We start from the raw sequence: 108057 nt of genomic DNA, 5'->3' as shown, positions 1-108057 counted from the left end.
TGGATGGCTGCAGCAACGGGAAATGCGGGACACGGGTGATAGGACAGCATCGCTGGGTTCAGGCGAGTGCCCTTCACTTGCTTAGGAAGTCAGAGCTTGAAGAGGAGGGGAGGCAGAGGGTAAAGTGCAGAGCTGAGCAGGAGGCTGGCTGCTCTTCAAAGCAAAGAAAGAATCCCGAGGAGGCAAATCCTTCATAAATAGCTCTTTCCTCCACAGAGCCACCTGAGGAGGGGCTTCCAGCAGCCTACACCCAGCTGACCGCTGGAATCAACCAGCAAGAAACAGTGTATTTGAGCTCTATCTATAGGATATGGGTGGGCAAAGCCAGCTTTCCTGGTTGCTAAGCTTCTGCCCTTGCCTTCTGATGTCTGCATGCCCTTTAGTAAGGCTAAGGTGAGACAGACACTGCAGAGGAGACTGTAGACATCTGGGGAGCCCATGGCAAAACTTCTGGCTGGGGCAAGATGCTGCCAGTGGCCTCAGATCGGCTGTGATCCTGCAGCACATCCAGCCTCCTAGGCACAGGAGGCTGGAAGAGCAGGGAGTGTGCAGCTCAGACCCTGTCCTGGACCACACACACTGCCCCAGGCAGAGCTGCACACACACCAAACCCACAAAAGGGAGGAAGACTGTAAATACCTGAACATCAAGGGAGGAAGGGGACAGTGCAGCAGCCTGGCTCCTTCTAGCTGAGCTGACGGCTAAAATTAACTTGGACTGAACCCTGCACTGCTGCAGGTTTCACAGCTCTGGGCGAGATGCTGCTGCTTCTTCTTGCATGTCCCCACCTTGTTTTTTTCACATTCCTGTGAAGTCTGAGCCTGAATCCAGGGCCCAGGTCCCAGCCTTGTTCTTCCCCTCCCCAGAACCAGGACTAGGTAAGAGCAGCACTGCCCGTTTCGTAGCAAGAGAGGCTCGAGACCCCCGTGGAGATGGCAGACAAGGGCCCCGTACACACCAGGATCAGCTTCCTCCCCAGCAGCACCAAGGGCATGCGGCAGTGTTTGTCCCCCAGGTCAGAAGAAACCCATCTTTCTTGGGTTCAAATGCTGACTGCAGGACAGCAGGGGAAACCCCTGCCTCACAGCCCTCTGCTAGGGAAGGGGGTGCAGCTCAGTGCGGGCTAAGCCCAAGCCTCATGGATACAGCAGGAGGGGCAGATGGGTTGGCGATTTCCCCCAGGGCCATGGGGAGGTGCAGGACAGGCTATTCCTTGATCTAGAACCACAAAGAGCCTGCCCCATCCCAGCAGAAAAGCAGAGGTGGCCTCAAGCTTGCCCTTACAAGACAAGCCCACCATCTCCATCTTTAAACCTGGTGTATGCTGCACCCTCCCAGCCACTGACCAAGCATGTAAGAGGATTGCTGACGTGCGAGAGAGGGGCAGCCCAGGCCAAGAGCAACCTCAGCAGCCTCCACCTCTGCCACCAGGAGCAGAACAGTTCATGTCACAGCGTACAGCTCCTCACGGTCGTTCTGGCAGATCTGATAGCGACAAGTGAGCTTCTGTGACCAGGCCCAGGGCTTTTTATGCTTGTCCCGAGGAGGAAGCAGGAAAGCAACGCTGCAAGCCACCAGGACGTGCCAGATGCTGTGGGTGTAGTAATAGTTCTCATTGGTTTCCATGAATGCATATACTGAGATGGCAATGAAAGCCAAGGTGATCCCTGGGAGGAGGTAGAAAACCCAGCGCTTCCACGAGGAGGGATAGCAGTGCCTGCGCTTCACACCGTGGTAAACCTGGAGGTGTCAGAGCACAGAAGGTTAAGCACCCAAGAAGTTTAGACAGGGGGAACAGGCAGTGCTGCCTGACCCAGGAGCATCTACCAACCTCACAGCAAGAAGCTGTGCCTGCTGCCCCCGAGAGATTCATTCTCCCCTCTTCTTGGGCCCATCTTTTGCATGCAAAAGCCCACACCCAGCTGTGGCACCAAAGCCCAGCACAGATGCTATAGCTCCTTCCCACTGCAAGGGCAACAGATGACCCTTCTGGGGCAACACTGCAGCCACGGGCATGCACTCAATTGGAGCTGCGGCAGCTGGACTGTGCCGAGACCCATAACCAGGGATCTCTCAGCTACAAGGGATGGACAGACACCTTGCCTTGCCCCCCCTCCATCTGAGTGCTTCACAGAATCATAGAATAGTTTGGGTTGGAAGGGACCTTGATAGGTCATGTAGTCCACCCACCTGCAATGAGCACGGACATCTTCAACTACATCAGGTTGCCCAGAACCACATCCAGCCTGGCCTTTAACGTCTCCAGAGATGGTGCATCCACCACCTCTCTGGGCAGCCTGTGCCAGGATTTTACCACCCTCACTGTAAAGAATTTCTTCCTCACATCCAGCCTAAAAGCCTCCCCACTTTTAGTTTAAAACCATCACCCCTCACCCTGTCGCAACTGGCCCCACTAAAAAGTCTTTCCCCATCTTTCTTACAGACCCCTTTTAAGAACTGAAAGGCCAAAATAAAATCACTCTGAGGAGACTTTTGGAGCAGATCAAGCCATGCCTATGGATGGGCTGTAGCCAGGGTCTGCTCTGCCACCATCATTCTCCAGAAGGGAGCAAAGGACAGCAAGTCCTGCCTCACTGCCCTTACTTACCCACGCTGCAACCATGATGACGAGGGCAAAGAGGCAGGGACCCATCATGTTCCACACCCCTCTGCGGTCCAGCTGCAGGGACATGGCAATTAACAGGGTCCCCAAGACGAAAAGGACCTGGGAATGAGACACCACCACTGTCACCAACAGCTCATCTGTTGCCAGAGCACAGCCAGCCGTGCCCAAGGCATGGAGGACCTCACCTCCTGGCCACCCAGCCCTACGTGCATGCAGGACTTGGGAGCAGCACCTTCAGAAGGAGAAACCAGAGGATCCATGAACCTTTCCCACAAATCCCAGTCCCTACAAGCACACAGGTTCACAATCCCAGGACAGAACAAGCCAGTGGTTTAAAACCAGGGTGGCACTGAGTGTCGGACAGGCTTTGTCACTGGGCTAGGCTGTGTAACTGAAACGCAGCTATGAGAGGGCTCAGTGCGGCCGCCCGTGGCTCGGCTGGCTCAGGTCTGGCCCTGCCGTGCAGGGTTACCTGACACTCACGTATTTCAGGATCTTCTTCACGCGGGACATGCACAGGATCGTCACCCAGATGGACACCACAGAGCCCAAGAAGTCACAGTACTGCAGTGTGTCGTAGTCCATGATGCACAGCACCGCGATGCCTGGCTGGTCGCACGCATGGTAGAACTAGAGCCGGGGACAAAAGCAAAGGCTAGCGTGAATCCAGAAGCACCACACGGCTTTCTAGGAAGGAGAGGCAGAAGGCTCAGCCCCTGGCAGCAGGATCCCTCCTGGAAGTGCCTCCCCAAAGCTCCACCATGGTTTTACAGAAAGCAGATGAGAGCAGCCATCAACTTGCTCTCTAGGAGAGCTCCTAGGACAGCACCTTTCAAGAGTGCAATGCTCCTCACGCAGCCAAGACGAAGACACCCATCTCTGCTCCCTGGGCTCCCACCCCCAAACATAAGAGCCCAGTGAAAGTAACACTTCTGCCCAGCTCTGAAGGAGCAGGATGTGCCCATGGAGGTGCTTGTCCAACAGTCCTAGAAGCTCCTCTACCAAGGACTGCAGACTGATGCAGCATTCCTGATGCTCAGCGGGAGGTGAGAGGGGACCCGACAAAAGGCAGTCCCTACCGTGGAGAAGAACATGGTGTAGGTGTAGACGGAGGCCTCCACCAGGTAGTAGCGATAAACAGCAACCGCTATGGCCGGCAGGAACATGAGGTTGCTTAGGGTGAGCAGGAGGGTGGCCAGGTTCTGCACACTGATAGACTGGGCCTTGGCATCGTCCGTGCAGCTCCACCCTCCCCAACCTGCAGAGCAGAGAGGCTTGTGTGGATCTCGCTGCACTACCCTGTCCTCCTGCAGCACCCAGCAAGAGCCTGGGATGCCTCAGAAGCAGGATTCACAGCCCTGAGCCTCCTCTCACTTGGTCCATCAGCCACTCCCACTCCTGGTCTCAGGATGGTCTCTACTCATTGCATGCTCTGCTGTGAAAAGTCTTGGGGAACCCCAGCAGTGCCCTGCATCTGCTCTGGGGGCATCCCACAGGTTGTTCCCATGTAGCAGAGGCCACCCTACCTACAGCGTGGGTCTGTCCAGAATGGTACTTTTCACCCCTCCAATAACTCAACACACGTGCTACTTGATGGTGGTACATCAGGCTTTTGAGCCTCAGATGCTTCACATGATGGTGTAGGCTGGGTGAAAGATCCCTACACATCCCTGGAACCAGGGTGGAGAATGAACCACAGCACTGAGGAAGACATTACTGGGCTCCTCCTACCACTTGGCACATCGGGGCAGACTGCAAAGCCAGGTGAGATTGCTCTAGCTTTGCAGCTCTGGCCTTGCCCAACAGATTTGAAGATCCTCAAGGATGTGGCCATGGACACTGTGCAATGATGAACAATTCCGACAGGGGAAAAAGCTGTCTTCTTCAATTTAGCTGGAAGTTTCCTTGCTGCAGCCCAGGTCTGTGGCCTCTTGCCCCTTCCCTCTGCTCCCCAAGAAGAGCCCAGCTCAGGGTCCTTGTAGCCCCATGCACAGCCCAAGGTGTGATTGTAACTCCTCTTCTCTAGTGTGATCAAACCCAGTGCCTCAGTCCGCAGTGGCACCCAAGTCTGCACAGGACAGTGGGAGTGAGCATTTCCTAGAGGACAGTGTGATGACACAGGGCACAGTTCTCAGCCTGCTGACGAAGGACTGAGCTGAGACAGTCTCCTGTGAACACACACCTGCCTTTTTTTTTCTTTGAGTTTATTTTTGCTCACACCCTGCTTTGGGGGAAGAAGGTCAGTCACAGGGCAGCCTGGGTATGTGCAGCCACCCCATGGTCCAGAGGCAGAGTTAAAAGTAGCTACAGTGCCACTAGAAACCAAGCCAGCAGCTCTGCTCCTTGTGCAGGCTCCCTGCCAGGCAGAGCCTGGGGAAACTGCTCTCTCCAGTTTATTTCTGGGTCACGAATATGCAGATGGGGCATTTTGCTCCAAGTGATTCAACAGAAAGCTGTCCTCAGCCTGATTCTCCGGTTCCCTTGGGGTGCTCTGCGTTTCCCAGAACCTGGCACCCCTCAGGGAAATGAGGATGCTGCTCTCCATCTCGCTCCACACCCATCATCAGCACTGCAGCAGACAGCAGGGATGTCTTGGCTCAGACCCAAAGCAGCACTGAACCACAGTTTACCCTGTCCTTCTGCTGGGAACAGGTACACGTACCACCCAGGCACAGCAGAGCTATCATCTTCCCTACGCCACTGACTACAGCCCAGCCTTCTCATCCTGTTAAGATAATTATCAGCTGACACAGATGTTCCTCCCCCAGGGGCACCTCCAAGCCCAAGGGCTGGCCTGCGTGCTGGCTCTTGGCAGGAGACAGCACCATGGCAAAGCACAGGCAGGGATGCAGCCTGACCTCGTAGCACCCATACCAGGACCCCACATAACAAACCTCCCTGGAAGGCACAGGCTCCGGTGCAGGCACTTCCAGCAGCCCTGCCAGCAGCCCTGCCAGCACCCTGATCAATCTGGGGGTGCTCAGGAGCACCTCTCCAAGCCCTGAGCTGTCCTCAGCCCAATTCCCCATTTTCCTTGAGGTACTCGCTGCTCCCTAGAACACAGCATTCCAAGTCAGGATGCTCTCCAAGAGGTGCTAAGGGCTCTTTGGGCAGGCACTGTGACACCAGGCTGCTCCTGGCAGCTGCGGCAGACCCCAGGCTGCCCTACCCAAACACCACCACCATCAACATGTGTCCTCCCCTTGGGGAGGATGGCAAAACTTCCTAGAACATGCACTCACCAGCCTTGCAGCTGCAGCCAGCATAGAGGTAGCCATGTCTTCTCAGGAGGCTGCACTGTCCGTACGGCCCACAGTCGTTGAAGCAGGGGGTGAGGTATGCAAAGACGGTCACTTTGGCTTCTGCAGCATTACAATGACTGCAAGGAGAGCAGGTCACGTTGGTACACTGGTCCTCTGGGGCAGCCTTGTGCCCAGGAAGCACCCTGCTCTGGCTCAGGCCATGCCTGTGTACGCAAGCTCCCTGATATTCTGGGATCTATTCATCCCTCCCCAGAGTTTGAAGCAGAGTTGATTCCCTCTCCACTTGAACTGCCAAACTGATGTGCAGCCATCAGCTCTCCTGACACCCATAGCAGACTCCAGTGCCCATAACTGACTGCAGTATCACTAGCACTGTTTTACAGTGCACCCTTGGCCCCTTACACAAGGACCGAGCTTCTGCTTTCTAGTCAAACTGCAGGAGTATGGGCACAGCTGCCTACATCTAAGGGACACCTCAAAGGAGTAACAGCAGTATTTTCATTTGCCAATTTATCACCTCAAAATCCACCTGGGCAAGAGGAAGCTCATCCAGCCAGGCTCTGCCATCTGCAGCCTGCATGAGATGTGCCAGCTGAGCACTAGAGAAACTGTTTGGGTGCTCACAAGCGAGCAAGCTGACATGGTCACCCATCCCCTGCTCCCTCTGCAGCCGCAGTTCACCTGCTACCAGCTGAGCTGAGCCCATGGCATGGTGGCGAGGACAGGGGTTTGGTTTTGCTTACGCCAGTCAATGGCAGTGGGATGTGGAGACAGAGCGCTCTGAACCAGCGCCGAGGTGGGATGGCACAGCACTCACCCCTGGCCCTTCAGGCAGGTGAGCTGCAGGGAGAGGAACCAGTCATCCGTCTGTGGGTACAGGACAATCAGCGTCGCTTCCGCAGAGGATGTGCTCACACTCAGAGGGTAGCCCTGGAAAAAAGCTTAAGGAAAAGAGGGTGCTGTGATGTGCCAAGACTAGGGGAGAAGGGCCCACAGCAATCCTATGCCGAGATGGACTGCGCAGGAATCAGAGGCTCCTGTGGCTCCTGCTCCCATCCTCAGGAAGTACCTGGGGAATGGAGAGGACCCTTGCCCCTGAGACCCTTGTTTATTCTTTCGTCTCAGCTCTCAGCCCTGCACAGACAGCTCAAGGTACTTGGAGCACCCTGTTTGCTTGGCTAGTCCTCCAGTGCAGAGCTTAGCTTCTCTACACACCAGCAATACCTTGACCATCCCCAAACCTCTTGCCAACAAGGCTGGAAGAGCCCCAGACAGTAATGAGACCTTCCTTTGTTGGAGACTAACTCTGGGTGCCACACTAGCACCTTAGGCACATGCCAGCACAAAGACTTCACAAGGGCTCGTGCCAAAATCAGCTTCCTTGGGACACTGTGAAGTCCAGAGCCAGTTGACAGCTCACAAGCCTAAAAGCAAAGCCCCGAGATGGTGTCGCTGAGCTGGCATCAGGTGCCAGCATCTCCTACCTGTGCTGCAGTTGTGTGTGGCATTGAAGGACAGCACCGGTGAAGCAGCACTCACACATGCTACCACGGAGGCATTGGCCAAGTTCACGGATGTCTGTGCAAACAGAGCAGTGTCCCAGGTCAGAGCGCCCGATGCCACCCCCTGGCACAACTCCTCTCCCATGCTGCCCCCAGGAGCAGCAGGGGACAATGACCCTGCAGATCAAGGTCACCCAGCAACTCAGCAGCTTTTCCTGGGCAAACCCATGCTCAGCTCACCCTGCGCTGCCACCGTGTCACAAGCTGGCTGAAAGGCAAGAGGGGCTCGTGGGGGGCCTCATGGGGAAACTGCCCCAGAGCTGGGGCACTCACACATCACTTCAGCAGGAGCACAGGGGCAGGAGCCAGAGGCAGCAGGACACCAGGGCTGAGCCCTGCTGCAGCCCTCAGGAACTTACACAGAATTTCAGGGGGCTGATTTTGGGATGTCACTGAAGGGGACTGGGAATCAGTGACTTGGGCAGGAACATCCCTGGGTTTCCCTGCTCAGTTTCCTATCCTGGTGGCAGGGTGCCAGGCTCCTGTGCAGAAGATGGCACTGCAGCTGCTTTCCATTTCATCTCCTCTGCGTCACTGCCACCACATGCCAGCAAGCTGTGGCACCTGAACTGGAGCTGGCAGGTGGGACATGCTGGAAGTAGCTAAAAGAAGCTCAGAGTGTTTTGTGACAACAAAAGGGAAGATAAATAGTCCCACCGGTACCTACAACCCCTGGAGTTTGCTGACAAACCCACCCAGGAGCAGGCACAGAGCCCTGCAAAGGGGAGACAATCCCATCCGAGAGCCTCCACACCTTGTTAAGCAAGAGACTGATCACGAGGGAACCCCCGCTGTCCATGCCAGTGTTCAGGCTGAGGAGGAGCAGGGTCGGGGAGAGGTTGTTCACAGGCACACTGGGACCATTCAAGAGCCTGTAGCGCACAGACACCACATCCAGATCCTCACGAACGACGGGCTGGTTCTGCAGGCAGAAGCTCCTCTGGCCAGAGACGTTGTGTGAAGCCTCTGTGGCAGACAGAGCGGAGCTCCCTGCTGCTCCTGTGCTACCTGGTCTGGGACCAGTTTGGCTCTGGTTTAGGCTGCTGAAGTTAAGAAATGAACTGGTACTTCCTGGTCTGCAAGCTGTAAAGCAAAAAGGGAAAGGAATCAGCACAGGCAGGACTAGCACCTCATCCAGGCAGGGCCCCAGCAGCTCCAGACCGTCAAGTGACAGCACAAACTGGAGGTATTTCAGCTGGTTCATGCATTCGCTACAGCCCCTGAAAGGCACCATCTTTGCAGAGGGAACTCTAGCATCAGCATCCACAAGTTGGAACATGATGGACGCTTGTCCATCGCTCCCAGAGACTCTAGTGCTCCCCTCTAACACCTCGACTGTGAGTGCAAGGCCCTCCAGCACATGGGTTCAGGCTCCGCTTTGAAGAGGGGATGGCAGAACCCCCAGCAGAAAATGTGCCTCGTTGGTGAGCTTCCAAGAGTCAAACAGGGATTATGGTCATGTAATAGGAGGATGCAAAGGTGCCTGTCACAGCCACAAGGACCTTGTAACCTTCTGAGTCACAGGGTGTCACCCAAAATGGTGACATCCCCTCGCTACCCAAGACATTACCCCAAAGAAACCTCTGTGAAATGGTTTCTTGTCTCTAGCCTGCTTATTCCCAATCGACAGTCAACATAACATCACAGTGCAGTAACCCCAAATTACTTTCCCCGCAAGATTTCAAGTAAGTCAGGCACTACTTCACAAACAGGCTTTGGAAAATATCATTGTTTCAGAGACCCCAAACTTTTCAGGCGTTTCCAAAACAGGCATCTCCAGGGAGTTCCCTCTTGGGTGAACACTGAAGCCTTCACTTTTGACCTCAAAGCAACAACTATGTTCCAGCCCCCAAGGTTATGCCAGCATGCTAGGGAAGACAGCCACCTACCCCAAGGCTCAAGAGAGACACAGTAGACACAAAGTTCTCTCTGGTCCTTCCCACAGGGCTAGAGAAAGTGGAAGCCCACCTGTGAAAGAAGCGAGCATCTCCACAGACACACTGGCATTGGCAGGGCCAAGACTCTCCACCATGATCTGCAGCCACTTCTCCCAGGGGGGTGACTCCAGGGCCAGGCTGCAGTTTACGCTCCCAGTGCAGGTGATGATCTTCTGGAAGGACTGGGGCAGTGTGATGGAGCCCAGCACTACCCGCACGGCACACGCTTTCCGCTCGCTTGTCACACAGCTTCGCAGCTCAAACCGCATCCCCGCAGCATGCTTGGGAACAAAGACCCTGCAGGAGGAAGGGAGACCAGCAGTTGGCAGAGCTTTGTGCTCTCCACATAAGCCAGCTGTGACCCACCACAGTGCTGGGGGTTTGTGGCAAGAGCTGGCTGGTTCTGCTTGGTGTTGTGAACATCCTTCCCAAGGGAAACATCTCCAAGAACTACAATTCCCACAGCTGGACCTCTAGGACCACCCGGGAAGAGCCGGAGAGGTGCGTGCTCCCTGTGCAAACCCTACCACTGCTGCAGGGAGCTTGGCAAACAGGCACGGAGAGCCCAGCTCCAGCCTCACACGGGAACAACAGTGGCTTCCCTAAGCAGCACCCATGGGAAATCCCGCCCCACCATGGCCATAAGTCCTTCCACCCGCTGCTCTCACTCACTTGACATGCAGTGGCTTAGCAGGCGAGACAACTGTTTGTGGCATGGCAACACCAGGCTCCAGAGCAGGCATATCAGTGAGTCTGAGCACAAACATATCTGCCTGGAACATATAGGGGCATGGAGTGGAGAAACCCTGCAGGAGGGGAGAGGAGATGGGTCAGCTGTGGCAAGACACACTGAGCAGAGCACGATGGCTGAGAGCTTCACCAGGACCCTCACCTTCACTTCAATCCTGCCAGCAGCCTCAGGGAGGTGGGCAGCGATGAACCAGTCTCCAGCAGCAGGGCTGGTGATGTTCACAAATGTGGTGTTCTGCACAGCACTGCTCAGAGTGATGCTGATGTTATAGGAAGGACGGACAGTGGCATTAGCAGGAAAACGAGTGCCCAGTGGGTTAATTACAGGAGGGGCCCCATAACGAAAGTGCCTGTGAGAGAAACCAGAATGCAAATAAATCAAGGGGTGTAAAGACACTGGCAAAACAAACTGGGATACAAGCTCATCAGGGGACACCCAGGTTGGCCTGGGATCTGAGAGGGAGCAGGGTGGAAAACCCCACATTTTCAAGTGGGCCACAAGAGCCATCGTTTTCATCTGATGAGGACTGGCTGCTATTAGCTTATCTGGGATTTATTTAGAGATTGGTTTAACTTGGCTGCCTATTAAGATAAGGATTTACATAATTCCATGAAGCCTGAAAGCAAATTTTCACACTTACTAAGGTTAAGCCCCAGGCGCAAAACTACTCCTTTTTTATAACCATTAGCAAATTCCCCATATAGGCTGAATCGTCAACAGAGAGCTTTTATTTTCTAGCCAAGATTTACATCTTCCCTATTTCTTCTCTTAAGAAGGGCAGGCAGACAGACTAAGAAGATGCTTACCAAGGAAGGTCCATGTGACCGACTTCAGTACAACAGCACTTTGGCTTCCCAGATAAGCAGCCCAGCGTTTGAAGCAGCAGAAAAGCAGGCAGCAAAGTAACACGCAAGATATTTATTTGGGCAGCCAATCTGGTGTTCAATTTGCTTGCTTTTGGACTGCAGTGCAACCGCACGTAACAGGTCCAGCAGGCAAACATGACAGTGGATATGGTGTTAACCCGTTTGAGCTTAGCTGGGCTGGTCTTCATTTCTTAGGGTATTGTTTAGCTGTTGTCTTGTCCCTCACATCCCCAAGCTATTGGAAACCTTTCTGGAAAGCAGAAAAGAAGATCAGCTGTGCCAGGATGCTCCGGAGCAGCTGAGAGCATTGATCTGTGTCCAGGACAGACCAGGGAAGTGCGAGTCAAGCTGCTGCAGTCACTCCTGAGACCTCTGTGGAGTAGGTGCCAGAGACCCATGTGTCTCCATGGGCACAATTTGCCCAGGAAGCTTGGTATCCTCCCAAGCTACAGCTCAAAGTCCTGAAATCCTCCAACTCAAGTACTGCTTTAGGCAGCATTTCTTTGGCTGGCATTAGGTTTGCAATCTTCTCATGCTCTTGTGTCTGCAAGACTGGGCATTCCTCTCCTATCTCTGCTTCACACACAGCTGCATGCCTCACAAAGTGTCCCCACTCTATTCAGTTCCTCTGTGCTGGGGAATTTGGCTGTCTCCAGTCGGTTGGGGTCCTCTCAAACCCCCTGTAGTCCTGCTACATCCTTTGGTACCATGTGCAGGATCCTGCCAGGCACAGAAAGGTCCAGGAACACTTTTGCTTATGAGCAGCAACACCAGCCTCACTGTGGAGCTATCTCCAGTGCTTCTAAGGCGTCTCTTAGACACCGCATCTGACAGACAGCCACAGATGCACTGATAACAGGAACACAAAATGCTCCAACAGGTTTAAACACAGGTTTAAACAAAATGTTCCTACAGGTTTAAGCTCCTACAGGTTTAAACACAGATTTAGTGCTGCTACATGAAGAAACTATGGCTTTTTCAACTAGAGAACACATGTCCAACATCCTACAATCAACCAACCACAACCATGAACAACAAGGACAAGAGAAGGAAAGGAAGCCCACATGGGCAAGCACCGGCACAGGGACATACATACACTGTGATCTCCATGTCGGTGCACTCAGGTCCTTTTCCCCGGGATGCTTGCAGAAGCCAGCGAAGCAGCACAGTTTCTTCCGGCACATGGAAGTGGAAGAGCTTAGCGTTCCCATACCAACTGTAGAAGGACAGCTTCTGTGCACTCTGAGAGAAGTACTCAGAGACATACATGGAGTCTGAAAGGCAGAGAGCACAGCACTTGCTGGGGTGGCTGCTGGGGGCAGGCTGCAGGGCTGAACCACCCACAGGAGCACACAGGAGTCTAAAGGTTGCTGGAGAGGAGCCCTTTGTGTCCCTGGTTTCTCATCCCAGTCCCACTAAATACACTGTGATCCAGCCAGAACCATCCACACCCCTGCTACAAAACCATCACCTGGAGCCAGAGAGCCCTAAAAGTACCCTCTGCAAGATGCGCTCTGAAGATGGCAGATCACCAGAGACATTGAGAGGAGGAAAAGGTCGGAGTAAAAGTTGATGTCACAAGAAAGGACCATAGAGTAGGCAGCAGGGACAAACAGTGCAGAGCAGACGGGTGCAGGTAGTGCAGGGGTGCTCGAGGGCCCAGCAGCAGGTACACACAGTCAAGAGCTGTGCCCTCATCTCTCTGCTGAGCACATGATCTAACCTTATCTGTCTTACCCAGCTTAAGACACACGTACAGCACAACCCACTGCCTCCCTGTGACACACAATGTGATGAAAATTCATGTGCTGCAAACCTAATTCCACTTTCAGATGTACCTGCTGAAGTCTAAAGATTCTCCTACCTGGAAAAAAGGCTGCTGTGATAGCTAGAACAGCCCCAGGGTAGGCTGAAAGATCATGCAAAACTACAGCTATTCAGTCAAAGTGCCATCAGGACTAACTAGATCCACCATCCACCCCTCTGCCCAGCTATGCTTATGGATTACCCCCAGCCCGCTGATAATTCCACCTGCAAATTGTACATCAGTGCTACTGTATGCAAGGAACCAGCCACACTGCAGCGCCGGGATGGAAAAAAAACATCACACCGGGGCTGACAAGAGGACGAAACCGCACAGGTTGCCCACCCAAAAACAAGGCTCATAACACTCAGCAAAAGGGTAGAAGAAAACATCTTCACATCTCTGCCAAGTCCTCCAGATGTTCCCTTTCTACTCCGGAATTCCCTGGAGTGGAAGAAATCATCTTTCAGCCAGAGATTCCTCATTTGTAACAGAGAATAAAGCAGCAAGCACCGTTTAACTTGCCTTCCTCCAGCACTGCACAGGGTCATGCTGGAAACACAGAGGACCCAACAGAGTTTAAGAAAGATGCCAAAGAAAGAGGAAACAATCCTCAAGCAGGACCAGAGCCTTGGGATGTACTTTATGCCAAGAGGAATCTAATCCTAGCAGGAACTATGATTCATGCCCCAAAGCAGGATGAATGCTGACCTTCACCCACAGCGCTGCAAAGAGACAGGAACAGTAATCATGGGTTTAATTCCCTGGCAAATTACCAAGCCAAAGCCTCCGGGCACCCTGTAAACCTGACAAGGAAAGGAGGAAACAGGGGAGCAAGAAATACCAGCCATGCAAGCCAACCGGAGGAAGAGTGTGGCCACGCACCCACAGGGTCCAGCCAAGGGAGCAGCTCCTGCAGCACCTCAATGCACAGGGCCAGGCGAGGGCACCCAGGGGAAGGGTGAGCCTTGGGCAGGACAGCGAGAAGCTGTCAGCCTGTGTGCAGAGCTTTCCCCCATGCCAGGGCTGTGCTGCTCTCTACGCCAGCCAGGAGCAGAGACCACAAAAGGGGCTTTTGAAGCAAATGCTCCCTGGCTGCAAGGCAGCACAGTGCGTGGGCTACTACGGACAAGAGCTGGCTGTGATCCCCTGCGCTGATCGTAGTGAGCCCAGTTACATTTGCTGCAGAGGAGTTACAGAAGGGAGCAATGTTTAATCAGTGGTGTCTGTACCCCAGCTGCAGTCTGCATGCAGAAGGCATGTTTGTTTCTGGAGGTCCATAGAGGTGTTTGGACACAGGATGTGGGTAGACAGGGACACAAAGCGTGATTAGAGCTGGGAGAGCCCAATGCAACATGTCCCATCAGACAGCCTGCACAGGGATAAGTCCTCCTGCCTTGATAAAAGCTGCTCCAGCCTGAGAGAGCTGGGCTTGTTCAGCCTGGAGAAGAGAAGGCTCTGGGGAGACCTTAGAGCAGCTTCCAGTGCCTAAAGGGGCTGACAAGAAAGCTGGAGAGGGGCTTTTTGCAAGAGTCTGTAGTGACAGGGCAAGGGGGAATGACTTTAAACTGAGAGGAGATTTAGATTAGATATTAGGAAAAAGCTCTTCCCTGTGAGGATGCTGAGGCGCTGGTACAGGTTGCCCAGGGAAGCTGTGGCTGCCCCAACCCTGGCAGTGTTCAAGGCCAGGTTGGATGGGGCTTGGAGCAACCTGCTCTAGTGCAAGGTGTCCCTACCTGTGGCAGTGGGTTGGAACTGGATGATATGTAAGGTCCTTTCCAACACAAACCATACTAGGATTCTATCATTCTAACCCCACCAGCCGTCGAGCTCTGCACAGCCAACAGCCATGGTCACCACCCACCCAGCACGTCCTCTTGAAGCTGAAGCGTGATTTGTGTGGTTCTTGGGGAGGAGAGGGCAGCCAGGCTGCAGAATTAAAACCCCATGCAATGAGCAGTGCTATTTATTAAGGACTGGTCAATTACATGGCACCAGCTCAAGCACAGTGCCAGGCTGAGGGCAGGCAGGCAGACCTGCCCTGCTCACACGCTGCTGGTGACCAGGTCGGCAGCAGCTGAGGCTGTACCAACAACACACCTGCGTGGACAAAGCCTGTCCAGAAGCAGCTTCTCATGGTGAGAACTGGCCCCTGCTCACAGGCTTCGCTGTGCTGGGCACCCCAGAGCTGCACCTGGGCTGACAAGGAAGCACCACAAGCAGATAAACTGAGTATCAGCAGAGGAAAGACAGAAAGACAGGTCACCCGCAAGTAAGGCGTTTACTTTGGCAGCCCATCTGCATCGAGAGCACACGCTCTTGTATTTGCTCGCTCTGTATGTGTCTGTCCCCATCTATTCAGTATGCTCTGCACCAGCACAGCAACACCTGGAAAGTCCCACTCGACTGTTCCATGATGTTCACAAGCCTTTAAACTGAGCAAGGGGATTGTCAAATGTCAAATGGATGTTGTTTCCATCCTCTGCCATCCAGATTCCACATAAGCACTTTTCAAACCTATTATGCAAAAAGCATTTAAAAAAGTGTTTTTAAGACAAAAAACAAAGTGCAGCAGAATCACAGATGCAGAGAGATGCGTTATTTGACTCTCAGAGTAAAGAGCCACCTGCAAGAGCATGGGTTTGTTTGTCCAAACTACCATGAGATCATGGTAGTTTTAGGAAGTGATACCTTGGTTTCAGGGCTTCCCATCAAAAGGATGAAACCCTCATCTCAAAGCAGACACTGTCTAGAGCTACAGAGATGATGATCAGTCTGACTCAAGTAAAGACTTGGCTACGTGGCAGGATGTTTGCCCATTTATAATGTAACAGACACCCTGTTCCTATAGCCCAGGTCAAAAATCCATCCATAAATGTTCCAGGAAGAGGACCCCTCGCTCCTCTGGGGCGGAACTGATCTCGACCAGTGCCCAGACCTGACTCTGTGGGGACACTTCCCCAGCCAGTGGACAGCACCAAGATAAACCAACCACCACACCTCAAGGGCAGGGGCAGTTCCTCAGGGCTGGGAACCCAGTTAGCAGGATGCCAGAGAAGGGTGGACCTGGGGCAAAAGGCTATCTCATCCATCAGCTCCCCGGAGCAGCTCCAGGCTTTGCAGACTATGAGGAAGTCATTATGCTCCATCAACAGTGGATAGGCACCGCTGGCACAAGCCTATCTCTATGATGGGGTGAAGCAGGCAAACAACCTCACGTTCCCAAACCTGTCCACCACTGCAGCCACGGGCTGACCCTCTGCATGGGGAGGCTCAGCTCCCGTGCACCCCAGATCCCCATCACCGCCACAGAGAGCAACCCACATTTCTGCAAGCCCTCCGCTCCATCCCAGCCGCCTGGATGTGCTGGAAGTAAAGTAACCTCAGAACCAAGCAAAACCAAGCAGACCCATCACTGCCACCGCAAGTACAGCAGAAACCCCTCTGGGACCGTGCCTGACCTCTCGCTGCTCTGCAGCGCCGGACACAAGCGCTGCTCCACCAGAGACAGCTCCCAGAGCCCCCACCACCCAAATCACATCGAGAAATCACGAAGCTACCTCAAAGCCGCCCCTGTCAGGAGCAGCGGGGCTCAGACCGGCTCCCGGCGCTGCGCGGCAGGCAGGTCCCCTCTCACTTTAACGTGACCCGGTCGGTTTCCCACCGGCGCCTCTGCCGCCGGGACTCTCCCAGGCGGGCAGCGAGGCCGCCCAGCCCGGCTCCTCCGCCGGACGTGCCCCTGCGTCCCTGTGCCCGCGGAGCATCCCCGAGCCCCCTCCCGCTCCCCGGCCGGGACTCACCGGGCCCGGCGCGGCTGCCGCTGCCGGCGGGGAGCGCCAGGAGCTGCAGCAGGAGCAGCAGCAGCAGCCGCCGCAGCGGCGGGCCGCCCCCCCGCGCCATGGCCGCCCGGCGTTACCCCGACATCGCCGCCCGCCGCCCGCCCCGCAGCGACATCCCCGCGCTGCCACCGCCCGCTTCCGCCGGCCCGCCCCGCCCCGGCCCGCCCCCGGCGGAACCACCGCCCCCGGGAGCGCTGCGGCCTGGGGACACCCGCGGCCGGGGCAGCGTCGAGCTCCTGCGGCACCGGGACGTGCACGGAGCGGGGCGGGCGGGGGGGGGCGGCCCGGAGCAGCCTGCGGTGCTCGGGGCTGAGGGGATCTGGTCTCCCTGTCCTGGGGACCCCCGTGGTCCTGGGGAAGCGCTGGAGTCCTGTCGGGGCCCCAGGTAACCCCAGGGAGGGCAGGGACCCAGAGACTGAGATGGTCCCGTGGCACCACGATACTCCAGGACGTCCCTGAGAGCCCCGGGAGAGGGACTTCGAGAGGGGTCAAACCCCAGGAGCACCCTGGGGCTGTGGGAGAGCACCCTGGGAAGAGGTGCTGGAAGCAGGCTGCTGCCGTGAGAGGGGGCGGCCTCGCTGCTCAGTGCCATGAGGGGGAAATAAAACGGTAATCTGAGATCTGTTTAACCCGAAATCACAAGACATTAACTGGCTGAGGGGTAACCAAACAGCCCACCGCACCCCAGCTCAGAGCGGAAATTGCTGGGGAAGCTCAGCTCTTCAATCTGAAGTGTGGTGATTTTACACTTGTTCCTAGAAAATCCAGCTGCCTTCTCAGCTCTCGTGTATCTGCCGTGTTCGTAGGGCTCACGGGATCTGTGGCTTTCACAGGAATTTCAGCTCCTTCACTGATTTTCTGGTGGACGTTGGAAGAGTGAAGGATCTTCCTTCTTACACACCTTTTCCTTGGGATACCTTCTGATGTGTTTGTGTTCTCCAGGGCAATAATGCAGTCTAGACACAGTCTTGGAGTCCTTGCTCAGGCAAAAATCACACCATTTGCTTACAGTTCAGCTTGGCTGGGGACTTCAGCCCTTTTTCCAGTCAAACACAAACTCATGGGCTTTCTATTTCAGGAGCTCCAAATCTTTGTTTCTTGCTTTCAGAAAGCTGATACATTTGTGATAAGCTTATTATGTATGGGAATGAAATCCCCCATGAAAGAGTCAGTCATTCTCTAGGGGCTCTGACATCACCGAAAGCCCTGTCAGAGCAGCTTATGCAGTCAGTAGCTAGAAATGTCCTCATGTAATTTATTGGAAGACTTCCTTGAAGTCAGCCCAAAAGCTTGAGCACAGGAAGCATGGGATTGGAAGGGACTCATTTTCTAATTCCCAGCTTAGATTTACTCACTGCCTATTCGTTCCCATTTGTCCCTGTGTAATACTGTCCTTGGATGTTCAGAGCTCTCCTTCTGGAACGTGTCCTGCCTAACAACAGCACCAGCTTCCTCCCCACTTTTTCCTGCTGGGCATGAGGGTATCATCACCTTTCTGCTGTGTGGATCCTTGAGGCCTGCAGTCCTTGAGATCCTGTAATATCGTGATTGTTATCTTCCTCTGTTGCTCATGACTTATAGCAGGGCTCATGACTGAGCTCTGAAGTCTTGACCCAGCACATGATGGACTTATCTGTTCTTACTTTACTCACACATATTGCTAACATCAGTCAGAGCCTTCTTCAGAGGCTAGTCCTCCTCTCCATTTTTCATAATCTGCTTATTATTCCTCATATCCTTTTGATATCAGAAAATCACACTCCAGTTAGGTATTACACTCTTTCACTTTTGTTTTTTGAGCTTCTTCAGGATATGAAGTAATTGTACAGTTTTCCCTAAGGAATGGCAAGCGTCTTCCATGTTAGCTTTGAGTTCTCCCAGTTGATTTTGCTGCTGCTCAGAAATTGTTCTTCCTGAAACAATTCTTGAAAGAAGAACAAACCCTTCTGTTCTTATTCTATGGTAATTTACCCTTCAACTCCACTTAAAAGGTATCAACTTGTCATCAGTCAATCCTCATGAATTACTTTCCTGCAATGCTGTCTACTTACAGTCCTTTTCCTCTTAAAGGACAAAAACTGAGATTCAAAGATCTGACAAATCTGAGCACAAATCAAACTCACCTAGCTCAATGCAGAATCAGATCCACAATGTGTTACAATACCTGTTTTCTCACACCTCAAGTCCCTTAGACTTGTTCCTGTTCCCCAAGAAAAGCATTCCAATGTTGACTGCGACTGTTTGGGGTGGTGAGTGATGTAGGACATGTCACCTCCAGACTGACAGCTGCTCCACACATGAGCACACTAAAATGTTGTCACTGGAAAGGATTGGGTTGCTCTCACTCTTTCTCCTTTGGCCAAGCATCCTTACTTGGGTGAGTTTCAGTCAGGGAGGGTCTCCCTTTTGCTGCAGAGCTGAATTTGGAGCTGAAGATGCAGTTGGAGCCGAAGCTGTAGCTTCCTCCACTTCCATAGGTGGACACGTGCAGCCACCCATGGATCACTGTTGTGTGCAGCCAGGCAGAAGATCCAGCTGCAGTGACACCTGTCTCCTCTTGTGGTGGCAATCAAAATCACAAGGTTTAGAAACCCCCTGGTGAGCTTCTGCTGAAGTCTGAGGGAGCATGGCTATGCTGGGGCCAGGGCTTCTGCCTGGCTTTGCAACACATGTGACTCTGAACACAGTGCATGTGTCTGTGTAATGATTAGGGATCACCACATCTGCTTTTGCTCTTTGGTCCATGAATCCCAAAGCACGGAAGTGGAAGACTGTTCTAGAGAGTGTATTTCCTACAGTGATTCAGACAGGGCTGGGAGGAGATCTGGACTATATACTTGTTGCTGTTTAACCCCACCTGATAGCTAAGTACCATGCATCCAGGAGGATGAGGAGGAGAATTGGAAAAAAAAAAGTAAAACCTGTGGGTTAAGATAAGACCAGTTTAATAATGGAAATAAAATTAAATATACTACTACTAATAGTAATAATAGTAATGAAAAAGATAAAACAAGAAGAGAGGGAAGAATAAAACCCTGAAAATGCACAGTGTAATTGCTCAACACCTGCGGACCAATACCCAGCCTGTCACTGAGCAGTGATCAGCACCTTCCAGCCAGCTCCCCCCGGTTTTATCCCAGGCATGATGTGCCGTGGTATGGATTTGGCTAGTCTGTGTCCGCTGTCCTATCTCTGCTCCCTCCTGGCTTCTTGTGCCCCTCTTCACTGGCAGAGCATGAGAGATCAGAAAGTCCTTGATCAGAGTAAACCTTACTTAGCAACAACTAAAACACTGGTGTGCTATCAGCATTGCTCTCAGACTGAGCTGAAACACAGCACTGCACCACCTACTAGGAAGAAAACTAACTCTATCCCAGCTGAAAATATCCCTGTTTGAAGCTATGATCTGGAAAAATAAATAATGGTGACCTGTCCAAATTGAATCTATGGGGCTTTAACAGTGCTGACCCATAAATTTTGATAAATATACTTCTACTATGAATAAAGGCACTCAGCTGCTCAACCATTGAAGGGAGTATAAAAGCTTTCTGGCTGAGCAGCTGCAGTGCACATTTTGCTGTATTGCTTTCCATAAATCCATAGTTGGGATCCTCCCCTCCATGTGCAAGGGTCTCTGAAGAGCATGGAGCTGGCATAGTCTGCTCCTGTATCTCTCTCTGGTCCTGACACAGGGAGTAAAAAAGTGGCACAAACTGGAAAACCTTATCTTTTAACCATCTCCAGCTACATCCTCGTTGATTTGTGTCTACTCAGCAACTCATTACCTACTTGAAGTGAATATGACAGGGGATCTGGGCAGGGAGAGGATAGTGAAGAACTGTGTCCCAGGAATACAGACCAAAAATCTGCTGTTAGAGTTGCACACTTCAGCTTTTAGGCTTTTGTCAGAAACGTCAGATGATGCTCCATCACTGCAGGAGACTGGGGAAAGGCTGACATGGTCAGGGGAGCTTTGTTACATGCAGCTTTCGGTGTTATTCACAAATGGAAAAATAGGAGGTCAGTAGTTTCAGTGTAGATAACTAAGGTGACACAGATAGGGAAAAACCTAAAACAGAGGAGGCTGGACTTAATCTGGCTATTAAAGCTCAGGAAAAGCATAATGGAGTCTTCACTGATGGTTCACCAAAATTGTAGCCTTGATGTGCAGCAAAAAGTGGCCATGTCATCAAGAAGGGCTTGGGGTCTCAAAATAAGAAAGAAGACAGCTTTTGCCTGCTCTGTAACACACATTTGCGTAGTGCCGGCCTCTGATCTGAGAGCACGGTGAACTTACAGAGTTGTGAGCAGAGCAACTTTGATGATCAAGGGGATGGGGCAGCTGCTGTATGAGGAGGTCTTAGGAAGGCTGGGATTTGACCCTGGAGAAGGAGGAGCAGAAAAGGCCAACTCTACAAAATCAGAAGGTGATTGTGGCCCTTGTGCTCATCAGATGCTCTGTGACTGGGATTAGAGGGCATCGATGAGTCTGGTAGATTGCTTTAAAAGGAATATAAAGGACTTTATACAGGGCAGGGGAGGAGAATGATCTTCTGGAACTTGCTGCCATGGGAGGTTGTGGATACAAATAGGATCAGCAGGTTTGTAAAAGGTGTAGCAAATTTGTGAGCAGCAGGTCAACAGACATGCTAAAGGCAACAGGCAGGAATGTACTCTCTGAAATTGCTGTTACTGCTGGTGTGGATGCTGGAAGAGCACAATGAAAAGTGGCCAGGCTCGTGTGCTCTCCCAGGTGGTATCTCCTGTTGCTGAAAACATCCCTGGGAGGGATGAACCAAGGATGTCGCCAGCAGAGCATTTCCTGTGTCCTCACTTTCACCATCCCTCAGCAAATACAGATCTTCTCAGGTGGTTGGTGTGTGGCAAAAGACAGGGCAACCACCAGGAAGACAGATTTTGCATTTCTATTCAATTCCCATCTCTGAGGTGAAAATCTGGTCAATTCCCAGTGCACAACATCAAGCAGGCGTGACTGACAAATACTGTAACCTCATTGCAAAGAGTTGCTGGTGGCACTATTGCAGTGGAAAGCTGGCTAGATCTAGTTATCAAAACAGACATGGTCAGTCACAAAAAGAAGGTGGAAAACCAGTGCAAAGTAGGTGTGGAAAGCTTCTGCTGAATGGCTCCGAAACAGCAGGAAGAAGGCATCAGTGGCCAAAGTCATGTTACCACTGGTCTACTTCTTCTCCTCCCAGACAGAAAATCCAGGACCTGGATTCTGTTATGAGTGTCTTCAAAACCAGGGAATTCGTAATGCTTAATGCCTCTTGTCATGGGAACTCACAGAATGAGACCTGGGTGCCCACGGGTCGGCTCTGAGGGGGATCAGCAAAAAGGTTTTCTAAGATGTTGCTTGCGATGTTGAACTTACTGTGATGGCAAAGGAGGGCAGACAAAAAGGAGGGCTCACATTTTTAAGTTCTGTACTTGTTTTATCAGCCCTGTCCTGTCTGGAGGGGCTTGTGTAGCTCTGATTGATGTGGCTGCTCCACTGGGAGCAGTCCCTGCTTTTAGGAAAGGAGAGAGAGAAAATATTTGAAATCCTTCATCAAAATTGGTGTTTTAGTGAAGGCTGACTCTATTTTCTGTCTTCTACAACCACTTTTCCCAGTGGCAAAATAGACAGTGGGGAAGGTGGAAGGATCCTCAACAATGTGGATTAAAGTATATTTCATTCATTCCAGTACTTTCAGACTGCTTGCCTGAAAAAATCCCCTTTACCTCAGCAACTGATTGAAGCCATCTCCAAGCAGCCACTATCTTTGGGAAGTGGGTGGAGGATGATAGGGTGGCAGGAAAAAGACAACAGGGTCTCTTATCATTAGTAGGTAAAAGGAGGAAACTAAGGAACTGTAAACCAGTCCACTTCAAATCACAGAGAAACAGTGGGACATTTAATCGAAGAAAGAGATGAGTAATAACCATGGTCAGTGCCAAGAATGAATCATTTCAGATGAGTCTGTTTTCCTGCTGTGACAGATTCTAGTCCTTGGTTCAACATTATCATTCCCTGCTCTTTCATCAATAACTTATGTGTTTTAATGGAGAATGTGCTTATTAAATTCTCAAATGTTCCTGAGCTGGAGGGGCTGTGAGCACCCCAAAGCACTGGGTTAAATTCAAACTGATCTACACAGGTCAGAGAGATCAGTTCAGTATGGAAAATCTGACATTCAGGAAAGAGTAACTGTCCAAATGCATGGCAAGCAAACTGCTTACACAGCAGTTTTTCAACAAAAGACCTATAGGTTGCACCAATCGTGACTTATGCTATTGGAATATTGAATGCCGAAATAGGATGTATAAACAGAACAGTTTGTAAAACACATGATTATTTCCCCTCCTCTTTCCAGCAAGAGGATCTCCCACCTGGTGTCCTAAGATCAGCTTCTAAGAAGAAATTAATTCTCTATCTTCCCACTGCTTCTTTGCTAAGTTTTGAATGGGAAATTCCTGGTAAAATCCCCTAGGATGCTTGACCTCCTCCAGAAGTCTGAATTTCTGTGTCCCTTTCCAGAACGCACTTTCTAAGGCCATGACTGTTTATCAGACGCTGGTAAGAGCTACCTGTACGCAGCTGTTTACAACCACTCAACAGACTGATGAAAGTGTTGTGACCAGGTAAGTCACAATCATCAGGCTTCTTTCCCCTTGTCACTTTTGCACCTCTTTGAATAAAAATGAGCCCTGAAATGCCACTTGCCTTGGTGACTATCGTGTAACAAAATACTGTGGTGTTCTCTGGGTACCTCTGAACCATAGATGCTTTGTCCATCAGGAATGAGTGCTGGTAAGAGGCAAGAGAAGTCTCCAGATAGCAGAGACATCAGAACCAGCTTTTGTCTCACCTGAAGATGTTCACCTTCCTTCTTCCCTGAAGCTGCCTCCTGTGACTCTGCCTCCTGAGCGCTGCCATGGCCTGAATCAGGAGGCTTTGTCCCCAAAGTCCACCTCCTCCATGTCACCTGCTGCCATTTCTGTCTGCCGCTGCTGTGACAATGCAGCGTTTGCCTCCGCCTCTCTCATCAGCACTGGGGCTGCAGCAATAGGAGCTGCAAAACCAACCCGGGACAGTGGGGGGCTGAAGGTTTGACCGGCCACCTGCCGTGCTGCAGCCACCGCTGCTGCTGCGCTGCCTGCAGGTCCTGAGGCAGGAACACTAGCTCAGGCAGAGCCACGGTGCAGGAAGCTCTTGCCAGCCTGTCAGGCCCTTGGGGTAGGCTGTGTCCTGGGGCACATGGCGCCATGGCCACCAAGGGATGCCCAATGAAGGGAGCCTGGGGCTCACATGCTCTGTGCTATGAGCCAGGATGCATGGGGTGCCTGGCTTCTGGGGCACCCAGCACTGGAACTGGGCTGCTGGGGAGGGCTCCTGCACCCCTCTGAGATGGGACCAGTGTCCCCAGTGTGCTCGGGACTGGGGCTGGCTGAAAGCCCATCCTGGCAGGGACCTCTGCATTCTCTGCAGGCCCCCGATAAAGCACCACGGCTTGAGGTCCCCATCTTGTGGCGGCAAGGACAAATGGCTGGGACAAAACTCACCCGGCCCTTGGGAGCTCAGTGGTTCTTTGGCCATGCAGAACCCTAAGAAAGTGCTGCAGGATACTGCCCACTGCAACACAACGTGTCCTGCATGAGGACACAACATGGCGTGGGAGCTGTTGGAAGCTAATGGCTGTCATGGGCAGTGAGGACAACTGCCACCCCCTTCCCCTCCATGAGAATACTATCCCTTTCACTGCTCCTACACCTTGCCCCTTATGCATACACTGTGCTTTGGACCACAAGGATCCTTTGTGGCCTGGTTTGGAGAAGCCCAAGTCTGTGCTGGATTTGATACTGGCTCTTCCCAGTGCTTTACACACCAGACCACACTGCCTTGTATACCCCTGTGCCCTGACCCCTCCACCATACCTCTTCTCTCCCTGAGAGAGAAAGCAGAAGTTCTCTGTGGAGAAGAGTTGTGTCTGGATGATGTTGGCTGGAAGGGTGCGACCTGCTCCAAAACCCTTCTCCATGCACAAGTAGATCAGGTAGCTCAGTGATGCCCTGATCAGCTTTCTGCTCCTCTCCTCACTGCCCCAAGGTGGGGTGGGCATGTGGGGTTATGATGCCTGTGGTACTCTGCAGGAGAAACCCTGAGGGCTGGAGGGTCTCCCTCTTTCTCTGGAGTCATTTGGGGCTTCTTCTGCCTCTGGTGCATTCACTGATGGTGACTGGAGCCCATAGGGCTAGGGCAAGTATGGAGGGCCAGTGGCAACTTCAGCCTGGCTCTGTGTCATGGCTGTACCAGCTGCCCCAGGCTTTCCTGAACCTTCCCCCCAGCACCGAGTCCCCCAGCCTTACTCAGCACCTGGCAGGCTGTGGCCCCACGACTATCTGCTGCTGCGTCTCCCACCACACCCATGGCTGGAGGAGAGTCCAGTCTCCTTTATCATCAGCCCACAGCCCCCTGCACTGCAGGCGCCCTGCTGCAGGCTGTGATAAGGGCGAGAGGCTGCACAGACACAGCACTGTGCTCCCAGTGCCGCTTCACTGCCCTGACACCCCCTACCCTGCTGCCTATCTGAGTCCCGGCTGCTCCCCTTGCAGTGCCCATTCCCAGTCTCCCCCAGCCTGTCAGCTCAGGGCCCCTGCAAAGTAGCACCCCAAGAGTGCAGCACTAGGTGGAAAAAGTCCAGTGATGCCACACAGCCCTTTGTGCTAGGGATGCACAGAGAGATGTCCTTGCACTTGGAGGTTCTCAGAGCATCCTCGCTGTGCCATCTCATACATGGTCACAAGCACTGGGAGCCCCTGTACCCCACTGTCTCCCACAAGCACTTCCAGGAGATGGTATCCGATGATTCAGCCTGAATTGGAAGTAAGGGGTGCACAGGGCGGGTGGGGCAAGAGGGGATCTCAGCGAGGTGCACTGGTGCGAAGACCAGCACAGGCTGGCACTGCAGAGTGCTCAGGGCCAGACTCCAGCCACTCTCCCCTGCAACAGTACCTGGAAATGCTCTGCTTTTCCCAGACCCCACAGCTGGGAAAAGCAGCCCCACCACCCCGCAAACACTGCCTCCTTTCAGAGACAGCAAAACCAGAGCCCATTTCCTCTCTGTGCCCACCTGGAAGGGGAGAACCTCAGTTCAGACCCGAAGCAGATCCCTCCCGTTCCCTCCCGGCAGGCAGGAACTAGAGCAAGACGCCAGGGCTGGAGCACAAATGCAACAGATTTTATTTCAGATCATTTGTCTGCTTGCTGTTGGAGGCTGGCAGTGGATCGGGTCCAGCTCTAGCCGTGGTGCCGTCTTAACGGTACTTGGCAGTCAGCACGCTGCCCACGGCGCACAGGAACTTGTCCAGGGAAGCGTGGACCTCGGGGGTCAGGACAGAGGGGTTGTGGATGGCCACCACCACCAGGAAGCATTGGCCCAGCAGCTGAAAGACAAAGGAGAAGGGGTAAGGGGTTGAGAAGACGGGGTGAGGTGAGGGGGATGGACAGGGTTGCAGATGGGAGTCAGGCTGGTCACCCCTTCCCAGTTGCTCACTTTGAAGTTGACTGGGTCCACGCGGAGCTTTTGGGCGTGGAGGTCGCTGAGCTTGGAGAGGGCAGTTGCGATGTCATCAATGTGGTTGGCAGCCTCGACCAGTGCGGCCGCCACCTTCTTGCCGTGCGCCTTGACCTGAGCAGAGCCTGGACTCACGTCAAAGTGGGGGAAGTAGGTCTTGGTCTGGGGGAAGGTGGCGAACATCCTGGGGAACAGAGGGATGATGTCAGGGACAGATGAGACAGGGACACGTAGGACAGGAACAGTTGTGGAGGGCAAGAGGACATGGGCAGATGGGAGGGAGTGGAGGAGAGGCAGGAGAGGGTATGACAAGGGGGATGGCACATACCTCTCTAGGGCCTCGGCGCCATAGTCATCGGCCTGGCCGCCGATTTTGGAGAAGACGCCCTTCACGTTGGTCTTGTCGCTCCCAGACAGCACCATGGTGACACCTCCGCGATGGCAGCCCCCAGCACGGGTGCCCCCGCCGGACGCCGCCGCCCTTATATGCTGTACCGGGGCACCGCCCGCCCCCCGGCCCGCCCTGCTCCTCGCCCCGTTCCTGGCCCCGTTCCTGCCCCGCTGGACCCCGGCCAGCGCCGCGCCCCGCTCCCCCCGCGGCACCGCACCGGCACCGGGCCCGGCGGGGGAGTCTCTGCCCCCTGGCATCAGCTGAGATGTGGGTCAGCAACAGCGAAAGCGGGATGGCCCATGCCCTCTGGCGCAGGCTGACTGCGGGGTTAGGCTTAGGTTAGGGTCTGCGCTGGCACGGGCGCAGCCAATGTGTGTCCTCCCTCCAGGCGAAGGCTGGGTTCGGGGCTGAGGTCCCCTGAGGTGCAAGTAGCTCTGGCACAGCCGGGATGTGTGCTGGAAGGGTGGTGAGGACAGCAGTGTGGGGCTGGGTCTTCAATAGTGCCCGTGCCCCACAGACTGAGCCTGCCCAGCACCCCAGAACCCACACATGGACCCGCGAGCACCTGCACAGACAGACAGCTTCCATGCACACATGTGAACTGCTTCATACACACACTGCGTCTAACACAGCCCCTGCACGTGCACCATCCTTGCTCACACACACCCTGCCAGCCAGCGTGGCCCCTGTACACACAGCCACTCAGCCATGCTGCCCCACTGAACCTTCTGCTCTTGTTCCCTCAGTGCACCTCAAACCAGTGTAACCCAAAGTGTGTTCCCGTTTCACCCCCTGCTCCCTGAACCCCAGTCACATCCCTTTGAACACAGGTCATGGGGCTCTCCTACTCCAGCCCTCTCTCCTGCACATGTGTTGTGCTGGTCTCAGTGCTGCAAGGGACCCGGTGACCCTGAATCCTGGGAAGGGGGAACACTTTGTAGGACCATGGGGGTCAGTGCCTGCACTGATGAAAGCACTGGCAGGAGGAGCTGACAGTCAGGGAAGGAGGGCATGCAGGGCCCAGCAGCCCTGGCAAACCCTGTGTGCTCCAAATGATGACAGCAAGACAGTAAGGGCAAGGAAGATGAGGATGTGAGGAAGATGAGGAAGATGAGGACAGTGAGAGGGCCTGAGGTGCCTCCAGTAGGCTCAAGAGGTGGCGCAGGCAGGCAGGGGACAGTTCACACCCGTGTTTCCTCCATGGCCGATGGTTCTTATCATTTGTGTTTGGGGGAGATTAGCTGTAGCTGGCACCATTTCAGAGCAGGGAAGGAGGGAGGATGGGGTGGGGAGGGGGATGGGGGGGCTGATCTTCTTGGAAGCAGAGACCAGGAAAACATCTGTGGGGGCAGCGACGTGCATGCTTCAGGGGACAAACTGCAAAGGCAGAAGAGCCCTTCAGACTAGTGGCACAAGGATAAATGGATGGGTGTAAATGGACATGAAGACTCAGGGATGTAGGCTAGGATATGTGTGAGGATGGAGGGAAAGTGCTTTGGGCTCATGAGTGCCTTCGCAGGAGCATGGGTGAGTGTAGTCCAGGGAACCAATCCATCCAGCACCCCACTGCTGCTCGCACTTGGCTACTGTGGGCACCGCTCTCCTGATGCACCATCTCCCACCCGTCACGAATGCTCATCTCCTCCCTCTGGTGTCACACACGGAGCAGCCCCAGGGCTAGTTTAGTTTCTTGTAACCCATCAGCTGTGATCTGAATCCAGTAGGCTTTTTAATTCAGGCTCCAAACCCCAGAAACCACTGCACTGTGCTGGACTGCAGTTCTGCCCGCCCCACTGCCACCCTGTCCACGTGCCAGGGGAAGAGCACACACCCAGGCTGGGTGTCAGTGGGGATTTGTGGCTCAGGGGCTTGAGTCCAGTAACAGAGTACTTCATGGTCTGTAGTGGACTTCTTTCAGTCTATGAACTTGTCTGATTGCTTTTGGAGCTCATACAGGCATTTCGCTCCCACAGCATCCCCAGTGAAGTCCTAAGCAACCTTTGTGATAGACGGAGCCAGGGAGGATTCATCCTATGCCCCTAGATAATCCTTCAAGGGGATTTGACATTTGATTTAGCCCAACAGTCCTGGGTTCAGCAGTAGCAGTAATTTTTCTCCTTCTTAGTAGCTGGTGAAGTGCTGTGGTTTTGACTTTCAGTCTGGGAACATCACTGATAACACCAATGTTTTTAGTTGCTGCTCAGTCTGGCCAAAGACTTTTCTGAGTCTCAAGCTCTGCCAGGGAGGAGGGGAAGCCAGGAGGAAGCAGAGACAGGACACCTGACCCAAACTAGCCAAAGAGGTATTCCATACCACAGCGCATCATGCCCAGTATATAAACTGGGGGCAGTCACCCAGAAGGCCCAGATCCCTGCTCGGGTCAGGCTGGGTATCAGTTGGAAGGTGGTAGTGGTTGTATTCTCTTCCCTTGTTATTTCCCTTATCATTATTATTATATAATTATGATACTGGGCTGTTCTTATCTCAGCCCTTGGGAGTTACATTCATTTGATTCTCCTCCCCATCCTTCCGGGGCGGGGGGGGACACGGACGGACGAAGGGGGGAAGTGAGTGAGTGGCTGCATGGTTCCGGGTTGCAGCTGGGCTTAAACCATGACAGTTCTTTGTGGCGCCCAACGTGGGGTGTGAAGGGTTGAGATAATGACAGATCTGACCAGAGTGTGTCTAATCATATTTGTGATAAGCATTTATTGTTTCGGATTAACAGTCACTCATCACAATGCTAATTTATTGGCTCTCAAATTGTCGCTCTTGATCTCAGAGTTTCGGCATGTCCTACGTACCTTATTTGCAGATGGTATTTGCTGTTTTATTGTTTATCAGCTGGGCTAAGGTTATTGTTTTGCTGTACTTCATGGCAATGACTTGTAATACAATAGACTCATTGATCATGAATCTGGGCTGGTTTGTGTTCCCAGTGTGGTCATCACCTCTATACTTTGGGAGGTATATAATATTTGTGTTTAGCAATTACGCATCTTTTTTTCCCCCCTCGGGTGGTCAGTCTATGAAGGAGACATTCCCTCACACCCTCTGCTCCTCCACCAGACTATTTACAGTGGGAGTAGATTCTGGAATATTTAAAGATCCTGAATATCCTTTCAATGCCCTTGAAAGCACCCTGCTCCTCTTGCTGGGAACCAGCTTGTTGCTGCCTATGCTCTCTCTGTTTTGGCTACAGCCACATCACTCTGAAAATGCCCAATCTTGTCCAATTGTGGAAGCTAAGCAGAGTCCAGCTCAAGTCTTATCTAGGATTAGATGACGATATAGGAGGACCACCAAGAGATTTTCCCCAAGGATTGACAGTCATGAGTGGCAGGGTGTGTGGGGCAGGATGGGCAAGTATCTAGTCCAGTGGGCCCCTCCACTACTTTGGAAGCATTGGAAATGGAAGGCAGTTTTATGGAGCCCCCGACAACAAGTTGCAGAAACTGATGAAGGAGAGGGTGGATCGAGTCAGTTTTCCGAGATGAAAGCCATCCAGCTGGCCCTGGACATTGCTGAACGAGAAAAGTGGCCAGTACTTTATACTGACTCATGGATGGTGGCAAATGCCCTGTGGGGGTGGTTGCAGCAATGGAAGCAGAGCAACTGGCAATGCAGAGGTAAACCCATCTGGGCTGCTGCACTGTGACAAGATATTGCTGCCCGGGTGCAGAACCTGGTGGTGAAGGTACGTCATGTAGATGCCCATGTACCTAAGAGTCGGGCCACTGAGGAACACCAGAACAACCAACAAGTGGATAAAGCGGCTAAGATTGAAGTGGCTCAGATGGACTTAGATTGGCAACACAAAGGTGAATTATTTTTGGCCCGGTGGGCCCATGACACTTCAGGCCATCAGGGCAGAGATGCAACATATAGATGGGCCCGTGATCGAGGGGTGGACTTAACAATGGACACTATTGGCCAGGTTATTCATGAGTGTGAAACATGTGCTGTAATTAAGCAAGCCAAGCAGTTAAAGCCTCTTTGGTATGGAAGATGATGACTGAAGTACAAATATGGGGAGGCCTGGCAGATTGACTATATCACACTGCCACCAACCCGCCAGGGCAAGCGCCATGTGCTTACCATGGTGGAAGCAACCACCGGGTGGCTGGAAACATACGCTGTGCCCCATGCCACTGTCCGGAACACCATCCTGGGCCTTGAGAAACAGATTTTGTGGCGACACGGCACCCCAGAGAGAATTGAGTCAGACAATGGGATCTGGAACAACATTACAGACACTTGGGCCAAAGAGCATGGCATTGAGTGGGTATATCACATCCCCTGCCATGCACCAGCCTCTGGGAAAATGGGCTGTTAAAAACTACACTGAGAGCAATGGGTGGTGGGACTTTCAAACATCGGGATACACATTTACCAAAGGCCACCTGGTTGGTCAACACCAGAGCATCTGCCAACAGGGCTGGCCCAGCCCAGTCAGAACTTTTACATATTGTAGAGGGGGACAAAGTTCCCGTGGTGCATATGAAGAATTTGCTGGGGAAGACAGTCTGGGTCATTCCTGCTTCAGGTAAAGGCAAACCCACTCATTGGATTGCTTTTGCTCAGGGACCTGGATATACTTGGTGGGTATCGTGGGAAGATGGGGAAGTCAGATGTATACCTCAAGGGGATTTGATTTTAGGGGAAAACAGCCAATGAACTCAACTGTATGCTGTTGCCTGCTATGTAGCACTTTTCTAGCCCACCAACTAGATGTCTTCAGGTCACCAACGTCTGGCCCTGACTTTCCTCCAACCATCATCCCAACAAAGAATGAGCTTTGATGAAACCAGGTGAGTTCTGCGGTATCATCAGCAGGCAACAATCCAACACTGCACACAGCCTCTCCTGCTCTGAAAGACTGCTACATGAGATGGAGGCCGACATCATGGACCAGATGAACTCAACAGAATAAACTCAACAGATTTATAGGGATTGGGGGTCCATGCACTAAGGAATGATCTCTCTCTCTCTTTGTGTGTGTGTGTATGTATATATATATATGAGACAAGAGTGATGGTATATTGAAAAATGTGGGATCTGAGCATGACATGAATGGTATGGAATAAAGGTTGGATACTGTCCTGGGTTCAGCAGTAGCAGTCATTCTTCTCCTTCCGCCCCCCCCGAGGGATGCAGGCACAGCAAGGTGAGAGGCTGAGCTGCATTCCATGGCTCCTGCTACCAGCATCAGCAGCATCAGCCACATCCCATGCTGGGGCAGGGTGGAAGCAGGCAGGGCCTTGGGGGGGCATCCAGGAAGCCCATGGCCAGTGCTGCTCCCCTGTATCATGACCAGCCTCACCAGCAGCTTTCTCCCTCCCCTTCTCCCTCCCTCCCTCTTTCCTTCCCTCCCTCTGGTGTGACGACTGCAACACTGCATCCTGCCCCAGGCCCCGGCCCCAGCACAGACGGACATAGTGCTGCAGCAGAAGTGTCTTTATTGATGGCACCCGTGTGCGGGTGGCAGCTCATCTGTACTTCTCGGCCAGCACGGAGGCCACGGCGGACAGGAACTTGTCGAAGGCAGCGTGCACCTCGGGGGTGTAGTCCTTGCCCAGGTGCACAGACAGCACCACCTGGAAGCACTGCGACAGCAGCTGCAAGACAAAACAAGGCTCAGCACCGCTGCTGTGGACCATATTCCCCCATCCCATCCCTGTCCCCCTTCCTCCATCCCCTGTCCCTCTTCCTCCATCCCTGGTCCCCTGTCCCCCTTTCCCTATGCCTGGTCCCCTGTCCCTCTTCCTCCATCCCTGGTTCCCTGTCCCCCCTTCCCTATCCCTGGTCCCCTGTCCCCCTTTCCCTATCCCTGGTCCCCTGTCCCCCGCCTGCCTTGAAGTTGACGGGGTCGACACGCAGGCTGTAAGCGTGCAAGTTGCTGAGCTCAGACAGGGCCTGGCTGAGGTTGTCCAGGTTCTTGGCAGCATTGGCCAAGGCGGTCGCCACTTTCTTGCCATGGCTGCGGATCTGGTCAGAGCCATGTTGCAGGTCGAAGTGGGGGAAGTAGGTCTTGGTCTGGGGGTAGGTGATGAACATCCTGCCGGAGCCGGATGGTCAGTGCCACTGATCCCCCACACCAACCCCCGTGGGGCTCCCACCCGCCTGCCCCCCTGCCCATGGGGCCCGGCCTGCACCTCTCCAGGGCCTCAGTGCCGAACTGCTCCAGGTGGCTGGACGACCTCTCACAGACCTGCTGGATCAGCTTCTTGTCATCAGCGGTCAGCATGGCGGCGGCTGGCAGAGGCAGGCAGCTCTCGGTGGCAGCCGTGTCCCCGGGGCCAGCCTCTTATAGCAGCCGGCATCTCCGCCCTGGCCTTATCTTATCGGTGCCGAGGGGCGAGGGGAGCCCTGGATGTGCAGCACTGGGCCCTGCCTCGGGGGGCCCTGACTGCCCTGGGGGGCCCAGCCCTGAGGGGGCCCCGGCTGCCCTGCCCTGTCGCCTGCACCAGCCCCACACCAGGCTGCGGCTGGAGGCAGCACCCAGCTGTGCTACCCCATGGTTAGCAGCAGCCACGGGCATGTCCCGAGGGTGCCAGCACATCCACAAGCCTCCTATTGAGATCCACCATTCTGCCATGCGGGCCATGTGTTGGGGTGGGTCCCACACATGTCCCTGGCTCCTCAGGTCCTCCAGCCCCTCTCTGCCTGAAGCAGAGAGCCATGGACAAGCTCTCCTGGGTCGTGCTGGGAATCTGCCATGAGAAACACCATCTCTCTAGCAGCCCAGAGAAACCTGGGTTGGGGAAGAGCCTCTTTTTTGGTGTATGCTCTTACCAAAGTCTGTTCTGTGATACTTGTCAGGCCTGGGCTTCTTCTCTTCTTCCCACCCTGGTGTGTGCTCCTGCCTCTCACCGTAAACTCTGGGACATCCCACAGGTGGATGGTGATGGTCACGTCTTTCACTCAGCCTCTGTATGAAGTCATTGGCATAGCTTTGGGGTTAGGGACACACCAGATGCTGATGAGCACCTAAGCTGTGGATTTAAATGCTCAGGTTACCCGAGACCCACAAATGCGGAACATTTTAAAACTGCTGTGGTACACTTGGTGACACATTTGGAGCAATTTGGTGGTTTCAGACCTTCCACACCATCTCTCTCCCCCTTGCTCAAACACAGTCCCTACAGTTTGTAAATGAAATGAGGACCACAGCTTGCAGTGCTAGCCCAGGCTGTTGATCAGAGTGTGCTTAAGACTTTGCACACACCTTTTTATGTTAGGAGTCCTCTGAGAGAGACACAGACAGTAAATGTACCCTGATAAATACCTTTCTTCACAGCAGCTCATACGGTGCTGTGCTTGAGATCTGTGACCAAACCAGCCCTGATAACACACTGTTTTTCCAGCTTTTAGGGAGCAGCATTTGCACAGCATCAAGGCCATCTCTGCTCTTCACTCTGCCCCTGCCAAGGAATAGATTTTTGTGTGTGCAGTATGCTGGGAGGGGACAAAACTGGGCAGATGAGACAAACTACTCAAAGAGGTATTTCATACAACGCAATGCTATGCTCAGCAATAAAACGGAAAAGAGGGGGGGTCAGGGAGCTTTTGGGGGTTTACCCGTCTTTTTGGCTCAGGAACTCGCTGGGCTGCCCTCAGGAGATGGTGGGTGGTTGCCTTTGCATTGCCTGTTTTGTTTTGTTTTCTTCCTTCTTCTGCCAGTTATCTTTCATTTATGAAACCATTATTTATGTTCCCTTGTTTGTTTGATTGATTGTGACCCCCAGCTTTTCTTGCTTTTATTCCTCCTTTCCTCTTCCCCTCATCCCATTGAGGGGGAGAAGTGAATGAGCAACTATGTAGTTCTTAGCTGCCCAATGAGGTTAACCCACAACAGGTATGTATGGAGGATCCCTGTGCCCTCCAGAGAGACCATCAGTTTCATTCTTTTCCCTGTCACTTCTTTTCAGAGAAACCCTGGAAAGCTGTGGTCCCAGAAATGCCATCAACACTGATCTGCAGTGGCCACTGGTATTCCCAAATTTCAAATGCTTGTAAAGTTCCACATATAAAAACAAGAGATGCCAACCTGAGGGAATGGTCCCTTTACCAAACCTGTCTAGCAGGTGTGATAGCCCAAGGTGTTCATGAAGCACATCGGATACATTGCCCATACCCCATGGAGAGGAGCATGAGAAGACAATGCTCACCATCTCTCTGGGCACATCACAATATATGGCAATGCAGTTTTTTTTCACACCAGGCTGTGATAGGTTTTGGATATGTCAAACAAAAAAGCCTGGATCCATTCAATAGCCCAGCAGGGTAAAAGACTGTTTCCTGATCACCCTGGAAACAGTCTTTGGGGGATAGGCCTTGGTGATCAGTAATAATCACAGGACTGTAGCTTGTTAGGAGCTTCTGCTCAATGTTAGGTTACTCCCACTGAATATGTTATGATGTTATGTTATGCTATTCCCACTGAATTTACACAGCTTAGTACATGAATTAGTATATGAACTCATTAGTACATTAATTAGTATATGAACTCATTAGTACATTAATTATTAAATGAATTTACAATGTTTAGTATTTTTTCTTTCATATTGTGTAGAAATTTCAGAGCACCCCTGCCAGAACAGTCAAGTGCAGGTAGAACACATGGAGATGAAAACACAGAGACTTTAGCTCACATTTGTATTATTTATTGGGTTTTGCAGATGACTGAGCCTCTGCATAGGGAATTTGAGAGGACTGCATAGGAAGGGATGAAAAACCCAGGGTCTGGCAGCTGGGGTGCACCATGGATGTGCATCCCTCATCCTCTTTGTAGATCGTCTATCTGTACTTCTCAGTCAGAACAGAGGAAACACTGGACAGGAACTTGTCCCATGCAGCATGAACTTCTGGTGTGAAGTCACTGGGATAGCGAGCAGCCACAGAGCACAGGATACAGTGAGAAAGGAGCTGTAAGGGAAAACAGAATGAAATCCATCATAATCAGTAACAGATGTTAGTCTAAGGATCTGCAATGGGTCTTGGTCACAGTATGCTCTGGGATGACAAGTATGTGTCCCAGCTAGATAGCACTGCTGCCTGATGTTATATATAAAAAAGCAGAGTTGCCTTTGGTGTAGGGCAAAAGGCACTGCCTGATTCCACTCTATCTTCCAAATGCCCCTTCCTTTCTTCCACACCAAAGGGAAATGCAACCAAATGGAAATGTTTGGAAGACTTTGTTCAAGACAGGTGATAAAACCTGATGTGTGAAGGAGATTCATAAACTACAACAAAGGCAACAGAGACTTGAATCTGTCTAACACAAAGCATAGGAGCTAGACCAGATCTTTCATTAAAAGGTCCAATCTCAGGTTAAAAAGTAGCTGGAGAACAAGCAGCAACATGAGTTGACAAGGCTGCACAGTGCAGACAGGGATCGAGCTGCCATTAGCCAAAATTATATACGGTCTTTTATTCTGTGATAGCAGTTTTCATCCCTGAAAGTCTGTGTGCTCACTCACCTTGAAGTTCACTGGGTCCACCCTGAGGATGTAAGCATGCAGCTCACTGAGCTTGGCCAAAGCACCTCTAATGTCCTCAATGTTCTTCACAGCCTCCCCAATGGCACTCATGACCTTGGAGCCATGACCACGAAGCTGAGCTGAGCCTTGGCTGAGATCAAAGTGAGGGAAGTAGGTTTTTGTCTGGGGGTAACTGAAGAAAAGCCTGGAGGAGAACATGAGAATGAGATTGAGCAGTGGAAATGGCATGCATGACATGGCAAAACCTCAGAGCAAGTGCAATGTAAACCTGCCAGCTACAGAAGTTCAGTCAGGAAGGTCTTTATTCTCTGAACCTTCTTCTGCAGTACCTACAGATTAGACAGTGGGCTAATCTGTATGTACTAGAGAAGAATGACATGCAAAAAAAAAATAGAACTTAATGTATTTTTGTTTGCTTTAAATAAATAATGGCCCACAAATTATTACTACATTTTTTATATTACGTTGTAAGCCAGTCTGCAGGACCTTCAAACTAATACAAGCTGAATGAACCAGAATTGATACGAATGGTACTCAGAATACTGGAAGGAGTACCACAGTACTTTATATTGAGCTGTAAATAACACTTTGAATAACAATTTCTGAATAACTTCCAGGCTGTTATTCCTTTAGTGCCAGCTTCCTTAATTTGTATGAATTTTGGATTACTGCACTATACTTCATGCGAGGGGTCCAGTTGCCTTGTTTCCTAACAGGTTGTTACTTATCGCTGGAACAATAAAACATGAGTACCCAGTGAATTTAGTGGATGGTTATTCTCTAAATGTCCAGAAACTGCAAGAGAAAGCACATCACTTGTACAATAAACCACTTTAAGTGCATTTCCGAACAGTGATAACCCTGTTTCAGGACTGAATATGAATGGCTTTGAATTCCTTGCCAGGGCTCCTGGCTATGAATTATTCTGAATTGCTGTAATGAGAAATAAACCTATAAAATTGCTTAGAAAAATATGGTTTGCTGTGAGATTTTGAAGCATTTTGTAGCACAGATACAATTCCATATAATTACATACCAAACAACACAGATATCATCCACCAGCTCTCACCAGTCCCGGTGTGCTCTCACTCGTGCAAGTTTTACACGAGGTGCATTCTAATAGAAAAGCCAGAGGAGGCACCCTCTTCGGAGGAGTTTGGGGGGACTTACCTCTCCAGTGATTCTGCCCCAATGGCATCAGCTTGGGTGGCCACCTTTGCCCAGATGGTGACCACGGCGGCCTTGTCAGCTTGAGTCAGCGTCATCGTGCAGGAAGATGCGGGCTCAGTCTCCTTGCGATGGACGCTCAGAGTGGGTTTGGACTCATCACCCTAGCAGCCCTGGTTATAAAGAGGAAGGGGAGAGTAGACGTTGGCGCCTGTCCACACTCATTGGTCACTCCAGAGGTCCACCCATGGAGGTGGGAGACTCTTATCTCCTCGCAAAACCATGTCTGTTTCTGCAAGGGTCAGTGCACTGGCCTCTTTGCTTGCTGGCGTTATCAGCTTCTTGCTTCTTAACGTAATGTCCGTGTGGTCTGTAGAAATTGTCTGGACACATATTGATACATGAACAGAGAGATAATGCTGGAAAATTTCATTGATGAAGCATTAGGACACATCTTTAAGCTAAAGAGTATATGGAATTCAAGCATGCTAAGGAGCTTAGAGAAATATTTCTCACTTTTTTCACAGGTGTGAACACAAGACCCTGAGGTTTTCTGTGCCACATCATACACTTCCAGTATATGTGGGTGCCATGTGGCACATTATTTCCTATGAAATGATTCCTAAATAGTGGTAAGGACAGACTGGGAGATATGCAGTATTGTTTAGAGGGGGAGTGAAGCCAGATTTTGTGGGAATAAGTGGAGATTTTGCCATTTGCTTCAGCACTGCCAGGACTTGAGTTTGCCAGCCTCTTGCAAAGAATTAGGGACTCACTCTGCAATTAATAGTGCTTATAACAGCATCACTAGTTACGATGCCTATGGTTACAGGGAGAGAGCTTATGCCTTATACCACACACCTCTGATTTCTAGCTGTGTGATCGCTGTTAATTATCTCTGGAACTGTAAAATAGCACCACAGCCGGTGCTGGCATGCATTGTGCTACATGGTGGACGTGCACTGGAAAGCCTGAGCCCATGACAGGTGACAAGTAGCTTCAGAGCACGGGCGCTCTTGATGGGTGAAGGACGAAACAAGCAAAGGAAAGACTAGCACAGGTCTGTAATCACAGATAAGTGGGCAAAGTGTCAAAGAAATACTCTACTGGAGATGGTCGCTGCTGAACCTCTTGAAATGAATATCCTGCCAGCACATGAAGCAGAGGTAAATCTCTCTGCCACCCTGATAAACTACAGCAGCTGTACACATCACCACTGAGTGCTGGCAGCCATGCAGGGAAAGCTGGCTGATACAGTCAGAGAGGTCAGATAGTGTTCTCTGCCTAAATAGCCTTGCATGCTTGTGCAGAGAAGGTTGCTATGTGTAAGCCAGATTCCTCAACAAGATGTGTCTGTGTTTCACAGCAATGCTACTGACTGCTACAGAGGGTATTCCCCAGACATAGTTGTCCCGATAAGAGGAATCCTAAGAGGGTTCCAGGGATCTAATGATACATCGGTCTACAAATAGACCCCATGCTCCTGGGGCTGTTCTGCATCCTGGGGTCAGGTGGGAAAGAACCAGTGGTGCTAGAGAACCAGTATGGATGTGGTCAGTTAGTGGCTGCTGTATCCTCTGGTAACCCCAGTGTCCCAGGGTAAGTGGCACCTGGAGAAGGGCTCTGAGCCACCCCTTGTGCTTTCCACTGGGCTCTCAACTGAAGGCTCTCTGCATGGCATCTGTCACACGAAGCAGGAGAAACCTTGGACTTTCCCAAAGGGCAGGTGCAAAGCACTCGATACTTTTTAGTCTGCAAGTCTGTCTGGGTTCGGTGATCTTGTATTATCATCACCTCTGCGGAGGCCAACCACCTTATCTGCAGTTTAATTTAAGATGGTGTTCAGTGCCACAGCACCCTCCTCACTCAGCCCTCTGTCCATTGGCTGGGTGGCTGGGTAATTTGCTTCTCTCTGTGCCTCACTTTCAGAGGGGATACAAGAGGGGACTCACCCCAGACCCAGTGAGCACAATCACTTTACCATAAAGAAAATTATCAGAGTGCTCTTTGTGTATCCTCCCTTTGATAAATGCCATACATGTGCACTGAAAAATCAGAGCTAACTGGCTATGCAGATGCAGTGCAGTTTCCAATAGAAAGTGCCTCTGATGGCATGGGCAGCAATCCTTCAGTCAGAGCACAGGACAATGCAACATTCATTGCATGCAGCCTAAATGGATGGAGGTACTGAGCAAGGCTGTATTCACCATTCCTTGCTACACACATTTCAAAAACTTGCAGTTTTCCCATAGAAAAATTACTTTGAAAATAAAGATGTTGTTAATTATACATTTATTCAACGTTTCTGTCTCTTCCCCAAAGTGCTGCCTCTTACACTGCCTGCTGCATGGCTGTGTTCCAAGTTCTCCTCAGTGAGAATGCTTTTAATCAGAGGTTACTCAGTCAACACACGAGTGAAGTGACTGTGGCCCATATATACCCAGGGATAAGGCAGACTATCAGGACTCCTTCCTACTTTGCTGCCCACTGTTTAACCTGAATATTGATCTTCCATGGCTGCAGGATTACGGTTTATGCAGGCACAATGACTGGAGTGGAGGGTTCACTGTCACTGAAATCTTTATGAATTCTGGGAGATACTCTTGCACTGTCACAAAAGACAGAGAAGACAAAGGATGACAGTGGTTTGCTAGAAGGAGATCATTGCTTGCCCAGGATCAGGGCTGCACTGGGAACAATTGCAGGAACTCCTTAGGAATGTGCCTGGTGGAAGAAGCGTGACCCTCAGCCATGTCCCACGATGTGACATGGAGAGTGACCATCTCTATCCTTGCATGAACCTCAGCCAAGCTCCTCCATCCCAGTGCTCCAGCTGCCCTCAGGATAGTAAGGCATGGCAGACCTGGCCTCAGCAATGCAAGGAGCTGGACAACATAGGTGCTGGTGTTCCTCTGTCACTGGATCGACACTGAAGCTCTGTCCTCTGGGAAATCTCACCAGATCTGCCTTCCTTTCTTGCTGCTGCTCAGAGTTATGATTCACAGACCCATAGCACAATGTCCACCCTTGGGAAAATGATAAATCTTTGTCATGAAGCTGTGAAATGTCACCAAAGGTGACTTTTAGTATTAACATAGGTCTGTTTTAATCATGTCCCAAAAGCAGGCTGCTAGAGTTTCTCATTTTAAATGGCAGAAATGAGCAACAGGACTGTTTGCTCCTTATGAAATTAGGATTATAATTTCCATCAGCCCTGACTGTAAATCCAGCAAGCAATTGAATGGCACCACCGTGAGGTCAGGGATAACTTTCCACACGGGTCTGTATTCTCCCTGGGCACTGTCTCCCTCATATGGGGAAATCCTGTGGATAAACTGGCACATAGATTTGCTCTAATTCTGATAAATTTGGGGCACATTAAGTTTTGGAAATCTTAAAAGTGGAATCTAAATCCTGGCTTTGTTCTTTAATTTCCTGACAGTGTTCAGAGAACTTGCAACTTTGTTTTAACTTAACTATGGCTTCCAACAGCTGGAAAGACAATTATGTCTGTAATTGATTAAGAAAGTAAAATTATGCTTCAAAACAGACACTCTGGGGACTTTTAATGTAGCTGCTGAGTACTGGTGCATGAGGAATGCTCTGCTGTGATAATACGGCTGCTCTTTAATCTCCCTTACACCACTCTCTCCCCTCTGTGACATCTTCTCTTGCTTCAATGGTTATCGCTGGCCTTGCAGAGAATGGCCCTGCAGATTACACCTGTGCTGCGTGTGCTCATCTGCCTCTTCAGCCACCACCTCTGTGCAGTGTCCCTGGGGGGAACCGCAGAGCAAAATCCAGAGTGGGGATATCTCAGAGTGTTCAAATGTCTAAATAATGCAAGCAAGTACAGAAGAATTTGTGAGCAAAACCCAGGACATCTTCTCTGTAATTTGCGATAATTTTTGATCTCGATTAAAGACAAAGTAAGACAAAGGTACCAAGACAGCTGCCAGGGGAAGTAATGTTACCTTTACTAATCTAGAGCCAGGAGTAAATTATCAGGGACCACAAGGTATTAGTGCTGTAAAGTGCCCTGAGATCAGCAATGAACGTGAGAAACAAGATGAAGTGAGCCTTTCCATGAGTGTGGGGGTCCAAGATTCAGACTTTGGCATCCTGCCTCCTGTGGGCACCCAGTAATGACTGAGTTGCTAGGGAGGGACAAGCTCACGCTGCTGTTTGGCAACGACTTCAGTAAAACTCTGGAGATGTCAGAAGTCTGAGATGGCTGAAAGGCCACAAATGACCCATGGAGGCCAATGGCAATGAGCAGCCCCCAGCAGCGCCTGCGTGACAGCTCCGGGGCTAGCGCTGTGGCTGCAGGTCCATCATGCTGAACTGGGGGCGCTGGGACATGCTGGGGGCACTGGGCTGATCTGCCCGTAGCCACGTGAAGCACTGGAATAAACTGGAAATGCGTGGAACAGGGAGCGGTGTCCATGGAAGTACAAGTCTGAATGGGGGACACTGGGTTGACAAACGGCAGCGCTGGGCAGAGGGTGTGTGAGGTGCTGGGCTGATCTGGGCGCACTGGGCTGTACTGGGGACGGGGCTGCGGGGCGCTGGATTGATCGAGGTTGTGAGACGCCAGAGCTCAGCCCGCAGCCGGGAAGCTCCATTCCTCCGGCCCCGCTCCGCCCGCCGGCAGCCGCGCGCCTTGTCCGGGCGCTGGTGGCAGCGGAAGCGGAAGCCAGCGGCGCCGGGCGGCCTTCCTGCGTGCCGGGCCGGGCCGTACAGTACCGCGGTGCGCCGGCATGGGTGAGAGCACCAGCCCCATCAGCGTTATCCTGGTGAGCTCGGGCAGCCGCGGCAACAAGCTGCTCTTCCGCTTCCCCTTCCAGCGCGGCGCCGAGCACCCCGCCGCACAGGCCAGTAAGTGCGCTACTCCCGGGGGACAGCTCGGCCCGGGGAGTGCGGGAGCCTCCGCCGGGGACCCGCTGCAGCCCGCGGGGGCCTGCAACCCCGCAGCACTACGGGGCTGGTAAACCTCACAGCCCGCACGCAGTCCCACACACACCTTTCACACACCCCTCACAGCCTCCACACACCCTTCTCACCCCACACACACCCCAAGTACTCTCCACACACCCCTCGCACTCCCCTCACAAGCACCCTGCCTCACACCCCCATGCCTCATACCCCCCAGGTGCCCTGGCACCCCCACAAGCACACACCTCACACCGCACTTTAACTGAACCACATTAGTGCTGGGTGTTATGGAACCAGTGCTTGGTGGTGGTTTTCCTGGATGAGCAGGAGCTGTAAGAGAAGGTGGAGGCAGGGGCAGAAGTGAGGCTCTTGGTGTGTGGCCTAAAGGTGTGGAAGTGATCACAGTATCACAGTGTGCTAGAGATTGGAAGGGACCTCGAAAGATCATCTAGTCCAATCCCCCTGCCGGAGGCTCTTTGACTAGGGTCGCTTGCTAACTGACATATATCATGAGAGGTTTGGCACCACTCTAGGTTGTGAGTCCCTTTCTACCAGGAGAGAATTGTCCTTAAACCATTACTTGTTTTTATAGGTAAAATCGGACATGATGTCTTTCTCTTTTGGCTGGCTGCTTCCCTCCCACCCCACTTCTGCTTTTTGTTGGTAAAGGGTTTTGATACCTGGCACTGCAGGAGGGGCTTCTGGAGCATTATGGCCGTGAAACCTGAGCAATAAAGAGGGAAGTGCATCAGGCAAAATTCTGTTTTCCACTCTGTCTAAAACTGCAAAGGGTTACCTGGCACTTGAGAGAAAAGTTGTTTCTGTGAATGTTACATTTTCTACTCTTTCCCCTAGCCTCTTTCTCCTATTTTTTTTACTGTGTTTCTGAATGAGAACAGAAAAAACAAGATCAGGTACTTCAACCTAAAAATGAAGAGGCTTTCTGGTTTTAATACTACTTTTTTTAGATCTGCCTTTTGATAGTTTTTAAAGGGCACAGATGAGTATTTTCTTGACACACACTTTAAGGAAATTGTTCCCAGAAAAGGTTGTCTGTTCTTTGCTTCAGATAAACCGAGGAGTCGATATGCTGTGAATGGCTCTGGTGACACCACAGAAGATCCCGATGGGGACTCCAGGTAGGGGGAAGCATTTCGCCTTGCTCAAGATTTTGAAACAGAAGAGACATGGCCCCTGGCTCTGTTGCTTCTTGATTCAGTAGGCAAATTTTCTCAGACTGTATAGACGACGGCCTGCCAGAAAATGCTTTAATGCAAAGTTATGAGTAAATGAGTGCTTAGTAATGAGGAATGTCTCATGAGGAAGCGCTACTGAATCTGTTGTTTTCTGGGAAAGGTATAGATCAGGTATTTCATGCCCACTAGAAAGGCAGTGTTACTTTTTCAAAACCAGGAGTATTAATCCTTTGGCAAAATTCCGCTTTTCTTTACCTGCATACCTCTTTACTGGATGTATTATTCAGTTGCCTCAAATTCCTCCCTAGCTCATGTAGTTGTCATATGCAGTTGCTGTGCACTAATGAATAACTAATTTTGTTTCCCCAGATATAGCTGCCTTTGTGTCTGTGGAGTGAAATAGTAGCTTAAAAGAAAAGTGAGACTTAAAGGGTTTTTCCATTACAGGAAATCAGGGGGTAACAAACGCATGGAAAATAGGCAGTGTCCAGCATGCATGTACATACAAATGAACTCTGTAATTAGTTTCTGTAGAAAATTTGAGATCTGCTGCATGGTTCTAAATTTGTCACTATTGGATATGACACAAATCTGGGAAATAAAAAGGTTTTTTTGGACTGTTGGCCCATAATTCAGTTGCAGATTTTTTTTGTTGTGTGTGTGATATAAGTTTAAATCCCCAATATTAATAAAATGGGCCAGTTCCTCTGTTCTCTCATAGAATAGTGAAAAAGGAGTATTCATCACTTGTGTCCCCCTCAAGAAATTTAGATTCCAACCTCACAACATGTAGGCGTGTTTTTAACTCTGTGACTGAGAATGGCTTACCTGAAATTAAAACCACCCGTGACAGTAAACTTCATCAATTCATATGTTTTTCCAGGACTGGGATATTACGAAAAAGCATTTTGCTTGAGGTAGTAACCTCTATCTCTTGCCTCTTCTGGCATCTTTGAAACCTTCAGATACTGCCTTCTGTTGTGTCTCCGGTGAGTGCAGTTTGGTACAGCGCACAACTCCAGTGGGAGCAAGCCCTGGTTTTTAAGTTTGAGAATTGGTGAATGGCATTGTGCTATGTGCTATGGACAGCAGCTAGTGTGCACATTAGGAGGACTCAGTGCAGTGCTGGTTATCTCAGGGATTTTGTTGGTTGCTGTTCAAAACCCTGGCTCTAGTATTTCCCTACGTGTAGATTAAGATAGTGTTGGAACAGGACCAGCTTCTGTCTAATACTGATTCTTGTTGCCTCTGCCATTTCTGCAGGTTGGAAGAAGTTCTTAATATGGAGTTATGATGGCGGAATGTTGCCTGTGGTGCTGAATTAGTGTGATGCAATATGTGGCTGCTATAGTGATTTAAGAAAAGCTTTTATGATTTCAAATTATGGTTAGATGAGAAAACTGCTAGTGTTTTTCTGAAACTGGTTTTAAGTAGGTTGAATGTGCTGGCATATAACCCACATTAAGAAAAGGTTTAGATTATTTCATTGTAGTGGTGTCCAGAACTCTGGACTTGAAAGTTAGTGTTTAATCTACTGGTCAGGTATTTGTTAAGCTTTTAGTGTGTAAAAGGGATCTCTCAACTGAGCTCACTAAACACAAGTATTACAGTTCTGAAGTGCTGAATGAAACATATTAAGACAGAAATCCCCTCTGCAGTGATGGTGTTCGGAAAACAGAAGTTGTCACTTGCACAGTTTCGTATATAGCAATACATACAAATTCATGCTTACTAAGGTCGGTGTTTATAAGCCTCACATCTTCTTAGATGAAATTGAGCTGTTTGCCAACACCAGTTTATTAGTAGGAAGCACCTTAAATTATCTCCCATGGATCCGTCTATAGCTGCCATGCAGATGAAGGGGAAGTAGAAGAAAAGGAGCATTTATGTTGCTCTGAAAATGCTGGTTCTGTTAGAGGCCAGATACTGAGGTCCAGCACACTGCTTGTGCTGCTTACATGGCTGGGCATCTGCATTCAAAAATTCGAACTGTGTTTCTTTATTGAAAAGCTTTTTCCCAGTATCAGTGTAATCAGTGTTGTAAGTACACTGCATCCCATACAACTGATGTAGCAGTTAAATGTATCCTTCTCTTCAGTGACAGCAGCTTGTGGAAGAAACCACTGATGCTGTTTATATGCTGGTGCTGTTAATTTATATTAGACAAGAGGAGGTTTGTTGGCAGAGTTAATACCCTTCCCTGGACTTTTGTGCTGGAAGAAGGGCCTGTGTACCTAAAACTTCTGTTTGTACCTTAAGTGTACCTAATTCTGATTGTAGCCTAAAACTTCTGGTTTAGGTACACAGGCTCTTCTTCCAGCACAACGCAAAAAGGGATTTTCAGAAGTGTGTATGACAGATTGCTCAGACTTTTGATTTGTATCAGACTGGTTTAGGAGTAACAGAAGTTGGTACCTTGGAGCAGAAGAGATTTTAAAGGGAGAGTGGAGGCAGAAAAGTGCAGATGTCTTGGAGATGGTGCAATGCATGTGATTTGTAAACTAGGAACAGAAGGAGTTCACTTTTCATGTGCTGTAAAACCAGTATTGTCATTGAGCCCGTGGGTTTTTTTTCCTTCACCAGTGTTCTGAATTTTCACTCCTGCGCTCCTGGTCAGAATGTGTTCTGTGGTTTCTCATTGAGACTGGGAATAGTGACTGGAGAGCCATTCCCCTGATGGCAGTTCTGTCTCTGTAAGTTTGTTCTTCCACAGTGCAGTGGTGCAGTGGTTCTCTTCCTGAAGCACTCGGTTCAGCATGAACGGAGAGATTTCACCAGCATGAAGTCCAGTCTGTTTTCTGGTGGTGGTGATTTTTCTGATTGGAGTTGCTCTTGATGAAAGTAATTTATCAAATGGTTTCATATTATTTCCGGAAGGCTTCTTTAAGGAAGAGGTGGCAAAAAGATCCCTTTTAATCACTGCATCACAGTAGCATCTATGGATGGTTTTGGTGGCACAAATTGAGGCTTTGGAGCGGGCAGACTTCTAGGTGGGGTTGATGGTGTATGGCAAGTTTGATAATGTTGAGGGGTTGGGTTTTTGCTGTGTTCTCATGTTCCGTTGAAAAGGTTGATTCAGATTTACCTTATTGCTGCAATAGTTTTTACGAGGGATGGATTCATCCTTTTTTATACTGGATGGCTGTCTTTAATTTACTAGCAATTTAGCACTGATTGTAGCCTAAAAATAAGGTTCACTGTGGCTTTTTCCGTATGCTATTGGAACCCAGATTGATTATTTTTGAGCTGCCCTTTCCTGGAGCTGTTGAGGTGTATGTATTCCTTTATGGCCTCAGAAAGAACGAAATTAGATTAGTTTGGGTGCCTTAACTCCATTTTGGTATAGCATAATGATACGCATAATTGGATTTCTTTTAGTCTTTAGACCCAAATTTCCTGGTCATTGTTAAGCTTTTTGGTTTTTATAGACAGCTGCAGCCTATTCATGACAGTCCTACCTCTAGGTTACCAGTGTGTTTTTGCTTGTATTAATTTCTACTTAATGGAGCTGTGAGTTTGAGTCTTCAGAATACAGATTTTCCTTCCTTAATAGGAAGTCAAGCAGCAGAAGTGGTTGAGGTGTGTTGATGGTGGCTGTGCAACAAAAAGGTATTCAGAAGAATCTGTCACTGTCAAAACAAATTGCCTGTCAGTTGTCTCTGTTGGCTTCTTCTCAGCCTTTAATCATTAGCTGTCTTCAGAAACATCTTTCAGTTTTTGAGTGCTTTACCAGTAATACATAGCCCTCACAGTTCATGGAGATGACTGCCCATGTCTCCTTCCTCCTCCCAAAAATACATGAGGCAAATACCCTTTAGAAGCCATAAGGTAATGCTTGGTTGAATTGGTTTGAAATGGGTTTTGTAGTTTTTCTGAAAATGGTATAGTCAGCAAGCAAAAATTCTAATGAGGATGCACGTATAGCAACATATGTTAGACCAGACTTGGCATTTTTTAGTAGCCTAACAGACTAACCAAAAGAGGTTTAGCAAGTGCGTCAGCACTGATGTCATTAATTGGCCAAATGCTTCTGTTATAACAAACCCCAAGTTACTGACAAACAAGGAATTGAATGTCCCTTTCTAACAAACAGTAGCTCTCCTGTGATAACATTTCTGTATCCTCTGTCCCTCTTTCACTGGACTCCAGTGTTCTTCCTTGTATGTGTTCTGAAAGGCTTCCTTTCTGTAAGCCTGTGCTTTTCCATTCGTCCATCCATGCCTTTAAACACCCTTCCTGTAATATCACTCTCTTTGTATAGTTTGTCATTTAGGATTGCTCTAGGTTCCCTTTTCAACATGACCAGTCTTTTGGATTAAATAATTGTTAAGGTTTTCATTTTGCATCCTCTTTCTAATGTGGACAGTATAAAGCTTTTATCAGATTAATTTTTTAGTAAATTTGGGAAATTTATTTCAGGAAACAAGTCCTGTTTTTCCTTGGTGTTTGAGGGAAAAAAAAAAGGGTTTGACTTAAAATGAAAATAAGTGTTTGTTTCTCTGATACAAAAGTGAGTACAGCTGTTAACAGAGCCTTGCTCTGTATGCCTGTTGTAAAGAGCCTTTTTGGATTGTTTGCCTTGAAAACTTTTTCAGCCTACTCTTCCTAAGTTTCTGCTTATTGCCTGGGACAATTCCTTTTAATCACTGGATTAAAGGGGACAGGCAGAGAGTTGGAGAATGATTTCATGCTTGTGAGTCTGGCCAGGCTTGTACCTGTTGTTTAGATCCCTGGGAGAATAAGCAGTGGCTCTGTGTGCAAGGCCCATTGTAGAATCCTGGCTGTGCATGCAACAATAAATGTTTGGCATCCTCTTTTCCTGGGTCTTGTGGGTATGGGAAAAGCTATGGGTCATTTGGGGCTGCACAGGATGTTCCTTTAGTGAGAAAGCCAGAAATAGTCTAGAAAAGAAACTGAAGTTTAGAATCTGCTCTAAATCAGACCGTAACCTCTTCTATTTTTTATTAAGGTAAGCATGAAATAAAATATATCATGTAAATACAGCTCCATAAATGCAGTGTATTGTAGGATCACATTACAGCAGCCAGTGTTAGTGAGAAGATGAAAATGCCTTGGCCTGTTTCTCCATGTTGTCAATCTAAGCCTGCAGTATGTCCCTGGAATTCACCTACCGTTAACTTTTGACTCTGCAATAGTTGTATTTCCTTTACAGGAGTTTCAGGAGTTTAACCCTTAATACTTCATCTTAGTTTTTAATATTATCTCTTCTTTTTTTTTTTTTTTGTATTTTATGTACTTGCCTCGTTTATTTTCTTTTGTTGTATTTTGTTTTGTGTTTATGGCCATGTTCCCATTTCAGAGACCAATGTCCTCTAACTGATGAGCAATTGGTTTCCGGGTAAGACCAAACGTTCTAAACAATCAACTTTGTCTAGAATGGCTTTCTTTTCTCACCATCCTTGTAATTGTGCTTTGTTTCTGGTTTCTGTTTTACACCAAATGATGAGATAATTACATGCTAAATCACAATGTCTGTAGAAAATGTACTGCTAAAGGTGTATGCCAGGGTAATTACAAAGGGCCTACTAACATTTCTGTGCTTCCTGTAGGGTATTCAGAATAGGTGTGGTACTGTCCCTTCTGTGAACTGAGAAAGGTTGTGATCCTATGAGAATGCAACAAGTATAGCCTTGGCATTGTAGTTGTTCCAACAAGGAGCCCTAAAATAAATTGCTGTCTGATGACCAATGACTTAAAAGTACAGATCAGTGAGTAAACTATTTAATCACAGTAATAACAGAGAACTCTTCAGAGACCTGGTTTTGAGCAGCCGTGCTGGTTGATTGTTCTTGGTGCCCTACTATGTTTAACTGGATGATTGCACTGTACCCCCTTTTTGGATGTGTGGAGGAAAAAGCACTTATCTCTACCCAGTGCCCCAGAAGTATTAAACAGCATCTCTAGTCCCTGCTTAACCTGAAGATGCTCACCTACATACTCAGCTCCCATTCTAAAGTACTTCAAAGAAGAATTCTTTACAAAACCCTTGCTTTCAGTTCCTGTGGTATATAAAAAGTTATTAGCCATTCTTGGGGGGAAGAAGTGAATTTGTGCTTGAGGTGCTTTTCCCCCTCCTTTTCCATGTGCTAAAGCAATTGTTGTTTCAGCTGGGTTTCCAGAGGAGATACTGGTGACAGCAGTCGATCTGCACTAGTATGGTTTGTATCGTAGTGCGAGATTGTCTGCTGTTGCTGCTATATTGAGCTCATGAGAGGAGCGGTAGGATATCTGGGGCAAATGAAAGCTTTTGTTTCTTGTGTTTAGTTTCTGCCTGCTGAATTCCTTTTTACGGGAGAGGTTTGCTTCCCTCTGGAAATCACAATCCTCAGAGTAGTCTCATAGAAGGAGAAGGGACTGTTACTACCCAACTGTGAAACCTAATCTGCTTCTAACAAACTCTTGGGCTCTGATAAGTCAGTATTTTTAGGTTATCTAATATACCCCAGAGATTAGAAAATCAGTATTAAAATATTTAAAGTAAAAGTGTCCTTTTCTAAGATGATTAATTGAAATGATGGGAATAGTGTATCTGTTGTCCCTCAATCTCCCTATCATCCTGAGGCCTAAGAAATGTATAAATTAGGAAGAGCACTGGGGGAGAAAACCCTTAAACCAGAAATCCCCATAAATTTAGGCAAGGAGAATGGGGCTGGAATCCAGGTCACTCTTGGGAGAGTCTGTGGCGGTACCAGGTGTCTGTACCCATCTGTGTAGCCCATCACAGGGTTATCTATCCTAAATATGTTGTCTGACTGCAGTTACAGTACTCTCACAGAAAGAGAAGTTTCTGCTAGTGAGAAGATACTGAGGACTTTACAAAATCTACCTTTTCACCTCTTCCTCCCCACAGAGCCACCTACAAGGTAGGGCAGACAGAAGGTTGTTGATGTCCTGAACTCTCCTTGGGAACTCCTGAACTGTTAATTCAGCATCACATCTATCTGTTAGAAGATATGCTAGTGTAATTTCCTGTAAAAGACAAATCTTAACAGTGCTGAAAGTCATTCTGATGATCAGTTTTCCAGCTCCCAAGGTATCCTTTGCCAAGGCTGGGGAGGGAAGAGTAACTAATTTCTTACCGACAAGCAGACAATTTCTAGTTCACCCTCTTTCTGGTTTCATGCCCTGAAACATATGCTCGTTTTGGATCCATTGCTATTAGTCTTCCTGGCTCTGTGATGAGCCTATTAAGGAGCACAGCTGAACAGGGCAGAAAGAGGGGGAAAACTCACTGCTGTCATGGTGACTCTTTTCTCTATTTTGAATGTGATCTCCAGATACCATCAGTCCAGGTCCTGTTTGAGACCGCTTTGCTCTTTCTTCATGAAACCCATGTGTTATACAGCCCAGTGCGGTGGCTGAAAAGCGTAGGCTCAGTAATCTCAGGAGTCTCTGGTTAGTCTCCCTGTCTCTCTGCTTGCCCTGAGCTGTGTTTGGAGCAGTGGTCAGGGATTTGGAAGTTTCTACGCAGCTCCTCTTTCCATAGCCAAATGTAAGCAATGTGCTGTGGTCAAGATGACTTGTTTGTACAAACACTGGGGCTCTGACAGTTTGTAAAGCCCCTGTGTTGTCCTTCATCTTCAGCATATATAGGTCTCATAAAAGAAATGCCCCCTGGGTCGTATGCAGATGGATACACGCAGAAGACCTGGCTATGTGCATTTGTCTCAATTTCTGTAGTACTCCATAACTCAGATGAGCCAGAAAAATGATACATTAATTCCTTTTCTGGGCATCGAGGGCTCACTTGTGGCTGGGAGATAAGGTGAGTGCAGCACACACCCATGCCTGCCCTTTTCTCTGAGTGATACTATGTTATCTGGGATACCTGCCTGGTTTATGGGGATGGTCTGACAGAGACACGTCTCAGAATGTAAATAAAGAAAATCAAATAAACATTTTTATTCCTAAAAAATTGGTCTCATCAGAAACTGGTTTGAAATTAATTTGGTTAAATGGGAGCCTCCAAGAAATCAGGTGAGGAAAGAACTTGCTAATATCAAACCTTGCAGTGCTCCTATTCTGCAAGTTTCCTCCAGCAGCTAGCTGAGGTCCTCCTCCCTGTGGATTTGAGCTCCACCATGTTGGAGGCACCCTAAATAAAACAAGTGTTTGTAGAGACCAGGCCAGTGTTGCAAGGCCGTCAGAAAGAGCAGTTGCAGAATTCCTCCCTTGTCACACTGGATTCTTACTTGTTTTGCAGCAGTAGCTGTCTTTTACAGGGCAGACTCCTGTACTTGCATTCCTGTCTTGTAGCTGCTTTCTTTCTCACCACCAATCCAGAGCAATCCAGTAACACCATGGCTGGTGCTGAGAAGGGCCTGCCCTGTCATGAATTTGTCTCAGTTTGGTTTATCAAATGAGAAAGCCAGGATCAGGCCAGGCAACAGGCTGACCACAGGCTGGGAGCTGTTGAGTAACTCACTGACGAGCTTAGGGAAAGGAAGTTCAAGTGTTGGTTATATGTTTCTTCGAATTGAATCAGCTTTTTCTTGCATTCCCCTCTGCCGTAGTGGGTGGCTTGAAGATCTCTGTGCTTGAGTGACAGGCTGTGTCAATATGTAGTTGCTTAGTAAGTTCATTAACCTGTAGTTAAATCCAGGCAATGGCTAACTCAAGCTGGTTTTGTATTTAAGCGAACTACATCTAATCTTTCCAATGTATTTTGCTCAGCATGTAATTAAATAAGCATGACCCTGCAGCCTTTGTCGTGAATGCTTCCTGTTTCGTAATTGTGATGATCTGAGAGATGTAATTAAGGAGTTCTTAATTTTACATAATTGGTGGTGCTCCAGGTACAACAATTAAACACAACTTTCAATACTTCAGAACCTCATGAGTTAAATATATCTCTATTTGGAGGAATATTCTGCAGGTATGCTTTTTGAAAATTGTAATAACTTCTGTTTCTGCTCTTCAAGGTTTTCGGATGTCATTCTGGCAACAATTTTGGCTACCAAGTCAGATATGTGTGGCAAAAAGTTTGAACTGAAGATTGATAATGTTCGCTTTGTTGGCCATCCCACATTGCTTCAGCATGCCCTGGGGCAGGTATGGTATGAGGTCCACTCTGGGGACCTGCATTCTTTACAAACTGCATGGCTTAGGAAACAGAATTCAGAATGTGTGTGTTGGGTTTTGATCCTGTTTTTACTTCCTGATGCGCAAAGCTGTCTTCTACTTCCAGATAAATACGGTGAGTGGCAAACTGAGGGAGCTGTGTCAGTGATTCGCAGAGGCCCCTTTCTGGTTGCTCTAGTGTGGGTAAAGAGAAGTAACACTAAGCAGTCCAGCTCAAAAAGCTGTTTCTCATTATAGTAGTTATTGCAAGTTAGCTTTTTAGCACCTCTAATTAGTATGGCAGTTGAAAAAACCCAAAACCTTCACAAAGTCTAGAAGCCTCATTAGCCTTGTTTGGCTTTTAACTCTTACTGGTGCTAAAGGTCATTCACAAGGCTTGCTTAGAACAGGCAGGAAGTTGAAAGAGGTCTAAAATCTTCTTGTGGACAAAGTCACAAGATGGACTGTAAGAATGAAGTGGGCTTTGGTAATTTCTGAATTTTAACTCTGATTTCTCTTGCACTGAACTGCTTTGGTCTCATTTTTCATCACATTTACTAAGTCACTCACTTTTTCAGGAAAAAAAATCTGCTTGCCGATTTTATCGTTCTCTCTATAATTAGAGATGGAAACAGATTGTTAGCATCTGCTGCTTGATATTTGGACCAGACTGCTTTAATCCAAGTGAGGAGCTGGCTCCAAGCATCAAAAGATGCTCGTGTTCCACTTTTGAAACTCAGTCTAGGGTCTACCAGAAATGTGATGTAGGGTCACCGAGACTCAGTCCTCAAATGTTTAAGCTGTGTTGGAAGAGAGAATTCAGGCGTCCCCAAGCTGTGCAACTACATCAACACCCCCAGTCAAGGCAAGTGATGAACCAGGCGTAGGGTTCATATGGGTCCCCCAGCCAGGAGCAAAAAGGAAACAGGACCAGGGAAAGAGCTGGAGGACAAGAATGCAATGTTCTTAACCAGAGGTCCATCCAGGAGACAAGCTACCAATGACAACATAGGTTGAAGGCCCATCCTTGAAATGGGGCTGGAGGCAGGCATACCTACAGGCCCTGGGCTGAGCTTAAATGGGGCTCCAGGGACGAGCCTGAGGGACCCAATTGGGATGGGTCAGGGCCATTAAGACTTGTTGGTGCCCTAACAGCATGGCATGTTGTCTCACAGTATCAGATTCCTTTATTTTGTTAATCTTGTCTGAAAGGCACAACTTCCAAAATGTGCTGTAAATGAGGTTAAAAACTTGTATTTGCATTTCTTCACCACATATTATTATACATTCTCTCCACTTCCCAGTCAGTTTTATCCTATTTGCATGAAATGTCTCTTCATTTCCAGTATGTCCAAATAAAAATGCATCAGGGTAAATGAAGGAAGTTATAAAGTGCTTTAAAGACTTTGCTTCTCCTTGTAGGATCTTTTTGGGTGTGTCTTATCACCCCAGTAGGCACACCAGAAGTTTCTAGTGTCTAGAAACTTCTAGACGTGGCAGCCATCTCTGCTAGTTCCTTTGCGTCTAAATCTGGGACCCTTTTGCAGTTAGGAGGAAGCTAGATGGAGCTCCTTTCCCATAAACCAAAGGCAGTGACTGGGGAGACCTGACAATCTCTGGTTTGGGTTTCTCCAGGTTTCTTACTATAGTAAATTAATCCATAGGACAGCTCAGCAAATTCTTACTCAGATGAGATTCAGGAGTTACAAGAACACAAGCAGTTAATCCTGTGTGCCAGACTGCCTTTTATGTAGGAATATTCAGAATTCTTCAAATTCCTTCAGCATTTTCTCTTCCAGCTTAGTCATTTCTTCTTTTTTTTCTGGACAAGAGGTGATATGAAATCTAGCCTGCATTTTAATTGATATTAATGGTGCCAGTTTCTTTGATTTTAAGGAGGAAACAGAATCAATCCCTATGTTTGGAAATGCTTTTGAGTCTCTATTAAAGTTCACGAGACATCCTGGCACCTGTAAGTCCAGACAAATAAACACAGTAAATTGGCTTTACCACCCTCCTGTCATGGCCTTTTTGATAGGACTTCACTTATACTTAAAAAACCCAAAATTTTGTTGCTGCTTTTAGTTTCTCTAATTTTTAAGACTGCTGAGTGAAAGCACTCAGATTTTGGAGCTTACTGCTGAGCAGTTTGTTGCTGATGCTTGGGACGTGTCAGGAAGGGTGGATGCAGCTCTGCTTTTGCCAGCATCTCTGCATTTGCTCTGTCTCAGATGCTGCATTAGCTACACATGCTCGTGTTGCGTAGAGACCCAGTATTAGGTTGCCTGGGTTTTTGGCCCCATAGGTTATAGCTGATTTCACGTGGGATTGGATGGGTGTTCAGCAGGGAACTTTGGGGGCGGCAGAAATGTCCTCCAGATTTTGTGCTCCATCTTGTGGTGACACTTGCTCCATTCAGGGTTGTTTTGTCTTAATGCAGAACCTCAACTTGCATGTGATGGCTTCCACTGTTCCTTCTCACCAGAAAGTCTGTACCTGAGTTAGGGCTGAAGCTCTCTTCTGCAGAAAGAATAGGGGGGGCTGTAGGATGTGTTTGAAATCCTGCAGGAAGGGAAAAACCTCGTATTTTAGTACTGCACTTCTAGAGTGTATTTTTTTGTCTAATAAAAGCAACAGTTTGTAACATGACTCAGTCCAAATGGGGAATTGAAATGTAGGGTCCCTAAAGATGATAAAATGCAATAGTAAAGACACCTATTAAGACTGCTATGTTCTATGGTCATGACCAAAATGCTTTGGTTTAAGTCTTCACAGCTTCTCAAAAAAGGCAGTGTCGTAGAGTAACTGTGGCACTTTAATTAAAAAAAAAATAAAAAATCATAGTTTTATTTTTTACAAGTCAAATTTGATGGTATAATTTGATTTGTCTGCTCTCTTTACTCAGTAAACTTGCTATTTGACTGAGTTAGGCTTCTTTCCCTCTTTGTTACTGGACCCAGTTGACACTAGCCTGTGGGATTTATTGAAAAATATTTTTCAGGTATCCAAAACTGATCCCTCACCAAAGAGAGAGATGCCCACAATGATTCTCTTCAACGTGGTGTTTGCACTAAGGGTAAGGACTGTCTTCATTCCATCTGACAGCGGGATGTGATTTGGATGTATAAGAGAATGCAGTAGATTCAGGTTCCAGTAATCTTTTGTAAAACATTTCATTGGATTTTGGATTTGAATTTGAAACAATGGACCTAAACAATGTAGAATATGGCAGTGACAAGTTGGAAAGTTTTCAGGCCAATGGAAAACAAGTACTCTTCTGGACATTTTCTGAGTGTTTGTTTTTATATATCCAGAATGTAAAGACATGCAAAAAAACCACTTTGCAAAACAGAGATGAACCCAGTTGCAAGTTCTGCATGTATCTTGTCTTCCATTATTAGTGAGCTGGTAATTTGCTGTGACTTTCTAGGCCCTGCAATTAAGGTTTGACCAGCAGAGCTGTGGGAGAAGGCAGCCTGGGTCTGACTGTCCTGTGTCAGATGCCACACTCTGTACCTGACTGTTCTGCTCCTTCCCAGGACCAAATCCATACAGCTGCACCTTCCTGAGGCCTTGTGACTCCATGCAGCTCAGACATTGGCGATCAGCTGTGCTCCAGAAGCAGGGGCAGCAGGCGGTGTGGAGAGTGGCTCATGCTTGGCCAAACTTAAGAGTCAGGTCCCCACCATGGCCTTGGTCAATCCAAGCTACCTCAGGGCAGAGTCATTCAGAAGCCTAGACTGGCTCAGAACAATGCTGTTTTGAGCCCTTACTCATGCTGTATGTTACAAGCACATGTACCTTTGTTCAGTGCAACAAGATTCTTGTTGCAGTTTTTTTTTCTTTTATAATGAAATAGACAGTATTTGAAAGCTACTTCCTCTTAGCAGTGAGATGTGGAGTACCAGGGAGCAGCAGCTGTAGCATTCTAAATGAGAAGAAGGTACAAGTACAGAGGAAGTAGGTTATGATGCAAATATACAGCTTTTGATTGGAATTTTTTTAGGCCTACTCTACCGACTAGATGTTGGTATCTGTGTTAAGGGATTCTGGCTGTGCTAATTAGGTGGTGTAAAACCTAGAAATTTTGGGATGTTTGAGCATTACTTGATTTTTGAGCTCTGGCTTTCTCTTTCCAGCTTGCAGGTCGCATCTGTGGAGCTATCATTTTATTTTTGTGGCACGTACACATATGAAGAAACATTTTAAAAATAAAAAGAGGGACTTGAAATAGCTGTCTCTATGGAAATTACTGATTTTTGTTTGACTGGATATAATGTCATGATTTTATATTTGTTTTCTTCCTTTTAGCACTAGTCCTTCTCTTACTGCTGGCTTTTCCATGGCAGCTAACACTGCCATGACCACAGTCTGGGTGGCTTGAGCTCAGCTGAAGAGCAAAATTTCACACAAGACAATTATCCCAGCAGCCAGTCTGAACCAAGCAAGAAATTGTGCGCTGGGTTCTGCTGGGGATCCAGAGTTCTTGTGCTTTGGGACATTCTTAAGTCAGGAAGTCCTGACAGGACTTGCAATGCAGGGGTTGAGTTTAGATTTCACACATTAAGAGACCTTAGCTTCAAGGAATTGTATTGTTTGGTGTATTGGTAAAGCGCCATGCTTTGTTGTAGGTAAGTGTGTATAGATGTACATGTGAACACAAACATGGGTGCACATGGAGTCATGTGGAAGTAGAAGTGTTGAAACCAATGCTCTTTTGTTCACAATATTACAAGAGCTTGCTGAAATGCAGTGAAGACTACACCTAGCCCACATTTTTCCACAATCTAATTTCTAGTGGTTTTCCTGGGAAAACTTGCTTTTTTCTCCTTTTGGCACTGTGATGATTTTGATGTAATTGTGTGTGTAATGTGGCATTAAATCATTTGCCAAATGAGACATCCTTAGTTCATAGAGAGCAGTCAAGTTTGGGGAAAGTGCTGTGCAAGAAGCAAGTGGAAATTTTTTCCTAGAATGGTGTAGTGCACTGCAGAGGTGGGTGGAGGCATTCTGAGATAAAGATGAGAGTCCATCTGCAGAGGGCAGACAGAGCAGGCAAAGTCCCAGATGCTGTAATCAGCACCGATCCTGCTGTGTTCAAGCTCCAGGGTTACCAACGTGTCGTGACTCAGCAAGAACAGTGGAATAAAAAAATGATGAGTCATAGTTTGCTAGTTTACATGCCAAGTGATCACTTGCTAGAAGTGTAAATTCCTTTAAATGTCTTAACAAACATTTAAAGCAGCTCCTTAGTCAGACTGGAGCCACCAAGTCATGTCATTCCCCCCCCCCCCCCCCCCCCCCCGTTAGCTGTACTTATGTGATAGATTTTTCCTGCACTTTCATTCTGAAACATGCAGAAATGCAGTGTTAAATGTAAGCCATATTTGTGAAATGTTTGGGAGTGTAAATCCAAATTCATTCCAGTTTGGGATCAAATTGTTGATCCCCTGTTGGTAATTCTCACATAGTTACTGCCTTGTCAGAATATAAGACAAACATTAGTATAGGAACTTGGAGTGAATGGGCCGTGTTAAAGGCACTGCAGTCCTCACACTGCTGGTGAATTTAACCTAAACATCATGACATTCTGCCTTTTCAAATAGCTTGACACTTTATTTTCTCACTGTGTGAAACCGAGTTCTTTGGTCTCTGCTAGCAGAACTCATTAGGCCCATTAACAACTGGAAGAAATAACCAGATAGGAGTTTCATACTATAGGTACTGTGTTTGTTTGATGCACAGACAAGTGTAGAAATCCCAGAATCTTCTCTTTACTTTTGGACATCTCTTTCTGTTTTGTTGCTGCTAGAGAAAATGCCTTGCTTTTTCCGATTGCCGAAGAGGCTGACTTGGTATCTACTGAAGATAATTATTTTCATATAATCACAGAGTGGTTTGGGTTGGAAAGGACCTTAAAGACCACCTGGTTCTGACCCCACTACCATAGGCAGGATATCTTCCACTAGTCCAGGTTGCTCAAAGCTCCATCCAGCCTGGCTTTTTGACTGCTTACCCATCAGTGTAGTTTCATATATGTGATTGTGGCTGAATGACTGACCTGTTTCTTTTCTGTGTTGCCTGTAGGCCAATGCAGATCCATCTGTGATAAACTGCTTACATAATCTTTCCCGAAGAATCGCCATAGTCTTGCAGCACGAGGAGCGCCGCTGCCAGTACCTGACCAGGGAGGCCAAGCTGATCTTAGCTATTCAGGATGAAGTGTCTGCCATGTCAGAAAGTACGTGCTGAGCTTAGCTTTGTGCAGGAATGTGTTTGTCCAGGAGCACTTCTTCAGAAAAGTGCTGATTGTGCCTTCTTACTCCTTTTGTGGCTGGGATCAGTATGAACAAGTTTTGGTGCTCTTTAGCATTCTGACAGTTTTTGACTGCATTTTGCCTCATCCAAGATCGCTATCCCTATGCAGAGATGTCAGCTTTAGAAGCAAAGTAGCTTGTTCACTTCCTTTGCTAGCTCAGTTCAGCGCAGTCACTGGAGAATGAATGGGCACTGAACCGTCACATTTGGATCTGCCTGTCAGGCTGAGATGGAAGAACTCATATGCAGCCTGCTTCACCCAACCTAGAGCAAATTTCCCATGCTTTAATGCTGTGTGCTGCGTCACCAGGTTTCTTGTGTGAAAACTTTACTCTTACATGTTGTTACCATGGCTAGTAAACAGTTACAGAGCATCTTTATGGCCTGTACTTCAGAGCAATTTACTATAATAATATGGAGTATTTAAGGTGAACTCTGACACTGATGCATCATCTTGCTGCAAGCATTAAAAAATAAAACTAACATGCATAAAACCAAAAACATTTAAAATCATCACTTGTCAAATTCACAGTTACATGTGCTTAACTGAGTTGAGGTTTAGGAGAAGCTGGCATTAATTTACTATTATTTTAACATGTAACTTGAGTTATTGCAAAGATGATTGTAGATAAAACAAGGATGTAGATTGTAGATTAAATGGATTCTGCCCCTGAGGTACTGGTTGATACCTAGTGGGGGAAGAGGACACGCTCTTTCATTTGAAATCAGTTCTTTGCTTTCTTGTTTTGAAACTTTCCACAGCCACAGAAGGGCCGCAGTCACCGTTTCATCACATTCTACCCAAGTGCAAACTGGCCAGAGATCTCAAAGAGACATATGACAGGTAAGTGGGAATGCTGCTTCTTGTGAAATCTCTTTGTCTTGTTCCTTAGGATATTATCTGCCTCTTCATGCTGTTGACTCGCTGGGACTTGGGTTTTAGACCAGGAGGAGCAATGTGAAGTCTAGCTGTAAGGTGAAATGTTTGCAGAATTGTTACTGTAATCATTACCTTGGTCTCCCTTTGGATATGTTTTAGTTCATAAAACTTTTCATAAAAACAACTTTTAAGAATTATTTTCTTCCTTAGCACAGGGGCGCATAATGATAAGTGAATTGTGGCATTGGAAAGTGTCATAATATGAATATCATATCGCTGTAATGCTCTAAACCTGTAGCTAAGAGAAAAATGCTGCATCTAGCACTGATGGCAAGTCAGATACTGCCCTGGCTTCATTTGGTTACACTGTGCATGTCTGGACAGTATATTTGCATTAGGTGGTGGGACTTTCAGCAGAATGAGAAGTGTAACATGCTGTTTCTTGGCTGGATTAAAAGTTCTGGCAAGGATTTCAAAGGAGTGTGGAGTTAGTGCTGAATTTCAGCAGGAGCTGGCACCAGCCTCCTCCAGCGTACGTCGCCTCTGACAGCTTGTCAGTGCTGACTCCTCATGCAGAGCAAACGCTTCCATTCACAACATGCGCTTGCTGAAAGACCATGACAAAGGAGCACAGAAGGTTTCAGTGGGGAGGAAGATGATGTGCCCTTTGATTAGGGTGTTTGTCAGGGCTTGGGAGAATTATGCTGGAGTTCCCTGATTGACTGTAGAGTACATTATATGATATTAGACAAACCCTTTACCCTCCCTAGATTGCGGTTCCCTTTGTACAGAGGGTATAATCACAAGGCCCTATAAGGTAAGGCACTGAAAGCCTAAATAAGTTAATGATTGCAACGCACATTATAAAACTTACAGTAAGCTGTGCTTTGTTATGTTCAAGACCTGTGAATTTCAGCTTCTTTGGAAGGCATGTTGTATATTTTCCCTTACAACTCACGTCAGACCTGTACTGAAGTTTAAAATAAGGCACTTTCTGTGCAGCCTATAATTCTAACATTAATCTTCACCTACTAGTTACTTTTTTTTGTTCCTCTAGGGGTGTGTGTTTGTGCATGATGAGGCAAATCCTGATCTTGTTTCCGAACATTTTAGTGACACAGTGACATCTTGTGGCATTTAGCTGTGACTGGAGGAACATGGAGCGTGCTAATATGACCCTTCCTTGACATAGACTAACCACAGAGAAACACACGTTGGTGCTGCCCCCAAGATGTAACAGAAGGCAGTGTCTCCCACATTTAGGCATTGTGAGAGGGAGAGAAGCAGTGCCAGTTAAATTTTGACACTTTTGCATGAAATTGTCGTAAGAAAATGTAAAAAGGTGTTGCTAAAGATATAAAATGGCTGTGCATTTTATTGGAAAGCTGTATTTGAAGAGTAGTTAACAGTGTTGTTGGCTGGCTGGGTAATAAAGTGCTGTTCTGCAGTATTTTTCCATTAATACTGTATGCAAGAGAAATACATTTAATTATACCTGCACTCAGCTCAGTTGAGAGGGGCTGCAGCACCTTGCCAGGCAGGCATGGAATTAAAAGTGGTTTGTTTGGGTTGTTTTTTTTTTTTTTAAGATAGAAGAAATGGTCTAGAAATAGGATTTATTTTTTTTTTCTGCAACTGCAAGATGAAGAATTCCTGTGTGGCAGCAACTCCAGAGTAGTGTCTGTGTGGTCCTCTATGAAATGAGGATTAGTCACAAGTGACACGGAGTTGCAGAAAGAGCAAATAGACAGGAATGCATAGAACAAGACTCTCAACTGTAAGTTAGGAATCAGTCCCATTCAGGATTGTAAAGCCCCTGCTGTAATGAATATTGTATCCACTTTTGGGCACCACATTTCGAGAAGGATTCGAGAGCATGGAGGAGAGTGAATGACCTAAGAGGAAAGATCGAAAGATTTGGTCTGTTTGTTTTAGAGGAGAAAAGGCTGCTGGGAACGGCAAGTCTTCAAATGGATGCAGTGACAATGTGCTGTTTTAAATTTACAGAGATTTCTGGCATAGCCTTTGGCATAAAGGAACAGCATAGTAAAATGGAGAGAGCACTTTGAATTGCAGATGGGAATGCGGCTCTCCATCTGAGATTTGCTCAAGCCAGCATTTCCTATTGTCTGCTGATTTCTGCAATTCCAGTGGAAGGCCTCTTGAATTATCTCCCTTGCTCCAAAGATGCTGTCTAGCCCTTGTTTTCCTGTAGATGGTGCTGAGGTATTTCAGGCAAGACCCAACACATCCCTTAGCAAGTTGGTTTGTACAAAACCACAGCTGTGTGAATCGAAGTGTCCTTTGTGTTTTGAATGAAATGCCAGTAATTTATAAGGCAGGAATCAATAACCAGGTCATCTTGACCATAACACTACTGCTGCTATGCTAATGGAATATTCTTAGATTGACAGTTCAGGAGTAATCAGCATCTAAATCCTGGGACCTTTTTTGACTCTAGTGGAGCAAACTGGAATGTTTCTTTTGTATTAGTTCAGAAAATAGATTTGAGAGTCTTGTTATCATGTCCCCAAACTTCAGCATTGGTATGGAACAAAAAGCACTGGCTTTAGGACCAAGAAAGTCCAGTTGCCAGTAATTCCAGTGCTGACAAATTTACCAGTGTTAAAATGGGTGTCTCTTTTAAGCCAGCCTTCAGTTTAGGGAGTTAAGAGAGCTTTTACCAAGTTTTATCTGCAACTGCAGATAATATATTAGCTTGATACTAGCTAACTGCGAGTCTGTTTTTAGGAAACTTCTCTTTTAGCTTTATAATTGGAATAAAAGTGAAATTATGGGGAGGATTGTTTATTTCTTCCTTATAACATGCAAAGAGCCTTTATACATTTTTAGCTTAGCAGGATTTGAACTGACTGGTAGATCTAGCCTATCTCAGCAGCTCAGGGAGAACTGGAATACTTCTATGAGATTTAGTGAATTATTAGTTGTGATTTGTGTGGCTGTACTGTAAAATATAAACTAACTACCATTACTTGATCAAAGGATGATCAGTATCTTCTTTACAAGGAAATGTGAAATCATTTCAAAGCTTTAAGTAGTCACAACCTGTAGCAAAAATAAACTCCAGAGCTACAAGCTTACCACCACTAAACTAGAAAAATTATTAATTTCTGATATAAATAGAATAGACATAAAGCGGTGTGTGTATATGTAAAATTTCATAAAATATGAGATAGGATTATCTTTGTTTTGCCAATAGTTATGAAAGGAATGTTGCAGTTTTGTGGGATACTGGCCAACTGGGTTCCCATTTTGGGGCAGTGGCTCACAGTTGCTGCTCAGGGCAGAGCAGAATAGAGCAAAAGAGCAGTGATAGTCCCAAAATTATTCCTCAGGTTCCTACAGCTTTGGAGGTGGTTTCTGTATATTCACTTCCGGAAAGTAGTCCACAGTCCTGTGAGCCAGAGTAAATATTTAACCATCACAGCATCCCCTGATAAGGAGGTCCATACCTTCTCTAGTTTCTGTGTTTCTTTCTGTTTCTTTTGAACTTTGCTCTTTCTAGCATCATGAGATGTCTCATAAGTCTTATGATAGAGACACGGAACAGCTTTTTTCTGCTGTCTTCTCCCTGTCTCAATTTTAGACTGATATCCCCCCTCCTTATCCTTATCCCTCAGTATTGCTCCTCATGTATTATCTAACCAGAGATTTTTTAGAATTTTTTTTAAGTGTTGAAACGAAGTTTTTCTGGGATAAGATGGAATGCCTTTGAGGGTTTAACAGCCAGTTAGAGTATGTGGAGTGAAGCTATTTTTGCCCAGTTGCTCTCAAAGTCTGTGGGAAAAAGGAAAAGTTGCAGCAGTGTCTCTGGATACCAGTTAACTGATGGAGCAGTGGGCATATAAGGCCAAACAACCCTTATATAGGCCATAACTGCTCTGAAAAGAGCTTTTGGAATTACAGCAGATAATTTAGTGAAAATGTCAACTCGGTGAAAAAGCTCAGGGTGCAGGAACACTGCAGAAAATCCCCATAAAATGTGAGAGTAGCTGGGAAAGGAGCAACGAACAAAAGAGCCTTCTGTAAATTCCTGGTGTACCTACTGCACCTTTGTGCAATTGTAGGTTTCCTGTCAGGGGCTACTTAAACTGTGTCCCTGAGGCTCATGGTATGCAATGCAGCCGATGCAGTCTTCTCACCTTCCCACAGTTCTGCATCTTTCTGGACTCTTTGCTCCACAATTTGACTTAGTTAAGAAGAATAAAATAGTATAGTAGGTAGGTTACTCCCCAGTATGACTTTGAAAACTTATTTTCTTGGTTTTCTCTTCTGTTGCTGGTTTTTGCCATTCTGCTTCTGCCTCTAAAAGAAGGTGGCTTCTGGGTCTGCTGGTCCCCAGCCAAGGCACTTGAGGCCAGCTCATGGAGGTTTGTGAGGCTCACAGTAAAAAGCTTGCTAAACAGATGAGTTCATGGACGATCTGTAAAATGAAGGTAAATGTGGATCCAAACTTCACTTTCTGTGGCTTGACTGTATTTCATGTTGCTAGAATCTTTGTGTACCTATTGGTGAAATTATTCAACTCCATTGGCTGGCTAAGGGCAGTCACATATACTGCTGCTGGAGAATGTAGCTTGTTCCTTGTCAAATTATTAAAGACTTCAGTTATTTTTCATCCAAGGAGGGGCAGGTGAAGGAGAAACCATGTACATAAAGCTATAATGAAGGCTTGAAATTGTACAGTTGAATGCAAATGTAGAAGAATGAAATTAAGATCCAGATCAGAACTGAAAATCTAGTTTTCTTGTTGTCTTTAATTCTAGGCTCTTGTATATTGCACTGCAGACAAAATTACGCTGCAGGGAGTGTAATTATCTAATTAAAGCTTCTGCCTTGGTGCACTTGGACTGAAGAATGAAAAGAACCAACTGTATTTTCTTCTGTTTCCTGAATGTTACACTGTGCAGGGAAAATATCCCTGCAAGTGTTTCATGTTTTCGTGTATCTCTGCTGCTTTTTGTGTTTTAACAGCCCCAGTAGTTTCCAGGTAGTCTTTTATCTCACTTGCCACGTTCATTTATTGTCATGTCTTCTCTTGTGAGTATTTGGCCTGGTAGATAGTGCATATAACTCCTGCCTTAGGGTGCCCTTCATCTTGATGTGTTTTGAGAGAACCCAGCTTTATCTGTCAGTTGGTGTATGTCTAGTGGGATAAGCAGTGTTACTGGTTTTCTTGCATTTAATGCAAGAAAAATGGAGGTGTTTGCTGTGTTTTGCATGTTCCTTCAGGGTTTGGAGCCTCTATTCTGATGTGAGGTGGTAGTGCCAGAGAGACAGTGGATTCATCCTCTCAAGGAAAACATACATAATATCTACTTTATTTGCAACTTGAAAAATCAGTATTTTTGGAGGTCACTGCAAGATCTGAGAACAAAACCACAGCCTCTGCTTTTGAAAAGCATTGTCTGCAGTGAGATTGCCCCTAATGAGTCTGATCATGCACGGAGCAGGACAGGATCACGTCTGTTCTCTCACCACTCTGTTGTGGTTTGGCGAATAGTTGTACTGGCAGCCAAAGCTGCCCAGTGTTTTTGTTTCAAAGCTGAACTTTCAGGTCTCTCTAAAGCCTCTATCCAACCAGATGAACTTGAAAAAGAGTATGTTAGTCTGTGGCCTGCAATTGAATGCTAGGTAGAATGTTGAAATCACCACATAAAGAGTTTCCAAGGCATGTATTTCCCCCCAGCGTGTTCCTGGCATGTTGTTAAATATGCTTTGTGTAGAGGGGAAATTCGTGGGTGTTATCGACACAAAAGTTGTATTGCAAGTCTCAGCACTCTTGAATTTAAAATTCAGACTGGAATTGTTAGAGTGCAAACTTGAAAACTGTATTTTAGGCCCTCTTCTCAGTGAAAGAGGCTTATAGTTGCTTTCAGGCTGAACACGAGTGTCAGACTTTACTGTCATTCCTGAGATGGCCGTAATTTCCACTCCAGTCCTGTTGTTTGAAGTCAGCTAAAAGGCTTAGCTTAGTCCCTGTGGTAGAATGAAGAAGCCATTTAACCAAGCACGTTTGTGATTTCATGTGGCAAGCTGGAGCAGGTTAGTAGGAAATAAACAACCTAAGCAGAACCGAAGGAGTCCATTACTGTGGAAATGTGCTGCTTGTAACACCCCTTGCCCAGTACAGACATCTCCTTTTCTTTTTTCTTGGAGAGGAAGATGGAAATTGGAGGTGAAAAGATTGTGCCCAATTCATCTTTGCCCTTTGCAGTTCTCTTCTAGGGAAATCTCTGCCTTGCAGTAGTTTTCTCAGGAAACTCTTATCTTGAGATACTGCTGCAATGTTAAGAGCAGGGGGAGCAGAAGATCAGTGGGGTCCTGTCTTTCAGATCCCTCCAAAGTCTCATCGGGGATAATGCTCTATAAGTACAAGTTACGGAAGCACTTGCAGCTAGGAACCAGCTGGCCCTCAGCCAGTCTGAGGATAGATAGGGTACATTCAGCCTTTTCTTGTCCTGATGTGATTCCTGTGCAGGGGTGAATCTGGATCACTGTTTTCATTGTTATACACAGTAAATGCTGTATGTATTTATTTTGTTCCTATTTTAGTCTCTGCACAACAGGGGTGGTCCGTTTACATATCAACAACTGGCTGGAAGTGAGTTTCTGTCTGCCTCATAAAATCCATTATGTTGCTACAAACTTTATACCCCCTGAAGCAATTGAGAGAAGCCTGAAATCCATCAGGTAAGTGCAAGCTGTCCTTCAGACTGAGGCCAGCCCTTCTTTAGTTCCAAGTGTGGTGCCACAAATGTCTGTGCTGGTAGAGCTGGGGAGATGATGTGACATGAGCTGTAGCATTGGTGGCATGGGCTGAGACAGGGTTCCCTTGAATCTTCTGCTGTGGTGCCATAATGCTGCTGTGTATGTGGTGGTATGAAGCAACAGCCTTTGCCTTAATATTAGGTGGTTGTACTGAGGTGATGCTGCAAGAGAGGTTTGTGCTCTTTCCAGTCACCGGAATTGTGTGTTCATTTTAATTTCACCCAGAAGTATCACAGTATGTTAGAGATTGGAAGGGACCTCAAAAGATCATCTAGTCCAATCCCCCTGCCGGAGCAGGAACACCTAGATAATGTTACACAGGAATGTGTCCAGGCCAGTTTTGAATGTCTCCAGGGAAGGAGACTCCACAACCTCCCTGGGCAGCCTGTTCCAGTGTTCCGTCACCCTCACTGAGAAGAAGTTTCTTCTCAAGTTTAAGTGGAAGTAATTTTGCTTTTAGAAGAAAGAGAGCCCAGGCCCTGTGATATCTTATTTCCAGCATTCCATGTTTACAGCTTTTTACTTGCAAAAGTAACTAATTCTTGCTTTTACTCCATTCTGTATTTCAGTAGTGCAGATGAACAGTTTTCAGACTAGCTCCCCAGCCTTAACTGCATGCTAGCACAGTGCAGTCTTTTTTTCCTAGTCTCTGGGGCATCCAGTTACCATATAACCCTTGTCCCTTTTTTATAGGGAGTGCCTTACTTTGTGACATAAAAAGCAGCTTATTCTGAACCACTTACACCAAAAGGATGAGATTAGAAGCTCGTTTTTTACCAGTAGATTGACCCCAGGAATCATGGCCTGGGAATAACTAAGCCTTCAGGAAAAGCTGTAGTTTACTGTGCAAATGTATTCTATTTTTCTGCAGGCCCTACCATGCCTTATTACTTTTAAATGATGAGAAGTCATTGCTTAATGAGCTCCCATTGGACTGCTCTCCTGCCCTGGTGAGAGTAATTAAAACTACCTCTGCTGTGAAGAATTTGCAGCAACTGGCTCAAGATGCTGACTTGGCATTGCTGCAGGTACGGGGAACTGTCAGCAGCAGCTGAAATCCTTTTAAATCATGAGGTGTTTTCTTTCTGTGTGCCAGGGCTTTCTGTGGTACGTGAGCATGTCAGTTCTGTCAGTGTGAGCAGAGTGCACAGTGAAAGCGTGAGCCTTAGAGCTCACATGTGGAGAGGTTGGAGAAATGAAGGGCAGTGGTGCAGTGAGAGCACTCAACAGTCCTGTAGCCGTATCCAAGCTGCAGATTGCTGTGGAGTAGCAGGGGTGCCTGGAGGTCTCCAGTCCACACCACTGCTCAGAGCAAGCCCAGTAAAGCAGGCTGCTCAGGGCTTGTCCGTTCAAATTCTGAGTACCTGCAGGGATACCTCCCACAGCCTCTCTGGGCCCTGGTCCAGCATTTGACCAGCATCAGAGTAAAAACTTTGCTTGTATTTAATGGGAATTTCCCATCTTCTGTCTTGTGTGCACTGCCTTCTGTCCCCTCCCTGTGCCCCGCTGAGAAGAATAGCTCTGTCTTCTCCGTGCCCTTCCATTAGGTAGCTAAACCCAGAGCAAATAGTACTCTTGACTTACACCACAGTGGTCTTGTCTTGGTTCTGCCATCGTGATGTCTATGTGCAAATGGAGGTATCCAAAATACAAGTGAAAGCTTACAGCTGCCATGGCCAAACACATTACTTTTCCTGGATCTGTGAAGATCTTTTCTACTGAAGTGTGCTGAAAGCCCATGCAAATCTACCTATCGTTTTCCCTTGTGCCAGTGGAGGGAATGAGACTCTGGCAATCATGGGAGACAAGAGACTACTGAGAGATGTGGATGACTCTGCTAATTGTGGCCCTTTACTTGTCAGGTCAGACTGGGGGACATGATCTATGCTTTGTGTGACAGGGAGAGCATGGCTTGTCATCTCAGATGCTCCTGGTTGTAGGTGTGCACCTTTTCGTATTTGAAGGAGAAGGCCCTGTTTTGTAATAAAATTTCTAGGCCTGCTTAGAGTGGTCTGTGGTATTACTTGGCATTATATAGCTGTGGGATGAACTCTGGAAATTCCCTACTGCTTCTGTAGTTCTGTTCTCCACAAAAAAGCAAAGTTAAATGCCTCTAATGATACAGGCTGGATTTTATGTCTCCTAGATGCTATTTATGTGGCTCTTCCAGAGCCATTAACAACCACTGACTTGTTTAACACATTAAAATACTTTGTGTAGCTCATTACTGAAATATCTCAGTGCATTAAAAAGGCAGTGTTGGTTTCCTTTATGTTTGCCTCATAGTAGAGGCTGATTCTTTTATTTTATTTTTCATGTGTAACACTTAATGCATTTTGTGCACAGACAGAAATAAGGTTTTGGGGCATGAAAAGTAACTACTATTGATACAGCATGAAAAAAATTCCTTTAAGGCAGGAAGTACTAAGTTGCTTAGAAATGTGAAGTGAACCTTTGGAAATTCATAACCTTGTCAAATGCTTTTTGATGTGCCACATGTTATATTAAACCATGAATTTATTCTGAAAGCCGGATGAAGGGATAGAACATTCTTTCATTTCAGCACAAACACAGCTCTTCTCTCATTGTGTGGAACTCCTGCTGAGAGTTGGAATTTTGCTTTTGCTCACCTAATCTTTCCCTGTTTTCCCAATGCAGGTTTTCCAGCTTGCTGCACATCTCGTTTACTGGGGAAAAGCAATTATTATTTATCCGCTGTGTGAAAACAATGTCTACATGCTTTCTCCAAACGCCAGTGTCTGTCTGTAAGTAGAAGGAAAATGAGTTACTGTGGCAACAAGGTGGTGGTAAGTGCAGATATGCACTGCAGATACACTTCTGCAGTGATGTGGGCTTTTGGAAGTATTTACCTTTTAAGGCTACTTTTAGTATTTAGTACATTTGCTTTCCAAATGCCCATATCAGAAAGGCTGTATGAACCTGAAACAATATGGAAATGTTTACAAAACAAAATGCTTTATGATGTTAAATAAACGAGTGTTTCATAGGAGTATCTGTGTATCTGGCACACAGCATCACCTGAAATTAATCAGAAGTAGCAAATCAGGCTAGGGTTGCTATCGCTATTGTTTTGTATGATGGCATTTTCCACTGGTAAGCCTTCTCACAGAGAGAAGGCAATGTGGCCATTTTGAGAGCAGGCAGCAGCAAAGCAAGGAAGATGTGGAGGCAGTGGTGGGTATTTTTACTCTGCTGAAGATTGGCAGCTCTTACTGTGTTGGGTTTTGAGATATTTCTAGAATCTGTGTTGGAACTCAGTTATAGGAAAATAGTTTTAAATCAAAACTTCTCTGATGGGATTATAAAAATAGAGCTGGAAGAGACCTGGAGATCATTCAGGAACAGCTGTTCCTGTGCTTTATGTGGCAGTGCTGTTCTTGAAGACCTTTGTAGATGGGAATTCTAAGTCAAAAAGTTTTCCTAATATTTAACTTGACTCTCCTTTACTTCTGATCAGTCATATTGCTTGTCCTGTCAGCATAGTCAGGGAGAACAGTCACATCTCCAGTTGCGTTTTGCATATTCAAAGCTTATATTATATCCTTCTCATCATTGTCTTGACTGCCCAGTCCCTGTTCCTTTGATCAGAGACTCTGCAGGTCTAGGCTTTTTTTCATTTTTATTCTTCTCTTCTGGATTCTCTCCACACCTTGAATACTGTACTGCACCCAAATGCAGTGCCAAGATGAAAGTGCATATGCTTCTTGCTTACTTTTGCAGGATGCAGCATGCCATAAACTATCCTTACTGTTTTTTCTAGATCACACAGTGTTCATTTGGGAATTGGCACTTCTGTAATGATTAAGTGGATAAATGTTGCACTGACCAGCAATCTAAAACTGATTTCTATCTTTGTCTTTTTTCTGCAGTTACTCTCCTTTAGCAGATGCATTTTCTTGTCAGTTCCGGGGGCACAACCTGCCGTCAATGCTTTCCAAGTTCTCCCTTCCAGTGTCACTCTCAGAGTTCAAGAACCCACTCGCACCGCCTGTTCAGGAGGTGAGACGGAGAATGTAGAAGAGTTCCTTGTTCTTCTGCTAATGAGAACAAGGAATAGTGTTGCTTCTGGAGTACTTAGTCCGGAACCTGCTATCATAGGTTTAGAAGTTGCCAATTACTGTGTTTCCAACCTTATGATTTGTTGTTTCCTATTTGCATGCCAGAAAGCATTGGGGATGTTGAAGGTGAAGCTGTGCGGATGCTGTGTGATAGCAAAGCACATCCTAAAAGAAAAATCAGAATGTTTCTTCTCCTCAAGTGATTTTGTAGGGAAAGCTGAAACTCCATTTGGTCTGTTGAAAACTGTCATAAATTAGTAGGGCTGAGTGCAAGTTTGTGGATTCCTCATAATCGCATTTAATTTTATCATATTCCATCTGGTTTAAGTTCACAATCTGGTTTTAAAAGCAAACTGTCTGTTCACTTAGCTTTTGCTATGAAACTGGAATTGTTTAAAGGCTGTTAGAGGAAGTAGACTCAGCATGTAGTCAACAGAAGTCCATGTGTTACAACATTAGTATTTTAATGTTCAGACTTTGGATAATAATATATGTATTTTGGATTTGTGAGCTGTTGTTTTGCTTATGCATAGATCATGGCTTGCAGCATTTCCAGGAACTGGTGAAATTCAAGAAAGAGCTCAGTAATGTGAAGTCTCCTGGCTGACACTGTTGTATTCCCCAATGAAGGATCTTGGACCTCTGAATACAGCACAATGTAGCAAAGGAAGCACAGGCAGATTTCTTTAGCTGTTTCTTGTAGTGTTGTTTTCTAGCCTTCATACTTTGATGACTTGCTGGCTATATGAATTAAGCCACTGTTCAAATATCTGGAAGATTAACATCAGTTGCACACACAGGCACAATTGTTAGAGAAGTATTTGTTGTAATTACAGGTCGGCAGAGATTATGATCAGATAAAGATAAGAAGTGATGTAGAGTCTAATCCCAATAGTATGTACTGGTCAGCTGCCATTTTGGGAGGCAGGGGAAGAGCAGTTTTGCTGTTTTGCCAGTACTTTGTTGTAGTTACAGACAGTTCAGTGTCCTGAAGAGTGAAGCTGAATTAATAGCATTAATGTTATTCTAGCTGCAGGAGCTTCAGGAGTCATTCTTATTCCCAGTACTGCTTTTAAAATTAATTACTTGCCTTAATACTTCTCTTTCAATACTTCTGGTTGCTCTTAAGACATCCTACTGCTTAAAACACATAGATAAAGTCTGCCTCTTAACTGCTGCAGTTATGCCTTGAAACAACAGTGCACACTCAATGTTTGACAGAGCTGTTGGAGTGTTAAGATGGCTGTTTTAGAGTGTGCACCTTCTCTCTGATGCTCACCCATCTGTGGTAGGGTCTTAAAGGTCAACAGCATGGCTTGTTTTCATCGTCATTTCAGTGTGTGTAGAAGGATGAAGGATGATGCTGTGAAAAACTATGGAAGTGCCTTCTACAGTCTGAAAAGGGGAGGTGAGAACTGTGACTGCAGAAGATTCAGGGCCACATTGGCAGGGCAAATGTGTGAAGATGAAGGAGCTCACTGTACCCTGGTGAGCTGTTCTGAGCCACGGCAACTCAGCTTCTGATAAAGCTAAGTATGACAGTTCTTGCTGGAGTTTAGATTAGAGAGACTTTTTAGATGTTTCCATATCACTACATTTTCTTCTGCTTTGATGGCTGTGTTATTTTTTGTTAGGAACTAGAGTGATGAATCCAGTCCTGTCCTGAAGTGACTACTTCAATTGTAATTAAGCTCCAATTGTAATTAAGAGAGGTCTAGTCAGTACAGCAGTTAACCTGATGGAATGTGGGTGGGTTTGTTTTCTGCTGTGTAGTGATAAAAGATGCTGTACTCTGAACTGTAAATATTGTCAAATTGTATTTGCTTTGCCTTTGGATGAAAAAAACCCCAAAGTTGGGACCTTTCACTGAAGTTTTGCTCTTTGTGTACATAGGAGGGCATGGGGTTTTTTAACTTTGAAGATTTTCACTAGTATTCTGTTATCTTGTGCTTTTCCTCAAACTGACCATATTGTCTCTCTTTCTGAAGGTCATCTGTGCTAGGTCAGTACTATGGGAAGGACTGTATTTTCTGCAGAAACTGTTATGGTCTCATGGCATCCATCCCATTTGATTTTTGTCCCAAGCATGGGATTGGCTCTCTCCTTTTGGCATGTGCTTCTCAATGGGCAGAAAATACAGAAGGCATTAATAAAATATGATACAAACTAGGAAGGCTGTTAAAGAGCCCTTCCTCCTGTTTGTATACAAAGCCATGACTTGAAAGAGGACAAAGTTATTTCTGTTTATTTATTGTTATATAGGTAGAATTGCTCCATTCCTTTGGGGAGGTACAATTTCTATACTTGGACTGCTGTGGTATTTTTTGCCTGGTAATAGGTACAAACAACCTGAAACACCCTGAGTAAGGACAAGACTGCCTTGAAAGATGGAGTGCATGTCTACGTTCTGCTTTTGATGTCTATGAAGTAGGTAGAAGTTTTCCAGTGAGCGGTGTCTGCCAGGACCACCAGTGCTCTCAGCCATGCCTGTGCTGGAGACAGGAATTCTTGAGCCTGTCATCTTGATCTTTTCTTGCCTGTGATGACAAGCAGTATATTGCAGTTGAACTCTGTGGTGGTTGTATATCTGTGAGTGGTCTGGTACTTATAATTTGAAAAGATTTTGGTATTTATGTATTTCTATGCTAGTTTCCCTTTCTCTCTGTGTTTAACCTATCTTGCTTGGATAGCAGTGTTGCAACAGTGCCTACACCTACAGCTCAGCCAATCTAATGATATCTCAGTGCTGTTGAAAGGAGGCCCAGTTTTATCTTTCCAATTTCAGGTGTGCACACATGCCTTCTTCCTGTCCCTCTTCCCTTTGCACTAGAGCTCTGGCTCCTGTCCAGCTTGACTCGGTTCACTTGTTTCAGCAGCACTAATTTTCTGCCAGGTTAGCAGGTGGAATTTGCTCAGGAGGAGATCCAGCAAGCTCCAGGGCTGATGCAGAATGAGGGAGGCACTGCTGCATCTGGGGATGTGAGTGAGGAAAGCAGAACAATTTTCCCCTTTTCACAAGAGTGAGTTGCCTGTTAGGTCCACCATGCTGTGTAGCGTCACCTGGACTTACAGCAGCCAGTTTAGCTCATGCTGCTGGTGCTGGATCTCACTAGGGTGCAGCCGTGGAGTGAGGAGATCCTGTGAGCTGATACAATAAGGAAACTCATCTTCCTTTTAGTGCTTTTACTGGAAAAGCAGCAGTTTGCATCTCCTCTACCCTGATGCCAAAGAAGCTGTCCTTCCTTCTGCTGCCTGTGACTGTTCTTTTCTGTCCCTGTGCTCTTCTCACGCTTTGATGTGGCTGCAGAGCACCCCTTAGTGGCGCTCTGGTGGTGTTTGGTGTGGTGCACACCCCTTCATAACCTTCTGCAAAAGCACAGAAACACTTGGTGACCTAAACCCCTTAGTCCTAAGGACTGCAACTGGTGCATGGCAATGCTTTAACCTGCTTTCCAGTGCAAGGCTTTCTTTGTACAGTATCAGAGTTTCTTCACCCAGCTACTCTGTGCTAAGTTTCTTTGCAAACCAAGAGAAAGAGACAATGCTTGTGGCTTCCCTTCATCTGCATTATGGCCTCAGCTAGTTCTTCTGTTTCATAAGATGCTGTAACATCTCTCTTCCCTGCCTTGAGGAACAAACATGGACTAGCAGGAGGGGTATTTCCACCCATGTGGTAGAAGTTTACCTAGGTGAATTAGAGATCCCATTTCCTCCCTGCATCCGCTTCACTACAGTCTACAGTAGCTCTTTATTGTAATGCACATTGTTATTATTGTAGTTACCTAATTTTCCCTTAATGGGGCTAGGATAACTGCAGAAGAAAACAGATGGGGAAGTGTGACAGCTGCTGCTGAATATGTTTAATTTTTCACTTCTGTTTTAACAAGTCTGGCCATGCTGTTGGAGTAAGGCTCTGGTAGATGAGGCCTTTGCCTTATGCATCTGGAAAACGTGCTGTGCTTTGTGTAACAGCTCAGTGCAAAATGAGTGAGTATGTCAGGGGATGGGAGAGGGAGGAGAGTTGCATGCAAATACCGAATAGGCAATTGTGTCTTCCATGAGACAACGCTGGAAATGAGACTGTTCCGCTGGGCATCTGGAAGGTGTTAAGAGTCACAGGAGCTTTTGTTGGCAGAGGTATGGAAGTACTAAGGCGCATTTATATTCACTTGGACTAGGTATAAAATCAGGGATTTTTAGTGTGGCAAGTCAAAACAGTATGTCTTCCTAGACCTAGATAGAGGGAATGGTTAAGCTGAGAACTCAAAGCAGTTACCTAATGATAAAAATAGCAACATTAAACGTTTTGTCTTACATTGATAGGGGTCTTCAGAGCCTGATTTTTGTAAAACAGGGAGAAGTTTTAATATCCAATCTTTTTTTCATAAACCAGCATGGTTTGAATGATGAAGAAAGGTAATATATTTCAGCAAACATCCATTTACCACAGTGACTTTGAAGGTGCTATCCTACTGAGCCAAGGCAGCTCTCAGGTCACACTTTGAAGAATGCATGTGTCAAATAACTAAATGATCCAGACTGGAGAAAGGGGGCTTCTGTACCTTGTTGTAGGTAAAACAAACTGTGTTTTAACTAGGAGTGTATCCTTATGTAGTGACAAGCAAGCTAGGATTGAGTGTTTCTGGGTTGCTGTTTTCCCTTTCCTGAACCTGTTGCTGGTCCCAGAGATCTTAGTGTTCTCCTTTGGTTTTTTTAGGCCTGGGAAAGAAAACAGCCTTAAAGAATCCTTGCAGGAAATGCATTTTAATGCATTACAGAGGCTCCCTTTGGTTCCCAGAGGGACAGAATTATGGATGCTGGATCTTGTCCCCCCAAGACTTGGTGCTGAGTTTTCCTCTGACTGTCCCAAACTGCCCAGATGGGCTGACGCACAGTGCCCATGCTCTCAGAAGCTAACACATCTTCTCTGCCTTTGTCAATAAGCACAAAGCAGTGTATTGTTACCAGTGCCTTCTGTGCCGCCTTGCGTGACAGCACACTCCAGCTTCGCTGGGGCCCGCTGCACCGAAGGCTGGGGGTGAAGGGGATGGCCCTGGGCTGATCCGTGCCAGTGGGAGCCGTCCAGATGCTGAGGCAGACAGAACCCCCTCGCAGCAGCCTGGAAGGAGAGCGTGGGGAGATGGGGAGGATGAAAAGAATATGGATGAAATTTAGAGTTAATTGGTAGTTAAATTAAGCAACAGAAAATGTTTCGTTTTGTATTTCTGTCACGGTCTGGTGTTTCAGCCAACAAAGGCTGGCTATGGATTCCTACCATGCCAGATGATGACTGAGTGAGTGGAGCAAGTCCTGAGACTGAAGTATACTCTTGCCTGGGAAGTTACGCGCAGCCTTTTTGGCTTCAGCAAGGAGCCCAGCTAATCAGACAGACCAAGCACAGAGATAACCCTGAGGGAGGAGGAGCATTTCTGACAAACAGCGCGGCACAGATGGTGCAGGGAAGCCTCTTCTCCTGCAGACCTGTCTCTAAGCTGCATCAGAGCTCAGGAGGAGCAGATGGAGAATGGATGTTAATTCAGTGTTCATGTCCAGGACAAGCAGCAGAATCTATTAGCAAAGCCTCTGCTAGACCTTATCTGTGAAAACACTTGCTGCTTTTGGTAAGAAATAGGTTTAAATCTGGAAAAAGTGGAAATGGTGTGAGGCACACGTGCAGTGATGGCACAAAGCACAGCATTTTGGGCATCATGCCAGTTGCAGGGCACTGCATCACTTTTTTCTAGGACCAGATCTTAAAAGGCACCAAATTCCCATTGAAGTTTTGCTTATTACAGATAGCTGTCAATGATCATCATTAGAGATGATTGTTCAGGCTCACTTCAATATGGAAGCACAGTTTTCTCTAGCTCTCTTAGTCACAGCTGATCTCCAGCTCTCCCACTTACAGCACAAAGGCATTTGGGAGTCGTCGGTTGTGCCATGTTATTATAGCTGTAAAGCTGTAACACCGCTTTTGCCTGGCTTCTTGTTCTAGTGCGCCATAGCTGCTGGCTCAGGGGTGGCTTTCCAGGTACTTGTACAAGAGTGTAGAGGTGAAGGTGCATATGCAAAGTTAGAGAGTGTTGGGTAAGACTTTCGAGGCACATGGAGCTATAACAAAAGCAACTGGCTGTTTCTGTAATTCATGAAGCCACCAGAGTGACCACTGGAGGCTGGTCTAGGTCGGGCCCTGCTCGGCAGATTCTGGTAGAGCCTCTCTTACTGTCTCCTTGAATTGTCTTGGATTTTCCAGCGTTGTTTTGTGCTGTGAGGTGTGCAGACCTCTTTCATTTGATGTGAAACTGTCTCATCAGACATTGCTGCGTGCAGGTTGGAAGTTGGAGTACAACATGAGACATTTTTCCATCCAGGCCTGCATCTGGAATGAAGGTTTCTAGCAATGTAATCACTGGTGTAAGCCGCCTCTCTCTCCCAGACTGATTTCAGATGTTAGCAAAACACTGTGCATTTGGTATCTGTCGCCAGCCTTCCTCTTCTGTAGATTTTCTATTAAACATGTAAAATGAATTATGGCTTTTCCAAAAGATATGTTTGAAGGCAATCCCAGATAATATGTTTTAAGACTAAAATATATTCAGCCCCCAAAAGCGGCAGTCCCTGAAAAGACAGGGTGTGGGTCTGTCTGCAAACAGAAGAAGTTTCTTTTGTGATTTGATAGTAGAGGAGGAACTGGGAATTGCAAGATTTATGGAAAAAGGAAAATTATGTGGGCTGATGAACTTCGTTTTAGGGCTTTTATTGAGATTTGGCCTGTTACCCTGATGATTAATACAGCAGAGCTAACTTCCTTCGCAGAGCCTGAGCTCATTCTGCTTGTGTTTCTCTCACCAAAACAGTGTTGGTTGCTATGAAATCCCCAAACAGCTTTTGTCAGTGAATCAGTGTTTTCAGAGCCATGAGCTATGGGAAGGGTTGCCTGCAGTGATGTGAAAGGGTTTTTTGTGTAGAAATTCAGACACAATGATGCATTTTGAATGCTCCTTCAAAACTCCTGAAAATAGTCCATGCCAAGAACGTAGAAACACTTGTCCTTCACTCTGCCCCTCACTCTGCCTGCTGTTTTCAGCATCACTCTGGGGACATAGTGCAGGTCTTCAACTGCTGTAACAGGGGTGTTGTGCATGTTTGTTTAATATGAGCATCATCTCTCAGCGCTTTAGAAACTTGCCTGCCTGCACCCTAAAGACCTGGGTGCCTTTCTAAGTTGGCCTGTCCTATTGTAGAGGGGTGGAGAGCAAATGGAGGATATTAACCCCTTGCACTGAGAGGGGACTCCTTGGCCAGTAGCAGGCTGCTGTCTCATGCCAGGGTTCTGGCTGCTGCTAGAGTTATTTCTGTATCACTGAGTTCTGGCATGACTCCCATCTCCAGAGGCTCTCCCATGGTTATGCAGTGATTTCACATCTGACAGCAAATGGCTTCCTACTCCTGGGCACCTGTCTTGGTTGTTCAGCTCTGCTCCATCACCCTTCCCTTTCCCTGGCTTTCTAGGGGAACTGCACTTCAATCTGATGATCAGTCTGGAATTAACCCTTCAGTGATTACTGGTTTTGGCTGGCTTTGCATAGAAGCCATCAAGCTTGGTCTCAGGGCTCCCACTGTTCGGCCATGGGCGTCAGGGCCTGCATCTGGTTGACTCATTTTTCATTGTCTGGTCTCTCAGAAGGGAGATTGTCCCATTTTTTTTAGCACCTACTAAACTTGTTTTGTTAGAAGGGAACAGCTCCAGGTGGGGTTGTATGGCTAAACCATTAAGTGATGAGGGCATCCATCTGCTCTGTAGAAAATAGCAAGTGCTGGAGCTATGACAAGGGGGCAGGGCTGGTTTGTTTGAGGACGCTGGCTGTGCTGCTCGGTGTTGCATAAAGCTATGTTGATTGTTAAAGGCTTGGTTACAGCTGAAGCATCTACAGAGGGTTTGGGTGTAATGAACATGTGTGCCTGGTCACCTTTTTATGATTGGAGAAGAGATAGAGCTGTTGTGTGGCGTAGAAAGTCTTTTTCCGTGTGATTTCTTAGTCACAAAGCCTAACCTTTGTGCACTCTTTTCCTCCTGTATTTCATTTCACGGTTGTTTAATACTTCATTTCTCACTCCACAGACTCAGCTCATTCAAATGGTGATATGGATGCTCCAACACCGGCTTCTTATTCAGCTTCACACTTATGTCTGCCTGATGGTGCCACCAAATGAGGAGGATTTCCGAGCCCAAGATGAAGACATGCCTTTTACAGCCAGAGTTGGAGGCCGAAGTTTAAGCACCCCGAACGCTCTCAGCTTTGGCTCTCCAAGTATGAGCATGCTTTTCTGTGTTGTTCAGACTACAGTCCACTGCTTAGCAACACGTAGGTCTTGGTACCAAGATAACTCATCTTTGCTGGAGTGCTTGCTAAGTAGGTCCAGCCCTTCTTAAATTTAGAGCTGGTCATTGGCATAAAATCTTAAGGGCTATTAGACCTTGAATTCCTCTTTTTAAAAAGCAGTGCTTTGTCATCTGCAAAGCTTTCATATGGTAAAGTATTTTTATGAGAGGTACATCTGGTGTTTTGAAGTAACTTCCTACTTCCTTGCTGTACTCCAGAGTAACCACCACATTCTGCTGGCTGCATGGCTGTTGCTGCATGAACTTTGGTTTTCAGGAGAGGAACAGAAATGTGAAAATTTGTTTCACACAGGATTGGTTTCTGTGGGCTGTAGAGCCACCTAGGAGATGCAGAGCTATCCATTGTTCTCATAAATAGCTGGTTTCTGTTTGTCTTTCAGTTTCTTTAATCTCCTTCCTCAGTGCCATTTTTCAGGGTGACTCCAGGAAAGCATTTTTTTCTGAGTATGAATCAGATACAATGCTGAAATCCCCAAACTTTCTTGCTTGTGCATTCTCAGAATGCCACTGAGGTTGGCTATCAGGAGAGACTCTCTGTACAACTTCCAGCTTTACAGAAGTAGCGAATTAGGGCAGAAGTCTTGGAACGTGAGTCAGATAAGTTTGTGATCTGCTTATTCTGGCTCATTCACAAGAGGATATTGCTTCTTGGCCTCTCTGCTTGCTCCCACCTTCTGTGCTGTTAGGCTTTCTATGTTACCACTTCATAGTATTCAAGCAGAGCTGGCTGGGAATTTTCTTTTCAGATGTTTTTTATGGACTGTTTATGGCCTCCAGAAGTACAATTTTCCACATAAATTGATGACTTTGTTGAAGCATTTGACTTTCCCATTGAGAAAATCACTGTGTTGTCAGATGACTAATTGCAGATACATGTACCATTTCAAGAGCCACTTTTTCCTCTACAACTCTAAAATGACATTTTGGAAAGACTGTATACAAACAGCCTGAATTGATAATCTCTGCATCATTGTGCTGAGGAACATAAAGATACTGTTTCTCTCTCTCCTCCCCTGATAGCTAGTAGTGATGACATGACTCTGACAAGCCCTAGCATGGATAATTCCAGTGCTGAGTTGATACCTGGTGGGGACTCACCCCTAAATAAAAGGATGACGGAGAATCTACTAGCAAGCTTGTTGGAACATGAGCGGGAAGCTATCCTTAATGTCCCTGCTGCCCAAAATCCAGAAGATCTTCGCATGTTTGCAAGGTAGGAAGAGTGCAGAATGTAATCTTTTCTTTCCTTATTTTTCTTATCCTTACTGTTCTGTTGAAGGATCGGTGTGGACTCTGAGCAAATCCCATTAGCTTGGGATTTTGGAGGATGAAGTTTTTCAGGTTTGTTCCCCTTACACTTGTTTCATCTGTGCACATCAGTTTTTGACAACATCTGATCCATGTGTCACAAGAATACTTGGTAACAAAGGGTCCTGAATGTCTGAAGGAGCGTCAGGCATATGGTTGGAAAGCAGGGACTTCACTGTTTGCAGGACAGTTTTCCTGTGTCCATACATGGTAGACATAAAACTGCATAGCCTGAAAAAACCTTCTAAGCATGCAAAGACCCAGTCATGCTGATGCTGTCATTTTGCATCTGTTGGTATTTCCTAGCCAGCTAGGGTTTGTAAACTCCTTGCAAATATGAGACAAAGAGCATCAGACACAAAGCCAGCCTGAATACTTTTACAGACCAGTCTACAAGTGTTTCAAGGTCTACTTTGCAGAGTTGCTCGTTACATTAGGTTAGTTAGGTTAAAGTCATTACGATGTGTGATTAGTAGCACACAGTTTTGTTGCCTCAGATTTCAACACAACAAAAATACACAGGATGTGGTTCTGCACGTGCTAATAAGCAGAATGACTTCCTAACCAGCCATCTGTAAAAAAGTGGTGGTCAAAGTACTTTTTCTTCCTAAGCATTTCAAAACCCAGTGGCATCACTGGAATGCAGCTTTCACTCGTTTTCATACTTGTGGAGGAGAAAACTACGTGAGGCAAGTACTGCAGCCTTTCCTGTATGTCCCAGATGCAGTTGGTAATCCTCTGGAAACCTGGTTCTTACCCCCACATGGATATATATAGTCAAGTAGCCTAGAGAAACTGTAATAGCAGGAAAATGCTTCTCTCATCTGCAGCAAAGTCTGTATGCTGTACAGCTCAGGTATTTCCACAGAGCACTCCCAAGCTTGTGGGGAGTTACTGCTCTCTGAATTACTTGTTTCCTTCTCCACCTTCTGTAAATTGTTCAGAGCATATTCTCTGATAGACAGGCAACACTATGTCATTTGGGAACTTTGAGATGTTTTGTCCTTATTATATGACAAGTTGTTACAAAACCACAGAGAAAGTAAAAACAAAATCATAATTGCTGATATATTCAGACAGAATTTGTGGGGGACTCTTTGGACCAGTTTAGTAGCAATGCAGATTCTTAGTTATCCTGGGAAGAAGAAAGGATTTCACGATTGCTCCCCTACCACTTCCCTCATCTGGGTAAAGAGCCATTTGAAAGCTTTGGAATTGCAGATGCAAAAAAATTACTTGGATTTCTTCTTAAAGTCAGCTGCCATAACCAGGGAGCTGTCTGAGTGATGTTTATTTTGCAGCTTGCACCAGGTTCTTTTGCAGATCCCCAGGATGGCTCTGCTAAGTCTGAATTTCCATTCTACTATGGAGTGAATTGACAACTGCATAGCATACTCTTAAGTCAGCAGTGAGGAAGAGAGAAGATATGATAACCAAGTGGGTCCTGTGGGTAGGGTGCTAGAGTGTGCAAATGGAAATGTTTATGCAAGACACTCTTGGTTACTGGCTTTATGAGACACCATACCTTAGCAGTTGAGCGTGTATTTTCTGTCTTTGTGCTGTAAACCATCAGAAATGAGTGTCTGGGTAAAGCTATTGCTCTTAATGAAAGTGTAAACACTGTGGAGAAGCTGCTGCAGTGAATGAGGTGATTTCCTCATTACTCTGTTACAGGTTACTGCACCAGCTCTTCTTTTTGCTTCATTATGAGGAATAGCAGCCTAATGAGGTTTGTGCTCTGGCAAATAGCTCTGCTCTATCAGCTGCCTCCCAGAACAAACTCCTGCTGTAAATGCATAGTTAGTGCACTAAATATACTGCAACTGTGCTTCCAAGTGTAGTTGTGTGTGCACAAGAAAAGATGGGCTTTTTTCAGAGGAGCAGTAAAGTTCAGCCCAATATTTTCTTTTGTCTATGCTTCTGAATGCCTGTTATTCATTAAACAGATGGCAGAAGGAGCTTGTGCCTGTCCATTGCTATGCACAGCCGGTATTTGCAAGATAGAAACCTGAGGGAATAAGAAATACTGAAGCTTGGCTGCAGCATTGCTGCATTAACCCTCGTAACGGTGAATGGGAATTGATATCCAAGTTCTTCCCTTAGGTGCTGATGGAGGAGGGTTTGCATGTCCTTCCAGAAGTAAACTTAAGAAGGAGACATGTTATTTTTGAACTAAGTCTTTGGTAGTGTACACAAAGCATTCCTCACTGCGCATTACACAGTGCTTTAAAGATAGTGTGAGACTTCACTCATGGCTTCTCTCCCAAGCCCTGGGTGTGGAGACACTTTCAGGATCTTTTTTCTTGTTCTTAGACTAGGAGATGGAGATCCTTTACTCCACTGAGGAACGCTCATCACTGGCACTAAGCTGTGGACAGTTTGCTCCATTTTCAAGCAGTGCTGGTGGAAGGGATAGCTCCTTGACCAGAAATAAGCTAATTTTATTTGAATGACTAGTCTGAGATGATCCTTTTTTAATCTTTTATTTAGTGTTTAAGAACATTACACTGCTGTTAGAGGGGCAGCTCTTGTAACCTGAAGAGGGGAGAAGAGAGATGAGCAATGGAAAGCAATAATCTTCCATCACTGCATCTGGAGCTGGAAGTTCACATCTGTCAACAGTTCAGAGCAATACAATGCAGTGTTACTGCCCCAAGAAGTGCCATCTTAGGTGCTGTTTGGGTCCTGTAAATGTTCTTTGCTCCAAAACGTGAGGGTAGTGCCCATCTTTACTGGAGTTGTGAGCCCCAGATTACAGCTTTTGGGAAGACTTCCTCCCTGGGAGTGGTGCACCCCAGGACAGATTATCCAGGTATGTGGGGGAATCTCTGTCCTTGGAGGGTTTCAGAGCTTGGCTAGAAAATGCTACAGCACTGCCACTAATCCTGCTGGAGCAGGATGCTGGACTAGACTTTGGGGGTGTCTTCCAGCTGGCATTTTTTGTAATATTCTTTAATATCCTCTCCAGCTTTTATTGGAGTGGAAAGTATTTCATCCTGACCCGTTACAAATCCAGACTCCATTTGAATATAGGATGGGTTTATTTATTGGAAAACTCTGCTTAGTCTGTGTTGCTGTTGAAAGCCAGGTCATAATCATTTGCATAGAAGACAGCTATGCAGGAGATGAGAGCATGGGCAATCACACTGAGCAGCTCTGTAAAAGGGAGAGAAGCTGCAGCTTTTAAAACCTATTTCAAAATCACTTTCTGAACAGTGTTACAAGATACAACAAGCAAAAATTCATGTTAATACCTCAGGAGATGGCCTGGTTTTGACATATGCACACTCAAACCAATGCTGTCCCTGCTAATGGCCACTTCTCAGTGCACAGCGGTTGCCATCACCCTAGGGGAAGAAGCAGCCAATTAGCCTGATTTAAATACCCAGTGGGAGATACTGAAAAAGGCAAATGCACAGCCCAGATAGTGGAAAGGTAAATATGACTGGAGCTTGTCCGTCTGTTGTTTGTTTGTACTGCAGGTACAGAGACATAGCAATTATGTTCTACATAATGGTGCCAACTTGAGAGCTGGCAGATGAACATCAGAGCAGAAGGGAGTCTGCAGTGTGCGTGGGGCTGCACAGCCCTGGGCTGCCAGAAGGGATGAGGCAATGAGGATCCCAGCTCTGAGCTTACACACAGCTCTTTGGGGAACAAGCGTGAGGTGAGAGGAGGGACATGGCAAACCGGGGAGCAGAGAAACACAAGCAGTAGTGGACTAGAGATGAAACTTGCTCTGTGCAGTGTAGAGAGAGGGCATGATGGAGTGAGACTTGCTGCATGGGGTCTCATTTCCAGTCACCCATGAAGGCTAACAGGTGACAGGAGTACCTATTCTGTGCAGCAAGAGACAGCCAGGCAAACGTTGATTCTTCAGGGAAAGCACGAGAGGCGCCATCCTGCCATCATATGAAAACAGGCAGGAATACTATAAGGCACATTTGGTGTCTTTTGAGGGCTAGTTCTGCATGAGGACTATAAATTAATTCCACTCATTTCTGCTGTCAGTTGGCATGAAGTAGCAGGCCACCATATTCCTGAACTGCAGTTGGTATGGAAACATAAGCAAAAGCTGCTGAAGCACAAAGCGGAGCATGATGCGTAACGCATACGGACACACATCTGTTTGTATAGCTGGGGAAGTGATTCTGGCATATGCGTTTGGGCCCTGACATGCAGGAGGATTGGAGTGACGTGCAGTACAGTTCCTACACCTGGGAGGTTTTAAGAGACCAAGCAGCAAACTTGAGCTTTGTCTGGAGGACTGGCTTGGAGTTAAGGGTCTGAAGGGTCTCTGGGGAACAGGGTCTCAGTCATCAGGGACTTCCTGCAGTGGTTTGTTTTAGACCCTGCTGTGCAGGGCTGAGGTTATCTGATGTCTGTAGCATGTTGGTGGTGAGCAAAGGGGTATCTGTCCTGTCTATACTGAAAGAGAACTGGGAATTTAAGAAGCCAGTCTTGTTTGGGCTTAGGCTTCAGTGTTTTGGGGCTCTTTGGGAGCTTTTTAACTCCCAAGGCTTCTCTGTAGTGCTTGTAATTAGTATTTCCGTCTCCCTGTTGTCACTGCTCCACCTAACCCAACCTGACCAACCGCAGGAGTACATGACCTGTAGTTGCCAAGACCCTTATGATACTGAGAGGGAAGACAGGCTTTTAATTCTAAAAGCAAGTGTAGGTACCCAGATTGATGCACGGCTATGGCCCAGCTAAGAGAGTACAGAAGTAAATCCGCCATGTCCTGACTTCTCAAGGCTTGTTGGCACGTGTGGTTCCTCAATGTCTGGAGATAAAACTACACTGAAAATTGACAATCTTGGGAAATCCCTAGGCTAGGAAACCTTTGATACACGGAGAATGGCTGCAAAGTGATGAAATGGGGGAGTCCCTGCTTTTCCAGGGGATTTCTGTGCTTGGCATGCCTCACATAAAAACCTATTTAATTCACTTGACTTCTCATGTTAATGAGGGATACAATCCAGATGCTTTCTGATTTACGTCCCATGGGAGACAAAACCTTGAGGGTGTCAGGATTAGTTCTGGCTGTGTGCACTTGCTTTTGGCTCACATGCTCCCTTGCTCTCCTTCCTCTCCTGCACAGGCTGCTGCACTATTTCCGGGGCCGGCACCATTTGGAGGAGATCATGTACAATGAGAACATGCGTCGCTCCCAGCTGCTGATGCTGTTTGACAAGTTCCGCAGTGTGTTGGTAGTGACCAGCCACGAGGACCCCGTGATTTCAGTTTTTCAGTCCCTCTTAAAGTGACTGATGGCAAAGGATGGGAACCTGCTACACTCTCCCTAGTGACAGTATAAAAGATGCCTAAAAACTGCAGGAGGTGACTTCAGTTCCTTCTTGCCACGTGGCACAGAGCAGGTTCTCCCCCTCTGTGCCTGAGTTTCCCATCTGCTGCCTGTGGTGGCAGCTGAGGCTAGTCTCTGTGAGGGCTTTGGGGCCTGCTCCAGGACAACTTGGTCAGCCTGGACTCCTGCTGTGCCATATCCACAGCGTGGCAGCTGCTGGTGCAGAGCTCCTCCCTGACCTGGGCCTCTCAGGGCTTGTGAGAGTGGCCAAGAAGATTCCCACTGCAGTGTTACTGGAGGTACGTCACCCTTGGCTGGACGCTGCTGCCTCAGAAGTGCTTTCTCTGCTCTTCATTAACAGGACTGCTGGGTCATTCAGCGTGAGCACTGTGAGCAGCCTGTCCCCATGGCAGAGCATACATGGCCTCTGCCCCAGGGCAGAATGGAGTTGGCCTGGCTTTAGGGGAGTGGCCCCAGGCACCAAGGAATTCTGTTTGATCATTGTTATCTGGCAGCAGTGAGGACAGAGGTAGGAAGGTAAAGCACCACAAGTAAATGGTTTCATGAATGGGAATGACTCCTTCACTGTGTCACAGCCTATTATTGCCTCTTCCCAGTATCTTACTGCTAAATGTCTGTTGGAGCAGGGCTGTCACCAAGCAGCCTGTGTGTTTGTGGGTTTCAGGGTTTCCAGTTTTTGAGGGCTGGGGAGGTTGTTGAGCAAGATGGAAATTAGCTGGCCAGGCTGCAAGTACATGGCACCAGCTGGTGCTAAGGGCACTCAGGCTTGTCTCCTGAGGCTTGTTTTCTTCCTTTATTCCCATCCCTGCAAGCATGGCTGTGGCTGCAGAGAACCGGACTGGGACCTTGGCCTGCATTAACGCTGTCCAGCTGAAAAACAAGATACAGGTCTGTACATAGCCATGTTTCCTGATCTAGTTCAGGACTGCTCCTCCAGCCCTCCTGGGGCTACAAGAGGGGACAGCCCTGTTTCTGAGGACAGCAGGAGCTTACGCCAACTCACCCCTGGCCTGTGCAAGGCCGCTGTTCCCTGGAGCTGCTCACTGCTCTGTGCTAGTACCCAGGGAAAGGGCAGGAGGGAGACCTTTACCTCCACGGTGGTGACTTCCAGGGGTATATGTTGTTAAAAAATTGTCAGGCTCCTCCTTAAGACCTTCCCTTATACCACACACACGCAGGCTGGAGCTTTTCCCAGTTGCAGGCTCTCAGAACAGCTTCACTTGCCCACACAAACTGGGTTAAACTATGAGCTTTATGTAACTTATCTTCCACCAGTGAGGAGCCAGGGGAGCCTGGTGGCCACAGTGCACCACATACCCGATGACAGCTGCTTACAGTCCCTTCAGTGAGTCTTCCCCTGCAGCTGCAAGAGGGATGTTACAGAAGAGCAGAAGCAATATCCAACTTAGAAAATCATATCTACCAGCCCCCAGCAACTGCATCTCAAGGTGAGCCCCTGCAATCAGCATAACAAGGGCTCTTCAGAAGGCACCAAACAAGGTATTTTTCATATGATGGGACAAGGGTTTTGAAAATCTTGCCTGCGAATTCCGAGGTGAGGGAGGGTGGGGATGTAGGGGTGACCCTGTCACCCCTCAACTTCCAAGTGTGGCTGCAGGTTCTGCGCTGAAACGTAGAGGTTTTCTTCCCCCTGTACCTCATGGCAGGCTACAGTAGTGATGCTTTCTGTATTGTGGTTCACACAATGGTAAGTTTTCCATTGAACTGGTTTCAAAAGCAGCTGGGAAAACAAACAAAACCCTGGTTCGAATGGATTGCTGGAGATCCTTTGTCCAAAACTCTGCTCAAAGAAAATGTGTTAGGTCAGGTCACTCAGGAGCTTGTCTGGTGGAGGTTCAAATGTCCCACAGCTCCTCTGGGCCCCTGTTCCAGTGTTTGCCCACTCTCATGGTGAAAATTTTTTCCATACAGCTAATGAGAATTTCCTGTTTTCAGGCTTGTGCCCACTGCCCTTCATCCTGTCTGACAAAAGCCTGGCTCTGTCTTCTCTACACCCTCTCACTAGGTAGTTGTAGACAACAGTAAGATTCCTCCTTTACCTCCTCTCCTCCCAGCTCTTTTGCCACTCATCCACCTTAATTAAGCAGTTAATTGGCACAAGAGAAAGTGGCCTTCGACGTCCCAAACCAACCTCAGTTCTGGCTGGCAGACATAGGCCAGCCTGCCCCACACATAAAATTCCACCTTGCCCCATTCATTGTAATGAAGTACATTTATTGTTTAAAAACCTCCAGGTCGCTCTGTCTGCCATAGCTGCTGCCACAACACAGCTGTAATACAGAGCACAGCTCAAGTCCTGCTTGGTGGCACACTTGCAAGACAAGAAAGCTGTCCCATTGCTGCCATCTCTCTCTCCGTTTTCTTGTCTACAACACTCACGAATCTGTTTCCTCGTAAATAAAACCTAAGGGGCTTCTGTGTCCACTCTCCCCTGTTGCCAATACCAATCCTTGTTGTGGCTACCACATCCTGCTCCCCTGGTAGGTCAGGTCCAGGTATCATCCATATGGCAGCATCTTGTGTCAGGTCTCTTTGGTCAAAAGTCTTATCAATCCCAAATGCCTGGCAGAGCTTGGAGGGCCCATTACACAGCTGCCAGTCCTTCAGCAGCTTTGTGGGTCCTTTCCTTGAAGCACTGCGCATCTCTCTCATCGCATCTAATCCCTGCAGAGGTTCCAAAGAGCGAAGCAATACTGCAGCCCCTTCCCCTGTGTGGAACAAGAACCGTGTGTCAGTACAGGGTTGTTAAGAACATCTCAGCTTTCAGCCCCACAGGCAGCAGGAGCACTTCAGCTCTTGAGCCCACAGCTCAGCCTGATGGAGCAAGGAACTGCCTGCAGCACAAAACCAACCACAGGGTCTGTCCTTCCATTGGGCAGCTTCGCATGAAGCACCAGGCTCTGGAGTCAGTGCTCTCCCTTCCCTCTTCTGAATGTCCAGTTCCCATAGCTCCGTGTCCTTTACTCATGAGTGCTGACTTGCTCTTCCCCAACCCCACTTCTCGATGTTACTAAGTTTAGCTGCTGCTCCAAGGCTTGCCAGAGGGCAAGAGGTGTTTCTTATGTCAGCACAGTGTTCAGGAAAAATACACATATGGTTCAGTTTTGGCATAGCTATCCAAAGCCGCTCCCAAACCCAGTGGATTTATAATAGACTCTGATTACAAGAACTCCACTAAAAAAGGAGAGGGGAACAGGTCTGGATGCTGCCAGCAGAAAGAGGCAGGTTGCAGAGATAGACTGGACAAAGAGAAACCTGTGAAGGAGCTGTAGGCACTGGGAGCAGCCCCTGTATGTGCATGCCCTCGCTGCAGGTGTTCCCAATTCAGACATCCTCATGGAGGGATGACCATGGCTTTGGGTAACTGCATAGCCATGACTAAGAGCGAGCCGAATCCCTGTGCCAAGGAAGCTCTTGCAAGATGGGAACTTGTGGCAGGATGGGGCTGCAGAGTCTGGCTGTGGGATGCATGGCTCTGAAAGCATCACTTCAGCAGAGAAGCCCTTTCTGTGACAAGAAGTGATGAAAACTGACAGGTTCTCTTCTCAAAGGTGGTTTGCTGCCCTATCAGGAGTCTTAGGAAACTTCAGCCCCTAGCAGCTGCCCTCCCTGATTTTGGTAACAGTGAAGGAAACATGCAGCTCTGAGCACAGCCATTCCCCTGTGATAAGCATCTCCAGTCTAAGTGGGACATAAGTACTTCCTTGGTATTTTCCACTGGACATCAGGGAAGGTCTTCTCATGACCTGGAGTGGGCGAGGAGAGCAGCTGGCGCAGCGGCCTGAGCACTGCCCCACACAGCACCGCTTGTGCTGGGGCCACCCGCAGCACTCCTGCCAGCTCCATGATGCTGCTCTGAATAATCCCCTCTCCAGTCTCAAACATCTGGAGATGTACTCAGGCCTGGCAAGAGCTTTTTTTTTGTAGGCACTGACAGATCTTAAGGACTGTGATTTCCAAAACCAGAATCCTTCATGTTTTGTACATCTCCCACACTAAATTACCCTTCTGGGCTCCCAACTGAGCCTATCGACTGAGGACCTGATTCCTAGCTTTGTGAGGTGTGTCTACTGCCCCAAACCTGCTCCAGGCCCCCGCTGCCCTCAGTACATCTCAGTGAAATCAACAGACTTCTTTCCAACAGCTGTCAGCAATCTGTTCCCAGGCACTCCCTTCTCTGAGGAAGGGGATTGATGCTAATCTGGCAGCCAAAAGCTGCTTCCCTGTTCTATAGTGATTTAGAGCTCAAAGGTCACTTTAGATTTTTAAGAACATGCTCCCTGTCCTAATTCTGCTTTTCATCCATGCATAAAGAAACATCCTTCGCATCAGGATGCTGCCTCACTTGCCAGGAACAACTGTGGGATTCTGAGCAATCCTTTAATTACTGTACTTGCTTTCATCCCTCACAAATGCAAGTGGAAACCGTGGTTACACTTGAATTGAACTGCAGCCTTGGGAGTTCACGTGAAGAGAGACAAGCACTCAGAGAAACTGCAGGTGCTCCCAGAGCCCCGGCAGGGGATACACAGCATTTCTGTCTCTGCATTTCCAACAGATAGTTTTTGCAGTCTCTATTTGCAACACAGACACCATGCTCTGCCCAGAGCCAGCAGTCCCCAAATGTGACAGCAACACCACAAGAGCTTTGGGTAGATGTGGAGACAGCAGATGAGTGCAGGGATGCCATGATGAGCTACTGCCTTCTTCCCCCATCTGTCCCCACACCCCCAGGCTCATGTTTGGGTCCTTCTGAGCATATCTGCACAGCAGAAGTTTTATTTTAACTACCAAAGAGCAGCCTCCTTCCGACTCAACTCCTGCCTGCCAGAATTCTTCAGCTGCCGCTCTCCCTCCCACAGCCTGCAGCAGTTTGCTCTCAGGGGTTATCTGGCTTCAGCATCTGCCTGACACAGATACGGCCGGCCACTGACATGCTATCAGCAGCAGTGCCAGTCCAGAGAGGCAGAGTATCTACCACCCATGCTGAAGAGTCACTCCATATAATGAGTAGCATTCAGAGCTAAAAGCTGGGATCTAACAACAATGCTGAGGCAAATTCTCTGCCTGAGCAGCTAGAAATCATAAACCGATAGGAGGGAAGTCCCACACCCCCACAGCATGGCTTAATGCTGCTTCCCTGGACTGGCTCCAGCTCCCATTCTTGGAAACAACTTCTGGCCACTGAAGGGAAGAAAGTTTTGTCTCCACCCATCTGACTCTCGCTGCTCCCAAAACACTTCCTTCAAAGTCCCAGTCTAAGATCTGCAAGACAGGGGGAAGACCATGCAGTGTCACACTGGGCCAGGGTAAAGCATCACGGGGATCTTGATTTCACAAGCTGTTCATTCAGATCTGGCAGCAAAATGCACACCTTGGCAGATTCCAGAGAAACAAATCACAGCAAAGTCAGACTGTCATATAGGCCTCAGATCCTGAGCTGATCAAAGACCGTAATGACTAAAGGCAGTGTTAAACTGTTTTTAAAACAAAAGTCCGCTGCAGCAGTCCAATTCATGCTGCTTGCCTGGTCCCAGCAGCATGTGTCTGGGACTGCCCTGTGCAGTGTCTGTTCCAAGAAGGTAGGCACAGACACCAGGGACAGCGCAGCACTCTGATCTCTGTCCAGCCAAAGGGCAGCTGCTTCCATTAAGCTGGCAGCTCCAGATCAGCTCCATGGTCACTCAGTTCAAGAGTCTGAGAAGCAGCAGCACAGCAGTCACTGCCAGTACTGATGAGGTTATACTTGTTCTCTGAATTGCTTGCCTTCCTCCCACAAGGATCCTGTAATTTAAGCAGCAAAAGCACTTGCCTACACTTCAAACTAGATTAATCTAAGCCAGCTGAGAAGTTGTTTGTGATTATTACTCAGTGCTAACTTTACTAAACCACCTCAACCCATCCTAGATCTCAGTTAGATCTCTGTGCTTGCTCCAACCGTCTCCAGAAATCCATGCTTTGTTAAAAATCGATGTACAACTGCATGAGTACTTTGATGCAAGCCACCTGATGGCCAAAGAGAAACATCTTTCAAGATCCATTCGGAAAATCTCTGTAACTGATTTCTCCTGAAATCAACCTCAGGTTTTCCCCTAATTCTCACGTCATTCAATATTAACTTTGCTAATATGCATCCAGGTGAAAACTGAAATGGGTTAAGACAGGGTCAATTTGTGTGTATGATAACATCAGGAAACCCCCAAGACCTTTTCTTCTCCGCTCTTCACTACACTTTGCTGTGGCAATGCCATACAGTATTCCCAGATGTAAACCCCAACTACTTGTATAAAGCAAGTTGCTCTGCTGTTGTATGTGCATGTCTAGACGTGCTCTGCTCCACCCCTCCATCTACAGAAACCTATAAACAGAACTGGAAGAGATTCAGGGACAGGAAACCACGATTAAAGTTATGGACTGGCTTTGGAGCAAAAGCCTAAGGACAGAATAACTGAGTAAAACCCTTCAGCTTGGACAGTTGAGGGGAAAATATGAAACATCCTAGGAGATCACAGGAGGCAGAAGACAATACATGGGAATAGATGCAACCATTCCATGTTCACTGTTTAACTCCTGGTGGTCTGCAACTTTGCACAGCCAAAATCCAAGAAAAGAGTGATGCAGCTCTGGGACTTCACTGGAGATGCACCCTTTGAAAAGGAAAAGCATTTAGTGTTCTCTCAGTAATTTGTGTCTTTTCCAAAGTGACACCTTCAGAAATACCATGTTCATGTTCCTTTTATAGTTTCCTGGTCAGTCACTCAGGTTTTCACAGCATTCCTAGGGAATTCTTGCTATAAGAGCATGATCTGCACTACTAAGGACCAAGCTATGCCACAACAAGGTTTTTTGGTTTTGCCAGTGTTTCCATGTGTTTTGTGCACAGCCAAAGCCAGAAACAAAGTTTCCAAGATCTGTCCCATATCCAAAGAATTAAATGCTTTTCACTTTGACCCACGCGCATAAGTGCCACCGCAAAAGACAAACTCCTCAAACTAAATTACAGGACAGGCTTCTTCTCCACCTATACTAAGGTGAGAAAAGCATCTTGTGTACGATTCCTCCCCAGATTCTTTCTCTCAACACATCTGCACATGGACAAATACACTGAAGGAGTATATCCTGCTTATGTAGATGCATCTGTGACAGACAACACGCACAGCCATGCTGTTTACCTCAGTGTGTTCCTGACAAACTGGTAGTGACAGCTGTGCTTGGTGTCAACATAGCTGTGTGTATGGCAGGCTAATGAAGAATAAGTTTATAACAAAAAAGTCCCAACTAGATCCATCACAACAGCGAGTTCTAACTGATTTGCTAGAAAGCTAAACACAGGTATGTAAGAGAAAAATTCCCAGAGTATAAATTTCAAATAATTTTTTTTAGAATTCAAGGGCTAAGCATCTTTTTTTTTAATAAAAATTATTATTCCTAGTATTTCAAGTACTAAGAGACCCATCCTGAATAACAAACCATTCTGCTTTCATTATCTGAACAGATTTGGCAGGGACAATGTAATGAAACCCACATGTGTTCATTCACCAGACTCCAGACCTCCATTTAGGAAGACAAGCTCTTCCCCCACACTGTAACCTGGCCCTGTGTTTCTGCTTGGCTCCTGTCCAAAGGCCAAAACCTGAGGATTAACGGTCACAGTTACAACATTTGCTTTCCACTTTGGAACACATGAGCAGTGGGTTTTAAGCTGTATCTCTGAAATGGCAAAAAACAAAAGAAATTACTGTTGAATTTTTTTCCTAACAAAATGAGTTTTTATCTAAGAAATACCTGCTGCTGTTTTACAGCATCCCATTAATGAGTAACTTTGCTGCAAGGCAAACACTGTCATTCTTACAAGAAAGAAAAAAAAAAACAAGTTTTAGAAGTAACACTTGAATGTTAAAAGAGGCTGAGGAAGAAGAGAGTCTCAGTAATTTCTAAAATAATTTGATTAGGGGTTGATTATATTGAGAATAATAAAAGATGGAAGATTCTGTAACAGTCTGGGTATTTTGATTTTTTGTTTAAAGAAACAACAAAGCAGCTAAAATGCTCCTATACTGACTTTTTGTTTAAGCTTAGGACATCTCAGACCTCTTTGTTTTCCCCATCTTCTGAAGATGAATGTAGGAGACAGAAGAGTTTCTTATCATGATGACACCAAGATTTAGGCTGTCATTAAGACTTCAAATTCTGCATCACCACTTTCAAGGAACAGAGGTCACTGAACCACCCAATTGAGGCAGCAGTCCAGGTCAGTGAAACTGAAAGCTCCATCCTATCAGGATTCTTCTCCAGACCTTCCTGTCTTTCTGGGCCTGAACAGCTCACAGCTGGGACCAAAACCCTACCATGCTAGTTGCTGTGCAGCTGGAGATGGGCCCTGCTTGTAATATCCAAAGTTAATACACTGTCTGTCCACAGTTACGTACTGTTCCCAACAGCAAAACCCAGGTCCTAAGGGAAGAAGATGACAGCAAGTCCCTGAGTTCACAGAGCCCATAGGGAGCTCACAAGTGACAGCAACATGGCAGATGTAGCTTGAAATATCAACCCTATGCTGTAGGTATTAAAACTCTTTCAGCCTCAACTTACCTTGACTGGAAACGTTCACACAGAAATGAATCCCATAGATCTGATACACGTACAGAGTTCCTGGCTTCATGAACATTGCTGCATTTCGTTGAGTCTGCTTCCCACCTTTCGAGTGGGAAGCTTCATCTTCCCCACCCAGATAAGCTTCTGTTTCAACAATCCTCCCCCAGAGTTCTCTGCCATCAGGAAGTTTGCGAACTAAAATCTGAAAGAGAGGTCAGAGTGCATCAGTTAGCAACCCTCTGTGCAAAATAACCAGAGCCCACAAGCTGGAGAAACAAAGAAACTGGAAAAAAGGGACTTGATAGTACTGCATCCTCTCCTCTCCAGCAAGCAGCTCAGTCTGTAAGCTAACAGCTTCTGCTGGCCAGGCCACAGCCCAGTACAAGAAGTTCCTACCTGTCATTAACTCCGTGAAATGCCTGGAGTGTCTAGATGTGGCAGTATCATAAAAAATCAGTTTATGATCCTATATGCAGTAAAGCCCACAGAGTTGATTTGTGGTTATTTTGGTTATTTTCTCTATTCTCCACCGCAATCCACCAGGTTTAAGGCAAAAAAGCACCACCAATATCAATCTTGAAGCATCATGAATGTATTCTTTAGATCAGGAGAAACATGAGAGTAGCACAATTAAATAACTGCTATGATTAGATAGTCTCTCTCCACAGAGATGGTTCAAACAAGTCCTACTCCCTAACCACAGAGATAATCATGACCAGAGTGAGTACTGATGCTATTTCTGTATTTTCTGCACCGCGGAGAGAGGCAGTGCGGGAGAGCTGGGAATTAGCTTCAGGCAGACAACAACAGATCCTTGTTATTACAGTGTGTTCCTTGCTGCTGGTACCTCCTTAAATAAAACAAAGCAGATGGAGGGTAAAAACTGCGACACTGAGAATATTCTCTGTAAAAAGAAAACAATCACCAAACTTCATACAAAGGTTTTTGCGGTTTGACCTGATTTCTAAACTTATTTTACTCACGTTTCAGAAATTCTGCAGTATAGTCTAATTTAGGCAACAGCTATCAGTTTCATTCTACTACATTCGGCACTTCCATATTGGAAAACCAGCCATTGAAAAAAATTACTTTCAAGAAACAAAGCTCAATTCCTAACAGATGTTTGTGCTGGATTACTAATGCAATTACTGACCAGATCCAGCATGAATGCTCCAGCAGTCAGTCTCAAATGTTGCCACTCTGGTCTCTCACCATTTCCCTGCAGTGCTTCTCATATTGTCGAAAATAATCAGTTTATTATTTTTATGAAAAATGCACTGGTGTTTTGCAATTGCCTGTAAACATGCCAAAAGCACACCCATGTGGCCACACTGCTCTTTCACTGTGATGAAATACAGTGGTTAAGCTACGATTTTGAAAGCATTCAGGCATTTCCCCGAGTCTTCAGACACACCAAATATTCACAGTTAAAGAATGGTGATCATTCACAATACTTCACAGTAAACTATTTTATAGAGGCTTTTATTTCACACTGAGGATGTATCTTGCTGTTATGACAGTTTGTTTTGAGAGGCCATTTACTGCATGTATGCTTTGGTTTGTTTTTTTTTTGTTCCCAAGAACTGAAGTATCACATTTAAGGTTAAGCAATATTACTATATCAGACACCTCAAAAATTGGTAGAATTAAGATAACAAATTAAAACACTAAAATACCATTATTGTTTGAACTCTAAGAAAATGAGAGAATAGAATTGGTCATGGGAGACTGGGGGTTATACTTTAAGAAAATCTAAAATTAAGATAGAAATTGCCTGGCATGTAATTCTAGGCCTTAATAGGAAAAATTACAGAATTAGCACTAAAATATCTGCCCAGGGTAACTGCATGTCATAAGGGTGTCAGAGTCATTAAGACGACAAAAAATGCACCAGTACTGGGAGATTCAGGTATCCTCATATAGACCAAGTAAATATCACAGTAGGACAGGACACAAATAATGGTTTTTCAGACAGCATCAGATGCTTCACAGAGTGAGCAATTGGGGATCTCACAAAAGAAGACTAAACTCTCAAACTTATCCAGAGTAAAATGCAAAGTCTTTCCCAAAGACTTATCCCTGAAAACAACTTTTGTCATGACCATGAAGTTCAGTGTCCTTCCACAAGCATCAAGGTCCAAAAATAATCTGTCAGAGTTCTGCTTACCAGCAGAAAGGGGAAATTACATAAAGTGAGGAAACTTGTTAGGAAGAACTTGGAAGAGGCAGCCAAAGGTCAAAGCTGGAAAGGCAAACCTCTAGCAGGATGTCTATAAAGATAGCAAACACACATGACGTATCAGAGAGAGGTTAAGACAGACCAAAAAAACCCAGCAGGGTTAAAAAGCAGAGCAAAGGCATCAATTACAAGCAAGACAATATCCTTAGAAAATAAAATAAAGCGCTAGACACAGCAAGAGAGGCCAAACCCAACAGTTTGTGGAACAAATTCGTAGAGTTATGTAAACCAATGAGAACCCAGAGGGGCTGTTCACACTGCCAACAATAAAGGTACAAAAAAAAAAAAAAAAAGACTCAAGAGAAGATAAGACCAGAGGAGTGAAACTAAAAACACGTTTTGCAATTGTATTTAGGAAGTCCCATACTGGAACATTTTGCAGGGAAAACACTGGAGGAGTTCCCTCCCATGGAAAGAGTGGGAGAGTTTTCTGAAGGACTCGTTAAGCAGAAGAGAGATGTTTCATCTCCCCTGCTCTCATTTCCAAAGGCTTTCAACAAGTTCAGAGATTCCTCAAAGCTTCTAGAATGGGATAAGGGAGAAGGTCCTTTCATGAACCAGTGATGTCTTTAAAACTCAGAAAGAGAAGATAGGAACAACAGGTTTTGGAGTGAAGATTGTTTAACTGTGGGACTGTAGAGTCCTAAACATCTCCATGCTCAGGCCTGTGCTGCCTCACATGGTTGTAATAACCTCAGAGAAGTGATCATCAGAGAGCTCACCATGTGTACTGACAATGCCGAGCTACTCAGAACAGCAGAAATGAAAGCCAGTAGTATGACAGACAACTTTCAAAGCATACGGGGCAGCAGGAAAGAAAGTACCAAGCAGTCTGCTGAACTTGCAGATAAGAATGAAATACTCAAGTACACTATGACAGTGGATACTGGTCAAGGAAGGCTGAGGACCTGCCATGCTATTAGCATCACAAGATAATAAAAGGGAGGCAGAGAAGGAGATGTTGCTGATTGCAGAGCATTACTTTACGCTGAGCTAAGCAAGAGCCAAAAACAAATAAAGGAATACTTGAAAGGAAAATAATGGGCCTGAAACAACCTTCAAACCATAAACAGCAAAGTATATTTCAGCAAACCAGAAAAAAAGGGAGAAAAAATCCACAGAAACTAATTTTGAAATGCAACAGTAAATGAAACCTGTAAAATTACTCCTCTGACTCCATCCAAAATAGACTGGGCTACTAGTCTTTAAATTCCACTGCATTTAACAAGAGAAGGAATGAGAGCTGTATTCCTAAAATAGCAAAGTCTTGGAGTCAAATGACAAAAAAAGAATTTTATCCTGTTACACTAAGTTATTAGCTAGCACATGCTCCAGTACAGTAATCCCAGCGTTGGTGTCTTACCTGTCCCAGAAACGACTTGGCCAGGCTAATACAGGGCTGGTTGAAAAAATCTGCTTCTACACGAGAAGCATTTTTTTTCTCTGCTGCAAAATATTTGCTGCTTTTTGGAGAAGAATCACCATCAGGTTTAGCGTTCAGGTTCCCCAGGGCATCAAAGGAAGGGAAGCTGGAGTCACTTTGGAGAGCACTTAACTGAGCCAACAGCTTTCGTTTCCTTGGCATAGTTCTAGAAAATTGATATAATAAAGAATATAAAGCTTATTTAAAAGTAACTCATTTCCACAAACTTATTTTTACACATCTCTCCACAGCAATGCATCAGAAAGCTATAGCTCATTGGACAACCTAGGGAAACTACAGAAGCAGGTGACAGATTTAGCTGTGTCTACATCAGGCTAGGCAAATATTGGGATCTGCTGATAAGCAAACAGAAGACTGCTGTTTGAGTATTCATCTTTGAAGGACTGCAGATAAAAAGCAACTCTGTTCCTCTTAGCAATAAAAATAAGTTGGCTAACTGTTAGGTTAGGAAATTCAGAAACTGAAAACAAGGATGAACCAATACTAAGTACTTTTTACCTACAACTAATGTAATCTGTTAAACAGCAAAAAAAATAGGAAACAACAACCTCAAAAATTGTGCAGACCTACGAAGTCCACAAAATCATGTGTCAATCATTTTAAGCAATAACGTAGCTGGAGTAGAATCTAAAACTCCACAGGACACAGAACATTTGAATTGGGAGATACCCTATTTACAGTCACAGTGACAAACTTGTTTATCATGCTGTAGAAATGTCTCTGTTAGAATCTTCACAAACAGAAATCAAGCTTTAAATTCAGCCTACCAGAAAGACGAAGAGTAGTCTGTTTCAGTCAACAGTGTGTTGAGGAAACCACGTAACCTGCAATTGTTCTTCTAGGTTTGTCACCAATTTACTATGCAAGCTTCAAAAAGTTAATGTTTCTTTTTCTGTGCCACAGTCTTTATACCTGTTGAACAGGAACAAACATTTATTCACTGTATAAAGTACTCTGAAACAGACTATGATTTTGGAGCTGGAGATGATACAAACAGTGCCTCATTAGCTCAAACTCAAGAACAATTTGCAGTTTTCTACTTGTCTAGCAAAAGATCATCTCACAGCTCGGGTGTTGATGGAGATGCTCTTTACTTTTCTTACACACAAGGTTATGGAAACAATAGGGAATGCAGTTTTCCTATACAGAATACACAAAAAAGCTGAAACCAAACTTTTAGAATTCCCCCATTGGCACTAGATTTGGAAAGTGACTCTTACAAGAGAATACAAAGACACCAGGTTTTTGAAGATGCCTCATCAGTTCTGAAATTCAACCACATGTAGATATATGGGAAAAAGTAAAGGTTGAACATCATACATAATTAGAAATGGAGAAAGAATGCTATATACAGCTGAACCTGCAAGGGAAGTATATACATAGTTACATAGCTGTTAGCACTCATTTTTCACCAGATCATCAACTTTTAAAAATTATTACAAAAACTTTCACCATCAAAACCAATCTTTATCTTGTTCTGATGTTTTTCACAAAGAAAGCTCCACCAGCGATACTTTCCTTGAAAAACCAAGGCAGCATTGCTACACTCAGGATCCCCAGTGCCAATTCCTTAACAGTGTTACACTTCACTTCAGAAGAATCCAGACATAAACATATAAAAATAGGCAGCAAAAACCCCCAATCACACAGGCACAACTGGCAGAGAGATGGCATGTTTTTTTCTAAACGCCTGTTTCTTTACTGCACTAATTCAGTGATGTCAGAGACTTGCCATAGAATGGCCAGCTCTGTGCCAGGTATTCTGCTCTGAACTGTGCTTTCACCTGGTGGGAATTCTTAAAGGTTTTGTCCTAAGTCACCAGCCTGCCTCAGACAGAATTGCCTGGTGGCCTTCACAAACTAGAGCCCTGCCTAGGAAAAAGGATCCAAATAGGAAAAAAGGTTGCAAATAGGAAAAAAGGTTTCAGGAAGGCAGGGATGGAGGAGGAACACTGCTCTGTATCAGACTGACCCTCTAAAAGATCCATTCAAGGGAATCCTTCACACTGAAGACAGTACCCCCAGACTTCTCTGACAGTATTAACTAGAACTTCCAGTTCATCAGCTGCACATAAAGACATGCTGAAAACACGGCCAACTTGAGTGAAGCATTAACTCATTTGGTAATTTGTGCTCTTATGGAATGTGACATCAGAAACCGGACCCGAGTTTCCTGGCACCGACTGCACTTCCAATTAAGTAATTCTTAAAAGCTGCAGGTGCTCTCATGTGAATGTTATACTGGCAGCCTTAGGGTACCTGTGATTTCATTGCCATAGGCTGATCCTAGACAGATCTCAGCATCTTCAACTCTCATCAGAAAGAGCAGTAGGAAACTTCCTTATAGTCATGAGAAATGGGTCACATACATGACTGCTTTAAAAGCAAAAACATGGAATAAGGGGACTGCAGTAGAAAAAGAACAGTCTACCCTTTGTCTCCCTGCTTGTTCATACCAAAATATGAAACATAAAACTATGCCTCAAAGCCTATCCACACTTTCTAAAAAGGATGCTTCTTGTATATACAAATCCTTCTCACCTATGAAAAAGCATGCTGTAGAAGACAGTACATGTAAGGTGCCTAAGCCTCATGTATTTGGGAAGCAAGAAACATGATCTCTTCATGTGGAAATCCACAGACAAAACTCTGCAACTTCATTTCTATCTAGATTTTCTTGCTTGGACAGTAAACAAATTCTATTTCTATGCCTCAAACAGGAACCAGGTGTGGGTTTAATCGCTTTTTACTAATCCTGTTGTAACCAAACTAGATACAAGTTGTTAAGCACATGTGTGTGCACATGCACAAAAAGAAGTATGGAAGTCAGAAAAGGCAGATAAAGAGCTGAATATGTCTGCACAGTGCCTGAAGTGTTCAGGACTGCTGGGGTAGTCCAAGGCAAGTGTTCAGGGACCCTGAAAGCCAGAATCAGAGAGACACTGAAAATCCATGTAAAATGCAACTCAGCAGCAGATACACCCTGTAGTCAAGGCACAACAGAGTCTACACAGGCTTCTTTAATACTTCTAGTAAGACTGCGTTTGTAGGTGTTTCCTTATGTACTTAATGAGCTTTCACTAAAAGGTGGCAAGAAAAAAAAAATCCCACCTGTAATTTGCATGTACTTTTGGCTCACAGGTCCAGATACCTGCAGATGGGAAGTTTTCCTCACACACATATATCTCCTGATAGCATGATGCAGAAATACACATAAGAACACGTTGCCAGTTCTGGAGAGGCAATTCCTCATAGTAATTCCCAGTTGTACAGATTATACATGTGAATGTATGAATGGTCAATGCTGGGTCAGACCAAAGGACGCCTCTCTATCCCGCTCTCCAGCACAGGTCAGAATCAGTAGCTGATGGAACAACAAAATAAGCACGCAGTGCTTCCCCAACACATCCTCCACATCTCTCAACCAGGACCCTCTGAACCAGGCAGTCCCTGTGTACTTTGTGAGCTTATGCAATCTTCCCTGAGCCTGTGTAAAACTATCAAACGGAGACTTTATCGACGAAGAAAGCTTCACAGAATTAGTCATTATGGCTCAAAAACCTCACTCATTTTGTGTGTGAAATCAGGACTGCTCTCCACCCACATGAATCAGTTTACATTTGCAATTCATCTTCCTCAGCCCTGTTCCACCTTAAATAATGTAAAGCCAGCTCACATCCTCTTTCCTATCTTTGCACCAACTGTTCATGGCAGGGAACTCCCTTATTATGTCAAGGGCTGCTCAGGTGAGGGCTCCTGTTTAAAAGCTTCCTGCAATCTGAGTACAGACTGTAAGCCAGACCTCTGAACATGCTTATTTAGACATTTACGGCATGGCTTTCCATTACAAAAGCCACACTGGCTTTTCTCCCACCATACAGTATTTATGCAGCTGTCCAATACTTTTACCTTGCTGTATTTTCTACTAATTCAAATGTCTAGGTCTGCAGTCCACAGATATCCCCTAGAACTCTCTTTAAAAAGTAGCGATACATCAGCTGCTGAGACCATCACTAGCATCACTTTCCCTAAAGGCTTCATCTGGTTTGGCAACTTCTTCCTCTCCATTGTCTATTAATTCCATAACCTCTTACACAGACATTTCATTTTAAGCCAGATCCCTGAATTCTCAGCAAAAAGGATTTCCAGCCACCTTTCCTGTCTAGTCTAACCTATTAGTAACCAGAAGTAAGTTCAGTCCTGGAAAAAGAGTGTGGAGTGCTGGAGAAGCAGGCAAAAAAAAAAAAAAAAAAACTTGAAAAAAAGAGTGCAGGTAGGAGCTAATATACCATAACCATAAATACTAAGTCAATCTCTTCCCCCGACAGACGTGGACACTATGTGCAATTCTACTAATATCTCAAAAGTGTGACAAAAATAATGCTCTTATTCACCTTACTGAGTGCTTGTAAGTACATTACAAGTACTGTAAAGCTTGTACATACTGGAGATGTAATTTCCTGCAAGATGTCCTTCCAATTCCAGTCCTCGCTACTACTGCCTGCTGGACATCTTGAGCTTTCTGGAATGAATCTTACCCATTCTTTTGTAAAGAACAAAGAAGATAACAATGAAGGAGAGTGATGGAAAGTCATAAAAGAAAGCCTTCACAGCAAAATTATGCTCCATTTTGGTTGATTCTCTTAAATCATTTTCTTTTGTTCTGTTTCCCCCCACCAACATTTTAGCTGCTATTTTTAACTGACTGCCAAACATGCATATTAAATGAAAGCAAACAAATAAAACACTAATGGATGTTTAGCTAGCTCAGCCTCCTGAGATTTGAGTTAATCAAGCCAGCATTTAACCAAGGCAGCGTTTAGAGAAGCCACAAACACTGATCAGGAAATGGACATATAGACTCAAAACCATCTGCAGTTCGGGTTTTTTCTTTATAGCTACATTATTTGTAGCAATGTACATTGTGTGTATTGAGCTAATCATTCAAGAGCTCGTAAGCTGTATTCTTTCCTACCTCTGTGATGGCAGTGAGGACACTCCTGGTTTGTAGAAGATACTGAAAGAGCTATATAAGCGGATAAAGAAGTAGTTGGACTCCAGTCTTAGGTACCCATCTTAAAAAACGACCCTAGAAAACGCATTCCTTCCTCAAATCTTAATACTGCATGAGAAATAATTTAGTTTTGGCATGGGGGTTTGACTCAATGACCAAAGATGTTTCACCAAAGCCTTCACTGAAAAGAAGGAAAACTTGTGACTCACGCTCATACACCTGAACAAGAGCCACAAAGAGAGTTCCTGTTGAAGTACCAGTAACTTAAAGATTAAGAAGAAAAACATAAACATCAAAGACATAAAGATTTACCTGAAAAAGGATCCTGGAGTTGCTCCCTCCATAAGCACTGAAGCAGAGGGTTCTCACACCTCTTCCTGAGAAGTCAGCCCTAGGCTCAGAGAAATAAACTGCTCCACATGCAGCTGTACAAAGGACTGTGTGAAGTCCAACGAGAAGTCTTTAACTTAAAGAACAGCTAATTTCAGGCCAAGGTACTCAAAGGAAAGCCTCAGTACTCAAGCTCTGCACAAAGAACCTGAGTGCTCCTAAAAAAAAAACGTGGGGGGAATCCCAGCCACACTTTGTAATCAGTCATGAGACGGGCTCCTAACAGCTAAGGTGTTGCTCAAGGCGATTAAATTGGGACTGACTCAATGCACATCCTATGAGCCTCTCTCCTTAGTGAGAAAGTCTCTTTCTTGTAGAGGGTAGGCTTATCCTACATTTAGCAATTCAGGATTAATCTATACAGTATACGCCTGTTACAAAGTATTGGTGTCCACTTGCATTGCATTACCGGACCCCATGAAACAGTTACAGGAAGAAAACAGAACACTGGATCAGAGCTTCAACAGACGATGGTCTGCAGAAATACAAGTGTAAATGCAGGTAAAGAGAAATAACTGATGTAATGTCCACCAGGAACATTAGAACACTAGAACGAAGCCTTCAGACCCTGTATAAACAAAGAAGCATCAGAGGAGAGGATAATTTCCCACACAGCTTTGCCTAATACAGTGTATGTAACAATAGTTTGCTAATGGCAAGTGAGACAGAACACTTCAGAGGAACAAAAGCAAAAGTCTCTTCTATAAAAAGATGCTTCCAGGAAACCATCAAATTGCTGATGGCTGTAGAGGCTGTGAAAATCTGAGTCAGACGCTGATTTGAACCAGCGGAGCACAAAGGTGCTCCTGTTATGCCGTGAGAGCCTTGTTTCTAACCCGGCCATCTTATTTAGAAAAGACTTGGTTTTTTAGAACAGGTTTGCAGCACATTTCTGTGGACTGGGTATTCTTCCTCCGTATAGGGCTCAAACTGTACCACTTCTGTTACACATCTGTACAGCAGCTGCTCTTAGAGCACTCAACTGTGAACGAACTCTTTCCCAAAAATCTCTAGAGCATGTATTACCAATTTCATCATCTCTTTACTTAATCACATACAAAAACAGCAAAGGAAGCTCTCTGCAGGAGACACAAGAGCGAGCAGGACGCAGCGCAACCTTACTCCAACTGTATTTATACACCTTATCTACCCAGGTGATCACAGCCTTCAGCCCCCACACCTGAAATGTATTCAGAAAATGGGGGTATTACATAGCCTTTGTAGTATCTTTAGCTCATAACATACATAAAATGTAAAGGGTTTACAGTGTTAGAAGGGGTCATTTCCATACACAGGTGTGTACCACAGCAGTAAGTAGTACCGATAGCTACAAAGGCAATGCAAGGTCCCTAACAGCCCTTCCTGCTAGATGCACGGGAAGCACTTACGGATTTTGCAGTGAAACCTTTGTATGCAAACCCGGTTATGGTGGCACTACGTGCAGCCCACAAGTACATCACTATTAAGCAGAACAGCACCTCGTGCTTTTAACGGGAGCCAGGCGGCCGAGCTGCAGCGCGGCGGCGGGGAACAGGGTCCGGCCTTCCCGAGAGCGGCGGGCGCACGGCCCGGAGCCCCCCGTCAGCAGCCGGAGCCGCCTCACCTCAGCCCGCCCAGGCCCGGCCCCCCGCACACGCACCTGCCGGGGCCTCCCCACCCTGCTGCCGGCCGCTTCCCCACCTCGGCCGGCCGCGGCCTGTAACGGCAGCAGGCGGGCCTTCACCGGAAGCTCGGCGGAAGGCGGGAGCTGTCGTGTGGGGCGTGTCCGGCGCGGCGTGCGGGGAGGCGGGCCCGAGGGTGGACGGGGGTCGGTGGAGGTTTGCTGCGGCTGTTGGGAGTGAAGATTGGTTTTGACCTGACGCCTCAGCTGTAGATGGCGATGGTCCGCAATCAAAGTGATTTACAGCCTTTCCTCCGAGCGCGCATTGTGGCACAGAAATCTGTACGGCGTGTTTGAACTCTGGTTTTCAGCATCCACCCTCGCACTCCGTGCTGTTTCCTATTAATCCTACTCAGAGAAATAAAGGGGTGAATATGGATTCGGGTGAATACGAATGGTCACAAGCTGGCTTTACAGAAAGTTGCATTAATTATTCCCTCAGTTCCCTGAGTAAGAAGTGTCTGGCCTGTGGAAAAAGAACTTGGCTTCAGCTTGTAACCAGATGGAGCATGTGGTCAAAACGGGGCCAGAATACCATTTTCTCTACAACTTTGTGGAGACATGCAGTTAGGGCTGTTGATTCACAAACAAGTGTTTGCACGAAGGGTACAAGTGAAAGTCTGATGGATTTATTCCCGTTAGTATAATAAAATACTGATTAACGGCAGCGAGGACAGCGCCAGCCAGAAGCCAGCAATGCAAGGAAGGAGCACTTGGTGTCTACCCCATTCATGAATTTGCTAGGATGAAGGATAAATTACTGACTGAAATTTTAGCAGCTCTGGAGGTGCAGATAAGTGTACAAGTGGCTAAGGGTGTTCTTATGGAGGCAGAAATGGGGACCAGCACACCAGTGTGAGCTCAAGTAAGAGTAAGCTGGATAAAAGCTTTGATGTTCCTGTACACTCTGAATTGAAGCCAGAATTCCCAAATTTTTCTCTGTTTAATAAGATGTAAAAAAATCCCCAACCCAACCATAAATGGAGCAAATTCAGAGTTTGTTACACAATAGTAATTTTTTTAGACTGTGAAGAAACAGCTAATGTACTTTGGAACCCAAAGCAACACCAACACTGAAAAGCCCTTAAATCATTGTTGTAAAGCATGATAACACTGTAGCAGTGTTAAAAAAAGAAAAGGAAGGAAACATGCATATGTTTTAAAGTTATTGAAACTTCAGTTGGAGATCTCTGAATGAATTTTTAGTTTATATGGACAAAGATAGGCCCACAAGAGTTAGGATTCCCTGGAGAGATGCTACCTGCTGGCTGCATAAATGCCTTTACCTCTAGTCTGCAACCAGCCATTTGTGTTACTAGCAAAGACAACAAAGGAAGTTGATAGAAATCATTAACAGTGTTGACTGAGTGTCTCTGAAAGAGCATCTTGGACTTCCTAACTTGCATGGTTCACATCCCAGCTTTAATGTGGTATTAATATAAGAGAGGAAGACCAAGAAAGTGCACGGAAAGGAAGATAAGCAACCATCAAACAGCCTTTCAGCAAACTCTGAAAATTAAAGGAGAAACCAAGCAAGAATGAGAGATGTGGGAAGGATTTCCTGGGGTCAGACTAGTTCAGCTCCGCAGACTTTCTCCTGTGGGAGTCTGTAGGACAGCCACTGTCAGGAATGCTGGCTTCTTTGACAGCAGATCTATTTCATGCCCAAAGGAAGTATTTAAAGCCTTTAGCACCTGAGGAATGTGAATTGCTCCAAGCGACAGCTTAAGCCATGTTTATCATGTGTCCAATAACTTTACTGTTACAGAATCAGCACCTAAAATAGCCTCCTGTAAAAGCTGTTTGGGAAGATCAAAGTTTCACAAAAACTGCACAAAAACTTTTTTATTTCTTTTTATTTTTAATGTGAGAGGAGTGACTTGGAATCCATGCTTAGGAAATCTGGCTTTTGGAGTCCCTGGCCTCCGTGGCACAATGCATGCATACAGTGCTCTGGGCTTTTCTTGGAGCAGAAACCGTGTTTGCAGAGTGGTTCCCTACAGCTTCCAGGATATACAGACTGCTGACTCTCCATCATTCTACAGTGAGGATAACAGATCAGCATGGGAGCAGGAGAAAGCCAAAGGGGCAAATTCTCAGCTTTTCTCTGGGTAAGAGAGCAAATCAAGCTTCAGCGGTATCTGCTGAAAGCCTCACCTGTCCAGCTAGACAGAGATGTGGAGCTCCCCACTGACAGCCATTGACCAGCCACTTCACGTGGCCACACTCCTCTTACCAACATTTCCAAAACAGCTGCAGCATTTCATGAGCCAACTACTGAGGAATTCCCGGGATGAAAGCGCTCCAAACAGCACAGGGTTTTATGACATCCACTCCTGGCCTCTCCTGACATACAGTATTGGCTGCTCTTTCCTACTTATCCTCAACTGCTGGTGTCTTATTTGGAGCTATTTCCAATCAGCATCTGTTGGAGGTGCACACAACCCTCAAATTAGTACTAGAACTAACCAGCTACTAGAAGGGAGAGGTGCTCACAGCTGCTTTGGGATCTCCCGCACCCAAGCTGAGCCACAGATCAAATGTCTAGTTCTGTGAACTAAGCCCATTCATCTCATTATGTAAGCAGATGTTTATAGTTTATTCTGAATCTGGTGACATCCATGGTGGACATCCATGGTGGATACCATTCCACCCACTTTACACTTGGGGTGAAAAAAATCCAACCAAGCGCACTGCATGTAATAGGAAAACATGGTAAATTAACAGACCTCCTGGGAGCCTCAGCTCTGGACCAGAGAGGGCAGGCAAGTCCTATTTATTAACATATTAATGGATTCTACTGAGGGGTTTTTCTTGGGTTTTTGTTCTGTGACAAGACAGAAATGCTTGGCTGCACAGGATTGCTCAGTACAGAGAAACAAACGTGGAAACCGAGAGGGCAGGGCAGGCTGCTGGCTGCTGGGCTCTTCTCACTATGTCTGGAGGGTTGATAGCTTACATGGTATCCCCAGTGAAGCTGGTTTTGGTGGTGCCATAAGATCAGCCATGCCTGGGGGTCTCCCCTAGCTGCATGGGACAGGAGCAGTGGGAAGCTGGAGACTGAGAGCAAGGGCTCGGCTGAACTAGT

At 46.6% G+C, this 108057-nt stretch overlaps 6 protein-coding genes and 2 long non-coding RNA genes across 15 annotated transcripts; 1 reads left to right on the top strand and 7 right to left on the bottom strand.

Moving 5' to 3' along the window:
* Positions 1–879: 879 nt before the first annotated feature.
* On the bottom strand, positions 880–16751 carry PGAP6 (post-GPI attachment to proteins 6). Of its 2 annotated transcripts, none has more exons than XM_062639460.1 (13): positions 16610–16751; positions 12102–12279; positions 10281–10488; positions 10061–10194; positions 9420–9685; positions 8206–8534; positions 7374–7467; positions 6707–6830; positions 5869–6005; positions 3706–3884; positions 3110–3256; positions 2609–2725; positions 880–1740 (listed from the first exon to the last, which is right to left on the bottom strand). In XM_062639460.1, the coding sequence occupies exons 1-13, from the start codon at positions 16707–16709 to the stop codon at positions 1444–1446; spliced, it is 2310 nt and encodes a 769-aa protein (XP_062495444.1). In that variant the 5' UTR covers positions 16710–16751; the 3' UTR covers positions 880–1443. The 2 variants fall into 2 exon arrangements, 1 of the variants encoding a protein (XP_062495444.1); XR_009968665.1 differs by having other exon boundaries at positions 1573–1740; positions 3099–3256.
* A 9118-nt stretch (positions 16752–25869) lies between these two features.
* LOC134174460 (hemoglobin subunit alpha-A) lies at positions 25870–26714 on the bottom strand. Its single transcript, XM_062639439.1, has 3 exons — positions 26555–26714; positions 26206–26410; positions 25870–26095 (listed from the first exon to the last, which is right to left on the bottom strand). Exons 1-3 carry the CDS (start codon positions 26647–26649, stop codon positions 25967–25969), a joined length of 429 nt encoding a protein of 142 aa, XP_062495423.1. The 5' UTR covers positions 26650–26714; the 3' UTR covers positions 25870–25966.
* A 5345-nt stretch (positions 26715–32059) lies between these two features.
* Positions 32060–32993, bottom strand: LOC134174473 (hemoglobin subunit alpha-2). Its single transcript, XM_062639480.1, has 3 exons — positions 32773–32993; positions 32471–32675; positions 32060–32235 (listed from the first exon to the last, which is right to left on the bottom strand). The coding sequence occupies exons 1-3, from the start codon at positions 32862–32864 to the stop codon at positions 32107–32109; spliced, it is 426 nt and encodes a 141-aa protein (XP_062495464.1). The 5' UTR covers positions 32865–32993; the 3' UTR covers positions 32060–32106.
* A 2268-nt stretch (positions 32994–35261) lies between these two features.
* On the bottom strand, positions 35262–37460 carry LOC134174472 (hemoglobin subunit pi). Its single transcript, XM_062639479.1, has 3 exons — positions 37291–37460; positions 36100–36304; positions 35262–35545 (listed from the first exon to the last, which is right to left on the bottom strand). Exons 1-3 carry the CDS (start codon positions 37383–37385, stop codon positions 35417–35419), a joined length of 429 nt encoding a protein of 142 aa, XP_062495463.1. The 5' UTR covers positions 37386–37460; the 3' UTR covers positions 35262–35416.
* A 4518-nt stretch (positions 37461–41978) lies between these two features.
* NPRL3 (NPR3 like, GATOR1 complex subunit) lies at positions 41979–86159 on the top strand. Of its 4 annotated transcripts, XM_062639461.1 has the most exons (14): positions 41979–42165; positions 43292–43361; positions 48739–48777; positions 52361–52490; positions 55501–55575; positions 58587–58740; positions 59580–59661; positions 66274–66411; positions 67361–67517; positions 69148–69254; positions 70380–70509; positions 78691–78880; positions 79993–80185; positions 85382–86159. In XM_062639461.1, the coding sequence occupies exons 1-14, from the start codon at positions 42048–42050 to the stop codon at positions 85545–85547; spliced, it is 1749 nt and encodes a 582-aa protein (XP_062495445.1). In that variant the 5' UTR covers positions 41979–42047; the 3' UTR covers positions 85548–86159. The 4 variants fall into 4 exon arrangements, with proteins under 4 accessions (XP_062495445.1, XP_062495446.1, XP_062495447.1 ...); XM_062639462.1 differs by lacking the exon at positions 48739–48777; XM_062639463.1 differs by lacking the exons at positions 41979–42165; positions 43292–43361; positions 48739–48777 and adding an exon at positions 50158–50302.
* On the bottom strand, positions 47346–48252 carry LOC134174475 (uncharacterized). Its single transcript, XR_009968666.1, has 2 exons — positions 48066–48252; positions 47346–48034 (listed from the first exon to the last, which is right to left on the bottom strand). It is a non-coding gene; the product is annotated as an uncharacterized LOC134174475 (long non-coding RNA).
* LOC134174476 (uncharacterized) lies at positions 52353–58675 on the bottom strand. The gene is made up of 2 exons (XR_009968667.1): positions 58561–58675; positions 52353–55061 (listed from the first exon to the last, which is right to left on the bottom strand). It is a non-coding gene; the product is annotated as an uncharacterized LOC134174476 (long non-coding RNA).
* A 1661-nt stretch (positions 86160–87820) lies between the features above and the next one.
* MPG (N-methylpurine DNA glycosylase) lies at positions 87821–105046 on the bottom strand. Of its 4 annotated transcripts, XM_062639474.1 has the most exons (6): positions 104949–105046; positions 103232–103379; positions 98673–98817; positions 97825–98050; positions 94220–94424; positions 87821–88335 (listed from the first exon to the last, which is right to left on the bottom strand). In XM_062639474.1, exons 4-6 carry the CDS (start codon positions 98044–98046, stop codon positions 87917–87919), a joined length of 846 nt encoding a protein of 281 aa, XP_062495458.1. In that variant the 5' UTR covers positions 98047–98050; positions 98673–98817; positions 103232–103379; positions 104949–105046; the 3' UTR covers positions 87821–87916. The 4 variants fall into 4 exon arrangements, with proteins under 4 accessions (XP_062495458.1, XP_062495456.1, XP_062495457.1 ...); XM_062639472.1 differs by lacking the exon at positions 98673–98817; XM_062639473.1 differs by lacking the exon at positions 98673–98817 and having other exon boundaries at positions 103232–103385; positions 104949–104966.
* Positions 105047–108057: the final 3011 nt, after the last annotated feature.

This window comes from Pezoporus occidentalis, unplaced genomic scaffold (assembly GCF_034315485.1).
Source record: "Pezoporus occidentalis ecotype Australia unplaced genomic scaffold, CSIRO_AGI_Poc_V1 ctg60, whole genome shotgun sequence".
Lineage (NCBI taxonomy): Eukaryota > Metazoa > Chordata > Aves > Psittaciformes > Psittacidae > Pezoporus > Pezoporus occidentalis.
This window is presented reverse-complemented; position numbering and strand designations above follow the sequence as displayed.

Excerpts from the sequence above, each read along its gene's own strand:
- MPG (XM_062639472.1), bottom strand. The coding sequence starts at position 103,263 with ATGGAGGGAGCAACTCCAGGATCCTTTTTCAG. Across the intron at positions 98,051-103,231 it reads ACTCCAGGATCCTTTTTCAG|AACTATGCCAAGGAAACGAA; the intron begins GTAAATCTTTAT and ends TCAATTTTCTAG. Across the intron at positions 88,336-94,219 it reads TGTGAACGTTTCCAGTCAAG|GGGAAGGGGCTGCAGTATTG; the intron begins GTAAGTTGAGGC and ends TGTTCCACACAG.
- PGAP6 (XM_062639460.1), bottom strand. The coding sequence starts at position 16,709 with ATGGCGCGGGGGGGCGGCCCGCCGCTGCGGCGGCTGCTGCTGCTGCTC. Across the intron at positions 10,195-10,280 it reads CTGGCAGGATTGAAGTGAAG|GGTTTCTCCACTCCATGCCC; the intron begins GTGAGGGTCCTG and ends CCCCTCCTGCAG. Across the intron at positions 7,468-8,205 it reads TCAGTCTCTTGCTTAACAAG|ACATCCGTGAACTTGGCCAA; the intron begins GTGTGGAGGCTC and ends CTGTTTGCACAG.
- LOC134174460 (XM_062639439.1), bottom strand. The coding sequence starts at position 26,649 with ATGGTGCTGTCTGGGAGCGACAAGACCAACGTGAAGGGCGTCTTCTCC. Across the intron at positions 26,411-26,554 it reads GGCGCCGAGGCCCTAGAGAG|GATGTTCGCCACCTTCCCCC; the intron begins GTATGTGCCATC and ends TCTGTTCCCCAG. Across the intron at positions 26,096-26,205 it reads TGGACCCAGTCAACTTCAAA|CTGCTGGGCCAATGCTTCCT; the intron begins GTGAGCAACTGG and ends TTTGTCTTTCAG.
- LOC134174473 (XM_062639480.1), bottom strand. The coding sequence starts at position 32,864 with ATGCTGACCGCTGATGACAAGAAGCTGATCCAGCAGGTCTGTGAGAGG. Across the intron at positions 32,676-32,772 it reads GGCACTGAGGCCCTGGAGAG|GATGTTCATCACCTACCCCC; the intron begins GTGCAGGCCGGG and ends CGGCTCCGGCAG. Across the intron at positions 32,236-32,470 it reads TCGACCCCGTCAACTTCAAG|CTGCTGTCGCAGTGCTTCCA; the intron begins GCAGGCGGGGGA and ends TTTGTCTTGCAG.
- NPRL3 (XM_062639461.1), top strand. The coding sequence starts at position 42,048 with ATGGGTGAGAGCACCAGCCCCATCAGCGTTATCCTGGTGAGCTCGGGC. Across the intron at positions 59,662-66,273 it reads CTCAAAGAGACATATGACAG|TCTCTGCACAACAGGGGTGG; the intron begins GTAAGTGGGAAT and ends TTCCTATTTTAG. Across the intron at positions 67,518-69,147 it reads CTGACTTGGCATTGCTGCAG|GTTTTCCAGCTTGCTGCACA; the intron begins GTACGGGGAACT and ends TTCCCAATGCAG.
- LOC134174472 (XM_062639479.1), bottom strand. The coding sequence starts at position 37,385 with ATGACGCTGACTCAAGCTGACAAGGCCGCCGTGGTCACCATCTGGGCA. Across the intron at positions 36,305-37,290 it reads GGGGCAGAATCACTGGAGAG|GCTTTTCTTCAGTTACCCCC; the intron begins GTAAGTCCCCCC and ends GTTCTCCTCCAG. Across the intron at positions 35,546-36,099 it reads TGGACCCAGTGAACTTCAAG|CTCCTTTCTCACTGTATCCT; the intron begins GTGAGTGAGCAC and ends TTTCCCTTACAG.